Genomic DNA, 122,313 nt, shown 5'->3' with positions numbered 1-122,313 from the left:
GATGTAAAACAGGCCCATACTTTCAGTCGTGATCACCGAGAAACACACCAAATGCTATAATAATTCATTATCTGAATAAAATTGGTATTTAAAGGGCCAAATACTTACAGACTTTAACAAAACCCTTTTTGACATCCTAAATTGAGTTTTAAATTGAGTCCAAGACCAATCCTTCGAGTTCATCTTAAGAACTTCTTGACTGAGGTAGAACTTTAAATTTAAACAATTGGTAAAAGGATGATTTACTCATTTTAATACTGTGGTAATGATGACAAGAGTAAAACTACATTGAAAATGTGGGTAATACTGCAACTGAACTGTACTTTGGCTCCTTCGTAAGTTATGGAAAAAGCTCTAACTTGGCATATTTTAAGAGAGGATTATATAATCAAGGTTTCCCCTGAGAGCATCTTGGCTGAAAAGGTGCAGCAGTAAACGGGTCATCCAGAGCTCTTCCCCCTATGGTCCAGGCATGCAGGGGCCCCACAGCTACAGAACCTACGGCGGCCTGCTGCCCGATCCTGGAGACGACTCGGTGCACCGCCACAGGCTGCTGGAGCAGAGGCGCCTCCATGTGCAGGGGAGGGGCCCGAACACCAAGAGAATGAGGAGCAGGAGGAGATGATACTGGGACCAGGTGACACCGTTTGATTGGTTGGATCTGCTTTGCGCAAGACTTAAACATGTGCGTGTTACTAGGACCAGCTTTGGTGGTTTCCTGCCTCTTTCCAAACGGTGCCTGGAGGAAAACATCAGACGTCTCAGCAGGTTTATGAGATGCAGAAAAGGAGTAGCCGCTGCATGCCATCTTGCTTTCTTTTGCTGGCGTTTTAAAAGGTGCCAGCTGGAAGACATCAGAGGAGACTGGGTTGTTTTGAGGCTGGAACTGGGACACTCGGTTGACAAAAAGCAGGCTGGTGGAAGAAGCTGGAAGTGTATGCTGTTGTAAGCTCCTCTCATCTGATGGCAACATGTGTTTATCATAGACGCATGCAGCAGTCTTCTGCTGGATGCTCAGCCTTTGATTCTCCTCAGTAAACTGCAGAGAGGCCACAGTCTCAGCAGCTCGCAGTACATTACTGCTGAGCTCCCTCTGCAGGTCTGCATGTGGAAAAGATTGGAGAGCAGTCAGAAATGATGATACTTGCTTAAAAGCTTTGCTGACCTCTGAACCTCGAGCATGTTGTAAAAATATAATAGTTTGCTATCTGTGATATTAAACATGACAGAAAGAAATTAGGGGATGTTAATTGTATTCCTTACAAGTCCACTGAGTTTTAGTCATCAGCAGTGTTTCGCTGCCATATTTGTTTTGTGTTCTTGTGCTAATTTGGAGTTCTGGTGAGCTACAAACAGTTTTTCACTCCAGTGAACAATAAAGCTGCATTCAATTCTGTGTAATTCTATGTACAATCGTTCTCAAGTGGATCAAAACACAATGACAAACTGGTCAATAGAAGTGACAAAATCATAGTAAAATGGCAAAGATGCAATATATTCCTGTGTTCTTTAAATGGCATTTCTTGCTTGTGATCAGCAAGTTGTATGAAAAACAGCCCAACCTATACTATATATTTTTTTAAAACCCTGAAATATCTATGTATTATACATTTTTGAACATAAACACAACAAGCACTTTTGATAAAGACCTTTTGAATTTGGTTATTAGAGAGTTAGTGTCACTCTGCATGAGGCAAATGGTAGTACCGACTGGTTTCCGGACCCTCCCCGGACGCCCCCAGTACAGTGAAAGTGCACATTTTCGAGTGGCCTTTTATTGTGGCCAGCCTAAGGCACACCTGTGCAATACCCATGCTGTTTGATCAGCATCTTGATATGCCACACCTGTGAGGTGGATGGATTATCTCAGCAAAGGAGAAGTGCTCACTAACAATATTTGAGAGAAATTAGCCTTTTGTGTACATAGAGAAAAAGATCTTTGAGTTGAGCTCATAAAGAATGGGGGCAAAAACAAAAGTGTTGCATTTATAATTTTGTTCAGTGTAGAAATGATTCTAACCCACTCAGCAGCAGGTGTATTCCTGACTCTTTACTCAACTCTGTTTAGGCAAGTAAAAAAATTGAAGGTAACGCCATAGTCACAAAAATCTAAAAAAACAAACAAACATTGAATGTTTTTAATGGGGCATGGAGTTGATGTGTGGTCTTAACAATTAAAAGGAGTACTCTTATTTTACATTACACTCCTATACTTTTCTCAGATTCCCTACAGAGTTTAGGAAAAACAGGATAAAAATCAATGTGTCATTGTCAAAACCTGGTGCCTACATTACCCACAATGCAACTTAACCACCAACTGTTGGGTCTTTGTGTAAATGTTTAAAAGTTATTTAAAATGTCAAATATGACTGCTCAAGTTACTGATTATGATTGATGATGATTATGAACATTATGACGTAAATTATAATGAACAACAGTAAAACAGAATATCTTAATCAATACTCAACACTTTGACATTCACATTTGTATTTTATTTGCCATTCCTTAATAATTCTTTAATCATCTCACAAAAATAGAAGGAGCACACGATACCACAGCTCTGACGCAGGTTTGGGTCATAAACACAAGAGGCGTCTCAAAACACTCAAATAGTATCATAATCGACAGCTTGCATTTTTGGCAAAACAACAGAGAAAACGAGGGGCTTCTGTTTCACATCAAGGACTAATCTCACTATACCTGCTTGGCTTTATAGATTACAACAGCACATTGGCGGCTACAGGGAGAAAGCTCGGGAGTTGCATAGGTTCAAACAGTAACTGCAAATGATTGAGTTGTTGAATGGAAGGATCATAAAGAGGATGATAAAATAACATAAGCCTTCAGTTGCACATGCAGCACCTACAGTAAATAGACCTAGGAGACTGTTGCCACTTTTGCAAATTTATTTAAAAGATAAAAATATATAATTTAAAATTTAGAATCAGGAGCTCTGCTCAAAATACCAACTCAATTATGGGGGTTAACGAATAAATTGGTGAAAGATGTTTGAACACATTATCATGGATTTCCTGAACTTTAATCATCAAAGAACATGTGAATAGGTCACTAACTGTGCTCCATGCTTTGCCACTATTCTCAGATTCTAAATATAAAGATTCTGTTTGAGGTGATTTATTTTATACTGTTGCCTTGACTTCACTCATTCAAAAGGTAACTACATTTTATTCTGTAATACAAGTATGTATGTGGAACATATCCAACGTTTGTGCAAAAGCATTAAAACCAAAATATAATTCTGAATTAATTTCCCACCTCCAGAAAGGAGTCGATCTCACAAAAATAGTTATTTGAAATCACTTTTTAACATGACAGAATGAAAGAAAGAGGTGGAGGTAGTCTTCCGACTGTGATCATGCATGGGAAGCAAAATGAATTTGTTTGATCCTACAGAAACATTTGTATTGCTGATTGGAGCTGATTTTTCAAACCCTGACTTAATGCTGCCTGATAACTTAAACCACTGCTATAGTACAGCAGCAGTGTTGTATAATCCACTGTAACACTGGCAGATTAAACCTTTTCACACTTCACAGAGCCCCTCACACATTACCTATCAGGCAAATATTCTTAACTATAATATGGAGGCGAACAGTGAGACTAGTGAGCAGTAAGCCAATACGTATCCAACTCTCAGAGCGAGTGATGTAGCTCTGACTTCCTGAGAGAATATAGGAGTGGAGGAGGAGGGAGGCTGTGCTTTCAGAAGAGATTTTAAGGACAACGTGACCGTCGCCATATTTGCAGCAAACAACAACACAAGTAGGCTACCGGAAAAAGACATCCAACAATTCTGACTCCCCACACACACACACACACACACACACACACACACACACACACGTGAACATAACATTCAACAACACTGCCATGCTTTTTGATATGAACTCTGTGATCACTAAAACCGGTAAAGCAAAAAACCAAAGCTTTACAAAGCACAATTTCAGAAAAAGTTCTAGTTTAGCGGTGAAATGAAACAGGACTAAGATTCAAAGAGGTTAAGCTCCCGCTTTCCAGAAAACTGCCAACTGTTTTAAATAAAAATATAATCCTTCATTGGTCCATGTAAACAATCATAACTAGGGCTCACTTTCTTTTCACAAAGGAAGAGAATGGGACATGGGATTCAGCCTAATCTCCAGGTTCAACAAAGACTAGGATTATCATCTATACATTTGAGTGTACTGACAATAATTGAGTAGATATAGCCAAGAAAAAAAACTTTCTCAAACACACAATTCCACAAGGAGGAATGGAATATTTATATAGGAGTATTCCTCAATATTATTCAGTGATTATGGTGTTAAGAATCATAGATATTTTTTTTATTATAGACTAATATTTATTTCTTACATTCATTCTCTAACACTCCATTCATATTAACATTTATTAACAGGTAAACAATTCCATTTTTCATTCACACACTAATTCTATTCTAATATATATATATATATATATATATATATATATATATATATATATATATATATATATTTCACAAGTAAAGCAATATGTTTTCCACAAGTAAAGCTTTATGACAATGACTTAATATATACACGGGAAGAATAACCAATTGTATGGTCTGGATAAGAGCCTGCAGGGGTTGCAGATATATATTTACATAAATTAGGAGTAAACAAATGATAGGAATGTAGGAAAAATTGCACAATGCTTAGTGAATGTTTGTGTTGATATAAAATAAAATATATATTTTTTTAAATGCCATTTTAGACTGTTTCTGTTCAAAAAATGACCTGAACAGTTGAATAGATTAATGGTCTCTCTCTATATAATAGCTACTGTATTTCTATTACTGTGGATTATTCAAATTATTTTCATGATTTCATGCATTTTGTATTGATATGGCACACTGCTACAAACATTGTTATATGACCCTGATTTGTCATTTAATTCAACAACAACCTACTGCTTGCTTTAAGGGTTAAAATAAATTTTTTTTTTTTAAAAGTTAAAATAACAGCAAATAAGAACGGGTCCTCCTCGTTTGAAAAGTACAATGTGTCTGAGAGACCTTGAATGGTCAACATTATTGTTGTTTTCTTATATGTAGATTTTAGCTGATACACTTTCAGAGCTTCACCTGTCAGAAGTTTGCTTCACAGATTTTTAATTTATTATTATTTTTTTTTAAATGACCCTTCACCGTTTAGTCAGGAACCTTTAGTGTCACTGCTCTTCTCTTCATCACGGTAACTTGTATGTAGGGTGCGTGGTTATGGCTGTTTTGTTTCCAGATTGTAACTCAATTTGATGTCACTCTTCAGTCTAATCTAATAGCAGCTTTAAATTGTTAAAGATGTTCTATCCAACAGCCCTGATGGAGATAACATTTATGCTACTGTGCAAATCAGGCTACATGAAGAAGTTTCCCTTTTATAGAAGAAGTAAACTGACCTCATTTGAACAAATGGCCATTTAACTTTTTCCATGCTTTACTTTAAAATGTGCAAATAAATCTGGGGAGGAGACTTTAAAAGGCAAACGACGAAATTCACTTGTGCACCATAATAACTACAACCACTTATAACTATGCCTAGAGTACATTACAACAATGACCTTCTATTGTTTGCTATTAGACATAATACAATATTGTTCAAACAAACGGCATAGCAATATTTTATCCTGATTGACAGAAAGATGTAATGGTAACTATTAAAAAAGGATGATGTTAGTGTACTGGCCACTCTTGGACCAATGGCCAGTACATGATGTGTAGAGACAACAACAAAGAGAAAATGTGAGTGAGAGGGTGAGAGATGAGATGCGAACAGAAGCCAGATAATGCAATCGATACAGCGGAGAGGGCAGGAATGAAGAAGCATTGAGAGGTGAAGGCTGTTTCTACTATAGGAGCTAGAATGGAAATGACAGACGGGAGTTGCAGGAAGCTAGCTGTGACAACAGTGTTGATCGCCGTTATGCTATGCCAGTCTATAATCCAGCGTTACAGCTTCTACGGGGAAGGGGGGTGGGGACGCCTACAAGTCGATGAGCTGGTCCACCAGCAGCATGGAGCGGGCCAAGCTGGGCAGGCTGGATTCAGAGCCGCCACTGTTACTGCGCGAGTGGCCTCCTGAAACTGGCCGGAGAGACAAGGGGAGGGAAAGGCATACAAATACAGGCAAACGTGGGAGGGAAGCAGAGAAGCAGGAATCACAACAAGCAAACACAGCAGTCGGGGGTGGGGTGGGGGGGGCAGAGAAGGGCAGAGAGGGCAGAGAAGAGACCCATTTACTTCTAGTAGTTTTAAAACAATCGTAACTAAAAGTGCAGGCGCTTGATCCTGTTATCAGTAGGTTCGACAATTTAAGTCATTATTTAGCAAACCAGCATGCAACTGAGGGGAACCCCATAAATAGCCAACCCCTCGGTCTTTGATCCTGAAGACCATCTTGACCCACCTGTGCTTCCTTGTCGGGAATGCAAAGACTTACCTTGGGAGTTCTTTCGGCCTGTGACAGGAATAGGATCGAACTCGTCCTCTGTGGCGGCCTCTGCGTTGGCTTGCTGGGGCTCAAAGTCTGAGATCAGGAGAGACGAGTCTGCAGAGGATAAAGTAAAAGTGGGTTGTTGATGTAAAATTAAGGAATGTTTTAGATGAAAGGGTGAAAAGACAAGAAAAAAGGATTATTGTTTTTATTAGTGCATTGCAGAGTAGATGCTTCTTTCATATGTGGGGCAACAATGATTAGACTAACAATGGCTTTTCCTCAATACCTTACTTGCCACAATAAAAAAGTGTTCATAAAATCTGAAGCTACTGAAAAAATCTGCGGGAGCGCTCCAGTGGTACAAAACCTGTTTGATAAGATATTATGAGGAGAGATCAGTAGTAATTAGGATCACACAGCTGGTTTACACAGTCAGGCTGTGATTCAGAGTTGGCACTGTCAACAGCAATCAAATGCCTTCGTTCAACAGCCAAGAACCACCAACTGAACCACAGCTGTGGAGCTCTTTATTTGGGACACACAATATACGACTTGAGAGATTATTCTTTACTCAACTTCATTCACGTGAAACAGATAACATATTTAAGCAAGACCATTGATATACTGCACAAAGGAAAACCCCTTGTGGAGAATGGATCAAGTTTAGAATTTGATTTACTTGCCTTTAATTTAATTTCTTTATAAGGACAAATGCAACATAGTCTGTCAACCCGGGATGGAAACGCTTCTGCTGCCACCCAGTGAAAACTTCAGTGTGCTGCGCAAAATGTCAGTAAAGTTACATTGCTCTGTGACAATACTAACATCACCAGCACAAGAAGTTGGAAAGATGATGTAGTTTATCAGGGCTCCTTGCACCGAGTTTGTTTCGGAGTTGTTTTCTACCCTCTTGTGCAGACAAATAACTTAAAGGCCATCTGAAGATAAATTGCACGTTTCCAGCTTAGAATGCCGCTATGTACCAGTCTACGTAAATAGAGACCTTATATTGATACAGCAAATCAAATCTTTGCATAAAGTAGTAACGTCAACGTTCTATCATAGACAGAGCAGATGGTCACACTGAGCCAGACAGCAGCCTGCTACACAAGAGCCCACATTAGCTTTCCTGCTAAAGTCTCCTGAACAAACATGCACACACGTCTTGTCCTGCACCATAGTTTGCTGAACGAGCCACCAAATAAACATCCCACTAATGTTTGATATTCAAGCTGAATTTTTTATAGCATAAGCAGCCATAAAAGAACTTTGGCTAAAGAGCAAAATACAGCCAAAAGTGTAAGTAAACAAGAAAAAGCATTTGACAAGCATTTTGGACTTTAATATTTAAAAAATGCTATGGTACGGAAACGCTTCTGTTACTCATTAAAAAGATTACCCACATGCATGTAGAAGTTTTTAGGTTATTCCAGCTTACCTGCTTTAGGCTGTGCTGAGTCTCCAGACAACAGACTGAAATCATCCAAAGCAGAGGCAGCGGAGGTGGGAGCAGAGGAGATGGAGGAGGTGGCACTGCTTGCTGCCTGAGGGACGGACGGACCGGAGATCAGAGAGCCCAGGAGAGAGTCGTCTGCAGTGAGAGGCTCTGTGATGGGTTAGGGTAAGCCAAAGGTAGACGGAAAAGAGGGTAAAGTTTAGTTATGGTTCAAGTACAAAGAGGAAAAGGACACATTATTCTAAGATCTGCAGTGATTCTAATATACATGCACTAACCTTCAGGTTCCTTCTACTGGTAATAATGCTGAAACATTTTTATCCAGAATAATTAATGCTAAAGGCAATAATTAATGCTAAAGGCAGATAAATAACCTTCTCTCCATTTATTAATAAAACATATAAAGAATAATAATAATAATAATAAAAAAATGAAAATAAATTGAAACACGCCTGCTTGGAGCAGACACACCTTTTGCAGACTCTTCCACAGAGCCACCAAAGGGATCAGACAATGACAAGAGGTCAGGAAGCATGAGTGAAGACGTGTCAGGAGATTTTAGTCCTTCAATCAGCTTCTCTAAAGGCCAATGAAGAATCAGAAACGATAAAGAAGACAAAAGTGACCAAAATACAATAACATTATCAGCTGCAACAAAAAAATTAATTGCCCAAAGAAAACACTACCAGTACAGGTTTTATTATTTATTAAATTTACTAAGGATAAATTAGGACAATCAACACACTGTTTTTCAGGTATTGGAGGATGTATGAAATAACATGGTTTCTGGATTTCATTCTTAAAGTCAAAGGCTTTTCATGAATTATCTATTGAGATAATTGTATTCATAGTCATGTATGTGGACGATCTAAATTCTACCACTACTAAAAAACAAAAAAACAAACAAACAAACATGCAAATGTGTATTTGTGTGTACAGTATGGATCCAAAGAGGGAGGGAGAGATTTACCTGACAGTTCGAGGGTACAGAAAGGATCTGGGACAACTAACAGTGAGGCTCCTGAATCCACATCAATAATGGTTGATGGTCTTTCAACTAGGAAACAGAAGCAGTGTTTTACAGCAAAGGTTTACAAATCATTATGAAGCCTAAAATGCAATGGTATTACCTAATACAGTATATGAGCAAATCATTTCTTAAACATTTCTTTCTTGTTAAAAGGAAAAAATCAGTGGCTGCATTTTCTGGGTACAGCAGTAGTACTGCCTGAACTCTTTACATTAACACCATTAGAGTAACTTTTATTTCTTTCATTCTGACCAAACACTTAATTTTATTTATGAGATGCACATAGGCAGCACTTGGTTTTCAAGCTTTTTAAAGCTTTCAAATTAATGGATCACGTGCATTAAGAGGTTTACCTCTTGGCTTGACATTATATTCCTTCAGACGTGTGCGGTACAATGCATTATCTGGCATCAGCACACCAGTGAGGTAGCGGGCAGTGGGGAACAACTTATAATGATATTTTTAGTGTAAATCACCGTCTGAGCCACCTTACCAAAGAAAGAAAGAAATCTTTATATTAGCTTTGTTTCGACATCCACAGACTTGCATGCTAACTTGTGCTATTGTCTGACAGTTGACAGGAATGATGTCCTTATAACCATCACCAAGCACACAATTGCGGGGGACAGGGGGGTGTTAAACCCACTCCAGAAACACACTATATGCTCACTGAACTCCCTCTGCTTCATTTTGCTCAAGTTTTGGTCGTTCTATATCCTCCTCGAGCACAGATCTCTGATACACAAGTTGATCACTCACAGCTCTACTTCACAGGTAAAACACAGTCTGTTTAAAGGTGACGTAGAATGCTCATTTTCAGGTTCATACTTGCATTTAGGGTTTCTACTAGAAAATGTTTTCATGTTCAAAAAACACATCATGTTTCTCATCCTGTCCACTTCTTCAGCACGTTTTCACACTCCGTTTTAGCTCCTGTCTCTTTAAGCCCCACCGCCTCCCCCCTCCCTGAAAGCCCACTTGCTTCTGATTGGCCCACTTCCCCAAGCGGGGTGGGGCTTAGCTGCACCTCACTAAATCAAGGCCTGTTGTGTGAGACTAGCCCTCGCTGATTATTGTACAAAAACACAACTTTATTCTGGCTGCTCTCCCTCCACTTTTGCCAACTTTATGAGTTACTGGTTACTTTAGCAGCAACCACGGCTAACAGCAGCTGCTACTAAGTTAGCTGCTGAGTTAGCCATGCAGCTAGCTCCAGAGGTGTGTTGATATTTACACCTCTAACATTAGTACATAAGCTTTGGAACGCTGGTTCCGAGCCAGCTGATAACAGGAGCTAGTGTTAGCAACAACTAGTGGTTAGCAACCTGTAGCGTAGAACATTCAAAACAATTTATGATAAAATCTTTGCTAACAAGTATGCATGAGTAAAATTAAGTAAAAAGCTTTTTTCAGTCCTTTCTCTTCAAAAAAAGAAACATCTTAATAAAAAAAAAAATGAAGTCCTAATTTGTGTATGATTCAAGTGAACATTTATTGAACCTTTAATATATTGTTATTGAGAAAAATTATATTGCAATAATTATTGTTATTGTTTTATTGTCCAGCCCTACAACAAGTAAAGCTATCTATCCACTGGGAAACTTCATAAATCACAAATTTGAGGCAGAGCACAAAACTAGGAAATATTTACCTTTCCTTCATAACCGTAAAAGCATTTTCTGTAGACACACTGCACAACCTACAAGTCTAGCTCTATGAGCTCATATGACTGCTAACTCTGGAATGTGGGCTGGTCTATGTGACATTTGGGGCGTAAACATCCCAGATGTTACATAACGTCTAGCCCTTGTTGGCATTCGCTTGTTTTTCGGGGTATTTTGGGTGCGTGAGATTTATATATGAATGAGGAAACAATGGAAATTGAGGCTTATGGTATGTCAGTTACATGCACTCAACACTTTTTATTCGACTACGCCAAGGGAAATAAAGTTTTCCATTCCATGGCATCTTTAAATAGAAGCACCAATGACGCACATGTTAAATATAAGCCAGCGGGTTGCTGCTGTTGTTAATGGACATGTCTTGTCTGATGTTTTTAAACAGGGTGGAGACAATTTACTTGACTTCTGACAGCTGGGTCTGTAGTTGATGTGTCACTGAAATGTGCTGCTATTAACCAACCGGGTTATCATGAGTTGTCAAACGCACATGCATGCAAATTGTCCATGATGCAAGGTGCTTGCCGCAGTGTTTTCACACAATATTAAATTCCTATTGTGCATTTGCTTGTTCTAGACCCTCATTTCCTGCTTTCATTAATTGCCATATTTTTAAATTTGTTATGGCAGTCTGAACTGTGTAAGGACAACTAAAAGGGTCTGTGGAGTTTCATGGGTCCAGGTATATGCTGAAGAAAAAGAAGAAGAAATGCCACATACCATTTTCTTGCGGTGTATTGTCCATGGTTGAGGCCTGCAGGCCTGGTATCAACTCCTCACAGGATGTTGACTCAGGTTCTATAGGTAGGTCTGGAAAAACAGAACTCCTGGTTATCAAGAGTTCATCACATTTTTAAAATACGACACACATACATATGCACACAATCTTTACCAGTAGGCTTTCTGTCCTCAGTTTTGAATTCCTCTGCAGTGAGGTTGGAGAAGTTGTCATCGTCAAATGGGTTCCACGCAGGCTGTGTAGGGGTGTTGGTGGCACCGGCAGACGCAAGAACAGCGGGTCCAGCTTTGCTTTGGTCCTGGCCTGCGTCACAAACACCGAGCTGAACTGGCTGTGTGGTGCCTGGTGGAGATGTAAGTGATCTACAGGTAAAAAAATACACAAAGAATCATTAATAAAACAAACAGTAGAAGACTAGAATTTGAACTATTGGTCAGGTTTGTTCCAGTACACATGCCACTTACTGGTTGAGGGCAGCATCTCCATTAGGTCCTTGTGGCTGCTGTGAGGAGTCACTCGCTGGGACTCCAGCAACGCTGCTCGCTGTGGCATCACTCGGTATGTGTTGGTGGCTTTGTTCTTCAGTTGTCTTTGGAGAAGCAGGTGGAGTCTGATCAAAATAGGCGTGGAGTGAAAATAAGTAACACATAAGATCAAGAAATATTTCCTGGAAGATCTCACAAATCGCAGTGTCAAATCTGTTGAAATGTGTTGACAAGTCATGCTATTAAGTTTTCCTTTCATTCAGTCACATTGTTTATTGGCAAAAAGTCTCAGACCAAAGACACAGACAAGTTAGGATGTAACAAACAGGCATAGTGAATATTATTACAGTATATTTCATACATAATTAGATATGGAGACACATGATAGAGCAAGAGAACACCAAGCCACGCCACACAAGTCTTATGGAAAAATAAAATGGAAGGATACATAATTCATTCTGACAGTGATGATGATGAAGATGAGCAGAAACAGTTTGAAGCTGGATGGTGAGCAGAAGGCCTCTTACTGTCTCAGCTGCCTTTTGGCTGATCTCATTGAAGGCGGGCTGAGCCTGAGCAGCTGACGGCTGAGTTATCTGCTGCTGCTGAGATCCAGGCGGCTGACCAGAGGCCGGTCTGCTGGGTGAAGGCTGAGCAGCTGGCTGCGGAGCCTGGCCGGCCTGCTTGCGTCGAGCTGGTCGTTGAGGTGGGGCAGGGCTCGATGGAGTCTGAGCCTGCTGGGAGGTGGCGCTGACCGTAGAGGGAGGTGTGGTCTGTTGGTGAACTACTGGCTGCGCTTGTGGTTGGATGTCAGCCTTGGTCACTGGTGACACGACTGCTGCTGCTGTTGTGGACTCTGCGGCCGACTGCACGGGCTATCACACCAAGATATGTGACAGAATCCCTTGTCATTTAAAAGGTTACTGTACATTTACGAACCACCTTTGATAACTTAGTGCTCCAGGTCCCAAAAACAACTGAGTTTATATTTGTGTAGGGCTGATACAAATGTTTTTTAGTGTCGTTTGTCAGCATGTACCTGCTTCTGTGGAGCCGCAGCCTGACTTGAATTGTTTTGTGACTGGATGAGTGGCAGAACTGAAGCCTTCTGTAACTGCAGAGCTGCAGCTGGCTGAGAGAGGTCTAAGTTGACTCCTGTGGGATGTTAAAAAGAGCACAGACTACACATTACTCAATAGCATGGAAAATGTTTCCAAACAATGTAAATATCAAGCTCCATAAACAGATTTATCAGAGCATTTGAGCTTATATTTACATTAAACAGTCCACAGATAGATAAATAGGTAGATAGACAGATAGATATCTCTATCTATATATCTCTCTATCTATATCTAGATCGATAGATCCTGTTAAATGCTGATAAAAGACATTAAGTGATTTTAACAGGTACAAAATTAACAGAAGCAGTGTTTCAGAGTGTGTTGAGAAATTCATTTCATAATCACTGTGGGCTTGTGGTTAGATTGCATTAATTTGCATGAGTCTTAACCTGCATACTTGATCTGTTCCTGCTGAGGACTGTAGCATCCGATGTGTGCACAAAGGATTAGAGGAATTCTGTCTTTATGCACATCTTTGCTCAAAAGCTCAGTTTCTTTTTCCTGTAGCGGATAGAAGAAAAAGGACAGAGTGCTGTACGTACCAACAGGCTGAGCTGCACCACCAGGGAGATTAGCCCGCTTGCGAGGGGTGAGAGCAGCAGGCTGGATGGGAAGAATGCCAGCCGCAGGCTGGGTATGGGCTGCTTTGGGCCTCTGGCGAGGGGTGATGGAGGTTTCAGTGGTGGGAATTGGATCTGTCAGTCTGGCAACAAAGGGAGCATGTTGGCCCTCTTGTTAATCGTGGCAAATAGTGTTAATAATTATTTAATGAGTATCAGAATACTTACTGTGCTTAATTACTTCCACAAAATGTAGTGTTACTACAGCTTTAATGGTAATACAATGTAAGCAGGTCACGCTTGCCTGGACTTAGTCTGGCTCTTCTTTGCTGCAGCAGCCTCGCTCGCTTTGATTGGCTCAGGAAGTTTAGAAGGAATTGGAGAGTTCTGGATTATGGAAAAAAATACAAAATCTTTGTTGAATTTCCACAGAACAGCAGTATCAGTGACAATGTTACAAAGACAAAATTTGACAATGAATTGATTCTTGCAGATGGCAGTAATAAACAATATCATCAGTGCCAAAAAGCATTTTCTATTGATGAATTAGCACTTATTTTCCTCCCAAAGTGTGACAACTGGTTGGTCAGGCAGAGGTCCTATAGCAGATATCACTGAATACAGACAGGAAAATCAATTCCTGATGAGAGAAAGCCAAGCAATCAAAATATTTCAGCTGACGCTGTTGCTGAGAGAGACTGACCGTCACATTCTGAACAGGGCAGGTCCGCTGAGCTAGCTTGAAAGCAAAGTAGGACACCTGGTAGATATCTGGTCTTTTGTCTGGCTCTGGCTCCAGCATGTACCCTGAAAATACAGCACGAAGAAAAAAACGGAGTGAGACTCAAAAAGTAGAGCGCTAGTCAATAGATATCCACACTTCAACCACAAGTGCACAACTTTGTGAAAAACTGAATTTGATGTTGTTGAGAACATTAATTAATGTTTAAGAAGGACTAACGAATGAGGCAGTGAAGATCATAAGAGTAGCGGGAGTTATCTGGTATGGTGAAACTGCCATCACAGATGGCCACCTGGCTTTCACCAAAGGGCAGAGTGAAGAAACACAACTTGTACAGCAAACAGCCCAGCGCCTGGAGAAGACAATCACATGCACGCCCCGTCGCACCAAACACAAACAAAGGCAGAAGAGAAGAGAAGAATACACAGTAATACACAGTTAAGTCACACAACAAATACATTTTCCCCTGTAAATACCAGCAGAAACAACAGTTTAGGCTTTTGAGCTGTACAAATACAATTTTTAACTTTTAAGAATATATACATCTGCTACTCAACATGTCTAAAGACCTGAAGACCTGTTCTATTGACCGTGAGCTATTTTGTCAAATTTAGGTTTCACTATAAAACACCCAGTAACTGAATAATTGTATTAGTTTCACAAAGTATACTAAAATCAAAACCTACTGTGTTTTACAGAAATGGAGGCTACAGGGTTTAGCTTTATATATAGTATGTGTTACTGCTCTACGAGCACCATATCAGGATTATCACAGACTTCTGTCCTCCTCACTCACCCAGACATCTGCTTTTGTGGTGATAAGCTTGTTGTTGTAGAGGTTCACCATCTCAGGGGCCCGATATGATAAAGTGGTGTACCTGAAAGTAAACATCAATAAATTAATCAGAATAGAACAGGACAAACTTAGAAGAAAAGCTACCCGTTTTTAATGTGGCAGTGAAGTAAAACAGCATGCACAGTAGTATGTGCTCAAAACTGTGCAGAAAGTAGTGTATTGCACACACATCAAAATATTTACAATACTGTGCAGAATCCTGCAGTCCGCACGTGGATGAAGTGAAAACTCAAGTCTATAAAAAACATAACAAAAGCTGCTCATGAATGAGGAACTGTTGACGGTTTCTGTGCAGCCATTCCTAAATGGAGTGCTAACGAATGAAAGCTGCTAGTATCGCCAAAGCGGACGAAAAGAGGCACAAACTTTTTGATCTCTTCCTCCACGGCGGCCACTCCTTCAGTCTGTGGGCTCTGGAACTTGTTAGTGGCGCTGCCAAAGTCACACAGCACATAATGACCCTTGTCATGCAGGAGGATGTTCTCCACCTGTGGACACACGGGAGATGAGACTCAGACAGGCATGTTCGTGTAGAGCTGCTTCGGTTGAAGACAACATGAAAGGACCCTATTTGGATCTTAAAGGTCCAGTGTGTAATATTTCTGAGGATCTATTGACAGAAATGCAATATAATATCCATTACTATGTTTTCAGTGGTGTGTAAAGACCTTATTACCTTAGAATTAGAAAATTTATATCTACATAACCGCGGGTCCCCCCCTTCCATGGACGTCGCCACTTTGCGTCATCATGTTTCTACAGTAGCTGAGAATAGACAAACAGCGCTACAGAGCGTGTTTCGTCACTACATTCTTCTTGTTCTACTTCGGGTAGAATTCAGGCAGGCTAGACACTCATCACTATGTTAAATAGGTGTGTTCAAAAAGAAGTAGTATAATATACAGCAGGGGTCTGCAAACAAGTTTTGCATCAGAGAAAAATTTTCAACCATTAGATGGTGGATGACACAATACAAGACAAGACAAGACATAATTAGGGATGCACGGAATGTTCAGCCACCGAAATTAATCAGCCGAAAATAGCCAAAAAAGCACTTTCGGTGTTCGGTCTAATACGCCAAAAGGCCAAATAAATTTTACTGAACAATTACATTGACATGTTGGCAGTGTGGAAGCATTTTAAAGTGTCAGAGAAAGACGCAAATATTGATGTTTGCAAACAGTGTTCTGCTAAATTGTCTCCTAGCACATCCACTCCATCTGTGGCTGACTTCTTAGAAAAGGCAACAAACGGTCTGACTCGCTTTGAGTGTGCACGCGTATTCAAGCCTTTATGGTAAATCCACCAAAACGGACCAGTGCGAGCTGACAGGCAGGTTAGCGACTTTATACTGTCATTCTTTCTCTTTACAAAGACAAGTGTTGCAGTATGAGAGTCCAACTTGAAGAGAGGCTATGAAGTCTTTATGTCGCGCGAAACGAGAACCACATACAACATTATTTATCAAACTATCAACTCTTTTAATATCGTTCAGAATTGTTCAAAGTAAAAGCTCAGTTCAACTCCAAATACAGCATTACAATAAACAAGCTTCTTGCGCTTTTATTTTGTAGGCAAAACCACTAAAGAGGAAGTGATTATGTGAGTAACTGTTGGTGTCATGACAGTTCTATGTCAGCACCGCTCTCAAAAGTATTTATTTATTTATATTTTTTGCCACTATCAAAAGCACCATAATCTGGCTGTGGGCCAGATATTATTGCTGGCAGGCAGTTTTGATGAGGGTCCATAATCACAGAGAGAATTAATGCGTTTCCCTTGTCAATGTTTGTATAAACTTTATCTAATGTGTGGTTTATAATAGACTGTGGTGCAGAAACAGGGACAATGTTTCACACTCTTGGCTTACATTTTCCATGTTAACTGTCAGTGATCAAGTCGCAATAACATGGTTTTACTGAATAATTAAGTAAACATAATTTCTTAATAAATATACCTAAAAAAAAATAATTTCTTGACTGGCAACTCTCTGCTGTCTCTCCCTTTTGTGCTGTGTCAGCCACCGTAGCTGTCCTACGCACTTTGAAAGGGTAGGGGGCAGTGGTAGACTGGAATGTTGGTTGCAATTCACAACCCTCACCGCTAGATGCCACTAAATCTTACACACTGAACCTTTAAGTGTTAAGAGGTGGTGCAGTAATTGACTCATTCTGCCTCCTTCAACATGTGCACACTCCTATCATGTTCAGTTTCTTTTTTATACCTACCCCCCAAGAAATCTGCACTGCAATAAAAAGTCATGTTTCCATAAGAAGCAAATCTACTGAGTGACAGTAACTTAAAATTAATGCGACAGCCACGCCGCAGTTGACTGGGCTCTGCAGAAATGGAAAGGTGTTTGAAGTATTTTGACAACTGACAATCTCCTCTCCCCTCCATTTAGAGCTTTCCATAATTAAAGGCAGCTTCAACTCACACAAACACATCAATCACGACTCTTCTGCCGACTTCACAGCGTGGTGATCTACAGTAGGTGTTGCCCCTGCGTTGACACAGAATGGGCTGTCTGTCCTATCCCATATCCCATTATACCCAGAACACAAGTGTCACCTTGAGGTCTCTGTGGATGATGGGTGTCTTGCGTTGGTGCAGGCGAGAAACAGCATCACAGGTGTCACAGAAGATCTGCAGCACCTCTGCCTCAGTGAAGCCAGTCTGCAGCCTCTGATTCATCAAATTGACCACCTGCCCCCCTGCAAAATAATATCCAGTTACGCAGCAGCACAAACAGGGGAAATTCTGATATTGTTCAGAGTCATTATGCAATAACAACTGATTCTTTTGTTTTTATCAGCGCAACCATACTGCCATGCTAATTATTTCTGAAACAGAAAGTCAAATTCTTTCAGTAACCAAACTATGTGGTTGCACCCACATCCCATTTCCCTTTCAGTGCTCACCCTTGCAGTAGTCCATTAGTATGAGAACCTCCCATACATCCCTTGATCCCATCGCCGTAATACTGGAGTCCAGATAACCAACAATATTCTTGTGGCCGACGAGGTCTTTCTGCAAGAACACAAACACACATTCATGAGCGTTAACAAACCACCGCGCGTAAAGTGTGTACTACTGCTAAGCTGTTGCACAGTGTGCGCATGCTGTGTGACCAGTGAAGTGAATGGTTGAATTTGATTTTCAACTTTGAATGAATCAGAAAAGGCGCCACATACGTGACAAAATGATTTGCAACACAAAGAAAAAATGGAATATTTCCATATTTTGCTGCAAAGAGGTAATACGAATTTGAACGCCATAATCCTTTCATTTAATCTGGTCAGTGTTTTGGGATGCAGTGTGGCGCCATCACCAGCAGAGGGAGCAGCAATGGAGAGCTGAACCTATTAGGTAATAAAAAAATGTCTGACACTGCAGCTGAGGTGAAGCACCGTCTGTCTGTCTGTCTGTGAGTTTATGAGTTTGTGAGATAGAGAACAAGACATTTTAGGATCTGCAAAACTAGGCCTGTCTGTACTGTATGTAATTCTGATGAATGTTTATATAATCAGCTGCTGTTTTTGTAGTTTGACCACCACTGCTTCCTTCCTTCCTTCCTTCGTGTTCCTAGACAGAAACCAACAAACTCTGTGTGAACTCAATGAATGCTGGAGTCCAGCTACAAAAAAAGCCTCACAACTTACATATTCTACTGGCATACACTACCAGTTCTGTTCTGGCAAGAGGTGAGACAATACAGGGACTGCCTTCCTTTTTACCAGCATGTGATCCTTATGTACATTAAATTTATAGCAGGGACACTTTCAGCTTTATGTTGTGTAATACAAGCAAGCAGACAGCATTTGTTATAACTGACAAAGAACCCTATAGGGAACAACTAGAGCTTCAGAACTAAAACTTTTTCCTTTAGCAATGCTGAATAAAATAACATTTTATCAAGAGATAGAAGGTCCTTTAAGAATTGTTGCACATACAAATAACCCCTACAACTCAATCTACAATACATCTCAGGAGGAGAGCAAAACATGTAAGGCAAAACTATGACAACAAAAACAAAGCACACCAAGAACCAGATGAATAAATACTGTACAACCGTCCAAACAACCCTGCTGCAGGCTGTGCATGTACCAAATTCAGCGGTTGTTTTTAGTTACCCCGGACAGAATCGAGAACTTGAATCTGTGGATTTCTTGGAAATGTGCAGGCACAAGTAGAGTTTCGAATGGCATTTGTTTTGTAGTTGCCTTCACATGTGGTTTTTATAACCCTTCCCCCCCTCACAGAAAAGCACACGATGCTCGGTGTGAGAGCAAGCAGGGAAATATTTTATCTCAGCAACTCACCATTATTTGAATCTCGCGTTTGCACACCTGCAGATCGTGCTCATTGTTGACATACATCCTCTTCAGGGCACAACGCACCCCTTGATTTGTTCGCACCAGGAACACAATCGCAAAACCACCTGCAGCATCGAGAAAGAGACCAAATCAGAGAGATGATAGACATATCAGCAAAACCTTGACAGTGGGCAAAAACATGGACACACACTGAACCATTATTACCAGATTAAACTACAATAAATACAACACGTATAAAACTTGGGTGAAACTTCAGCATTACACCATTCTCACTTGTTTTCATTGCATTATGATTTTGGAAATTTAGCTCACATGCTAATTTTTTAGAATTACTTAAACAACTGTTTATTTGTGTCTGTGAAGCCTTACATCAATACGGAAGATGAGGACCAAATGGTGCAGCCTTATAGGGTTATCTATTAATCATACCATTGCTGCAGGGTTTACGTAGAGACCTACATTGGGGCCTAACCATCTGGTATGTTTCTGACCACAAATTCACTTTACCGAGTTTAGTTGCGACAGAGTCATCAATTTCAGGCAGACATTGCGGCTTATACTGCATCCTCAACTTGACATGTGTGCAATGGTATTGTGTGGCACTAGCACTATAAATCTGCAACAGATGCCTGTGCAGGTTGAGGCTGAGGGTTAGCATCCATTTCTGATGCAAATACTGAAGGAGCAGACATTCTGATCTGTTGTGCAACACTGTCGTCCATTATTTATAGACTGGACACTGAATTTGAGAATTTTGACTAGCTGGCCGAACTGTTTAATACTTTTAGGTTGACAAAGTTACCGCAGTCCATGGTTCCGAAAAAAACCCAAAGCATGATGCCCAAAGAAACCATTTTACTTATTCAAAACACAAGAAACAAAAATATAAGAATAAGAAAAAGATTCTATTTATGGGTTTAAAATGGTGAATAATGTGACTTTGTTTTGGTCTACAGGCCTCTCCTTCAGCATCAGTAATTTGCTGCTGATGCCCAACAGTCTTAGAAAAGTGCCTACCCCTGGCATCCTTAAAAGAAATCTAACAATCATGTGTGACCTACAGCTTGTACTGTATGCCAACCCTTCATTCATTCATTCATTCATTTTAAAGGGGACCAAATAATTGCTCAAACCCTGCCACACCAGGTAGGTCTCGATCTCTTTCAAATCACACTTCTGAATCATTAAACAGTTAACAGGAACCTGGTGTGGCAATCAGAGCAAAGCTGAGAGAAAGCAGTAGGCCCCTAAATTTGCATTTATGTGTCCAAGATCCATAAATGCATAGTGCCATCACTCCTGTGGGGATGGCATTAGGTTCCATCCCTGTTCCGTCATGTGACTCGTGCACTTGGCTTGAAGATGCAGGACCACACATGTACACCCTCGCGCTTCAGCAAAAAAAGGAGATAACAAACACATGGCACAACGTCTGGCCCGTGCAACCCCTCCTCACCTTCAGCAATGATCTCGTCAACAGTGACCTGGTGCCGCCCGACAGTGAAGGCTCTGCCAATGAAATTTCCGCCTGCATGACCGGACCCAGAGCTGCTACCTCCTCCTCCAGAACCAGGCCCGGAGCTCACCAACTCCCGACGAGAATCAAAGAACTTCCTCATGTTGTCGCAACGACAGGAGTATCGGCTTCAATCACAGACACGCGAGACAGACTGCTTGTTTCCTGTGCAGTGAATTATTGCACTGATAGATAATGGAGGATCGACTGTCAACCTAACGCATCCGACGCTTTGAGCAAGTCTTTTTTTATTTATTTTTTTTGCAGCCTCAAAACATGCAGTGATGCCTTTGTCACTTATGATGTTGAGACAGCCCAGATTTTTGGTGGCAAATTACCCATTTGCTTGCCAACACAAGCCAGTTGGTGATAGTTAGAGCGGCTACGACTAGCTGTTATGTAAGTGAATAACACCACCCAGGAGGCTACAGCATCTCCGGAGAAAGTATTTCTTTAGCTATCCATCCAGCTGTTCATGGTCGGTTGACGCTGATGATAACATTAGGTCCTCCTCCATCTCGTCCAGCCATTACCAAGCTAGCTAAGTGCTAGCTACTTACGCGCTATGACATTTCGTGTAAGGTTATCCAGGTTATCCTCTGAAGATAATGCCTTCGAGTGCGATGTATCCGACGTGTAACTTGTGTGATAGCGCTGCCCGAAAAAATCTTTCCATCCTCAGTCAAGTGAAAACAGCCGTTTGATGGCACATATCTGCCCGACTAGCTAACGTTATTGAACTGCCTCCACTTACGATTAAACTGTGATTTTTGGTAAGCTAACGCATTAGCGCGATGCAGCCTTTCCATCAACACACACGCAAGCGCAGGGTAGACGGGAAACTACAGCCTCCGTCTGTTGTAACTATAGCTGCGAATGACAAACCACGGAATTTGACATCTACCAACACATTAGGCAGATGTTCCAACACAGCAGCCTAATCGCTGCAACCACAGCAATCTTCGGCTACCAGCGATATCGCAACATCCTAGCAGTTGCTTTTGACGCGCGGACGGAACTATGGGAATTGTAGTTCAGAGCGCAGCTGCAGCCTCCCCTCCCCCTTGCGTATGTTGTCATCTGCCGCGTTCAAGTCATATCGCCGAGCAGCGGGGAAAACTAGCCAAGTTTTAAATGTTATGAACATTTTCCTCACCGTTGTTGGTTTCACATATTCTCTACAAATGTGTATCGCGATAAATAAAAACAAACGGATTTCTGTTTCTATTGTGTGACTATTTAACTGCCCGGGTTGTATTGTCTACTCTGTATGTCTTAATCTTTAATCACATTTCTTGGTGTTTTGTTGTATACATTTTCCCCCTGTGTTTTGTGTCTCAGTGCCTGGTTCAAAAAGTATGCTGTTGGTATAGTGGTGGTGGAGGAAGCATTATTTCTATGACTTGTTCAACCAAATTGAACAAAATTATTAAAGTGATTTTAAATTTTTTTTTTTTTTAAAGTAGCAAAAAGAAATACACAAAGCATTACAGACTGTCTTTAAAACACAAATATCATTTGATTTCCAAACCATATATATGGGCTGAATCTCCCTGGAATCAAAAGGTAGCCTACTGATAATTTGGGTTTACATAATGGGTATAGCCTACTATAGCAAGGAAAAGGACTCTTACTAAGCGATGGTTGTTGTCTGCTGGACCTACTATTAACAATTGGCTAGATGTGACAATGGAGATTTCTACACCGGGAAAAGTGGGTGCAATATGCCAAACCTCTGAGACCCGACTTTGTTAAGATAATGAATTAAAGGAACATTCAATTAATAGCTTTATTTGTGTCGCTATTTCATACTTTGCACAGTACTGTAACTTATTTCCAATTGTGTAAGGCCAAACTGCTGCAAACATCTTTATTACACTCTTTCTTTTTGTCTGTCATAAAAATACCTCCCTCTCTGGTTGTAATAGTTATTAATAGACACTTTATAAGAATGCTGGGAATATCCATCTGTACTCACCGTACTGTTGGGTAGTTTAATTTATAACAAATTTTCAGATAATTGTAATGAAGTAAAAAGTAGGCTACAATATTTGGGAGGTTTTGCCTTTACTGCAGTTCTGCCAATTTTTCGTGAATGCAGCTCGCGTGCGCGCTCTAGCGCGCATACTGAGTATAGGCCTAAATTGCCGGCAGGCCGGTAGGTGGGACCGTGGATGGAGGTGGGACATGAGAGCAGCTGTCAGTTAAAAGGTTTTAGTTTCCTGGTACGCTGCTGCACTATACCCTCTTGTCGGGCTTCACGCTGAGTGAATTGTCTTCAGGACAGGTAAGGTGAAATTCAGAGTTCGGTTAGTCACGTTTTACGAGGTGTGGTATTTGATTAGCTCGGGTAGAGCTCATACTGGGGCGGTTGGTCTGCAGGGTGTGCCCACTAACTTCATACTAAGTTCGCTGTCTGCCAGCCAAGTGCTCTTCTTCCTGAATCACTTTCATTTGCATTTTGTTAAATAAATGAAGCTGTCCTGAACATTATGATGTGTACGGCTTTAGGGAATACATCTCAGTTGCAATAATAACTTTGGAAACATAATTGTAGTGTAAAGTTTTTTTTCTCGGTTTTTTAATTTCACCGTACAGAGGAAAACCCTTTTTCTATTGTTGCTCAAGATCCAGGAGCCTCGCTGATGACGTTGTAGGTTTGTGATCCAGTCACTTGCTCTCCAAGAAAAAAGCTGAATATATTGAATAATGCCTTTGAGTATTAAAGTCCACTAACAAGAAAACAGTTTGTAGTATAAGTATCCAAGATATGCGTTTGACAGGTTTGTGTAAATCACCACAAATGAGCCCTGAAATACACAATATACACATTTATGCAAATGTGAATTTGCCTACACTGTGTTGGTACTGCTGTGCTTAAAGGTGGGCTAGGCAATTTACTTCAGAATATTTTTTTGTTATATTTTCTCACTGCACATGAGGGAGGGCTGAGGGGGGTCGGATTTTTTTAGTTGGATACTTGTAGTTGGCTTGCTTGTTTTGCCAACATTGCTTACCCCTGCATTATCACCTGGTGCAAAGTGTGTGTGTGTGTGTGTGTGTGAGAGTGTGTGTAGGAGTCACCTGCTCTTTACATCACAAACCACTCAGGTGCGGCTGTTCACCTGCACACACAGTTCAGACCACTATGTGTGATTAGTAAATGTCTCCACTGTCAGATCCCAGGACAGGGGTCCTGTTTGTGGGGAAGGAGGAAGGAGGGAAATCATGTCAATATACAAACATCTGGGCTGTGGACACACACATTATGCAGCACTGAGGCTTGTAAACTAAATAGTTTTAACTAAATGGATTTAGACAGATATATGATGACTACGTCAGTGGGTAAGTTGTTCCCTGCTGGTATGGAAAACCACCATAGCCCTTACTCTAAGTGGAGTAATTACAGGTGTGTCCAAACAAACGCTAGCTTAATGAGATTAGCCCCTGGGATGCCAGCACAGGCGTGTGACACAAGAGAGGCCCTGACCAAATGTGTGTGACGGAAATCCTCTCCGTGATGATGAACTGCATACAATATTGATCAGAGGTCAATGACTGTAGCACTCAAAACTGAAACCGTTTACTTCCCATTAACGTGGTGCTGCAGTTACTTTCTTGTATTTGTGTTATAAACACGTCCTTATGCAACTGACAAACTAGCGTATTTCTTTCTTTTGTAGCTTTCTGGACCTCCATTTTGGAAATCCTTACTCTTCCTACAATGGCAGCGGTAAGTCTGTCCCTCAGCTGTTCCACCTGTGCACAGTGAAGAGGCAACAGTAAATGTACATTTATTTGCATCACTAGAAGAGACTCTGCTGTTTTGTTGTGCTAGGATTTGAGTAGGGTGGGCTGCAATATAAAGGCTTTTTATCTTTTATCACAATTGTTGCTGCGACCCATGACTTATTCTATACAAAACAAATATTGTAGTATGAAACTTTAATCAATATTGTTTTTAGGATGTTACTCATGATACCACCTTGCAGTTCAATGTAATTTTTAGTAGTTCAGCCTTTATTATTGCTATTATTATAAAATTGCTCAGTCCGAGTTGTGGAAAGGATTCTTCTCTCGAAAGGAGATTTCACAGTTCTTAAACTTTGTCCCACATTTTGAAATGATAAAAAGGTCTCTTTCTGACGCATGAATAGATTAATAACTGTGCTGTGTGGCAAACTTGCATTATATATGTTATTTATATAAAAAAAAAAAAGCTTTGCTTTGAAACAATAAGTAGCCTGATGTGTTTTTTGACAAAAAAAAACTTCAGTAGACTACTTAAATTCTTAAAAGCACATTGTGTCTTTCCTACTTATTTAAAAATCCAGAATCTATGGAATGCAAATATTGTTCATTTTCACAGTCCGTTCTCCGTGTCCCCTGTGTTTCAAATTTCTACATCAAGCTTTTGTAAACACACGATTGGCTTCCATTACATTGAACATATACTTAAAGTATTAATAGCAGGATTTTACTGTTTTTGTTGTTGAGGTGGAGCTTATTTTTAACTGTTTGACTGCAGCTAATGATTATTTTCATTCTGGATTAATCCGCTGATTATTTTCTCCATTAATCGAAAATAGTGAAATATGTCATCACAATTACCCAGTGACACCTTCACAATTCTTGTTTTGTCCACCCAATAGTCCAACCTTATTTTTATAAATGTGTATATATATGGCATATAAATGATTAAAAAGGTGGTTTTAATAAGAACATCATTTATAAGCTCTTTGTATGTAAAGTTCTTAAATTTGTAAAGTGACTACAGCTGTCAGACAAATATAGTGTGAAGTAAAAGTGGTATGAAAAGAAAATGCTAAAGTAAAATACAAGTACCTAACATTTGTACTTGAGTAAATGTACTTAGTTACATCCCACCACTTGAGTGGACTGTAAGCCTTGTGTTCGCTAATTTTATTTCTGTTTAATAGATTAATGGTTGTAATTGTGTCATTTATGACCAGATTGGAAACCGTGGCACAGTGACTGAGGCAGCTGGTTTTGACCCAGAGGCAGATGTCCAGACGCTTAGAAATGCCACAAAGGGAGCTGGTGAGTGATCCAGCCACTGTCCTCCAGAAACCGTTAGCCATTAGCCAAAGATATATTTCACTGTGTCATTAAGACTAGGCCTCCATGGAGGGAAAATGTAATTATAACTTTCTCAGACCTCTCTCCTCCTCTCCAGGAGAGTTGGAGAGCTAAATTCAGTGTTGCTCACTGCCCGTGTTGTTCTGCTGAATGCATCCTTATACTTCACATCTACACATTGTGTTGTAAAGCTTCCTCTCCCCTCCTGTAATGGAGGAAAAATGAATCTGGACTTTGCTCATGCCGGAAGTAGCAGTACGCTAATCTCATTATGGGTTGCACACCATGTTGGCAGGTATGTACAACTCAAAGAGGTCCATCCTAATAGACACTCGCTTTTCACAATCCGCACATTAATCATGTGGAATGTTGAAGCTGTTAGGGTTTGCAAGCATAATCATCTTCCCCTGACTCTAGTTTTAGCTTCTTTGCAAATAGCTGGTTTCTGTGTCAATGCCAACAAACAGCGGTGTGTATTAGGATCATCTCCAGGGTTACAGTGCTGCTGCCTGATTCTAGGTCCTAAAGATTTGGGCCGAACCATGGCTCTGAAATTGAGTTCCAAGAATAGGAATCCATACAATTTTAGATATTTGAGATTGATATTGGTTAAGTTTAGAAGATTTTGTATTATATTATTTCTTGCAGGCACTGATGAGGCAACTATCATCAAGATCCTTGCACATCGTACGATCGCCCAGAGGCAGCGCATCAAAGAGGCCTACAAACAGATAGTGGGGAAGGTGAGAGGACAGAGCTGTACTCAAATGGCAGTAGACAAAGTCTATTTGTGAAAAAAATACATCAATAAAAATTAATCAACATGCATGAAGCAGAGGAAGCAGAGAAATGACAGCGTACCAGAAGAATTTGAAAAGCAGCCTTGATGGAGACTATCGGCAGCAGCTGGGGTTGTGTCATCTCTTAGCCTTTATTCCATTGTGTACTCTCTCATCATCTCTTCTCGTAGGGTGGGGTTTTGCTGTGCTAACATAGTGCTGATAATGTACAAGTTAACCATTAACTGTAAAGCAGAAACTAATACCACCTGTAAACAAAGACCAGGACAAAGAGGGCCTTGTAATCAGTAGAAAAGGTAAATGTTCACCTCTATAAAAAAGAAATGTCCACTGAACCCACAGACGCATGTTTCCCACTGATGTGGCTCAATATAGTAACTAAAAGGGAAGTCTGGCATGTTAACAGTATTGACATAATAAGATAGTAACCAGCCCACTGCGCAGTGCACAGTAAAATGTCGATAAAGTTATCTGAAAGCTCCAGCGATGGGAGCTGCAGAGGGGGAAAAAGCAAAGATTGTGAGTGGAATCCTCGCAGCCAGAAAGAGTGAGTCACGCTGCATATGGTGACGCCCGCATGTGGTCACACGGGCCAATGTGAAACCGCTCCTCTGTTCACAAAACTGTGTCCAGAAACCACACCCTCTAGCGGAGGCGCAAGTCCTGCTGCAGGAATGTGTGATGTCGTGTCTCATGTCCATGCTGGCAGCACAAAACTCGAACATAAAGTCAGTATTTACTTATTCCACTGTCAAAGATAATCAGCTTCCGTTGCAAAGTCCCTTTCTTGACGAAATGATTGAAGTATTGGAATGACTGGTGGGCTGTTTTCCCGTTAATCCATCTGTTTCCGTCCTCCTGCAGGACCTGGCTGATGATCTGTCCTCAGAGCTGAGTGGCCACTTCAGGAGTGTTGTTCTAGGTCTGCTGATGCTGGCACCTGTGTATGATGCCTATGAGCTGTATACTGCAATGAAGGTCACAGTTTTTCTTACTTACCTCTACTAAAGTCTAGTCCATATTTTTCTTGTTGTCAGCAAATCCCATGAAAAGAAAACCTTCACTGAAATAATCCTCTAACAAGTATTGTCTGTGTATTGTCCAAGGTCTGATTTATCATAACCCTCAGTCCCACAGAGCTCCGGTGTCGCCAAAACTGCTGCCATGAATTCTCATCAGTGCATCAAATGTGAATTAATCTGCGGCTGAAAATAGTCCCCAACAAATACACACTTTACTCCTGTTTGAGTAATGTTTGCTTAAAATTACAATGCGATCTGTTTTAGGGAATTATTTGGTCTTTTATTTATTTTTTTTATCGTGACGTGTCTACATGTAGGAATGAATGGACTTGGGGCCACAGACAGGTTGGGGAAGCTGGAAAGTGCTAAGAGAGGGACTAACACATTGTTGATTTTTTTTTTTTTATGGAATTGCTGTTGTTGAGAATAACAACATATAGAATATTGCCAATCTTTAAGCTACGTTTCCTGTAGTTCATAACCTCATCTCATGTGTTCAGTGAAAAGCATCACACCCTCCTCGTGACTTACCTTGACATACCTTGTTTTGAAAACATATCCATTCGCCACAGGGGGCTGGAACGGAGGAGGCTTGTCTCATTGATATTCTCGCTTCAAGGTCGAACGATGAAATAAAAGCCATCAATGCCGTCTACAAGCAAAGTAAGGGAGTCACTTCTAGAATAGAATTTCTGACATCAGGTCATGGTATGTCTCAGTGTGTCTGTTGGTGCCTCCGGGTTGTATATGATATCCGATATTGTGTATCAGTGACTAAGACTCTGTTCTTTGTTTGGCAAAGCAATGATCTCCATTATCAGAGATACAATGGATGGCATAAATTATTCATAAAAGCTGCTTTGGCAGTTTATTGTTTGCTTATTTGTTCTTCTGTGGTTGCAATGACAGACGTTGGCAAGTATTTTAAAAGTTTGTTTTCCAATGCATATAAATACATTTTTATGGCGTTGTGCTATGTGGTATCACTTACATGTTTTGTACCAATTATACCAGCATAGAGAATTTAGATCACAACATGATGAATATTAATGAAACTGTATTCAAATGTAAATATTTTCCTTTCCAAACCTCATTATTTTGTCTAATCTCGCAAAGAGTATGGCTCAAACTCCTTAAACCTGCAGTAATTAGTATTTGTGATATTTACATTGAATCACAAGACCGTTTTATGCAAAAGAAGTTGGCTCATAGTGCATAAATCGCAGATTATCAACAAATCTGCAACTCTACTCAGCTTTTCATCCTCTTTGAGCTCATTGTTTTGGTTTCAAAGAAAGATATCTTTCTCAGAATATATGTGAATATTGGTCACACCTTATATTCATCTGGTGGCCAGAAACACAAGTAACTGTTTGCTAACAGCGCAGCCATTTAAACTTCATTGTATGTAGCCATAGTCAAATACTATGTGGTGGCAGCATTAAATTACATGCTATATATTTGAATTTCTTTATGTTTTTCATGGCAGAATATGACAAAAGTTTGGAAGATGCTGTGTGTGGAGACACATCTGGAATGTTTCAGAGGGTTTTGGTCTCTTTACTCACGGTGAGCACACATTAGCCTAAAACCTGTCCTTTTTTGGGCCAATGTGAATCTTTTAATTACACATTGTTATAGATTATATACAAATAGATTGTATACTACAAAGTGTAGTGAGTATAAATAGTCACTTCCTTGTATCTTCCTGGGGAAACTTCAACATTTCAGTTTAATGAAAGTATTTTGACTTTTGGACACACAATATTACTTGTAAAATGTCACTAGGAACCTCTGTTTGCTTAGGGAAGAGGAAGCAATAGTCACTTCTGCATCATCATCATTTTATCTTTTCTCTTTTTATGTCTCCAAAGTTGTGCAATCCTAAGCTGCAGTGTCTTCTCCATTGCAGGCTGGACGGGATGAAAGCAACAAAGTGGACGAGGCGCAGGCCGTTCAGGATGCCAAGGCAAGAATTCAGGTTCTTTAGATGAAAGTATGTGTTTCAATGATGACTCCCAGTTCTGAAATGTTTGTGATTATAGGAAATCTATGAGGCTGGTGAGGCTCGATGGGGCACTGACGAGGTTAAATTCCTCACAGTGCTTTGTGTGAGGAACCAAAACCATCTACTGCGAGGTACTCATACAGCATATACACGAACATCCTGTTAATGTATTCAGGCTAAATATCCTTCTGTTTATTGGTGTTGTGTGTCATATGAATGTACTTTTTAAATTGGCTTCAAAAGTCATGTAATAGACTTTACTTTAGTGGTAGTTTAAGGAGCAAAGGCTAATTTTCTTTGTTGAAGCCCTTTCATCTTCATTTATGTTGTTATGAGTTTGATAATGAAAAATCAGTGTGAGAAGTATTGTTTTCTTCTTTTAGTGTTCGAGGAGTATCAGAAGATTTCTGGAAGAGACATCGAGGAAAGCATTAAGAGGGAGATGTCTGGCTCTCTGGAGGACGTCTTCCTGGCCATAGGTCTGTTTCTGCTCCAACATGTTCGTTCAAATAGATACCTACTGCCAGTTTATTAAGATTCAACCCCAATTTCAAATGAGCACAGGCAAAGAAAAAGCTAGAACGAGTTTAAGGCTGAATCCCAATATTCACACTGAGGTGCGTTCCCTTTAAGTCCGTGAGGGCTTAGGTCTGTCCCACTGTCAAATTGTGTCAAAGTGTATGAGGGCTCTGTCATAGAGTATTTGAGCCCCAATTGCACACTTTCTGTAAGTCCTCATCTCCTAGACATTGACCGAGGGAATTACCCACCGTTCCTAACATTGTGACTTTAATTAAATTAGTAATTTTCTAATAAACAATTTACTCTGGAATACATCCAAATCAGACAGTCGGCCCCTTCAGTACCTCGGCTGTGAAGAAAGTAAAAAATGTCAACTAAATAGTCCCAAACCCAATCAGTTGGCATAATCAATGTAACATAATATGTTGCAAATTGCGATGTTGTCCCATTATACTTATTATTATATATTATATTATATTTCGGGACCTCGCAGCCTCTCTCACTTAAGCACTTCCAAAGTGTTGTAAACTAAGTCTGTGAGGGTTCAGGGTTTAGGCTTTAAGGTGGAGATTGGGATTGGGCCCAAGTGGCTTGTGGGAGGTTTAGTGCAGAAACGCACTGCAGTGACTGCGTGGAACAAAAGGTGTCACAGAAATCTCGACAAATTAGGAAGGCAAATGGTCCACATGGCCGTTGAAGCTCTTGTATAGTGGCCCAAATAATTAAAACACCTATTCAGTCTAATACAATCCAGTACAACAACCAGGAAATAAACACAAATGTTGTGAAGCATCAAAGGGGTGTTGTTTCAACTCTGCAGTCATTTTTGCAGTTGTTGGTGGTGTGTTCCCTTTATTAAAAAAAGCATCTCTTTGGTGTCTAGATAGCAGCTTAAAACCCTGAATTGATTGTATTTGTGATGTGAAAGTATTGCACCTTATCTGCTGGGATTTGTTTTTGGTTACAGTGAAATGCATAAGGAACAAGCAAGCGTTCTTTGCGGAGAGATTGTACAAATCAATGAAGGTAAATATTTCATGCTTGTGATGGGGCTGCTATTCTGTAATGTGGAGTCACTACACATACAATTGTTGGTATGAATGTATATATATATCATGTTTTTCAATTGGTCAGTTCACATAATTCACACTTTATGTGGTAAAGTAACAGTATAAATAGAGTTTCTCTCTCTTATCAGGGGCTGGGTACTACAGATACTGTCCTCATCAGAATAATGGTTGCCAGGGCAGAGATTGACATGCTGGACATTAAGGCGCAGTTCCTGAAGATGTATGGCAAGACTCTCCACTCCTTCATCAAGGTGAGGCACTAAAACCTAGGGGCGGGGAATACTGCAGTCAGCAAAAGCTTTACAATACATCACCTGTGATATTGTAATAATAATTCTAACTTTATGTAATGCCTTAATGTAACTTTAAACTGTATTGAGACTTCAGTTTATTACTGCTTTCATTTCATTTGATTTAGTTAAAGTCATATCATGAGTAATATTGTCTGCTTTTTCAAAGGTCTTAGAATCTGAGTAACAGTATCACATTGTTTGTTATCAGTTTGGCTTCATGAAACTGATGGCAGTTATTCCCCTACACTGGTCCTCTGAAGTCTCACTGTTCTTTCTCTTACTGCGCAGGGAGACACTTCTGGTGACTACCGCAAAATCCTGCTGGAGCTGTGTGGGGGCGAGTAAAAAAAAAAAATTCAGAACAACATCCAGCTCTCTTTATTCTGCAGACAACATTATGTGCCTATTCTCTGCCATTGCTGACTTACTATATCTTACCTTTTCTTTGTCCATGGCCTATGACATTTCACTGATTGGCCGCAGTGCCTTGTTTACTGTTTATACTGTAATACCAATTAAACCAAAGACCAGTGACCTTTTACACATGTCTGTGTTTTTGTTATTGATCTTGTGCTAAGGATTAATTAGCAGTATTAGTAAGAGAGAGAGAGAGAGATGCTTCTGAATGAATGTTATTGGCCTCCAGCTCCCTGTCTTGTTACAGTGCAACATCTTCATCACTGTCCAGTCCTTCAAGTCCATTTGTTTAATTGGTGGACATTCCTCATTTGTTGAGTCAGCCCTTCATCATTTGACTCAATTACATTAGCAGGCTGCTAGTGTGATTTGGGAAGCAGTAAAGTGTGCTCTAATCAAGTTAAAGAGGATGTCCCGTAGCTCATACAAACTTACAGCTCCATCTCAGAGCAATAAGGCCTGGGAAATGATGTGCAGTAGTTGTGCTCAAGGTGACCACTAGGTGGAGCCAAAATGACTCCATAAAGTTTCTCTGAAGCAGCTGGGAGTCTTTTATTTTTGTGAGGAGCACAGCACTCAGAGTAATGTTTTCCATTAAATGGCAGCATATGAGTCATCTGCAATTTTGTTTCTCAGTTAAACTCATGACGTATAACATGCTCTTCCACTGCCCTTGGAAACCATACGCTTGATTCCTCTCTATTGAACCTGACGTGTGCTGTATACAGACTTTTAGAAGGAACCACTTCAGGCTTTACAGAAAAACACTCCACTCACTCTGAATCCTTACTAAACCCTCATCAGATCGATTGTTCGCCATATTAAAGCGCTGAACGTCTACATCCGTTTATGTCGTTCTCTGAGGGGTTGCCACCCTCTGTGGCCATCTAGTGAAAGCTTAATTTTGTATTTTCATTGAGTTCAGAGGTTTTCAAGGCAATTGTGAAATTGATCCGGGCCTCAGGCAGGCTTAGGTGTTGATTTTTAAAACATTGTTTCAGTGGTACATTTGTTTTGCGTGAGGATTTTGTCTGAATTTCCTTACGTGCAGCAAATATAGTTGCCGTTGTGCATGTTTGACATTATAAAAGGAAAATTGTATTTTTTTTTTTAAAGGATTGCCTCTGCTTTATTGTGTATAGCGTAAATCCCTTTCACAAGCACCTTCATTTATTTAGATTAATGGCATGAAGTCTGTTCATTAGAGAAGGAAGATTTGATTTTCACTATGGACGAATGAAAAAGCATTCTTACTGATCAAGGACATCCCCTTGCCTCTTCATTTGAACTGTGCTCCTTTGTTTACAAAAAACAGATCTAAGTTTTCTTTTGTTCCACAGGCCATTACATTTCCTTGACTAATGTAAGTCCTAGCAGATAAACAAGTGAGACAAAGTGGGTACAGGAAAACAAGAACCACAACACTCAACACATATTCTGTATAGGCTATAGGAATAGCCTATACAGAATATAAGGTCACAAAGGGGGACCGTTTCTCCATTCTCACAGCTTTATAAATAGGCTAATAATCTCAAATAGGTGAATGTTCACAACATTGCAAATTTTGCCATGGCAACAGAAATATGCATCTGTGGAAACAGCAGACAACACGTCCTAATGCACTATACCCTCTGGTTTCTAATATATGTAAGAGGTAAACTGAGACATAACGGAAGATCATTAACATCAGGAAAAAGAAACGGTTACAGCTACCACACACTGTGTTGTAACAGTTGTTACTTAGAAGTGGAAATGTGATGCAGAATTAACAAAGCTGTGTGTTATATAGTAAATATATGCCAATGTAAACAAAGTTAATAGGCTACATGACAACAAGGACTTGGTATGAAAAAAGTCAAATAGATTTTTTGTGTTCTAGGGATGGATGTGTGCATGTATGGATGTTGGGTGGTCTACCACTTTGGTCCAGACTGTATTGTATTGACTGTATGTACTGTATTGATTAAAATGACATTTTATACAGACGTTTATGGTTCCCAGAGGATGAATCCTACTGACTTTGGTGATCCCCTGCCTTTTCCTATTGCACCACTGTGAGGTTGACATTTGTGAGTTAAATATCAAATGTTCATGTTTGGTACTTATTAGCAAACGTTAGCACTCTAAACTAAAATGTGTAAGCATTTATCTCACATCATCATTGTGCTTCACAGAGCTGCTAATCCGGTTGTTTTTAGAGTGAAAAAAACATTTATTGAATACAGAACAGACATAATAAAGTCAAATAAAATGTCCCTTTTTCAAGGTCTGATGAAGAAAGCCTTGTAAGATTTATGTGCAAGCATGATTTTTGTTATTTATCATATACTCCCTGGGCACTTTATTACATCAGTACAGTGATCTAATGCATTCAACTAGAATAGCTTGTCCACATATTCTTCCTTCACAGCCTGTATAAATAACAACTTTCTGAGAGGTTGATTAAACGGCATGTTGAGTTAGTAGTGGTGTTGTACTGGGCTGCATTGTGTTGAGTGTGAAATGTTCTATATTTGTCCTCCCTCATGTTTCTAAAGGGGCAAAACATTAGAGACACCTCTCAATCAAAATTTAACATTTGCAAAGGTAGGATTTATGGCTGAGCTGTTTAAGCTGGTTACGTTAGATTTTACAGGTGTACCTAATAAAGTGACCACTGAGTGTATATGAGAACTCTGGATCAAGACGTTTTGATATAAGAACTCGCAGAGGGAGTAAATAATAATACTGAAGTATTACCCGGCGTCATGTCTATATGGCTTAAAATCAGCTTTTAGATAAGCCATTGTTTACAAGGACTAAGGTTAACACTTTGTTCAAATGCGTTCAACACAAGATAGTGTGAAAACATACTGTAGATGCCGGGAGTTAAAGGAGAAGATTGATATGTTTGTTCAATATGAAGCTTAGCTTAGCATAGCTTAGCTCAAAGACTATAAGTCGAAAGTATCTTCTCAAAGCAAACAAGTTTCTCTTTGATGCTTAAAAAAAATATTAAATTTATCACAAAGTCAAGACAGTGGGGGGTTACTGGGATGGTGTATGAAATGTGATCACAAAGAGAAAACTCAGGTGGTAAAATATGTGGCAGGGTCTACAGTATAAAAACCATACATAAAGGCGTTGTGCAGGGGGCAGAGCCCATGGGAGACAGAGAACAACCGGGAAGATAACATCAGACAGAGGACGGGCCTTTGTTCCGGTCACTGGGGACAGCAGAGGACAAGGAGAGGTTAGGAGAGTCTGTTGAAGCCTGCAGTGGTGCCCCAGCAGTCCACAAGATCACTGGACAAAAAGGGGTAGAGAGAGCCACCACACTGCCTGCTAGATTTTAAGAAATTACATAAAAAGATAAATCTCTTTTTTCACATTAAATTGTTTCAATCATCAATAAAGGCCAAAATCCAGACTAAACCAGAGTAAACTACTACTTCTTGCAGTAAAGCACTGGCTGCTGCTGGCTGCAGGGGAAGCACATACTGAAACTCAAAGACATTGAAAAGCAGCTGTTAACCTTCAGACAACAGCAACAACAACAAAGGCGAATGTAATAATGGATGAACCTAGGGCAACATATCTTGAAAAATATTCTGAGGATGATAAGCAGTGTAAACATATGTAGAGCCAAATGAATATGTTTCTTTAAGGTAAGCCTAAGTCCATGTTGTGTTATGTTCAAGGTTTTAAGCTCTGACTGAATGGCGTCAAATCAGCCTCAGGTGAATAGCAGAACGATATAGAAGGCCATAGAGGAGGAAAGAGCTGCTCCTGACCGGAGAGGTTTTACTGAAGAGATTGATTATCATTGGTGCAGGCCTTTTTCACAGCAGACGTTTTGAATTTGCACATAATGTTTCATTAGCGATGATTGGATGACTGTTACTGCATGATGGCAGGAATGAAATTATATCCAACTTGGTCAGAGTGCAGTGGCCATGCTGAATTTACTGATTAAATAGTTTGGAGGAGAGAAGCGTTTTCTGCATATCAACTAGACCTGTTAAGGACATTGAAGCAATGTGAGAACTTACAGATCTCCTTGATCATTTCAGCAGGCTTAGTGTTTGCCAACAACTGCATTAATGTCCTGCAGTTCATAAGTAAATCATCCTGTCCAATTTGTGTTCACCACTTTTGAATTTCTGATCAAAAATTGAGTGCAAGGCTGCAAAACCTTGAGTGAGTCTAATTTACTTTGGAGATATGTATAAATATATATATATAGATAGATATCATCCTCTGTTCTATACCAGTCTGTTCCTTCACTTCAGCCACTTTCTTGGTTCCTCTGGCACTTTCATTGTCACTTCCATCTGTCCACCAGATGCCCTCCCTCCTTTCCACATCACCTGACTGTCCCCCCATGTACACACCTGTTCCCACTTCTCTTATCAGCCCTGCAGCTACCTAACCTTCCACTGCTCACCTGTTCCCACTCTCCCTCATCAGCCCTGCAGTACTAAACCAACCCTTTTCCACTCCCTTTCTGACAGATTATCCTGTTATGTTACTATGTGCATCATGTCTTGGGCCCCCTGCGTCTGTCTGCCTTACCTGTGTGTTTTGGGAATTCTTTTTCTGTTTTCTTCGAACTTTTGCTCCTTGTCGAATCTGTGTTTGCCTGTTTGCACTGCATTCTCTGGTTTTGACCTTTGCCTGCCTCATCATCCCCATAATCCTGATGTTCACTGAATTTGTTAATACAGTATTGTTCTGCACCAGTTCTGCCTATGTTAGAATGCATTTGGGTCCTCTGGCATCCTAGACCATATTTCAAAATAGCTCAGCGCCTACAGAAATAAAATAAAATATTAAACTTAATGAATCCCAGTGGATGATGTGAATCTAGCACTCCACAGTTGCTCTCTTTGCTCTATTTTGGCTCAACAGTTAAGTTGCAAAGCTTATTTTTCACACAGACAGCTGTTCTGGAACTTTAAGTAATATCAGTATTAAGCTAAACTGATATTACACCCTTGTTTCAGATTCACTTCAAAGGACACCTTACTCATGTTAGTGCTTATAAAAACTGATATTTAAACATCTAAAATTCCACAAAAAACCCTAACCCTTTCAAAACTCATATTCTATCAGGCTTCAGTGGTGTGAATGTACAGGTGTAAAATATAAGTAATGCCATCATAAATAGGACAGAGAGTTGCCATCTCATCAACTCTGAATTTCTTCCTCCTTTTCAGAGTTAGGTTTGATTGAGCTTCAAAGATCTACTGTGTGCCACATCTCTCTAACAGCACACATACAGTATAATCCAGAGAGAAATCAGATGTCATTAGGGGCCAAGTTGAGCTTTTGATGAAAATTGGTATTATTATAATAAATTGTATATATTGTATGTGTACTATAATAGTTGATGAGCTGTGTCTAAAGCAAGAAATGGATTGTATTATGTCTCTTGAAATGTGGTCCATCCCATATGCTGCATCATTATTCAGTGTTCCTCCTCAATACTTTAATCTGATCATATGTCCTTGAGTGGGTTTAAGGCAAGCACGTAATATTTGTCCTTAGTTGGCCTATTTCTGTGCTCTTTTAGTTTAGGATTTGTATGTTTTAAAACAAAAACAAAAACATGAAAACCTTTTTTTACAACATATTTTTCTCCAGAATAAATAAAGGGGAAATAAATCAAATACAACATACGCAAACATCTTGAGTTAATACAAAAAATATGTCTGAGGACAACATTTGAGGTGTGCATGCCTGTGGCAGCTACAATTTAGTTCATAATTTACACAGACAAACACACAGTAATCATATTTGACTACTGAGATATTACGCAGAAATATGCATAATACAGTAACAGATCAGTGATAGGTGGAGAGTTCCCTGTGCAAAGAAAACTGAGATGACAGATGGGCATTTAAAATCCATGGAGATTGGTGATGCAAAATCTTTTGACAGCAATTACTGCTGAAACTGTCAGAGCTTTCTATGCAAATGAGTTCTTGTTAGCGACTTAGATCCCACCCTTATTTGTAGAATAATGATCGTTTGCCATTGTCTCCATCTTCTACAGATACTGATTGCAATCCAGAAACTCATATTCAGTTCTCATAACTTGAATGGCAACGTGTTCAATATTTAGTGCATATTTGACCCTACCTTCAAGATGTCAGTCATGTTTTAAATAGTCCCAATTGGAAGCTACAGGCACAGCCAGAAAATTCACTTTTCCACAGGTGAATGAAAAAAAAAATTGAAAAGATGAACTGGTGATTGCGAGAGAGAGAGAGAGAGTATGAGAGAGAGACATTATGTGAGCTGTTCCAAGGTTAGAGTAAGAGTCAGCCCCTGGAGGGCCGTTCTGGACTGACTGACGGGCACAGACCTACTGATAACATACCCATTAATATGGAATAGACTCCAGGAAAAAAAACTCATATGGGAAGGCCAAAGCTGCTGCTGTGAATTAAAATACAATGAAATTCAAAGCTCAAAAGTGCACAGTGTAACAAACTGGAATACAAATATTGTTCCAGCTACTTGCAAACAGCAAGAGTATGAAAGATTTGTTCAAAACCCCATGACAGCTGCTGTGACACACAGATATTCAAAGACAATGCCTGACAGTAGACAAATGTGGTCATGGAAACCATCAGTGTGAAGCACACACACACACACACACACACTGATCTGAAGTCTGTACATAGTTTTATCTTCATTCAAAATGCATGTGAAAGACTGACTGGCATGACTCACAGTCGACAACGCTGCTTCAATGTAAAACACATTTTCTCACATAAGTCAGCTGGTGCCATGCAGACAGTTTCGGTTATATTTGCCCAGGTTTTGAGATATTGCTGCCGACAGTTTCTTTAGAACTATTTTCAATCAAATAAATAGTCCTAATTACAACTGTTGAGTCCTGTGGATTATCAAGAGTAATGGATTCATGGCTTCTGAAGAGAGATTTTGCTGTTGAATTTTTGGGGTTGTATTGGTGAAGAAATCTCAGACATGGAATTTCAAACCCTCGTCAAATACGTTCAATTTTATGGGATTTGCTGTCATTTTAGTCCAAATGAGCAAACAGACAGACAAAGCTTTAGCTTCATTGTAAAATATAACTGTCATTTGGAAAGATGGCAATGTGAAATAAAAAGTGTAGTAGGCTAGTAGTAGCAGGATGAAATAACAATTCATGCTGATTAGCTGAGTTTAAAACATTAGTATTAGATTATTTCACAATTTGACTCATTAACTGGTCACGTGGGAAAGTTGAAAAAAACTTTAAACATAACACTTTGCACTTTGCAACATTGCATATTGTCACCATTTATGTTGATGTAACAGTTGCTCATTTACACATTCAGCAGACACGGAGCAACATTAGCATTCATTAGGAGTCATGTTTGTGGTCAGGGTTCTGGGTCTCCTCTAACACTTGAGGTAGAGGAGACTTGAGGAAATATCTGGCTCTTTAGCTGCTAAATGCTCCACCATGTTAACCTGTTTGCTGCTGGGCAGGTAGTGCTCAGTGGGTTTTTAGAGAGTTTTTAAAAAATAGCTTCCTGATACAGCCAAAAAAGATGTTATCAGAGTGGAAAAAGACATTAAAAGTTGTAGGCTGAATACAACAAAATAATGGCCTGAAAGATGTTAATATGCTGAGGGGAGCTGCAGAGTCTGGTGTATGCTCAATCTGTTGGTTCATCACTATGAATGACCCTTTTCACGTACAAGTATGTGATCCCAGGTTAATATACAAATATTGAGTAGCCGCTTCAAATCTTAAGCCCAAGCTGATAGCCAGAGTCCCAGAAGACGTTCTACAGTTGTTTTCTCAAGCTGAGTAGAGCTTCTTGTGACAAGAAACTGAACTTTATATTTAAAATCAGTATAATGCACCTTTAACACTGACGACTTTGAGTCTCCACAAGATACCACCAGAGGCAAATGAGAAAATGTGGTTTTTTTTAGACCTGCTGTATCTTGATGTTTCTGGCTGTATCCCCTGAGGTGTACAATCACACTTTCATCTGACTCATGACACGTGTAAGTTCTTTCCTTACTGCAAATAGACAAAACTCATTCTGCCACCTGGAGTCTTTGTGGGGTCCAATCAACTGATGTAAACAAGCACAGTAGGTAGCTACTGACAGGACCCAAGAATATTGAAGTAGGGAAGGCAGCAATTATTACAGGGGGAAAAATGTTTCCCTCTTTTTAAAGGTTAAGTGTTAAGTATTAATGTTAGAGCTAACCCTAACTGACACATTTTCTGTAGTTAAACACATATAATTTTCTGCTGGCAGGGGGCACTAATATTAAAACAATGACAAATGACGTAGTTTGATGACATGTCACGAGGTAGGATGGGATCATAGGAGTTGTTGTCTTTACCACCATTTCCTTCATTGCAGTCAACTGCCTCCGGTTCATCGTTCAGGAGGTTTTTACCAGGAGCTGTGTTATCTGCAGAGATCTCCTCCTCTCCAAAGCAAATGGACTGCCTTTAATGTTGGCTGACTTTGTTTCTCTGATGACTTAAGATCCAGACATCGGATGACTAAAATCCTTCATCCAGTTAAAATATATAGTTTAAAACAACACAAAGATCTCTTCAAGACTATAAAAAATGAAATGCACCGTTACCTTAAACTCAAGAAAATACAGTAGACCTAACACTGCAATTAAAAGCCTAGTCCCAATTAGACAGCCACGTTAGGGTATAACGTAGGTTTAAGAGTTTTTCTAGCAGAAAACCTTACATATTATATCTTTAAATCTGAAATTTGTGTGGAAATAACAGTACAGTAAGATGAACAGTATAATATTATTGAGGATATTTAAACCTGTAACCAGCTCAGCTGCTGCTGATTTGGTCAAAACTGTAAAGAACCCTGAGTGATAAAAAAAAACACAGATCTGTTATGACCTCAACAATCATATCAGAGTCACCTCACATCAGAACCTGTGTGAGTTGGGTGTCTTTTTCTGGCACTGAAACTGCTGTGGGTGGAGCCCTCATACATCAAAGTGAGCAGGGCTACTGCATATTCATCCTGAATCAAAACCTCTTAAAGACCCCATCCAGACCTCTCCGGGCTGCACATAGTAGAACACACATAGTTGTTGCTTCTTTTATACTTGTTTTCATTTCTGTTTCGAACACACCTCCTGACAGGAGATGGCTCTGCATAGGTTCGTTACATGTAACTTCAGAGAAGCATAATTGCAGCATAAACCATCAGCAAATTAGTGTTTGGACTTTTTTTGGTCACTTGGTGGCAGCAATTAATAGCCTGGGCTTTTATTTGCTTCAATCACTAAACTCACCCTGCCTATATTTGTGACAGGCATCTACAAAATTAACTGAACCATTCAATTGTGATCATTCTTACGATGTATATCCATATCGAAAAAAGGTAACATTTGTATTTGCAGCACCAAGCAGGTGACTAGGTAGGCTTTAAGAGGTTTTATACATCCAAAGAACTTCTATAAAAACCAGACCAGGTATCTAATTGAGACCTGCGTTTATTTGTCTAAACGTGTGGCCACCCAGGCCAGACAAAAGGAAGAAGCATCTAATTGGGTCTATGCTTTTAATTTAAGTTTTATGGTATTTCCACTTTTTAAGTTGACATGGCAAACTTGTTAGCAAACAATAGTGTTTTTACCCACCCAGCAGGCACAGAATAACACTTGGTGAACACAAGTCCAATATTCACACTCTTTGAACTCTGTTCAGGAGGATAGCGACAGACTACGAGATTTTTCACAACCTGGAAAACCAAAAGTTATTCTTTTTGTGGCTTATTACTGACCTTCAAAATGTCAGTATTAAGTAAATTATTTATCAACCAGCGACAGACTAAGTAGTTGTAGTTGTTGTTACATAGTTGTAACATTCTGCCAACAGGCATTTAAATCTCATATCAATCCATAATGATCTTGAGCTTTGGTATTTACACTCCCAAGACATCTAATCACCAGCCTGCTGACCTGAGAAGTGCTCCATACAGTGCATTACAAGACAAACTTCAAGATGATTAGGCCTACATGTAAACTCTGCAGTTTATGTAATTAGTGTTTCTCATACGTGAAAGCACTGTGAGGCACACTTACGTGAAATTAGTTTTTTAGAAATACACTTGAATGTTGATAATGAAGCCCAGTGTGGCCCTGGCAGCAGGTGGTTCATCTCCTTGACTACTGATCACTCCACATATTTGCATCAACAACACATTAACAACATATTTCAGCATTTTTTGAAGGGCACCTTCACCTTTTTTTTAATACTCCCACTTATGCTGCTAACTCCATCTGGTTTGGTTGGTCTGTAATTTATGATCTCAGCAGCCACAGGCATGCTTTTCTTGGATGAAAGTATTGCACTGGCAGATAAACATGTTGCTTCCTACCAAGCTGTGCTCTAAACCTGTGATCATTTTGTCACCGTGGATAAATTTCTTCTAGCCCCTTGGGCAGTGATTGGATTCTCTTTCTTTTTCTCTTTCCAGTGTCTCACAAATTTACAAATATAGCAGTGTTGTCAGTATAATGTGTGTGTAATGTGGATGGTTTTACAGTCTTGCTCATCATAAGAGCAGGCAGAATAGATATAGTGTTCTACTATTTTCCTAGGGTATGTTTGTAGGCTATGGTTACATGCAGTGAGATTATTGTCTTGTTAGTTTTTAATCTTAACAGTTGACGGGTTTTGCCGCCTCTACAAAGCCTTGTTCATCTTTTACCTCTGAAAGCCAGAATGAGTCCCACTGTCTCTAAGTAGGTTTATTTTTATTTAAATCTGTGGCTTCCTTCTAACATTTTGGGCAACTTTCCAGCTCGTGCTCACACCTGCTGCAAAAAAGAGAGAAAACACTGACTTTGTGTTGTGCAGGGTTTCTTACTTTAGGTCCATGCTAATTAACAGGAAGAAGAAAGGATGACAGTGGAGGTATAACTGCTGCCTGACTTCCATCATTCATTCTCCATCTACAATGAAAAGGTCATTTTTTTTTTAGAATTTTCAGCAAAAGAAATTAAACGTCTTAGCCTTACTCTGCCATTAGGAACCAGAGAACATATAAATGTGAATCACAGTGCACTTTAAAACCTTTTATCCAGGCATGGTTTGTGAACAATGGAATTACTGAAGAACTCACTTCAAGGTAGGAGTTTAGGGCATGATGCTCTAAATGGAGACATTTCAAAAAGCTTTTTTTAAATAATAAAAGAACAAGGGGGATTGCAGCAGTATGTTATGTGCTAACTATTTTTCACTGAGCTTAAAATCCAGATACATCCATAAATATCAAGTAGAAACACTAAAGGACAAATGGTGACAGTTCACAATAATGAAATTGCTTTTGGTCACTTTGAAGGTCAAGACAAGATACAAGATACAATCACCCAGAACAACATGTTGTTTTTTATTCTCCATATGCCCACAGTTTGCATCGGAAACACAATGATTAAAATTCCTCATCCATAATCAATGAGTAATGCACACTTTCTGAAAACAGTGCACTAACAGCACTTTAAAGGTGAAGGTGTTAAATCAGAAGGCTACTGGAAATACATCTGTGCAAAAAACAAACAAGCAAATAAAAAATCAAACCACTCTCAGATAGAGTCCTGCACATGTCTGGGAACAGATCAAAGTACTGTTGCTGTTATTATCCTAAGATGTATCAGTCATGACCACTAACTAATCAGTTCAACATCAAACGTCATCAGCAAGTCCAACCCAGACATTAACCTTTTTGGGTCTCTGCCACCTTATTGGCTTACTGTCATTTCCACAGACATCTCTCTCTCTCTCTTTCTTCCCTCCTCTATATCCCCCTCTTTCTCCTCTCTCTCTCTCTTCTCTCTTTGTAAAACTGCAGCAGCTTCAGCGGAGACGTGCACAAGGACAGTCTGCTCTTCATACTCACACACTCACACACTCATCATTACACTGAGAAACGCCAAAACAGGTAAGTTACCGAGTGTTTTTATTCATCTGTATTTGTTTGTATGTTTGTTAATTCGTTTTTTGCATACCTCAGGCATTGTTTCTTCAAGACTGAACAAAATAACTGAATAGAATATAAATATGATTAGATGAATAATTTCTTAATAGTTGCAATAACACATAAACCATTCACATTATCCTCCTTCAAATGCCAATGTGCTTAATATGTGTGTCATAAAAGTGAGAATTTATTGATTTACACTTGCACACTAGAATTATTATACATCAAATTTTTGTTTTTAATAAATGTGCTTTGAGAGATGTTTTTATGGGTGTTAACAGCCTTATGTGCTAGAGATCTGTTATGTAAGACTTCTTGACATTTTAATCCAGAAGTCATATACTTCTTTAATCAAGGCACACTTTGCAAATAACATGGGAGATAAAAAATGAGGATGAAGCTTCAAATACGGTTTTAAAATGATTGAGGAAGGTACAAAATCTGTGAATGTGTACAAATGTATCCCAAAGGAATAAAACAGAAAATCTGTTTGTTTTTTTCCTGCACTGAGACATCCAAGTTGATAACATACTGTGCCATTTGGTTTGAGCTCATACTGTATGTGTGGCCATTTTCAAGGAAAGCCATTGCGCTCGTGGTTCAGCTTTGAAATGAAAGTGCTTCTTTTGCTTATAAAGCTGAAAATCTGAGCATTTAATTTCAGCAGATACGACCTTATGAACCAGATTTTAAACAGAATTGTTCCACTGATAAATAGCAGTAGTCTGTTTGTGAGAAGAGCACAGCAAAGTCAGCGTCCTATTAATAACTCATTTTATAATTAATTTCCTTTTTAAGTTATAAATACATGTAGTGGCTACATTGCGGAGTTTACTGCATAATTCTGTACTTAGTGTACTGTAGGTGTAACCCATCCACTAGATGTTGACCGTATGTATTCAACTGTGAAAATTAAAGTGTTCATTTACAGCCTGCAAGCAGAAGAAATAATCTCTATTTGCCTTTCAGTAAAAAAAACCTTCCTCACTGTTCATGAATATCATGAACAGATCTGTGATCTTTGCAATTAGCTGTAACACGGTGTAAATTCATTTCATATGGTCCCAAGGCCCCTCTCCACTGACAAGTGAGTTACATTAAGTCATACTAATTTATAATAATTAAACAACAATTGAGCCATAGAAAGGCCAAACAGTCACTGTTGATGTGGCCGTTGCAAATTTTACAACGTGGCAAGGTGAAAAGATCTAAAACAATTTAATTAAATCATGTGAAAAACATGGGAAACCCACATTAGCAAAGAGGAGCAGTGATAACATGTAATCCCTCACCAAAACTGACTGAAAGACTCTTAACAGGACATATAAAACCAGCACAAGCTATGACTGTAAAAAAAATAAATAAATAAAAATAAATAACGCCCATTAAGATGAATCAACGCAAAAATCACAACAAAAAATATAAATTATGGGCTTCATCAAACAGTTTGTCACTGGTGAAGTATTATTTTGCAGGCGTTATGTCTGTGCCATTAATAAGGGATGTGACAGGTGCTAAGGGTGCTCATATCATATCATTTATTAACAGTAAAACTGTGGATACATCCAAAGAAGTAACACGTATTCTGCATTCACTGACCACAGAATCAATATGCACACATTAATATTATATGCATACAATGGTTTTATAAAACAGTGGAATCCTGAAGACACTAAACAGCAAAACTTTTAATCTTTTGTTTCACATTATCGTTGCTTGATGAAAGCTTTTATTTATTCTGGATTGTTTTACAAAAGCAATATCACACTTAAAGAGTGCGACAATCATTAAGGGAAGCATCCTTGTGGCTTTTACTTCACACAACCAACCAAGACAATATGTAATTTAAAAAGCAAGTTTTTCTTCTCTTCTAGCATAATAAGACTATTTTAGTCCCAGACATTGCATCAGCACGCTGTCGTCAACATCATGCTTTGGAGTAATTTTGCATTATTTATTATTTAGAAATCTCATGTCATACAATTTTACCTTCCTTTAATTATCTCTGTGATTCATTTGCCGCTAAGTGACTGTGACAATAATAATCAGTAAGGAACAAAATATTTTTACTGTTTAATAAAATGTGTCAAAACCCAGCATCTCTGTCATTTTGAATAAACACTCTTAATGCTGAAAAGTGGTAACATATACTGCATGCCCTCTAAATGCAGACACAACTCTGTAATTTGATGTTTTCCACATGTACATTTAAGTGCAGGATGCACAATGTTAGCTATTCACATTCAAATGCCTTCACCCTTTCATAAGGTGCTCTTTGCCTCTAACTGCAAGAATGTGCTGGTGTTGGTAAAAGCATCGTTCTTCAGCAATGGTCTCCTATTTTGTAAATGTCATGGCCTGTCTCAGAATATTGTTTGAATGTTGCATTCAAATTAAGATTGAATACACTCATTTGACAAACATTTGACCTTTAGCAATGTTGTCAAAGTTCTGTCATGACAGCTGCAACCTTGTTTCACGGTGTGCAGGTACTGGCAGAGTGAGCTTTGCTGCCATGGAGGGTAATCACAGTGGTTTGGCTGGAAGCACACAGCTGTCTGTGTCAGGAGAACAGAAAGACGGACACATTTATGAGGTTGCGGTGCAGAACAACTCCACCAACCGCAGCTCCCAGTTTGCAGATGTGGCTCTGCTGCAGACGTTCAAATCCCTCATCATCCCCTGTTATGTGCTCGTTGTGGTGGTGGGAGTCTTTGGGAATTACCTGCTCCTCTATGTCATCTGCCGAACCCGCAAGATGCACAATGTCACCAACTTCTTCATTGGAAACCTGGCCTTTTCTGACATGCTCATGTGTGTGACCTGCGTCCCTTTCACTCTTGCCTACGCCTTCAACCCACATGGCTGGGTTTTTGGCCGCTTGATGTGTTATCTGGTGTTCCTCATTCAACCGGTCACAGTCTATGTTTCAGTCTTCACGCTCACTGCCATTGCTGTGGACAGGTGGGTGGAGATGTTATGAATTATTTTTATTTATTTTTTTACTCTTTGTCCTTCCCTTCAATCCTCTTCAGTTTAGGGTCTCTGTTGGTTTGTGCAACACAACTGCACGGCCAACAATCTCCTGAAAAATGGCTAAACACGACTAAAATATGACACAATTCAGTGCATAATAATTAATCTAACAGACTCCTCTGGCTTAATATTAATCAATGATCAGGTTTTTGTCATGCAACAGACTGATCAATTAGAAATTTTACACAGTTAAGTCAAAAATGTAGTAATAATACATGTAGCTGCATGAGTCAAACTCTAATTTATTTATCACGCTTTGGCAAGATAAATCCATTTGTGAGTTCATAAACAAAGACCGAATGCAAAATAGTTTGGGCTTACAGCAGTATGTGATGGGACCGGACAAAAACCCAATTATTCAGCTTGAAACTTTGTGCGCAGAAAAAAACAATCAGCTGCAAAACATGTCCTCAGGTGGCCTCCAAGATCCACAGACGTTGCAGCTCACTGCTCCACTGCTGTTGTATCACGTACACCACTGCTCAATCTTTAAGTTTAAAATCGTAATGTTTTTCCTCTTCATCTGTACTGGACTGTAACAGTCCAATTGTCTGCTCTGTCTCTGTAACTTTTAACTTTTCTTGCTTGTCTTTTTGTGAAACACCTTGTGCTGCATATCCTCCATAAAAGGTGCTTATACTATGACTTTATACTCATAGACTGTATATAAAAAGGTTATACTGTTATATTATTATTATACAGTGCAGATTGATCCTGTGCAGTAACTCAGTTAGAGTGTGGTGTCCGAACAATAATGCTGCGATGATGTGTTGAGAAGAAATCCGCTTGACACTGTTCTTGATCATAAAATTTTATTACATCAAGGAATTCAGCATCAATTACAAGCTCTGCAGCAGCTTGGAGAGTGACCCAGCCCGATAACCACTCTGTCTCTCTGTACATCAAACACAGCTTATATAGGACATGTTTAGGTATCTGGTACCAGAGAAGGGTTCAGTACTATTCTGAGGTAACATAACACGGGGTCAGAGGTCAAATTCCATAGGAGGGTTCACTCTTTACACACCCATCAATCATTACTCCCCCTTAAGAGTTCACTGAGCCTCTGTCCAGCTGCTAGAGTGTTATTTTAAACTGTAATGGTCAAATGCACATATGTTATACACCACAAGAGCTAATGAACTAATTTAACATTTATACATTAAGTAATCACATAAGCTAAAAGTAGCTTTTATTAAAAGTGTGCTGCAGGAGTTCAATGTTAATCATGTATTAATTTATACATTGGATCATGATTAGTCATGCATTAATTAAACATAAGTTTTTACCCTCATTATAAAGTACTACTCTTTCTTTCTTTCCTGCAGATATTATGCGACAGTTCATCCCTTAAAGAAGCGTACAACTGTGGCTACCTGTGCCTCCGTTCTCACTGGCATCTGGTTGCTGTCATGTGGGCTGGTTGCTCCAGCCATCACCCACACCTACCACGTCGAGTTCAAAGATGAAGGCTTCACCATCTGTGAGGAATTCTGGTTGGGTCAAGAGAAAGAAAGACGTGCTTATGCATACAGCACCCTGCTGGTCACGTATGTCCTGCCACTCTCAGCTGTCTTTGTCTCTTATCTCTGTATCACTGTCAAACTGAGGAACTGTGTTGCACCCGGCCACAGGACACAAGACCAGGCAGGTGCTCAACAAGCTCGTAAGAGAAAGATCTTTCGCTTGGTTGCACTCTTGGTGTCTGCCTTTGCGGTGTGTTGGCTTCCTATTCATGTATTCAATGTGCTGCGAGACATAGACATTCACCTCATTAACAAGCGCTACTTTTTACTTATCCAACTGCTGTGCCACCTGTGTGCCATGAGCTCATCTTGTTGTAACCCCTTCCTCTATGCATGGCTACACGACCGCTTCCGCACCGAATTATGGAAGATGGTCAAGTGCCGTCATCGCATTGGAGTGCCTGCCAATAACTGTGCCAGTGTGGTCTTGTAATCACCTGGTGAAGAGAATCCTTTGTCGTTATCTTAATGTAAATTGCTGATTCATCTTGAGTACAAGAGTAAACTTTTGTGTGTCACCACACTAATGAAGTTCATCCTCTTTCGTGGCTAGCTAACAATTACTTGTGTTATGTACAAAGATGATTTATTGGCCCAGGGTACCTCCTGAAGAGAACATGAAGGTGTACAGTCTATTTAAAGGTCTTCCCATTAGAGTTTGAGATATGAAATTAAAAAGTATTAACTGTAGTTTAACACTTTCCGGGTTTTTCTGTTACCTCTAAAGGCCAGTATGCCTAATCCTATGTGAACACTCCAGGTTGAATTTTCTGGGAAAACCATTAGCTGTGACTGCATGCTAGCTCATGAGTCTCTTGCCTTCTGGACCCATCCAGCAACAACACGCAGTTAACAAGATGGAGTCCGCTATAGCCAAAAAAACAACTGGCTCCCAGCACAACACAGACTCCAACACAAACTCCAAGTAAGGATAAAAACCACCAACAAAGTTTTATGTGCTGGAGCCCTTCAGGCCAAACAAGAATCAGATCGAAGTTGGGTGAAAACACAGTCAATATCGGAAAGGTTTGAGTCACAGAGAGACTTCTGCTTTGTTTTGAAACCGACAAAACTGACAGAGTTTACTTTCATCCTATTGGACAGGTAAACTAACATTACAGCAAAGCATGTAAAATATATTGTAATGTTGTTCTTTAATTGGCTCAAGTTAGATAACGTTAGCTCGTGAGCTAAACACCGACCAATTGCTAACAATATCCGGTGCAAAATACTACAGTTGTATGGCTTTCCACATTACTTCACCAGCTAACGCGATCCATATTACTATCCTGAGTATCCAGGGCCGCACATAAGGGGGGAAAAGGGGGAAAGCATGCTGGGGCCCAGTAAGTTGTCACACTGCTCACAACTCCAACACTAGAGGCTCTATGTCAAAAATCAAATAGTCATTTTGTGTGACTTCTTTTTCTATGTTCAACTTCCTGTTCACATGTGGTCACGGTCACTCTATTCTGAGGTCAGCATAATTTTATTATTTGTTTGCTTCAAAAGTAAAACATTTGCACTTTACATTTTATGTATTCCAACCTTATTATGTATGAATGTTCAAAATGATATGTCAGTTTAGGGCAAGTTGTTTCAATGACTTTTGGGCAAGTCGTCACATGTGATTACTTGCCCCAGTACAAATAAACACATAGAACATGTTAAAAGAAAATATGTGAAATTCTGTAATTACCTCTGACACTAGTATTGAATGATACTGTAAATATAATATTATACTCTGTAGTTTACAGCAGCAGCCATACGCCTGGACAAGACTAGTATATACGGTCTTATACCGTAGGCATGCAGTATGTTAGTAGATACAAACACACACACACACACACACACACTACATGATCCAATTATTCATTTAGTTAGGCAACAAGGTTAATAGACAAATAAGCTTGTAATTGCAAGGAGGAATTTGTTTTTGAAGGAAGGAAGAAAATTGTCAACAGAAGACAGAGAATGGCAGTACACCACCTGGAATAATGTTAAAGGCAGTCAGGCAGGTGAAGTTGAAGAACAAATCAATCAGAAGTACAGCTAAGGATTGTGACGTAAGCCGCTGACATCTCTTTTGGTCTCATCTATGTGGAGCCATTTTAATATACAGTATTCGAAAGAAGACGTGGTTTAAGTGCGATGTTTCACCTCAGGCCAGGCAATTTATGTGTGCCAGAACTGTGACTCTAAACACATGTCTGATTAGTCAGATACAGATGTAGGTCGTACAAAAATGCACATTGTTACATTAGTTTGTTTAAAAACCACATCTGTTTAGTTAAGAAGTTATACATTAAAGCAAGTTATCTGCAGCATTACATTCAATTACCATAGATCTATTTGCACTCCAGAGAACATTTGATTTTAAAGTTCAAAAAAGAGGTTGTCCCACTTAATGTGTGCTCTGCCAAAATTTTAGTTTTGAATTAAATTATTTATTTTCAAAATTCTCTAGGCTTGATTTTTGATTGATTTTACTTTCAGTTCTGGTTACAATTTGAAATCGAAATCAATATTCACAATTCTGAATGACAAGTGTTCAAACTATTTGATAATCCAGTGTGACAATTTACCTGCCGATGGGGCAAACTGTCACAAGTGCACACTCTCTATTCTCCATAATGAGATAAGATATGAAGATGTAATTAATGCAAAACTTCTGCCCAAGACTTCATTCTTTCATTTGGTATGGCATTTGTACAATTGTGATGTTCGGTGCTCAGTAAATATTAGATCGTGTGAAAAGTGAAACATACATATGCTTGTTGTCTGTGACGTCAAAACATCAAAAGTGCACCGCATGCAGCAGGCCAAGGTTGATTGTGTTAAATATCTGGGGCTATGGATTGACTCTGAATTATCATATAAAAGCATATTGATTATATGTAACAAGACTGGCTGTTCAATTGGGGTTTTGTACAGGTCAAAGAACTGTTTCACCATGAATGTAAAAAAGAGACTGGTATCTCAGTTGTTATTGCCTGTTATTGATTATGGAGACATTTTGTATCAAAATGCTTCAAAACTGATCTTTTGGAGGTTAATGTTAAATTTAAAAGTTTGTGCAGATTTATTCTGAATTATGACTTTCAAACCCACCATTGTGTAATGTACAATCAACTGATCAAATGTATTCATTTTAAATATCCTATTTATTTACAACAGTTTTTCATTCTGCATAATTCTAATCATATTTATTCTCTTAGAAGCAATAACAATCTTTTTTTTTTTCATGTTCCAAAAACTACACTTGAAATAGGAAAAAAGGCATTTAGGGTTAAGGCTCCTAGAGACTGGAACAATCTACCAACTTTCTTGACATCTTTGCTGTATCTAGGTTCATTTAAGAATGCTCTTATTATTCACCTTACAACAGACTGCTCCTGTTAATTATTGTTACTTACTGCTATACTCTACTGTTCTACCATTAGTGTCTAGATTTTGTGGCATGTGCATGGTACATGAGTGAATGTGTTTTCTTTTGTATTCTTGAAATGTTTACTATTGTGTGTTTGATGTTTGCTGTATATTGTGTAGTTTTACATTATTTTACGTTTTTGGTCAGGACCCCCTCTAAAACGAGATAGTACATCTCAAGTGGTTTTTATCCTGGAAATAAATTTCTTACAAAATATCACTGTAAGCAGTGGGAATGAGTCTCCCAGTGTTTCGGACTCTGTGTGTCGGATTCTGCTCACTCATGAGTTTGAGCATGCATACGACTACACACCTGGTTGCAATCTAAAAAACGCACCGCTAGTGGCCGCTGAAAACTACATATAGCCCTTTTAAGATGATATATTGTCACTAGTTAAAATGTCAGTGGGTCACATTATGACTTATCCTCTGGGGACTATGAATATCAACAGATGATTTCATGAAAATCAGGCCATTACTTTTCAAGATGATTTGTCATGGACCATAGTGTTGGTCAAGGGAAACTTTCACATTATTGTGGTGTAGGAAGAAAGATTTTTGGAATCATCCTTTGAAAACATGCATATCCATACCAAACTCCAAAGCAATCAAGTAGTTACAGTCAAGTGTAGATATCTTTCTCCGGAACAAAGTGTTGGATGGACAGATGACTTTGCCTGTTTCTGGGCCATCACTGGAGCATGGACTACCAGCCAGGCAAAAAGATAAATGTTTACTACAAATTTCACTCTTCAAAGCTAATTCAGCATTGATAAAGTTAGAGGAAAGTGTAGAGATTAATGTATCTGAAATATTTAATGTAGTATATTGTACATATGGTGCACATCTGACACCTGTGTGAAATAATGAAAATGTGTTATAATGTGTTATAATGTTTGTAATAAGATATTGGCCTTTTGATATAGAGGCGATCTTACAGGTGTCAGGTTTCCTTTAACAAATGAATGAGGATAAAAATCCAATGACCTACGAAAAGCTACATATGAGTGGTGCATAATATATATTTGATATGAAGAGAAAATGAGACCGTCAGTTCAAATTGTGTTTGGAAAAGGTCATCATAATCCTCGTGTGGTGTTCCTTCTTGGAGCCATGTGGAATAAATTTAATTTATGAACTTGTTCCCCTGGGCTTTAATTTTCTTAAAGCCTGTAGTTGATGAATATGCACCTTAACATCAATTGATTTCTGACAGCACTGTATAATCGCTGTATAAATTAAACCATTTTAGTGTGGTGCTTGGTTCTGTGTTGCTATCTTTGTACTCTGATTTCTTTTGTTTCTATTGCTTCTGCTAGAGATTTTGTACAAAATGTGCTTGACATGGCATAAATGAGTCACGTTATCAACACAATTTAACCATGTGTTGTCAAGGAGTGATAACTGGCTGGTTGGTTACTTTCACTGTCTTCATTCCAGCTCTATTGTTTAGTTTGTGTGGTAGCTGACATGTCACATTATTACACTGTCTTCTCTCTGTATGCATCTTTATCCCTTTCCTGCAGGTGGTGTATGTACATCTAAGTAAAAGATGTGTGCCTTTATTTTTGCTCTTTTCTCCATCACCATGTTCTTGGATGAAAGGACTCAGTGACTGAATCGATTTGGGTGCCCACTGTATACGGCATACTGTCTCTCATTATTATCACCAAACAATGTAAATTATGTATATGATTAGTAATGTGACATGTATCACTTGAGCCACAGCTTGTACTAAAAATATACCGTGGAAAATTGTGAATAAAAATAAAATAAAAAATAGAGGTTGAATTCAGATCAATGTAACTGCATGATGGCCCCAGTTTGGGGGTCACAGCCCCCAGTGCTCCGATTAATACTGGCACCACTGTTGCTGTTACTTTCCACATCTTTTCTAGCTCCTCTTTCAGCCCTTGGTATTTCTCAAGCTTCTCGTGTTCCTTCTTCTTGGTGTTGCTGTCGCTTGGGATTGCCACATCTATCACTGCAGCCTTCATCAACACGATGTCTGGTTGGTTAGCCATCACCAGTTTCTCAGTCTGGATCTTGAAGTCCCACAGGATCTTAGCTCGGTCATTCTCAACTGCCATAGGAGGTGTCTTCCATTTTGACCTTGGGACTTCCAGCCAGTCATGGCAGATGTTCCTGTACACTATGCCAGCTACCTGGTTATGGCGTTCCATGTAGGCACTTCCTGCCTGCATCTTACACCCTGCTGTTATGTGCTGTACTGTCTCAGGGGCATCCTTGCACAGTCTGCAGCTGGGGTCCTGCCAGGTGTGGTAGACCCCAGCCTCTATTGATCTTGTACTGAGTGCCTGTTCTTGTGCCGCCATGATTAGTGCTTTAGCTCCAGACTTTTCCAGCCACTGGTAGGATTTCTTGATATCAGCTATTTGTCTGTGGTAGATGCCATGCAGTGGCTTGTCTCTCCATGAAGGTGCTTCGTCTTCCTTGTCCTCACCGTCGGGTTTCTGCTGCCTGAGATATTCACTAAGCCCTTCATCTTTGGGGGCCATCTTCCTGATGTACTCCTGGATCTTTGTCGTTTCATCCTGGACAGTGGTCTTGACACTCAATAGCCCTCGGCCTCCTTCGCTACATTTGGTGTACAGTCTCAGCGTGCTGGATTTGGGGTGGAACCCTCCATGCATTGTGAGGAGCTTTCTTGTCTCGATGTCAGTGGCCTCTATCTCCTCCTTTGGCCAGTTTATTATACCAGCGGAGCATCTGATGACTGGTTGATGACTGATGACTATGTGTTGATGGCTCGCATCTTGTTCTTCCCATTCAGCTGACTTTTCAGGACCTGCCTTACTCTCTGTAGGTATTTGGCTGTGGCAGACTTCCTTGCTGCCCCCTCATGGTTTCCATTAGCCTGCAGCACCCCAAGGTATTTGTAGCTGTCCTGAACATCTGCAATGTGGCCTTCTGGTAGTTCAATCCCCTCGGTTCTGATCTTCTTCCCTCTTTTTGATACAATGCGACCACACTTGTCCAGTCCAAACGACATTCCAGTGTCGTTGCTGTAGATCCTGGCAGTGTGGATCAGTGAGTCGATGTCTCGCTCATTTCTGGCATACAGCTTGAGGTCATCCATGTAGAGGAAGTGACTGATGGTTGTTCCACTTCAGAACCGGTATCCGTCGCCAGTCTTTGTGATGATGAAAAGAAGGGGCTACCTAAGAAATGTGTAATGTGTAATATATATATATATGATTAATTTAATTATGCAATCTCGTATCCTAGGTCATATTTCAAAACAGATCAGCACTACCCAGGGGCTGACAAATCTAGCACTCCATAGTTACTTTTACAATATGTGCTGTGCCATAGAAGCATGTTTAGTTTAGATTTTCACAGTGTAATCAGTCAAACCTGTTATTCAGGCTGCCATTTACATTGAATTTATAATGGAGAAATCATACCTTATATACTCTCTTAGGCAAAACTTCTCATTGGTAATATAATAAAGGCTACATTGGAGGCTTGGCATAACAGAGGTTTTTGATTATGGTAGGAACACGCAGGTGTTCCTGATAACATTGACGACGGATCAGTTCTATTCAATTGTCGCAGTAAGCCATGACAGTACGACAGCATGCATAATACTGGGACCTTGAAACCAAAACAGCTGAGTGGAATTCGGTCATGATTAATTTTATTATTCAAACATGTGCTATCCTTGCTGTGACATGTCAAAATGTCTCCCGTGAAAAAACAAGAAAAGTTGGTCCAAATGTGCAAAACCAAATTGTAACCAATTGTAAACAAGGTAGATGCTTTTCATCAGGGGTGGTGATGTGGATGCTGTGCAAACAATTTATTCTTGTATTTCCTTTAAAAAAAAAAAAAAAAAAACAGTTTTAGTGGGAATCCTCACACTGCATTTTTCACTGTGCACATCTTGTGATGTGTCCAGAAACTTCTACATGATAATTATTTATTAACCACTTCAACACAACTTTTTTTGTAAGTAAACCAAGTAGCAGCAAAACAACGATACAATCTATTACTGGATAAATTACATAAGGTTGTAGCATCTTCATCAATACATTAGTGGTCATGATTTCTCACACTCAGACAAGGACAGTATCTTCTGTGTCAGAGCAAAGTCTCGAATTTCTTGAGGAGTGCGAATGTATGACTCAATTTCACTGTCAGAGATTTCCTCATCACCAGTTACATCTTTGAGCTCAGGCTGCTCCAGTCTCCTTCTCTTAGCATGAATCACGCACGGAGGAGCAAACAGCACTCTCTTCCCCCAGTTTGGTGCTGGATCTTGGCTCTCCTGAGTGATACTGTGCAGCTCAGGTACTGTGAATGGATTAACATCTTCATCTCCTGGTTGCTGGGTCTGTTCAGCATTCGTTTCACATTGTTCCACAGAGGATGCATTTGGAGTCTGCTCTACAGGCTCAGAGATATGGGAGGGAGCAGTCTCCTCAGAGTCCACACAGCTTTCCTGACACTCTACCAGCAGAGCGTCCTCATGGGTCCTCTGAGCCCTCCTTAGCAGGGTGTACCTGTGCTGTAGAATATCCTCCACCTGCAGAACAACGTTATCCGGCGTCACGGCTTCCCTGAGCCAGGGAATCTCCTTACCTAGCTTACACAGCACCTCCTTTATCTCAGTTATTCTCTTCAAAGCAGGCTTGTGCTTATTGACCTTGGCAATCTGACAGAATTTGTCCAGGGAGAATTTCAGGCGCTGCTTGTTGGGTTTCAAAGACTGCCAGCCCAAGAATATTGCTGCCATCATGATGGGGATGGGTTTACGGCCAGTCACAATCCAGGCATCTGCTGCCAGCTCCACCAGGGCAACGGCCCGTTTGGTCAAGTCCTTAGAGTTCTCAGCCAATTCTTCAGGAACGTGAAGTGAACTTATTTTGTACCTGACAGAAAGAACAACATCCTTAGTAAATATAAAATCTTGATCCCCCTAGGCTGGAATGTATCATTTAAAGCACTTTTTCAAACGCATGATTTAGAGCACTGTTGGTTTTCAATTCTGCCTGGGAGCTTTCCAAATAGACACACTTAACTGTAAATTACTCCAATGAGATTGATTTGGATCTGGGCTCAACTCAGAGTAGCTCCACTAAAGTCCAGTCAGGCAAAAGAGAATTCAACATTTCTAAAAACAAACAAACACCTAACTAAATAAGAATCATCGCTGTCCACTTGTGACCATTTGAAAATAAAAGCTTAATAGCCCTGTCTTTGAGAATCAAAGGCAAGTTATCATAGGCCTGGGTCCTACTTCTATAAAATGAGACTCATTTGTTTAACAGGAAGACAAGAATGGCACTGATGGATGGATTAGTCAGAATTAGCAGTTATTCATCTGTTGTTCTAAAATATAAATAAGTCTTTCTGATCAGCCTAGTTAACCATCACATTGCCGATAAGGTTTCTCCAGTGAAGAGTGACACTTTAACAAACACTCAGACCACTGCTCTTCACTTACTCCTGACAGTGGGCCTCCATGACATCAGTAATGTTGACGGTCGGAGCTTCAATGTGAAGAATCTTGACCATCTCTTGATAAATGCCTCCCACCACCATCGGGTCGGCATCCAGCAGGCAGCTGATGGTTCCTGTGGTAATGGGCCAATTGAGCAGTCTGCAGCTTACAAGCACACAGCAACCAGCGAGAACTTCTTTCTTCTGGAGGCTCACTTTGAGGAAACTTTCATGCTGATAGGCCTGGTTGAAATAGTTCTGTGAGAGGTTCTCGATCTCACTGTGGACCCGGAGACTCCGACATATGGCTTTCACACGCTGCAGACCTGTAGAGAAATAAAGATGTGTGAGCATGTGCGAGTGAGAGCGACAGAACCAACTATATATAGAAGAGCTACTGTGTTATAGTATCTGTAACAAGCACAAGCTCCCCTAGGAGAGAAGATCTCACCTTTAATCAGGTTCATACACGGCTTTTTGGCCACAGCTGTGGTTCGGCTGTAGCTGACATCTGTAAGAAGCACAGAGTAAAGGCAAAATCTAAAAGGTAAAAAAAGTGTTAGAAGGTTGGGATTAGCAGTGATACAAACACTGAGTAAATGCACCTATTACCATGCTATTTCTCAATATAGAAATACTTTTTGAGTGTAGCGAATGGGATAACAGTGTCTTCAGTATTATTAGTGTCATCTAAATGTTGCCAGTTCAAAATAAAAAAAGTAAAACAATTACACTGCTTCATTATGTTTTTCACACTTTTTTTTAAAAAACACAGCAGATAAGGGTACACCATGTCTAGAGAAAGGTTGTGACACTGATTGACCTGGCCAGCTAGTGAGTGTGATCATGTTAGGGACTCACAGTAGGTATGCGTTTCTCCACTTTGTTGCTGTAAAACTGCTTATTTTCAGAACTTTATGCTATTTCAAGAGAGCAGAGTAGGTTTTCTTCTGAATCTTTTGACCCAGAGCTGGATTACCTACCAGGCAAAGTGACTGCTCCCGGGCCCCAAACCCTCAGGGCTCTTAAAAGGGCCATATTCAAGTGTCATTTGCCTTGTGGTAATTTGAGTAATTGCACATTTGTTTGAAATATGCAACATTACAGAACCTCAAGGCATGCCCTCCATTATTACCAGTCTTCTAGAGGGCGCTTGGTCAAAATTTACAATAAGGTACGGCTGCAGACTATAGCACCTCAAGCCACGCCCCCTCGCAGTAGAGTCTGTTATGATTAGCTATCGCCTACCTCAAACCAAGTAGGGTCAATACGTTCTGCACATAAGCATAGTAAAGTAGTTCAAGGAAACCAGCAATGAAAAAAAAACTTTATACAAAAACACTAATAATAATAATAATCTTTTATTGTCCATTTCCATACAGTACGCATGCTAAATTAATTCTCCGCATTTAACCCATCTTAATTAGGAGCACAGGGCAGCCAATACGCCCAAGGAGCAGTTAGGGGTTCAGGGTCTTGCTCAGACACCTTCGGCCCAACAGACTGAGCTACTGCCACATTAACAAGGAGTCACTGCATTAGCAATAAGGTTTTCATTTTCTAATGACCTAGATCCAGTGGGGACGTCACGGTCCTCTGTTGATCTATTGTAGGTTTAGGGGGTTTAACTGGAGGCACAAGCAGCGCCCCTGGTCTACAGTCTGCAACTGGACCCTCCTCAAAATTTAAATGGCTCACATTCCTGAATAAATGTGTTTAATCAACTTACCATTAACAGGGAGGTGAATGGGGGTCCACAGCTACTTTTTGCCAGAGCCCCTTAGTCAGCCAAATGAACACATTTTGAGATTTGTCTGAAAATGTCTGCCTTTACCTCCCAAAAAAAATCAAAGTGAAAGGGATTTGTTTATGGCGCTAATTACGGAGAACATTTACATTTATTGATTTTGCTGACGCTTTTATCCAAAGCGACTTACAATTGCTATTTATGTCAGAGGTCGCACACCTCTGGAGCAACTAGGGATTAAGTGTCTTGCTCAAGGACACATTGACGTGTCACAGTGGATTCGAACCCAGGTCTCTCACACCAAAGGCATGTGTCTTATCCACTGCTCCATCACCACCCCGGAGAAATGACATTTGCATCATTTCTTTGCTGCTCTGTTGTTCCACAAGTGGTGCAGCTGTATTGTCAACACAAAAAAAAGTGAATACAGTAAAACAAAATAGTCCAAACTGACAAACTCAAAAACAAATTCAGGAGAAAAAAAAACAAACTATCTAGTAGCCACTTTAGACTGATCCTCTAGTAGCTGTCGAAGAATGAGAGTTGTCATTTCAATCGATATGGACTTCCAAAAAAGCAATGAAGAGGGACCAAATTTTCCTAAAATCCTCATGTGTGTCCTTCAGAGCAAACTTGTCTCTTTCAAGGCTGTTGTGGTAAAATCTTCTTTGCCGTTATAACAGTCTTTATGGTAGTTAACGCTAAAAGCGATTCAATGTTGGTTCTGGCTGCACTGCAGGACCAGCCACTGTACAAACCACTCTGTTTCTGAGTTACCTTTTAGGAACAATATAATCTGTGTAACAAATTGGATTAAGCTTTCCCTAGTAGCGCTCGATGAATCAGCCAACATTGGCTAATTGCAGTATATTTCAGTATCTGTGTAAATGTCAGCCGGTAACTAACAAGATATTGCAGTACACAAATGCAAAACTGCTGCAGGTTAGAGATAATTTAAAAACATGTCTCCATTACGTAGTTTGTCCATCAGAGAGACAAACCTGAGAGCATTACATTTATTCATTTAGCTGACGCTTTTATCCAAAGCAGCTTACAATTGCTATTTATGTCAGAGGTCGCACGCCTCTGGAGCAACTAGGTGTTAATGGTCTTGCTCAGGGACACAATAGCTGGCGGATGGCTTACAATGGGAATTGAACCCTGGTCTCCCACATCATAGGCAAGCATGTTATCTATGCACCCTCACCACCCCAGCACTGACAAGTTGACTTCTAAACTGTCCTGTTTGATATGCATCTTTGTCACAATTAAAAAACAAACAAAGCTTCATCAAGAACATTAGATTCTTCTGTGTTTACTGGTATGTTTAAAATATACTATTTATAATATTTGCTAATAGTTGTTATATGGTGCTTTTTGGAGGGGGTGGATCATTTATTATATTTAGGCATTTGTCTTATTTGACAACTTTTATAGAGAGAGACAGGAAATATGGGATGTGAGACAAACTCCCAATATCAACATTAGTACAAGCCTCAAACATTTGAGTGCTGGTCGGGCAGTACTCTAATATTTATGGAAGATATCTGTGTATAAACGGTCATCCGATGTCTTTCAGGTCAATAATGGCGGGCGATCTTAAACTTTAAAGTTTGTCGTATAGGTTTTGATATAGTCCTTTGGGGCTTAAAGGGACAATGTGTAAGAATTGAGACTCCACCTGTCAAATTCATATTCCAAACAAATAGGGGGCAGCATATCACATATCAGGTCATAACATCTAGTTAGCTCCATTAGCCGTGCAGATAACTTAGCGGCCCTATTAGCTGACTGAGTCCTGATTGGACACCAGAACTGGAGCCAGGCGAGCGCGCAATAGAATCAGGCTCAGCAAACAGCCTCCGCCTGGGCAGTGTGTAGAGTCAGAATATTTTCACATCAAACTCCGTGAATTAAGGGTTTGTTTCCACCAAACCAGACAAACAATTAGTTTGGTGAAAGAGAGAAATAGGTGTAAGAATATTTCTTATGTTGACATTTTGAGAATTTAGTTTATTAGACTAAGAGGGATGAGACTATCACCGCTTGAGGTACAAAATGCTATTACAATCATAGACTGTGTAACAAGAAGCTAAAGACCTGAGAAGGCAACCACCTGTCACTCAAAGCAGCCACATTCTTAACTGCATTAACTTTAAGTCTTGATATAATTTAAATGGGTAATTGACATAATATAAAGTAAGGTGTGAAGATTCAAAAAGTAAACACTAAAATAAGGCAGAGAATTAAAACGGTGAAACATTTATCAGGCTCAGAAGTGACGGAAGTGAATGTTCTTGAATTGTGTCCTCTTCACTACTGTGACTGTGTCTGACTCAATGAGTGTCTCGAATCAGGTCTCATTATCACTCCGGTTCGTACCTGAACCCCCGACTGGGTCATCGGCCAGAGTTCCCTCGGCCACCACATATCCGCAGTCCACACACACCAGCTGTGTCTGGGCGTACAGATCATCGTCCACAATGTTTGAGGACCCGCAGCCCGGGCATCTCAAACCCGCACGAGACATCTTCCAACTACACTGCCGCCACGTGCGGACAGACGACTTCAGAGAACAACATAAAACTGGTGTTAAGTTAATCCGTGCACCTGCAGCACAGTGACGGACTCCACGCCCGCAATGAGAAACTGTGATCAGCGGTTCAACGACCAATGAACGTTATTTTCTCTAGTCGGACGGGGGCGAGTGAAATGTTTCCGGGCGGATACAACCTTTGTAATGGCAAAGGTTCCGCTTGGTCCTAACAAAAACGGCCATTTCCACAGCAGTCCCTTTTTTTATATCCAGTCTATGAGTTATCCTCACCGATAATAAAACTAGAAATGGGAATATGGCTATTGGAAATTAAACATGTCTTCTATACAATCTTACTTTCCTTTTTGAAGAGATGAAATCCGATATTAGTAAATACAGGAGACTCTCCATTGATAATGACTTTGGTAGATATTATGAACTGTTAAAATTGCAAATAAGTAAATTTGTAGTCCATTTGAAAAAAGGCCAGAAAGGTAAAAACAATTAAATGCAGGGAATCCCAAAATGCACAAATTATTAAGAAATCCAAATGATTGCCGTAGAAAAAAAAACTACACAGAGTTATGTGCGTTTGTCAGAACAAGAAAGGAATGCATTTTATTTTGCATATTTTAAAAGCATAATGCAGTAACCTCAGTACAGTGCAGTGATTCAGTGTAGGCTACATCATGTTAATAGCATAAGCTGAGTAAAGTGCCTTTTGGGGTTTAGTAGAATCATGTAAACTTTGACATTCAGTAGGGCTACAAGAGAAAAAATCTTATCTACATGACTAGTGCATAGTTTTGACAGTAAAATAAGGCTTTTCTTCATACTGGAGATATCTCCAGAGGACAGAAAGCTAACAGTCTCTGGAAAAACAGACAGTTGTGTTTTGTTTTTACCACCATTAAATACAGTCTGTCACATAGGCAACATGCAACGTTTATCAAAGTAATTTCTGTAAAGAAATGTATGCTCAACATGGAAATAGTCATAACAAATACACAAGAGTTTTTTCAATGTCACACATGTACATACTGTAGGAAAAGTGTCAAAAACATAAAAAATATCTTTGTACGCATTAACATCTTTGATTGCAAGTAGACATCATCCCCCAATTGAAAGACTCTTAGCTGAAAGATCTTTTACAAAATATGTCAATCTTCATCATTATTTATTTGCCAATATGTTGAACTTGAGTTCTACACTGTTCAAACATTGTAAATCTAAACCCTTACTACAGTTACATTTCACAATATAATCCACGTATCTCAAGTTGACACTTCTGTTTTGGGATTGTCAGATTACTGGGTGGGAACAAAGTGTCAGCTGTGAATCCACCTAGGCAGATTTCTTCAGAGAGTTCATGGACATGAGAATACTCGGTTGCTCTTCTATGACACGCACAAGCAAGTTGTCAATGTACTGCTCCAGCTCTGATATCTTTTTGTCTCTCTCTGAGAGCTGCTTTTTCTGTTTAAGCACCAGAGAGATGAGTTCCTCCTGAGTTAGCTGGGAGTACGGCCCTTTCGGCCCGGTGTCATTTGCCTGTGAGAGTGGACATGGAGACAACATGAAGAACATGTATGTTAAACCCAAATAAGACACAAATCTGAAAATGGAAGATTCAAATGTTGATGGTATTTGATGAACCAGACAAACAAGCTGCATGCATGCATACATCTTGGTTAACTTATTTTGATAACCAAGACAGAAGATCCTTTGACCACCATAAATGATTTGTTTAAAAAGAAAAAAAAAAAAAAAAAGAAAGATACCTTTGTGTTCTGCTGATCACCACAAAGGATTCCTGTGGATTTGTTATCTTTTTCCCCTCCAACAACTGAGACAGACTGCTGTTCCAAAGGATTAAGGGGTTTTACAGGTTGAAGCCTGCAATGAAAGAAAAACAGATTTAGGTACTAGCTGGATGGGAGTGAAAGGAAATGAGTGGTGGTGTGTAAGTTTGACTCAGTTATAAAGCCGTTTGCATGATGTATAATTTTTCTATAAAATCAAAGAGCAACCTAGTTAATCACTAGTTAAACAGAATATTATTTGTATTAAGACTATAAGCATTTGCCCACACCAACCTAATCATACAACACAATAAATAATACAAGCAGAGATCAATAATGAACGAGTATGAATGATGAAAGATGAATCATAAAAGACTGCGCGGCATGATGCATCTTTTTCTTATTATGGAAGATCTTAAGGCATGATGTCGGGAGCTAGTGGTGAGTGTGATTTATAATAAATGACCAGAAGGATGAGTGATAAATATTCTGTTAAGGAACTGGACTGTTTCACCTGCGTGAACCTGTAGGAGGCCCCCCCTTCTTCCCGCTTGCCTCCTCTCCAGCAGACGGGGACTCTTGTACATGCAAAGGACTGATAGACTCAGGGACACATGCGTCGGTTATCCTGTTATCAGGTACCATTACGCCTGTTTCATCTAGGACATGGCTTTCTTCAGTGTTTTGGCTGATTAAAGTGCTCGAAGTGGCGGCTTTCGTTGTAGGAAGTGGGGGAGCACGGGCCACTTTTGAGGATTTTATTTTTGTTTGAGAGGCGGCGCCTTTATCGGCTCCTTGTGAAACAGCCGGAGGCCCTTGTACTGAACCAGTTTTACCAGAGGTTGTGGTATCATCATTGGCTGTGAGCTCATTGTCATCTTCATCATCTTCAAATGGATTTAAGCCATAAACAGTCGTCTGTTGTTTTGCCTCTGAGCCACATTCATGGAAAATTTTGCCATCAGAAGACAGGGCTGTTTTGGGTTCAGATGACGGCCCTTCTTCCACAGAACGAGGTCTAGATGGTGCAGGACGCTTACTGTGTTTGGCTACATTTGTTGTTCCTTCAGTGGTACTACTTTGCGGCAAGCTCTGGGTGTTCTTTGTTTCTGTGGGAGACCTACTCACAGGAGCGATAATTTGCACTGAGCGCTGAGGGAGAACGCTGATGGTTTTGACATCTTTGCCTTTACTGTGCTTGTTAATTTTTGCCAGATGTGGTGTAGTCCCGTCCTGCTCCTTCTGACTCTGCCTCTCAGCTTGATTCCTTCCTGGAGGCTGAGGAGCCGGCCGCTTTTCCCATTGAGAACTAATAAGATCCTTTTCATCAGTGGAAACGGTTTTGCTTCCCACTGATGACTCGGCAGATTGACACCTGGAAATGAGACACAGACTGCATGACATTTAAGCTTATACTCAATCATTAAATGGAGTCTTATAGGGAGGACAAGATACTGTAATAAGGTTTGAAAATAAATTCAGATCACTGCATTGCTTCACTGGCATTGAAAAACCATCTAAAACAAGTCATCAAGGATGCTGAAGAGGAAGATATTAGAATATTGTGTAAAACCTTGTGTTGCAAAATAAAACAAAAAAGGAGAACACAGTATGTATTTTTTTATTTTCTTCATATGAAAAAGCAGTGCATAGTAAATACAATATAATGTAGGAAGATCTATTAATTAATTAACCGAGCAAATCACATCCTGAGATCTGCAATTACTATCCACCTTCAGCATCACTCACTGAGTAATGAGTAATTATCCATTGTTTCATGTCATTTTCACTCCCTGTTCATCTGGCATCTGCTATAAAAAGAGCTAAGACTATGCAACGAGCCCCCAACCTTAGTTGAAAAAGAGAGACATAACGTGCATGCGTCTGCACGCTCGTACCGACTCTAACACACGCATACAAGCGTTGCCATTTTTATGACATTTTGTGTCAGCTTTAGGTTGCATTTAAAAGAGAAGTGCAGAGAAGTACTGTAGCTATGTCGTGACCGACTGAAATACTGTAGAAGATAAACTATATTCAGATAACACTCTGTCAATGACATGTCTGTCATGTTGATGACTCTGACTTCATATCATTTTCATCAGGCATTCAAATTTTGTTTCACTACCTCCTTTGCAATTCTGTTCATGGTCCAGTTCTGTTCCTGATAACTAGGGCAGGTTAACTCAATCTAGTTTAACACCCACATCCTTCACTATTTCCCACAGGTGTATTTTAAACCGGTTTTAAAAGGTGTGAAAGTTTCTGGGGAGTCTTTTTTTCCATGTTAATTTTGAGAATGCTCACAGAGCGAGGAGTGTGAGCTTCAATAGACAATTCATGGATGGATAGCCATGGAATTTGATAAACACATCTATGGCTCCATCAGGAGGAAGTGTAATAACTTTGCTGATATATCGAGCACCACCATCAGTCCCTGAAAAGCGGGTTGTAATGTTTTATAAATCTTTATGGTTATGTTTCTCGTAAAGTCTCGATTGACTGCATATATTGAAACAGGAAACAGCTTCGTGTTCCAACATGAAGGTAAAAAGCCAAAAAGGTTTGGAGAATAAAGCGTAATAAAGCATACTGGTGAGGAGGTGTGACACTTTAAATTAAAGTTACATTTTCATGATGTTTTATTTATTTTTTATTTATTTATTTTTTTTTTACACAATAATAAAACAAGGGAAGGTTACTTCTAATGTTTTTTCTTCTACCATTTTGGATTTAAACATGTATGTACGCAGTGTTTGTGATCCATGAGGTGTAAGATGGCTTGAACTAACCTTTGTCGGACAGTTGGGACTTTTGCTGTGCTGCTGTCGGGTCCAGCAGGTGAGCTGTGAATCTCCTCAAAGGGATTATTTGAAATCAAATTTTCATCGAATGGATTAGTAGAAGTGACGTCTGCAGGACTCTCCACGGCCACTTTAGATTTCATCTCTGCAGCTTTGTGTTTGGTTTCATTTTCCCTCCTCTTCTCTCCTACAAACTTCTCTTTCTCCAGCTTCCTGGCCTGCTCTTCTTTACTCTCCCTTTCAGCTTTCTCCTCCCTCCTAGCCCTCTCCTCTTCCTCAGTACGCTTCATTTCTTGTTCCTCTAGTCTCCTCTTCTCCTCTGCTAATCTCTCCATTTCTTCATTTTCCTTCCTAACCCTCTCCTCTTCCTCTCGTCTTCTCTCTTCCTCTTCTTTCCTAATCCTTTCCTCTTCCTCCCTTTTAACTCTTTCTTCAGTCCTTCTTTCTTCTTCCTCTCGTCTCCTCTTCTCCTCAGCCAACCTCTCAACCTCTTCTTTTTCTTGTCTCCTAATCCTCTCCTCTTCTTTTCTCCTCCTCTCCTCCTCTTTACTAATCCTCTCTGCCCTTTGCCTTTTTTCCTCGTCCTCAATTCTCCTCCTTTCTTGTTCTTCTAGTATCCTCTTTTGCTCGGCTAACTTTTCACGCTCTTCTTCTTGTCTCCTAACCCTCTCCTCTTCCTTTGCCCTCTTCTCCTCCTCCACCCTTCTCCTTTCCTCTTCTTCCTCAATCTTTTTACTTTCTTCCTCCTCTAGTTTCCTCTTTTCCTCTACCAGTCTCTCATATTCATCCCTTTCTCTCCTAGCCTTCTCTTCCTCCTGTCTCCTTTCCTTCTCTTTAATTATTTCCTCTTCCTTCCTTTGCCTTTCTTGTTCCTCTAATATCCTCTTTTCCTCAAGCTCTTTTTCTTGCCTTCTCACCATCTCCTCTCGTCTCCTCTCTTCCTGTGCCCTTTCCTCCTGTCTAACTTTCTCTTCTTCAATTCTGATTTTTTCCTCCAGTCTCCTCTTTTCCTCTGCTAATTTATGCTCTTCTTCTTGTCTCATCCTCGCTTCCTCCTCCATCCTGAGCCTTTCCCCTTCCTCTCTTAGCCTTTTCTCTTCTTCCTCAATTCTCCTCATTTCTTGTTCCTCTAGTCTCCTATTTTCCTCTGCTAATCTTTCACGTTCTTCTTCTCTCCTTACCCTCTCCTCTTCCTCTCGTCTCCTCCTCTCTGCCTGAGTTCTCTCTTCTTCCTGCCTCCTAATCCTTTCCTCTTCCTCCCCTTTAACTCTCTCTTCTTCAGCCCTTTTTTCTTCCTCTTGTCTTTTCTTCTCCTCAGTAAACCTCTCAAGCTCTTCGTCTTGTTTCCTAACCCTCTCCTCTTCCTCTTCTTTTGTCCTCCTCTCCTCCTCCATCCCAATCCTCTCCTCTTCCTCCCTTCTTAGTTCACCAACATCCTCTTCTATATTTTCTACTTCAGTCGTCTCTTCCTCCTCCTCCGTCCAGGGTGAATATTGCCTCACTGCCCTTAGTGAATGAACAGATGGAGGAGAGCTTTCAGGGACGTCTTCCATTGATCCATGGCCTGAACTGGTCAGACTGAAGTTTGAGCCGATGCGAGAGGCCCGGGACTGCGGCTCTTCGCAGTATACATGACTGCCATTGATGCACAAGTTACTCTGTTCTGCAGCGCCATGTTTTTGGTGACCAGAGGAGGACTCTTTGCTGTCTGAGCTGCCGATGTGTTTATGTATCATGAACTTGAACTTCTTTTTACCTGGAAGGACATGGGAAAAATAAGATGCGTTTAAAGACCCAGGAGACAAAACAATATAGATCATACAATGGTGATAGAGTGAATTAAAAACTGTTGCTTCTGACCCTCAGAGGAATCCACATTTAGACCAGATGACTGGCTGCCGCTCAGTGAGGAGTTCTTGGCAGGTAGAACAGACATGGACTGGGACATGGTCTTCTGCAGGTTAGACTTGGGAGAAAACAAAGACTTCATCTTGAGCTTCTTCTTTTTCTCGTCCTTGCCCGCTGGTACCTCATCGTCCCCATTACCCTCCTCCTCGCTGTCTGTCAGAACCTGACTGAAGGATGCCATCCCGGTAGACGCAGCATCTGTTTCCTTTTTCTTGCCACGAACCTTGTCCTTGAACTTTCCCAGGCGAGATTTTGATTTGCCGGCAGCAGAAAGGTCAAACATGCTGGCGGTCATGTTGTTTCTTAGGAACTGGATGTCCACAAGCACCTCTCCTCTGTCCTTGTCTGCCTTGCTAGTTTTGTCCAGCAACTTAAACCATCTGTTAAAGACAGGCATCTTATTAGAATAATATTTTTCAAAAGGCACATTAACAGATACTTAATCCCCAAATGTCTGATTAAATATTATATTGACATTATTTCAAAAGGAAAGCTTTTAGAAAATAACATTCTATACCAGCTAGTTGCTAACTTTGTTAGTCTGCTAAGCAGGTAGTGTAGAGTGGGTTTTAAAGCTTTTTGACTGCAATAAGTGGCACCATGAGGGTGGCCAGAGTGAAACCAAAACAGTAAAGTTGAGATTTGGACAGCTAACAATGAGCCTAAACTCACTAGAAAGCTGACGGGAGCTGCAAGTTGTCACATTGTTTTCATGCTGTCATTTGATACAGCGTTATAAAAAAATATTGATTATAGCTGTTTTAATTAATATAAATGTTTATATTTTTTGGCATGGCCATGGTGTTATCAATCCAGGATACATTACATTCTACAGGACTGGCAGATTAGGTCTTTGATAACTAATAACTATAGAGTGTTAAGGACTGACCTAAAGATATTTACGTGACAGTGTCCCAAGACCGTGTTCTTTGTTAGACAAAAGATCATTACAAGTATCATTGGCAATGGATTGTTCAGTTTTTTTCCATGATGACAATGTAGACTAGTACTGTCAAAAACAGTACTAGTCTACAAGATTAATTGATATGAACCGTTATATTTGAAAAATGTGTCAACACCAAGAACATCCATCCATTGTCAACCGCTTATCCTGCGAACAGGGTCGCGGGGGCTGGAGCCAATCCCAGCTGACATCCAGTGAAAGGCGGGGTACACCATGGACAGGTCGCCAATACCAAGAACATTAAATAGTGAACTAATCTTGCCAAGTTTGTTAAAAATAAGAATGGCTACTTTTAATAACTGCTGAATATTTACCAGAGTGGGCTTGTTATACAGTATAATAAGACCCTTGTGATATGAAACTCAGAGAAGCACCCATTACATATGCAGTTTTTAGGCCTGGGGCTGAGCAGTATGGTTGAAATGACCACTCTAAGAATATTTTATCTGATATCCATGTACACATAACAGTATGGTTAATGTATGCCATAATTAACTGCGGTTCACTGTTATGCATATCATGATAAAAAAAATTTAAAAAACCAACAGAAAGTAAAGAAACAATAACACTGAATTAATCTTCACCCAGTCCTACCAAGTCCAAGTGTTCATTCCTGAAAATCTAAATATTGTCTACTGTGCATTAACATTTACTTTACTAACGTTTAAGATACAATGCTTCACACATTGTCTATAAAAACAAGGTGTCACACAGAAGAGAGTTATATTAATGGAGCATTGTTCCCCTACAAACCATTATTCATCATGTCAGCTACTGAATGGTTTAAAGAAATCATAGAGACTACAGTATGTTTAGTCCTCGTTAGTTTACTTGTGGAAACTATGATTCATCTAGTAGCAAATGGAGAGTGACTCAGCAGCAACTTGAATGTTTTTGGAAAGTCTGAGGATCTAAGCACAACCAGCAAACTGACCATGAAGGAAAATGTCGTTTTTCCTTTAATGTCTCGGATGAAATCCAAATGAAAAGTACTACATCAGGATCAGACTTGTAGTGTAGCTTTATACTTATCAGGCTCTCTAATAGCTTGTGACCCACTTTGCCCTGGAGACGTGTCACACTCGGCGATATCAAACCCTGCAGACAATCAACAGACCAGTCAACCCCCTCAACAACATTAGTCTCTGCTCCTCACAAGTATTATACTGGTTGATGTCAGCAAACTTTCTAGCAAGGGCACATGTCCTCGTTCTTGGTTTAACCAACACATTTAGATCTAGCTAGACAATAGAATACCATGATTACAGTCAAGGACCCCAACATAAACACTGGTTATAACCTCAAACTGGCAACATAAAATTAAGTCTTGTCATAAAAATGCCTAAACAGACTCAGTAAGATTTCCGTTCAGACCAGGTTTTGTCAATTTTGTTCTGCTTCTGCACCTGTGTTATGGTCAAGTACTTACAGAAGGGTCTAGGAAAAATTTAACAGAACAACGAAAAGGAGCAGTCAGCATCAAAAGTGCCTATCAGGCAGAAATCTGAGGTCAACTCACCACTGAACAAACAACTCCAACTGAAATCTGAATTCCAGGGGAAATGAGGAAATGAGGAAGGGGCCGTGCATTTCTGTGTTTGGCTGCATCATGAACTGTCTGTTCTTGACATTGTAAAACAAGAAACTTTCCTTCAAAATGCACAGATTTGACAAAACAAACAAAAAAACCCAACTGGTTTTAGAAAGCAGAAAAAGTGAGGAAGCAGTTTACAGCACTGTGGTTTTGTGTTTATGTGCCATAAACAGAATCTTTTTCTCCCCTCATTTTAAAAAGAACCTCTCTCTGAGGTCCTACTGATGTGTAATATAGACCCAACTGAATACATTGCCTTCCTCTCTAAAAAGGTACTGAATAAGATATGTTGTTGAGATCCACCCTCCTCCTCCTCCCCCTCCTCAAGAATGCTTCAGATGTGTGGCGCAAACAAATGGAGGAGGGAAAGGCCTTTTCCTGGAATTTGCAAAATGGATGAGATTGCCATCACAGCTCCTCTGCCTACTGCTGTTGAGTAATGGCATGTGATTTGCAAATTTCAGACCTTGACATTATAAGTATTGCACAGTGAGACTTCTTCATGATTTATCTGTTGGACACTGTTAGACAGATGCAAATGCATGTGTTTTTCATGCAGAAGTAGACTGTGTTCTGTAGCTGTTATGTTCCCATGCAAAGTGAAACATTTATGTGGTACAAAGTTATGAAAATGAATATTTCATCCAATCCCTTTTTAGAATAGTTTGATGATGATCTTATGAACTTAGCAGAAACAAACAAGTTAATACACAACACTGACATCATATCACAGTTCTTTATACATCCAGCAGACACAGAGGGTTTTTTTGACCATCTCTTTCAGATGAGGTTTTTGTCTTCACTCACAACTGAGGGAAATGTATAGCTTTTCAGCTGCTAAATGATCCACAATAGCTATAGCATACAGATGGTAATTGTGAGAAAAAAAAGCTGTCTGCTGTGGCTAAAAATGGGAACGATGAACCAAAACAGTGAAATTGCAGGTCTTAAATCCAAAACAACAAGCTGAAAGATGTTACAAAGCTCTGCAGTGTTGAGGGGAACTGCAGACTGTGTTCATCATTATGAGCGACACATTACATGTAGTCAGTAATCCATTGTTAAAGTAAACATATCGATTATATCCGCTTTGCAACCATTTTCGCTCAAACGTTGAATTTCAAAGCCTATTCCTGACCTCGATAGCTCTTCTGGAGCTTTCAATAATATCACAGAATACGCTTAACTTATATTGCACCCTCATTTCAGCTTCACTTCAAGGGAGACCTTGCTCACCTTCATCCATTTTTAAATACTTATCAAAATGTTATATAGTTCAAACATCTACAATTCCATGCCAACAAACTCCCTAGGCCTTTGAAACTCACATTTTGATGCTATAAAGTTGTGTAGAGCTGGCAGGAACTGGAGTCTGGTATTAACTCTCTGGATGTGTAACTATGAGCAACCCCTTTCACATACAAGTGGTCATGTAATCCATTATTAATTCAAAACTATTGATTAAAGCCACTTTAAGTTACACTGTTCCACAAATTAGTTTTTCCCTTTTATTAATGATTCTGGTAAATCTGTAATTAAACACAGACAAAAGTAATAAATATTTAGCAAGATACAATAGTATAACATAGTATATTATTGGTATGCTATACTGTACTATTCAATAGTTTATTACAGTATTAGCATATTGAATAGCAGTATAGTGGCATAGTATGGTAAATGGTCTGTACCTGTACTCGACCACTCAAAGTGCTTTACACTACAACACATTCACCCCTTTCACACACATTCATACACTGATGGTTTAAGGTGCCCCTGCAATCAGAAACAGAAATACACATTCACACACAATTTGGAGTTCAGTAACATGCCGAAGGATATTTGAAGATGCAGACTGGCGGAGCCGGGGATTGAACCACCGACATTCTGATAAGTGGAATTGTAATTGCAATACAGCACTGCATATAGTGTAGTATAATAAAATACAGCATTAGTATAGCATTGTCTACTATCACAAGCCTAACCTTTGTACCTCTGTACTTCTCTGATGCAGACTCATGCCACTAACAAGTACATCCCACATGAACAAGTAAAAATTGAAGAAGTAAGCTAGTTCAGTTAAAACAGAAGGGAAGTTACAAAAGTGTTTGGGCGTTAACTGGTTGGGGTAGTAAGCAGTGTGCAGGAGGAGGAATTAAAGTTTAACAATATCTGGATGACAATTATGTCCTTAAAATCAGTAAACTAACACCCCTGTAAAGAGTACAAATTGTGCTGTTTTTCTTTGCAGACAGAATCAGAAGACTGACTCAACATTTTGTACATTTATTCTACTTTCTGCACACACACACACACACACACACACACACGTCCTTCCTTGTAAAGCCTGAACTACTGATAAGACAATGCCCCGAGTGGCTGGAGCTGTTCTTATCACAGAACACAGCTGTGAGAGTGGGAGAAGAGATGACTGAGTAACAACTGATAAGGTCCAAAGACCAGAACTGTCCGGGGCTTAGTGTATCAGTCCACATCTGTGAGTTGGAGAAGCCAAAATGAATGGTAAATGCATTTATATAGCACATTTCTAGACTTCTGACCACTCAAAGCGCTTTACAACACACGCCAACATTCACCCACACACACTAGGGGGAATTCATGTTTTTTCACCAACTAGGGTCCCGTTTTTCTGTTTCTGTGATTCACAGCACAGGCTCAGCGATGTGGTGGTTATAATGGCCTTGTAGTCGACAGGGTTTAAGTTAGAAAATAGATACATTCACAGAAGACATTTACACGTCACAGCAGGAAAAGCACAGGTATAAACAATAAAATGAATAATGGCAGGATTCCTTTTAGCTGCTTAAGTTTCAGGGTCCAGGTATTGTGTCTGCTGGCTCGCTGTCACAACTTACTCCGACACTTAAATAGAACAGACCCATTGTTGATGTTGTTAGTAACACTTGTGCTTTTCCTGCCATGACAAGTCAAAATCTCTGCTCTGAAAGAGACCCATGACAACTACACATTACATTTTTTTTTTAAAGAAATATAACTTGTTTTCTGTCCCACCATTATATTAAACATAAATTTCACAGTTTAAACAGTTATTTAAATTGAATTGATCCATTTTAATCAATAATCAAAACAACCTTTAAGCCAACATGGAAGAGAAGTCATTAAAAGTGAAATTTGAACATCTTCATTTCCATGATAACTTGAAAACTCCATATACTGAAGATGATCATGTGATACAATCAAAAGCTCCAGAGCAGCTATCAATGGACTTTTGTGGTGCTTGTAGCAATCGACCTTTCTCAACTGCAACAGTAAATGTGCAAATGAAAACCTCTATGGTCTTTCACTTTAAAATTTAAAGCTAACACCAGTCAACAACCAACAAATAAATGCAACTGTACAATCGTCAACTGACCAAATACTTATCACATCAAACAAAAGTAAACCGCAGATGTCTTAAAAGTGACTTTTATAAAAACATCTACAATGATCCAGTAACTCAAGTCATTTCTATATATTCTGTTATTTTCCACCTGTGCTCTCTAAATAAAACTAACAGTAGTGCCTTCTTTTAAAAAGCTGCGCATGTTCAAAAAAAAAAAAAAAAAAAAAAAAGGAGTTAACTTGGTTGAATAATTGCTTCGCTGAATGTACCTTAAACAGTAGAGCGTTTGTACTGGCAGCTCGTGGAACATGTTTGTCTTTTGGGGGTCAGTACAGGCACAGTGGTCTTGCTCAGAAAAACTGACCTTGCTAGACTGTCGCTGTTTCTATCACTGTTTGTTTTTCATCGGTAAAAACAGTCAGGAATGTGAGGCTAAAGCTGGATTACAATCTCAGAGGCAAGGTTCACCCACTGCGCTCACAGAGGACTACAGAAAGATCAACAGAAAACAAGCTGAGCATTTACTCTACAGCTGAAGCATGAAAAATGTATTTACAGGGAAAGAAATCCTTATACAACGCATGTATGAACATTAGGGTGCCACTCGATGCAATGGTGAATTTTTTAAACACATTTTACATGTTCCAACCCCTCGTTCTGTTCCTTTTATGATGCATAGTAACTGTGGAAAGTTTTATTCAGGTATATTCATATTTACTGATAGCTCAATGTTTTTATATGTACTTTTATCGTGATGAAATGTTATTTAATTCGAAATTTCTCTACTAAAGTAATTTAATCCTTAAGTACTGACATCATTTAACTGTTCTTTTTCATATTCTGATTTGTGTTATTATTTGGTTAAAATACTACGTAATCAGAATAATATTTTTGGGTTAGTACTATAGCAATCAATGGTATAGTTAACTCTTTGGACTATGAGAGGAAGCAGGAGAACATGAAGAGAACCCACACAGACATGGGGAGACTCCAAAAAAGAAAGGCCTGGGCCTCGATCCTGCTGTGAGGACACAATGCTAACCACTGCACCACAATGCCGCATCTGTGTGTCATGTTATACTTAATTATTCTCATTTTCAGCACCACATACCAGAAGGTCACTTCAAGAGAGGTCACTTAACGAGATTGTCTCTTTTGCAGCTGTCACTTCTATTTCTTGGAGTGCAGTGGGGACGTACACGTTCAGGCTCCCAGAGCTTTCCACCAGGTTCGGTGATCTACAGTCTGAATATTTTCTGTTTTGCTCCCAGTGTCATACATGGTAAATGGTCTGTTATGTATAGTGTCTTTCTAGTCTTTGACCACTCCCACACCTTACACTACAACACATTCACCCACCTATCAGCAGAGACCCAACTGCTCATCAGAAACAGAAATTAACTCATTCACACACTTTCACTAACTGATCTCAACCTTCCGGTTAGTGGACGAACGCTCTACTCTGAGCCAAAGCAGCCCACTTAAGCCACTTCAACACTTCCGTAATTAAGGTCTATCTGGTTTACATGTGCTTCTTCCACTTCATGGAAATCTGCACCTACTCTGTGAGCTGGAGCACTAGCCTACAAGAAAACACATGTAGCTGTTGCTAAAGCTGCAATGCATTCATTCTCTGGGCACTTATGGATACTTCACTGTTGATTATTTACTATTAATTTAGGCAGGGTGCACAATGTGCAAATTAATTAAATTTGATGTTGAATATCGTAAAAAAAAAAAAAAAAAAAACTTTGTCAGTGTTGAGCTACCAGTAAATATTATCAGAATTGTCAACTTAGTTCTTGCCACATTAACACATTTGGGTGGGGGTGGAAAGATGAAAATTAGAAAATTTATTTTTGAGTAGCACCCTAATCAACATGCACAATTCTGCAACAGTACTCAAGGGAAATCAATCAGGTTTTTTTTAAATGACACATTGCCCAAAATGAGCATACAGCCAGGTGAAGTTCAGCTTGGCATGCTGAGAGAGTTTGACACTAGCCAAACCCAAAAAGCAGGCAGAATGGTATGAAATGTTATGTATAACCAAATGCATTATGATCACAACTCATTTCAGGTTCTCAAATCTCACTTCACTGTGGCAGTTACAAAAAAAAAACAGTGAGCTTTAAAAAAAGGTTTGCCATAGTATGAACGACAGAAAATCAACTGTTTAATGATGTACTCTTTCAGCTGTAATGAACCACAACATCAAATTGAGCCACGGTATGAACTACATTACAATTCACGCAATGAACAGAGACATCAAACGGAGCAGACAAACCCAAACTCAAATTTCATTCAAATGTTAAACCTTTTCTTTGACCAAGTGAACAGCATATTTTCTTTATACAGGAGCAGGTATAATCACTATATATACCCTCAAGCCCTGTAAAACCTGATCATTGCCATTTTTAGCAGATGGGTGCGAATATTTTGTACGATATATGGCAGCCACCACCTCAGTGAATTACACAAACTACTTTGCTCGGTGTGTATGCAGTCAGTGTAAAGGGGATTTAAAGAGATGCTCGATGTTTTATCGTTGCATCGTTACTAGAGTGTGCTTCATTGGGTATAGCGAGGTGAGGTTTGGGTCTTCTTTGGGGAATCTCTCTTCAGTCAGTATAAGAGTGAATCCTTTGACTCACCGTCTTTCGCCTGAGTGAATAATGGTGATTGGCATCCTTAAAGGCCGCCCCCAAGGGAACAAATCCCTTAAGCTGCAACAATCACAAGTCAAACTCATGCATGATGCATGGCTCTATGTGTGTGTACTTCCCAAGTGCCCTTTCAAATATTAAGGATAATATTCATATGGCTACACTAACTGCATAACTGTATTGTTCCGATAAAAACAAACATGGTTTATAATTATTAGGGAAGAGGGATTATGATGTTTTTTGAAGACCACATAGCTGCAGTTCCCCTGTGGCACAGATGGAAATCAAAGTTGCTCAGACTTCATTGTGCCACCCACGATTTCCTCATTTACACGCTGCTAAAAGCTAAGAGTAACATCTGCCCAAAAACGTGTTTTGTATACTGAGGACTGGAGAAAGATCTGCAAGACACAGTAGCTGTAGCCTAGATGTGGAGAAACCTGTGATTATGTGGGTTATTGTTAAAGGCTAAAAACGTTTTAATATAAGCAACACTTTTTCTTGTCTGTCTTCAGGGTCAGCTGCAGCCATTTAATCCCTCAAAGAAACTTCAACAGGATGATTGCTTTTGAAACTCTGAGTTATCCCACCAGAGCGACAAGCTCAATGAGGCATGCCTCCTTTAAATTAGAGTCAATGTAATTTGTTTGTTGAAGGCCTAAACGGTATTGGTCCATTTGAACATCTTCCAACAACTATTTTGACTAATCATTAAGTCAAATGTAAACAACAGTGTTTCATCTTCTTAAATGCGACTTTCTGCGTCTTCTATGATGATAAACTGGGCTGGTGTGTGTGAGAGTGTGAGAGTGAGAGAGAGAGTGTGAGAGTGAGAGAGAGAGTGTGAGAGTGAGAGAGAGAGTGTGAGAGTGAGAGAGAGAGTGTGAGAGTGAGAGAGAGAGTGTGAGAGTGAGAGAGAGAGTTGCTACCACAAACATTTAGGAAAAATCCTGTGTATATTAATTGATTGTAAAGCCCTTTACTTCCATTCAAATGACCCTCCAGCTCGCTGCTGTGTGCACTCACTCGGTCTTGTTGCGGGTTTTGTCCTCACTGAGCTGCAGCAGGTTGATGACAGCCTGTCCAAGCAGTTTGTCTGGACCCACCAGGGCCCGATGTAGGACGTGGACATGCAGCGTGGAGCGCTCCGTGCCTCCTCCTCCTCCCTGTTGCAGCGACGGCAGGTCGAAAGCGGCCTCCTCCCTCCACACCGGAGCCACGCTCTTCTCCACCACCGAGGTCTGATACTTCTCCTTGCCCACTTGCATGACCGCGTACGCATCGTTCGTGCCGCTTTTCCCTTTTATCCTGAGGCCTCTGGCTTGGAGTACCGTTACCTGGACGCTTGTGGGACACCACTGCTGATCCGCCAGGGACATGCTGACGCCACTCCTTGCTGGATTAACAGCGCGCAGAAATTAAACGAAATCCCCAAAACAAAACGCAGTGGCGTCTCCCAAGTGTTCACCGCGCGACTGGACAGAAGAGAGAGAAAGTTTTCTCAGGGGCTTCCTTGAACTTGAGGAAACAGCTGATTGGGCGTGGTTACACCAACAGGGGGCCTTGATTAAGACAAAACACTCCCCCAGATAATACGGCTTCTGTACAAAGCTGACACGCTGCGTTCATTCACGCCACAATAACCACTTAATGGAGAGAACAGGCCACAACAGATCCTTGTTGACACTTGCCAGAGTGCATCAGCTGTTTTCAAAAAAGTTCTGAGTGACTGACTTGGGTACTTAAAATATGTTTAATCATTTAATACCCTGGTTGGTTTCATTAAAAGACAACTTTAACTATCTTTCTCTGGGTCTGAAAACATGATACCTCTGCTCTAATAATCACTTGGAGAGGACAGGATACCTGAGCGCTGATAGGGTTCATATGGTTGGATTTAGTTTCTGTGCAGCTCCAGTCTGAATGTTAAGTAGGGCAGCATGGATTTCATCATCGGTCCTTCCGTGGATCGAATGCTCTAAAATACCTTGAATGTGTTTGATCTTTGTGTCTGGCGGCCTGTACAGTCGATCACCTGCATTCTTCTCAGTGCATGCTGGGATAAACCCTCAATCCTCATCAACCTAGGATTAGGTTGGTATGGAAAATGTATAAATATGTATTTTAGACAGTTAGACAGCCATTTAAATCAGTCTGTATTGACTATGAATGTCACAATGTGCAGTATGGTTCATGTTTGAACACTGACTCCTGCTGGTTCACAGAGGGAACAAAATGAACAGTTACTTTAAATTCCTCTAAATGTCCGATCCTTTAAAGAAACACTTTCCTAACAGACAATAAACATTGAAAACGTACATTATCACGACTTACATTGTGCACCCCGCCTAAAGATGTTTGATCTCACTGTCTCTGCTTCCTCGTGCCCAGCAAAGATTAAAATTAAGTGCAGACACATATAGAGCGCTGAGCCCATTAGCAAACTGACGCAAAAGTGTTGGCACTGCCAAAGTGTCTGACGGTGATGGTAGTACTAGGCACTTAAATCAGTTAAATGGCTGTGCACCTGTTAAAAGATTCAGATTTACAACAAAAAAGGTCAGTGTTTTTAGAGGAGAATGTTTTAATCAGACATACAACAAGTTCAATAAAAGGAAGCAGAATAAATTGAGGTCACTATAGGAACAATAAGTTAAGAAAAGACAAAGTCACCTCTTAGCATTGCTACAATCTCTTACAGTACAGATCTGTCAAACAGTAAGTATAACCATTCTCCTAATTTCACATCATACAAACAATATACACAAATATATATTTTACACTGAAAGAAACATAAATATCAAAACATAAAATCTTTTTTTTTTGTTACAAGTCTGCACGTTTTGTAAAATGAAAATATCCGCTGCAACATATTCACTGTGTCCTCATTGTCTTTCTGTTGAATCTTGATTGTTTTTATCATCCTCTGGATTTTCATCCTCTAAATGTTTGGTGTCGCTGTGGTCCCCCTGGTCCTGCTCACCCACAAGAACTTTACTGTAAAGTTTCTGCTGCTCCTCTTTAAAAGCATCTTTCACTTTTTCTCGTTTCAGCCCTCCGTCCCTGAGAGCATACAGGTAAGAAAGGAAAACAATATCACACATTGCACTGCAGGACTCAACACAGCGTCATTAGTTACTTCCTTCACAAACCACTGAAGGAAATAACCAAGATTGACCCATGATTTAAGTGTCTTGGTGTATCAATAAAGCCAAAAAGGTCCACTTAAAACTTAGCAAATGCATCATGATGTACGTACACAAAGCATAAACTTCTACTACTTTACTGAAACTACTTTACTGAAGTGTAAAACATATCTGTGGAACAATGAGGAGAATGTAACTTTCCTCAAATAAGAACAACATAAAACAAACAAATGCCATATTTCCATTACGTTTTCACACAATTTGAGGTTTGCTCTTTTAATTACATTAGTCATCTCAGGACAACACCTCAACCACGCCACTTCCGGCATTTCTATAAATGTCCTACTACACCCCCCCCCACACACACACTTTTTCTTTCTTGTTTCCTCATCTCCTTCTTCCTCCACGTAGGGTTATAATGGGGTCTGTTGTGCCAGGGTCGACCGTGGATTTTTCCATTGTAGCTTCCCTACAACGCTTTCGAAATATAGCTATCCAGCAAGTGCAAGCCTTGCATATCTTTCCTTTTGTTCATCAATCGATTAGATGAGATAGACTTTATTGTCTACCTTCATGGAAATGTGTCTTTAACTTCTCCAAAACATAGCAATACAACCATGACACCACAGTTATCACACATTAAGAATACAACAATTAAACAATTAAACATACAACATCAAAAGAAAACAGTAGCAGCAGCAGAAGGGAATGAGGTAGGGTTGGACCCAAATATTCGATCACTGGGTACACACTCATCTTTAAATTTTGAGATTCGTATGTTGTTTTTTCACGCGCTTCACCTCCGACTTTGCCTCCGCTCAGCAGTAAAAGCAATTTTCCAGTTTACATAAAAAGGGAAAGCAAAATGAAGCCATCAGCTGTGTGAGAGCACTTTAAACTGAATGATGACAACGGCAGTGTGGCAGTTATGGGGTTTGTTCACTTTACAATTGCTTAATTTCATTACCGATCAAAAAAAGTAAAACAGCCTACATTTTAAAATGAATCAGCAGCCTAAAACGTAGGCTACAACAAACTAAAAACAGCATAATGAACACATTTAAATCATTATATTAGGCTGACTGAAGGAGAACATTTAGTAGGCTATAATAAAAGTTAAGTGATAATGCATAATAGGCTAAGTGTTATTTTAATGCCGCTACCGGAAATAACGCTCATCACATCTGCTCTCCTTAGACCTGCTCAGTTCAGCCTCTCAGTCTGGACTCTCAGTAGGTAGGCTATGGTCCCAACCTGCTCTGCACAGCAGCCACAAACCTGGTTCAGCATGCACCTATTCTTCCACTTTTCCTGGCTCAATCTCCCGTCCCTTCCACCCTGCAGTAAATATTCCTCTTTTATCTCCTCTAACTCCTCATTTTCTTAGTCCTGCACAGGCCTACTAGCCTAGACATAACAGTTAAAAACAAAAGTGTTGGTAATAATAACTTGCTGTTTTAGTTAGCCTACGCTGTAAGAACTAAAAAAAGGGAACGCTCTCTGTTTTTCTCTCTTTCACACACATGCACACACGCATTAATGAGCCGCAGTTATCTCTCCCCCCTCGGATTCTCCCTCACTCGTGTCATTGCCAGAACCTCCTGGGCATTATCCTTCCTTTGCTCTTCTGCTTATATCAAATACATAGCTGAGCTTCCAAGCTCAAAAAATGACAGCCCTAGTTACAGTCTAAAAGTAAACACATTTAAAAATGCAGTAATTTTGCCTGTATGGCATGGTGAATAAAAGATCTCTTACATCTGTTCCAGCTCACCCTCGGGACCTTGAATCAAAGTCCAGATGGGAGCAACTCAAACTCCAAGTTTAGTCGGGGTGAGGCATCTACAGATATCTGTCTGGCCTTCCTGAGTATTCCACTGTCTATACACCAAGCTGCTTTTGTGCCTTGCCAATCACCTTCCCTGCAATATTAACAATTTTGGAAAGCTTGTTTTTGTCTTTCACATTCAGGTTGCTGTACCAAACTGTAATATTAAACTGTAAAATGCTTTCTACCAAATGTATGCCATCTCAAGGATGTGTTGACTAACCCTAAAGCTCCTCAGCTCTCTGATTAAAAACAGTCGCTGGTTGGCCGTCTTAAAAGTACTTTAAACATTAAAACTTAAAGCGTTATTAATGATTGTGTCCAAGTACTTAAAATGTTCCACTACTTTAACAGGTTGTGAAGTACAACAGGGGTGTTGTAACTGGCCCCTCTTTGTTTTGTGTTTATTATAAGTTATATTGTTTTGGCCACGTTAATTTCGAAAGCCTGACACCAGTCTTACAGTAAAATGACCTGGCTAAAGTAAGCTTCCTCATGTGCTGCCCTATTTTCTGTGAGAAGTTCAACCAAGGCAATGTCACATTTTCGTGTCATTTATTTAAATTGAAACAGAGGCAGCCTTGTGGTCCTCCAGTATTTATATCATCATATCAATAAATCATTTAAATTTATGTTGTTGATGGTGTGGTTCTTGCTACTGAAATGGCACCTGACTGGATAATCAGCCCCACCAACGTAATGAACCAGCGCCAAATATTTGCAAGAAGTGGATGGAAATGCCTACAAATGTGCGTTTTCTTGTTGCTGATGTTCTGAAAAAAAGTTAAAATTTGCACTACATTAGGATGGAAACCTGGCTAATGACTCACCAAATGAGATCCGTTAACCCTCCTTGTGCAGCTATGGCTGCTTTCACTCTGTTGGCAAACTGCACCGCATCCTCCCCTTCCTACACAAGGACAACAAAAAAGAACAGGCTAAGAAAAGTAACGTGGAAAAAGTTCTCCAATAGATAGGAAAAACAACAGATGTTCTGAAAGTTCTTTCACTGACTTCGGTAATGCTCCATATATTTCTTTGTAAGGTTGTGACAAAGATTTTCACCTCTATGTTCATAGGCGGCAAATACCAAACGCTGCAGACAATGGCCCAGCTGCTCATCATCCTCAGCAGATAATTCACCATGCCAAACTTACTGCTGTTCCAGAAAGCATCCCCAAACTGTGGATCATACTGCAAGATGGAAATAAGGTACTGTAGAAGCAAAATGAGAAAAAGGGAGGAAAAAGACAAAAACATCTCCTACCTTGATAGCCACTGGATAGACGGTGCAGCCAATTTCAAAGCTACCTTTTTTGAACATCATCACTGATGTGTTGTTAATGCACGTACCTATAAAGACACAGTGTGAAGCTCTTATCCACACTAAACAGCAAACTTTATGGGCTCTACCCATGTCTTTAAAAATGTTTTAATCATCATACAAACCCTCAGGGAAGATCAGGATGGGCTGTTTGGTTTTGTCAGCAACGTGATCACCAAGCCTGAAATAATGAAGCAGAAATGATCAAAATATTGTAAAACCATCAAGCCCAATGGTGTTCAAGTCCAATCAGAATGGCTTCCATTAGAAATAACCAAATCATATACTCATACTCCACAGTCTATGTCAAGTTAAAATATCACCAAAGTGCTTATAAATGACATGAAAATGTGGCGTGTACTGCCTTCTTAAATGCCCTTAAGTTCTACCCATTAGCTGCTACATGCTACTGTATTCCAGTTTTGTTCAAGACCATGACTGAGAAAGCAGGTTTGTATGTAGAAAAAAAATAAAATGAAAAAAAAATAAATATATATATACACACACACACACACACACACACACACACACACACACACGTTAATTTTATTACATTTAGATGTTTTAATGCGTGTGTAAGTTGTGTCTGTTTTGTAACTGTAATTTTATTATGATATATTTTATGTAACTCACTGTTACTGCAACACTGTAATTTCCCTTTGGGGATGAATAAAGTACCCACCTATCTATCTAGGTTTCTATTTTTTCACAAGTTTAAAGTGAGGATACAAAAATTTAAAGCATAACAAGATTTTGACGCAATTTACTCACAGTGCTGCCACCTGACAAATACAAATTTTATGTGTGTGCAAAACCTTTTTACCATATGTTTTAAGTTATTATGTGCCAAAATTATCTAGACCACCACACTAATACTAGAGTCTAAATCAGGTTTGGTGACATATACAGGGTTTAACAAAATGCATTGTGTATTTCAAATTAGTTGAAGAACCTAAAAGATATTTGGTTGCACGACAAACAAACAGTACTTTAAAGAATGTAACTGGAGCTACAGGTGAAACTCGAAAAATTAGCATATCGTGCTAAAGTTCATTTATTTCAGTAATTCAACTTAAAAGGTGAAACTAATATATTATATAGACTCATTACATGCAAAGTGAGATATTTAAGCCTTTATTTGATATCATTTTGATGATTATTGCGTACAGCTTATGAAAACCCCAAATTCAAATTCTCAGAAAATTAGAATATTGTGAAAAAGTTCAGTATTGTAGGCTCAAAGTCTCACACTCTAATCAGCTAAGTAATCCAAAACACCTGCAAACGGTTCCTGAGCCTTTAATTGGTCTCTCAGTCTCTGGTTCAGTGGAATTCACAATCATGGGGAAGACTGCTGACCTGACAATTGTGCAGAAAACCATCACTGACACCCTCCACAAGGAGGGAAAGCCTCAAAAGATAATTGCAAAAGAAGTTGGATATTCTCAAAGTGCTGTCTCAAGGCACATTAATACAAAGTTAAGTGGAAGAAAGTGTGGAAGAAAAAGGTGCACAAGCAGCAGGGATGACCGTAGCCTGGAGAGGATTGTCAGGTAAAGGCCATTCAAATGTGTGGCGGAGCTTCACAAGGAGTGGACTGAGGCTGGAGTTACTGCATCAAGAGCCACCACACACAGACGGGTCCTGGACATGGGCTTCAAATGTCGTATTCCTCTTGTCAAGCCGCTCCTGAACAACAAACAACGTCAGAAGCGTCTTACCTGGGCTAAAGGGAAAAAAAGAACTGGTCTGTTTCTCAGTGGTCCAAAGTCCTCTTTTCTGATAAGAGCAAATTTTGCATCTCATTTAGAAACCAAGGTCCCAGAGTCTGAAGGAAGAATGGAGAGGCACACAATCCACGATGCTTGAAGTCCAGTGTGAAGTTTCCACAGTCCGTGTTGGTTTGGGGAGCCATGTCATCTGCTGGTGTTGGTCCACTTAACACCATTAAGTCCAGAGTCAGCACAGCCGTCTACCAGGACATTTTAGAGCACTTTATGCTTCCTTCAGCAGACAAGCTTTATGGAGATGCTGACTTCATTTTCCAGCAGGACTTGGCACCTGCCCACACTGCCAAAAGTACCAAAACCTGGTTCAATGACCATGGGATTACTGTGCTTGATTGGCCAGCAAACTTGCCTGACCTGAACCCCATAGAGAATCTATGGGGCATTGCCAAGAGAAAGATGAAAGACATGAGACCGAACAATGCAGAAGAGCTGAAGGCCGCTATTGAAGCATCCTGGTCTTCCATAACACCTCAGCAGTGCCACAGGCTGAGAGCATCCATGCCACGCCGCATTGAGGCAGTAATTCATGCAAAAGGGGCCCAAACAAAGTACTGAGTACATATGCATGATTATACTTTCTTGTACAGAGCTGACATTTCTGTATTTAAAAGCCTTTTTTATTGACTTCATGTAATATTCTAATTTTCTGAGATTTTGAATTTGGGGTTTTCATAAGCTGTACGCAATAATCATCAAAATTATATCAAATAAAGGCTTGAAATATCTCACTTTGCATGTAATGAGTCTATATAATATTAGTTTCACCTTTGAAGTTGAATTGCTGAAATAAGAACTGAGAAGATGTAGTGTTACCTTTTGGCCACTAGGTGTCTGTCTTTGACTTCTGATCTTTCGAACCAGATGTGAGGAGAAGATTTGACCATGGCTCGCTGCATCATTCCCATCAACCCTCCTTGCACCTGGCCGACCTGACAGACAAGTTTCAATCTTAAACATCTCTACTCATCTCTTACATTGTAAAAGCTGATTCTTCATAATCATTCGTTCTTATGAAGGCCGAACACGCACACTCACAGAAACACACAGAGACACGCAAACTTTTCTACCAAAGAGTAGCAGCCATCATTGGCCAAGATGATGACATCAATGGGTGTTGTGTGATTGGCCACACAGATACAGCCATTCTTTGGTTTGTTCTCTCTGAAATTAAACAAGTGTGTTTAAGACACACAAATATCCAGTCCCAAAAGAGGAAACTACACATACACAGATCAACGCTTTCCATTCCAGTATTTGAAATAAAGACATTTACAAAAAGTAGTTAAATTCATATTTAATAAATGTGACTGTCTCTTAAAAAGCTGAATATTAAATACGTTGTACCTGTTATGATAGGTGATGATTGCTGTGAGAGCTCTAACACAGATGCGGTAGCACATCAGATGAGCCTTCTCACTCAGGAAGAACCTTAATCTTAAGACATAATGCCCAAAAATTACTCCAGCCTCCTAATAATGCACACTTCAAGGTTTATCAAACAACCACTTCATTTTTAAAGGAGCCTAAAATTCCCCAGAAAATGTTTTTTATTTTAAACCTGACCGGCTAAGAGAAACATGTGGTTACACCTAGTCAGTCTTTTGATCATCTGTCTACCCTTGTTACAGGGACTTAACTTCACATGAGCATGAGCTGTGTCACATTTGACAGAGAACTGGGGAAACTTACTTTCTATTTGGTAAAAAGCCCACCACAGTAGTCAGGACTATAAGCAGACCTATGCCAGTGACTGCCAGAGTAACTCTGCAAAAGAAAAAAAACACATATAGTTCACTCAAGACTGAGCAAGATGTTCACTATGACATGAATCTCTCTGCCTCTACCACATATCCTGCCTGCATGCTGCTCTGACCTGAGAGGCAACAGGATGCAGTAGCGGATAAGGACTCCAAGGCCCCACAGGACAGTAAGTCTCAGACTTATATGACGGAAGTTGTAGTTGCTTCGAGTCAGCAAATTCCAGCTCTCAAGTTCCTGAGCCGAAAAGCGCTTGGTCACCTCATCATCCACTATGCTCTCCACACCTCTCCGGCAGAAGTAGAAGATGTCAGCCATCTCAAACTCCGGCTCTAAGCGCAGACAGCTGGCAGAACCCCGCAGCTCCTGGATTCCTTGCTGCCAACACAATGGGGGTTCTTTGGCTATGATTCCTACAGTGAGAACGAAAAACAAGAAAGACATGAATTTGAGTTAATGGTACACTAAGCACTGACGAGTGAAAAATATTGAAGTGAACCGTGTTTACCGTAACTATATGGTTTATAGAGTTGATGATTCTTTTCCTTTGCTCCCATCTCCATACGTGAGGTAGCCCACTAATTTAAGAGAAAAAAACATTAAGACAACTACATGAGAAAACAAGATTAAGTGTTAGATTTGTCTGCTGATTAGCAGCTATGAAGTTGAATGAGCAGTAATAAGCCCTGCAGGCCTCCAAATTGCATTCCAGCAGCGCTGTAGCCCATGGAAAACAAGCTATTCACAATTGTACACTACACACACACAATCCTATGAGCCCTAAATGATCCACATTACAAAGATCTTGCCAGCCTTGCAAGATGCTAAGGCTGATTTGGAGACCATTAAAGCCAGACTGCCAGACACAAGCTCACACAAACGCTGAGTGTTACCTACACCTGTTACAACAATACAGGTTGTTCTGTTGCTGTTTGTACGCCATTCAGTCTTTGCTCATTAAAGCATGTTACATAGTTTAGTTACCCAACCAACCTATTTTGTTCATTTAAAATCCAGCAGCCATTAACATTTTTTATTTTTTTTTATTTTCTAGGACAACACCTGTAAGAGAAGGGGGAAAGGGGGATGGAAGGTGGGGACAACAGGGAAAAGCTGTGGGAAACACCAATTGCAGAAAGCAACGAAACCTGCAATAGAACAGAGAGGGGGGCTTGGGGAGGAGAAAAACAACAACAACAACAACAAACAAACAAACACAAACAAAATAATAGTAAAAGACAACCAGCCGAACAGCAGCAATAAACAGCTGACATATTAAGACAACTAAGAGAAAAATGAAAACAAGAAACAGTCACACACACTAAATAAGCAACACAACACAGCCACGAGAGCTGGGATAATAATTAATTTAAATAAGTAACTGAAAGAAAAGCATCAGGAATAATTCTACCAGGGACAACCTAAGTTTGTTTGTTTCTGTGTGTGTCTATGTGCGTGTGGGTGAATGTGTCTGTATGTGTGTGTGTGTGCGCATAAGCCTGTTAAAGAATGTAGTTGTTAGTGAGAGTGGGGCACCACGACTGTAACAGGCAGGCAAGAACCCCAGTAGCCAATAGGGGTGGGAGAAAGAAAAAGAATAAATCAAATCAAAAAAAAAACAAAGACTCCCAGATGCACCGCGATGCAAACGCAGAAGACCCCGACCCAAATGCCAGTTGACAACGTAATGCCGACGGAACGCAAAAAGCGTAACCCGCGGAAGAGCAGCGCCCGGACCGACCGCGGCGCACACACAACATAGACCAGTGCTTAACATTTAATTTTAATGCATTTTTGATATGGTTTTCATAGTTTACATAATATATTGGCTGTTTTTAACACCCCTTCACACAGGAACCTGCGCAATGCAGGTTTATGGTGGATCAAGAGTGTCTGCAGCTCCTCCCAACCTTCTTGAAAAAGCTAGCAGAAAGGCATTGATTGACAGCCACTTCCAAGTGACCAGCTCCAGGGCCCCAAACAGCCTTTTCCAGAGCTCAGAGATCCAAGGGTGTGACAGCTGCCTTAAACTGTCCTACAACCTTTAACAAAGTGTGAAATCATTTTGCATTGCCCTCAAACAACACGTACTTCCCTATTAGTTCAGCTTTAATCTTGACTACTACTGTATATCCTGAGTGTAGAAGGGGAGAGGTCTGAAGCTAACAACTCTAAACCATATGACAACAGGGGCTGAGCTTGCGATAAAAATTGCCTTGTGTTCTCTGTACCACATCTCTAAAATCCTCAAGCTATGCCATTAGATGAACTTTATCCCAAGAGTCAAAGCTCCCAATAGTATCTGCACCACCTCAGTTCATAGTCCCATAGCTAAAAGCTCCTCCCAGGGGTCTGACCCAAAGGAATGTCCCTGAGGAAAGGGAGGCAACAACATGTCCTGTGATTCTAACAGTCCCTCTGAGCTGGGATGACCCAGGGGTCCCATCCAACAGGGAATGCACTTTTTAGAAAATAAAATAAAAATCTGTTAAATAAAACCTGCAAAAAACTATTTTGTGCAAATTTTGCTAATATGTCCAAGGGCCTGATCACTACTGCAGTTTAGAGGTAATATATTTGTTTTAAAATGTTGTACAATGTATAATCAATAAATAAACCAACCTTTTCAGTTCATCAACAACATTTGAAAATTATGGACTTTGATTATGCACCCTTCTAATAATATTGTGCATTAAATAGACATTAAGCTCACCTCAAAGATCTTGAGAAGTGTCCTCATGTAGAGTCTACGGATACCAAGAGAAACTCCAAGCACAGCTGGCACAATTATGAAGACAATCAGAATAGTCAACCACACAGTGACGGAGATGCCAAGACACCTGCACAGCATGTCAGCAGGAAATGTAAACCAAGTCATGCTGCTCAACAACGGAAGAGACACAGAGAGGAAAGTGACTGTGCACGAGGTCTACTGGTCCAGTTGAAGCTTCGGTGTCTGAAGCCGATGCTGAAATATACATCAGCAAAAACTCATTGTCTCTACTTGACAAAGACAGCACAAAATATTAAGATAAGTCACACAAAGAGTACAAACTTTATAATCCCCAGTGTTCCCTCTATGAGCTTTTGAGCAACATCATACTTTGCTGATGGCCAATATAGTATAAGGTAGGTTTGGTTTTCAGACAGTTATTTTCACTCATAAATTATTATTATTGTATTATTATAATGACACATTACTGATATATTAGAGCATCCTGGGCTACAGTTTAATACTTATATAGGATTACGCCCTGGTCTACGGTTACTGTTTGTTCGCTTCTGTTATTGACGAACATAACTGACAGAGTCTGCCAAAGTGACTTTTTCTGACAGCTTGTGTTAAGAGTAAAATAGTTATTCCACCTTTTCAACAATGAGAGAGTGGCTGTTTTTCAGCTGTAAATTCACAGCCATCGCCTTATTGTTGAAGAACAGGAATAGCGCTAATGCAAGCGGTCAGAAACAAAGCTGGTGACTTCAGAGAGGAAACGACTTCAGTTTACCTGTTAGCTGGCTGGTATCATTTATAGTTGTGTAAAATTAAATATTGTGAATATCTATAAATTATATTAAATGAAAATATATTTAGGAGTTCAGCTATCCCTGGCAAGCGTGAAATAAAGGTTCAATAGCACTAAAAAGCTAGTTCTGGAGTAATGACCAATTCCTAATACTAACGCCTTAACGTTAATTTATGGGAAAACAAAAACACTAGTATATAACTCCATTAACGATGACTTAGTTACAGGAACATTTAGTTAGAATTAAGTACAATAAGTGGTCATTATATAGCTTCACTGGAACAACGATAATAATAATAATAATAATAATAATAATAATATGTGTCACCTAACGTTATATTCATTAACATTTAATAATGGTTAACGTTACCAACTGCAATTGACTTGTTTTCCATGCTCAACGTTCAGTAACTAGCATCCTGTAACATTAATGAGACACATTCAAGTTTAACGTCTATTTCTTCAGTTATTGATTATTAGGAAGTTTAATAAGTTTGGTTCGTAACATGTTAAGTTTTAGCTTACAAGCGAGCTGCTAGGTTTGTTAAAAAACATAAAGCTCACTTTGACCCCCAGCTAACGGCTAACAGTGCGTTAGCTAACTGTTAGTGGGTAAGGGCTCTTACCGTCCTCCGGGTTTAACGCTAACACTAGGGTTGTACCGGAGGAACAGGAGGACTGATGTGACAGACGGTCAGGTCCTTCTCCATCTGGAGAGTCCAGGTTGAAGCGCGGGGACGGCTGACACTGGGCTGCTGGCTTTACAGGCTTTCAGTAGCATGCTAACAGCTACAGACAGTTGTATAGCCTTCCTTCGTGGCAACAGGTGGCCAATGAGCGCCGCTGTCACTGCGGTATGGGCTGGGTCTGATCCATGGTCTGATCCACAGTCTGTGATCTGATGTGATTTCTATGTGCGGTCTATGGTGATCACACTGGATAATGATAACACGAGGAAGTAATATTATCAGGAATATTATTATAATTTAGGGACTTCCTGGTTAAACAAAGGTTGAATTCAAAATTAATGAAATTATTGTATAGTATCCATTTATGGTTAACATTATGAAAATATAAGCACATTTGAACTACATTTGAGTGGGGGGACCATACAGTAGGCTATAATAATAACAATAGCCTAGCTAGTTATATCGCTTACCATAATATGGGAAATAATTGGCTCTCCCCTCCCCACCTTACAGTACAATGTGTCCAAGATAAAAAGAATGTTTTGATGGAGTCATTTAGGCTTCTTTTTATAACTGTGTGCCGTGTTGTAAAAGTCCCTGTTTGGGATCATTTTAAGTACACTAAATTGTCTAAATTCAGACAGCTTTGTGTTTTATTTGTGCATTATGAAACTTTGTAGCCAACAACTTTAATGTAAAGTTAGGGTAGTATGTATCAAAACATATATGATTAAAAACGTCTTTAAATCCATTTAGTCAGTAATGTATTTGTTTGTATTACATAATATAGGCTATGTTGTACTAAAATAAAAAGAAAACACTGAACAAATGGATAACGAGTGAACATAGAAGAAATTTAATTTAAAACTAAAAATGACTCAGTTTGAATGGACATACTGTCAGACGCTGTTCACAAAGACAATATATTCACTCCACTTCCTAAGGTGAGTACCAGGGACTAAAACTTTAATGTTTCTGTAGTCGATTTATTTAGGTGAACCTATATTTAGATTCTTGATTATTTTCTTGAAACGTTTGCTGTCACTGTGTACATTGCCTTTTTTGATATTGGTTGATCCACTTTATCCTCTATGATAAACTCTTTAAAGAGAGTAAAGATGCCATGTGCTGTTTCTGTTAAAAGCCAAGTTGGCTCTTACTCAGCAAAATTGGTCATTAGAGAAAGGTCTTTGTTTTTATAATAGTACAGAAGATTTGACAGTGTGCTACTTAACCCAGATTTTTGTAAATGTCAGAATTGTATTTGTCCCTGTCTTTATTTGTTGCTATATGAGCCTTATTCCACATTTCAAGAAAATATTAATTTTGATACACCACACTGAATGTTTGATGATGCTTCTTTTGGCTTTTTGAAACATCTCAGACTTGAGACAAATATTGGTAGATTTGAAGAGCTTAATTTTCTTCATCAATCCAAATATTGTCCTAGAAGGGTCTAGGTTATTTTGGTCTCCTTAAGCAGAGGCTTCAGGATTTTGCTCAGTTCTCCTAAATGCTAGCTGTGTGGGAGTTAAACCCATGTGGACTAAATTTTCATGGTCTAATTTCCAAATAATTTCCAAAGAACTCCGTATTGTTTACTTTGAATAGCAATTGATGTTTGTTTTTTTTGACCCCATATGGGAGCTAAATCCCCAAAATTGTGAATACAACACACACACACTGTTCTACAGACATTGCTTCTGTGCTCATGTTCCAATAAAAACCTTTTTATTTTTATTTATTCTGCTACAAATTTCAGTTGTTTTGTGCATGCATAGTTTCACACAGTTAAGACAAGTAAGATCACAAAAAAAGATTTCCCTTTCGAAGAGTATCTTAACTTTTAAGCATGCATATACCCCCGTGTCCATTCGTGAACAGTCAACAATATTTTAGCTGCCCCAGAAACCAACCGCCATTTCAATCATCCATTTTGAAAATATAATCCAATGGATCGTATTTCTTTCTTACTACACTGAATAAGACTCAAATAATATTTCTGTAAACTTTCTTTGGCTTTTTGCATAAAGAAGGCAATGCTGCTTCTCTACAAATACAGATAATGAAGGTAAAGGGGAACGAAATTGGTAAGTAGAACTAAGGGCAGTTTATGGATGAGGTTGATTGTTCAATTCATTTTGAGGTATTAAAGTTAAAATTGTAAATATTGCAGCAAAGTGAAAATCACTTCAGGACTGTTCTATAGAACCAGTAGACTCAAAAAAACAAACAATAAACAAGCACATTTATCATAAAATAAATGTAGATAACAAATAAAGCATTAGCAGAATCTCTCTTTTGTGTCGTTTTAACACTTGGTGGATCATCAATGAGTTAAGGTATAGATGATCTGTCAGACTCATGCAGAGTAATATTCAGAATTAGAAAAACATACAATACAATTAAAAAGGCCTATCACAGTAGTAAAGATTAGCAACTCACTGTACATAGAGAGAATGTCCTTCAAGATTTTTTGCAGTTGATGGAGTCTGTTAGTCTTATGCACACTGAAAATTACAAATATATCTCACAGTAAGATAGACATCGTGTCATTAAAGTCAGAAGAACTGCATCAATGCTACATTACACATAATTACAAAACAAATATTGACTTGTCTTAACCAGGGTTGGACAATAGTCTTAAATCTACAGTGTAGGGTGGAGAGAAACAACAGTATACACATAACACAAACACAGAACTTTGACAGGATCATATACAATATTTCCATATTGCCATATTATATTTGTGCTTAACATGTCCTCAGCATTAGGAAAGAGCACACTGTATTGGTTTGGGTGTTTGCTGTAGTTGAAAATTGTCTTCTTAATTGCTACAGTTATTACTCTTATACCTGTTGAGTCAACAGCCACATCAGCATTAGAAATGTTGTCATTACTAAAGGAAAATATGCTTTTGAAAATATACTTTGTAAAAGTCAGAAATGCAGCTGTTGGTTTTGTTTATGCTCTAAGAAACAGCAGCAGCATAATCAACAGTGTTGCTCCTGGCTGTAGTTGTCAGCCTTTGTGCTTCAGCATGGCAGTTTCAGGGCAGGGTTGATATGTTTTGGTTTTCTCGCTCATCGACAGTTCAGAAGTCCAAGATCCATTGGTACTTTGTGCTGGTCTCTTGCCTCTTCCTCTCATACCAACAGAGAACCCATGTAGTGTTTTAACATGTCAGCTCTCTTTCAGGAACTCATCGAGACATCATCCGCACAAATTCTGTGAATGGAAGAAAAGGATATTTTGTTTTACAGTTTACAAGTTTTGAAAAAGAATTCTCAGTAACATATGTGATGTTGCACAAGTGAGCACAACTGCTCCCTAATCTACTGAATTGTAGGAGCCTGCCACGTGTGAGATTTTGTGCCACCGAATGAGCATGACTTAAATTCCAAGTCATGTGTATCTATTGTTTTCGCTACAGGGATCATCATTAATTCAGTAGAACATAAATTGGGCTTCAGGTAAGCTCAACACTCTCACTCAAAAACAACAACAACAAAAAACATTCCTTGCTTTTATACAAATGGTTTATAATCAGCAAAATCAAAAATCAACAGATGCAAGAATGTTTGTTAATCCTAGTAAGTTGCACATATAGGCTTTCTACACACTAATGCATGATTAAAACATTTCCAGTGGGGCTTCTTAAAACCTATTAGCCTACTGAGGGACATCAATCAAGACCATGTTAACCATGATCTACATGTATTCAAGCACTCCAAAACTATACTTTCTTTTTTGATCAAATGTTGCTTGGACATCATTGCTGATGGATTGTATATAGAATGCAGGGAATGTGTGAAATTTTGTTGATGTAAGTATAGTTGCACTACTGGTAACAGCAGCACTTTTGGATATTTTCATCCCTGACAGCCTGCATGCATCCTTTTCTCTGTGGGTAATATATGAGGTGACATAATCCCTTGGTATGGAGATAATCTGACAGACAGACCCACTGCCTTCATCCCTTCACCTCACTATCAGCATGGTAGTAGGATATCAGCCATACACATGTTTTGCTTGTACTTTAAAATGTGTGTGTGTTTAAGAGAGAGACAGAATGGCGGAAATAGAAAGACACCAACAGAGAAAGTATGTGTGTGCAGGTGAAATGTGTTATGCTGTATGAATTGCAAAGTATGCTGTCACATGGGATTCTCTACCTTCAAAGTCTACATGACCATCTCCGTTGAGGTCGATGTCTCGTAGGATGTCCTCCAGATCTCTGTGTCCAACCTAAAAAAGTCAGGTTGTGGGGAAGGTGTGAATGTCCATGGCATTGTGGATACACAAGTAGAGTAAACTGACAAGATTCAGACAGACACCATGATTGATGGAGAGCCACAGAGAGGAAGACAGACTCTCCCAGCAGTTCTGTACCTGTTGTCCTAGAAGTTTTTTCATTGCTTCTCTGAGTTCTGCTGTGCTGATCTGGCCATCACCATTAGTGTCAAACTGGGAAAGAGAAAAATATGGATAAAACAAAGAAAGCAGATTAGTATGTTACTAATTTGTAACACATCTATCTTTCATACATAATGTTTTAACTGTGCACTGTCTCTACATCACAGTAACACTTTATGTCCATTGACTTCCTGGAAGGTATCTAACATTTTTTTCATTTCATTTTTAGTTAGGTGCTAGCTGCTAGGTGAGCATTATGACACGTGTTACATAGTGACGCAGATATGTTAGGGAAGTAAAGGCAGGACTAAAATCAAACTGTTTTCAGGCAGTTCAGGAGCAGACTTTGGGCTTTTTCACTTTGCAAACCTGTTACATATAACACATTAAAGGAAAGGGGAAAAGCCATAAAGCATAATATGACCTCTTTAAAACACATAAATCCCATAAATAATTAAGAGGCCTTGTTAATTTGGCCTTGTTAAAACATGGATATTGCAGTGGGAATTAAAGAGTTTTTGTGAGTTCTCTTTTTTGCGGCCTGATGGGAGTAGCTAAAAGGAGTGGTGAAGGGGTAGTGACTACTTGACTGTAAAGGTGTGGCAGTTGGATTTGAGTGGTGCCGGTGATTTTTTTTGCATGTTTGATGATTCTTGTGAGTTTTTTTCTTGCCTTTTTCTGTGAGGAAGTTGTACCAGGATCCAATGTTGAATGTTGATTGGATAAGTGACCGGTATACTGTTGTTGAAATGTCCTGTCTGACGTTTCTCAGGAGGAACATTATTGTCACTTGTATCTGATATAAAGGTTTTTCTAATGTTTTTGCAATGGCATGGTTGCCATTTCCTTATAAGGTAACCCTCTAAGATAAACTCCACAATCCACTGGTGTTCACACTCTCCCCATGTATTTCCTTACCTCCTTGAATGCATCCCTCAGTTCTTTCACCCCAATCATGTCTGCAGTTTCAGCCAGAAGTTTGGGCCCCATGAGTTCAACAAAGTCCTCGAAGTCAACATGTCCTCCCACTGTTGGATAGATTGAAAACAGGAAGCTAGGTTAACCTTCAGGGTGTAATTGGAGACAAAAAATGACAAGACTTATTGCTTTATATGCTCTCCAGTCTAAGAATTGTTTTGAAGTATTGAACTGAACTCTCCAGTGATGACATTTGATTCTGAATTTTTGTCAGAGGAATGGAGAGACAAAGGGGGGAAATATCATATGTGCTCATATACACACAGACACAGTTTTACTTACAATTCATGTTGATCTGCTGGCTTAGTTCTATCAGCTCCATCTCTGTTGGCATGTAGCCCATAGTTCTCATGCAGTTTCCCAGGTCTTTACAGCCAATAAACCCATCTTTGTCTTTGTCAAACTCCCTGAATGCCTCACGCAACTCTGAGTGTAAGGGAGAGAGGACATGAACATGAGAGAGATGTGAAAATTACTTGAGAATATAGTGAAAAACTATTTTACATTCATATTTCCTGAAACGTAACATACCATCCATTTCTTCTGGCCTCAACTCTCGGTCCTGTAAAGGATCACAGTGCAAGGTTAGGAGCCAAACACTGCTGATACTTCTAAAATCATGCCAATACACAGCATTCCTCCCTCAATATGATGCTGTGAAAAAATAAATAGGCAACTGCAGGTGCCACACAGTGCCAAGACTCTGCAGGTTTCCCTCCAGCCAGTGAAATCACCTGCTGAAGAAAACATGCAGACTTTTGGCACAAATAACACATTAGGTTGTGCTAGACAAGTAAAATAACAGAATCAAGATAAAAATATTAGATCTTGTAGCATTTGTTTCTGTAGAGAGGAACAGTATTTGTAGCGTAGGTGTGCGTGTGTGTAGAATTTTTTTCTGTTTTAGGTATGTTGCTTTCCTTTATGAAAGTGTGGAGATGCAGAGACAATGGAAATTATGCAACAGTTCCCTTATTTGCCAGTCCATTGAATTTAAATAACTCAAACTCAACACCTGCATCCATTAGGAACAGCCATGTGAGAGCTTGTCATCAGAACAGTCAGTAAAACAGCAGCCGTCAACAATGAGGATTTCAATATCACGGTTTTCTTTAGTAACCTTGACTCGTGTTTTTCTGCAACCTGCCATCACCCTAACCCTGCTTTAAAAATTCTCCATCCTGCTACAAATGTCCACCATGCTTATGAGTAATGCAGCCTCATGCATAAATATACACACATACACACACACACATCCTTCCATTCAGCATTCTGGCTATCAAGAAGGCTCCATACTAAAAAAGATTTCTTATTCTGAAAATACCATCTTCTCAGTTCCACCACCTTATTTACATGCTGTAGATGCTGATGTTACAGTGCAAGGTGAATTCTACACTCATCACACATTTCTTTTATTTTGAGTGTGCTGTGTTGTTTACTAATCTGTTGGCATGCACATTATATTGTCTGGACTTACGTACAGCCTGCCGGCTCTCAGCGAAGTCCTTGCGTAGAAAGATGCATGCAGGCCCCAGTATGGTGTGCATGTTGGCTCCGTTCTGGGCCAGGGCCACTAGCGGCTCAAGATAGGCCCCCCCAGAACCCCCCTCCTCACAGGACTGCACTGCTTTGTAGTTCTTCTTCTGGTCCTGGAGCAGCATCCAGGGCGGGGGGCCAGACATGGGAGCAGGGGCAAAGACAGGGGTAGAGACCGTGACTCAGATTGTGGCAGCATGGAGTCAACAAGGAGGTGGGATGGAGGGGGGGTGGGGGGTTCAAAAGCAGGATCAGAGGTGACATATGTCTGTCAGTCATAGAGAGGTGTGGAGTCAGTCATGATGGAGGAAAACACCTCAGTCAGAGGGAAGGTTGTAATTTATTGTGACAAGAACAACTGATGCCATCCATAAATCTGTCCTATCGGTCACAATCCTGCACACCAATGTACAATTCCACTGTTACACCGATGACACGAAGCTCTAAATCCCAATTAGACCCGGTGACCAGTCTAACATTGCAACCCTTCACAAATAAATTACTGGATGTCACACAACTTCCTACGACAAAATCATACAAAATCTGATGTCATTGTTACTGCTCATACAACTCAAATCATAGCAAAAGTAGGTAAACTAGCAACTTATGCTAAGCCCTCGGCCTGAAAAAAAAGGGCTTTGAACAGGACTTTTTGTATTTTGAACCCCATGTAAAGAAAGTTAAGTTTTTATGATTTGAGAAATATAGCGAAGGTTAAGTGTTTTATTTCAGCCACTCATCCATGCTTTTATCTCCTCCCAGCTGGGCTATTGTAACTCCGTATATACTTGTCTCAGTCAGAAATCAATTTATTGCCTACAATTAGCCCAAAATGCTGCAGCTCGAATTTTAACCCCAGATGTAACGTCCTTGCACTGTCCGCCAGTTTCTTTTAGGATTGATTTTTTAATTCTTCTAATTACCTTTAAAGCCAAACAAGGGCTGGCACCTTCCTATTGCTGAGCTATTATCCCCCTATGAGCCATGGCGCAGACTGAAATCCTCTGGTAGGGCACTGCCAGCTGTAATACCAATGATAAAGTTCACTGCACAGCCTATTTTCATGTCACACTGACACTCTTCTAACTTCTCTTTAAGCATTTTTTACAGTCTTCGTCTACACATTTTCTCGCCTTAAACGACAGTTACGGATTATTACGAAATCTGGCCTTAGTTTTGTATCTTTGACCATCCTTTCTAACAGTTATTTTCACATTTACTCACCAAAGTAATCTGGAAAAATCACTGCAACAAAGTCAGACAGGGAGAAAAACAGTAGCAGTCAGATGGTCATACAAGTTTTAAGGAAACTTATAAAATAAGTTTGGCTAACCATAATTTTACTAACACAGTTTTCCTGCACAATGAGAGATTATTACCAACATTTTGGCATTATCTCCAAATAAAGTGGTTTAGACTAAACTGACTGCTCATGTTTTTGCCCCAACAGACTTTGTTGGTGCAATGTTGCCATGTTCCCAGATCCACACTGACAATAAAATCGTAACCGATACCAATAATGGCCAGAACTAAAACAAATTGACCCAACCTGTTATAAACTGAAATAATCCTCTACTACCCAGTTTGTTGGTGTTAAGAAACAACAGAGTTCACACAAGTATCCACACTTCTAGCTTATGATTCTAGCTAATGATACTGTCTAAATGTGTTAGTATTAGTGGTAGAAAAAGTGATAGCACAGTGTCTGCTTGTATGAGGGAATTTAAAGAGTTGATGACACAGTGTATTTACAATCAACAAGACTAATGCTGAATTTGAATTTCCCCCAGAGTTTTTGTGCACATTAGAAAATAATCATGTTGTCCAGGGGATGAGGTTAAAGTTCAGCAAGCCAGTTAATTATAATCACTAATTAGCCATCACCAGGGGGCAAAAGTTGTTCTCACAGCAGTGATCCCAATTACAGAGAGCTACAGGTTAATTAAAAAAAGGGAAATCAGGTGCCTACCAGTGGACAAAAAAAGCAACCTCCAAATAAATAAACCAAATAAAGTCAAATAAGGTCCAAACATTGCTCTGACTAATATTTGAGCTCTGACTAATATTTGAATTAGAGAGAACAGCAGCCTAATATGAGGCACAGGAGACTACTAGAAAATAGACTGTTTACATGCTCTGTGACTATCCACTGCACATTTAAGTTTGTGAGGTTAAAGCAGTAACAGCTTGTCTTGCTTATAAAACATGATAATGTTGGTCATGTTACCGCAGTGTAACATCCAAATCAGTGGAGGAAAATCTATCTAAAAGCGTGTGGAGTGGACTCACTGTCACAGCGAATTACCAAGGGACCATTTTTGCTGTTGCTTTAAATCTCTCAGACATGAGCTAGTACCCATCTTCAGACGCTTTCTTCAGTAAGCATAAGACACCCACATGCATACATGATGAAAAATGAATATACTACATGCAATTATACAGGGTATGACATGCTCTACAAATGACCTTCGCACTCCATCTTTTACCATGCCAGTCTTAATGCCAGTTCGTGCATTTATACAGTCCCCACCACAGGAACGGATGCCCACTGGGTAATCTGACCAAGTGATGCATGGAGCAGGCCTGTCTGTGGGTATATCGTGCCAGAAAAGTACTACGAAGCCACGTGCTCGCAGTTATGTAACCAAAAGAAAAAAAGACAACCCTGAAACAGTGTCAGTGAAAGGCTGAAGTCAAGCAAGAACTTCTCCAGCACCCCAACCCATTTTGCACAGATGGCATAAACAGTTGCTTGTCATATTGTGCTTCCTCAAGGATGTGCAGCTGCCGATATGAAGGAAAATCTATTTGTGGGACTTTCTGCATGCTGCGCTGAGAGTCTATTCAAGCATACACTGATACGATGAGGAGCACAGGTGAAAGAGATGCATTGTACAAAGTAAGTTATCTTCTGGAGCCTTTACAGAAATTGTTCTGAGTGTTCTGCCTCCGTTGTTCTTCGGTTATGCACTTCTGTTGTCGTCTAAAAGACAGAGGTACATTTGAGCTAATCTACTCTGATGTGGTTGAAACAGAACACATGTTTGCGACATTTCCACTGACTGGTCACATCCCACAGGTGCAGGTTCAACAGGGTAGCATCTTCCGCTGGCTCATCAGGTGTCGTACTGTGCAATTTGACTCTAAAGTTTGGTGACAAAATCCAAATTGACACATTTTACCTCAGCCAACAGGTCGCGCACAAGCAGCACCAACCAACTCCTCTGACCTCTGTCTAAAAGGCTAAAATGGGTTTCTAGGGAATGCAACCATGAACTAATGAGCACAGAGGGAACTTGTATCATAAAAGAAGACAGATGATAAAATGCAAATGTCATATGAGTGCTGTGCTAAAGTCAGTGCAATTATAAAGTGGGCAGGATTAGAGGAAGGAAGGAACTCAGCAAAGTCATAATCAGTAATAAAGACTATAAGCTCCTGTGTTGGCAAACACTGTTTGAAACTACAGCATGAGACACAACCTTTATCTTGAAATGCTCCATTATTCTCGCATTTGCTCGGACTCCAGCAACACAAAACACAGGGAAGACAGCCTATTATTAAATATCTAGTCACACAGCACACAGGATTCACTCAGAAAAGGTCCAGTCAAATAGTCATCGGTCAGGTTGGGGACACACCATGAGACAAACATGCACCACCAGTCAGGGGATTCAGGGAGACCGCGGCAGAGTGAAAAACCTCAGAGCGGACCTTACCTTCTTGGTGAAAATTTTAAGCGACTTTACAGAGTTGCCCATTGCAAAAAAAAAAAATCCTTCTTGTTTTATGTTTTCTCTCTAACTGTGTCTGTGTTGGTGTGGCTGTTTGTAAGTGTACGTGTATGCATATGTGTTAGCATATGTTCCCGGGCATGCATGGGAATAGGAGTGATTTGAAAGGGAAAGAGGGTTCAGAAGGTTACTGACACATATAATAGGACATTTGGGAACAGGCAGGGAGAGGAGTGGAGATATCATGTGAGGTAGAGAATAGACAGAGGGGAGAGGACGAATGAAGTGTACAGGGAGGACCTAGAGGCAAGGATGCTGGGAGGCACGAGGGGAGGGATGCTGAGGTAAAGGAGGAAATATGTACAAGAACAAGAACAAAGGACAGATCAGAACAACACAAAGATAAGCGAGGGAGAGGAAGCATGCGTGCGATCAGAGTGAGATGCAAGCGCCAGGAGTAGAAAAGGCAAGATTGCTTATTCATTCCATCCCCTCTTCTACAGTGTCTCTCTTGCCTCCCTCCCTCCCCTCTACCTCTCTCTCTCTCTCCCTCCCTCTGTCTGTTTCTTGCTCTTTTTCCCTCACTCTCTCCCCCTCTTGCTCCCCCCCAGTTTTAAAACATCTATGCGAATTGGACAGAAGAAGCTCGTTTGGACAAGCGTATTACCTTCCCCTGAGCGAGACGCTGGAGACACTAATCCAAACATGCGCGCATACACGCACGCACACACACACACACACACACGCACACACACACACATACACACACACACACACACACACACACACACACTTGATTAAGCACACGAATGTGGGGCTGTGGAGCTATAAATATAACATGCTCTCTCTTTTCACCCCCTACTCTCCCACATCTCCCACATCTCTCTGCCCACTCTTCCCCCAGCATCCATCCCTCTCCCTCTCTCACACACACACACACACACATACACACACATTTGCACAATGTAATGTTAAGTTTGAAGGGCAAGGATTCAGATCAAAGGCAAAATGTGCAAGAAATGACACATAGATTCTGAACCACCAAGGATGCAAACCAGCACGTGCAAATGCAAACACACAAACAGTCGGGCAAAAAAAAAGCTCTTTCTCAGCCTTTTTGGTCCACACATTTCAGATAGAGCTATTGTATTTTTTTTTACAGCTATAGTGACTTTGCAGATATAGATCTCACCCGCAAAAAATCTGTTCAGCTTATAAAATATACAAAATTGCAATATCTTAATATGTCGAATGTTTTATGAAAGTGGTAAAATTATCTTCATTTTGCCTAGCTACAACCTTAATATGTTGCACTCACGTTAATGAATTAGTAACAATAATCCAATTATATTATACAGTAAGTAATACTATTATAGTAAAAAGAGGTCATAATACATAATAATGAGTACATTTGCTGATAATGCTAATTCAGGACCTTTACTTGAATGGAGTATTTTTACACATACATTAGTATTGTTACTTTCACTTAAGCTAAATATTTCCTTCAGTTATTGTTAACACTTCTTAAAATTACATCTTTTCCTTCTCTCTCAGTAAAAAAAATCCAGACTCTGTGGATGTGCAAATATTTATCATTTAAAATTTTTTCACTGCTGGACATGAAGATTTCTCCCACTTTCCTTCTTTGTGGTAAAGTCCATTCTCAGTGCTCGTGACTGGAGGTTTCAGGTTTCTACTGCGCACTAGTGTAAATTTGCATGTTGAGCCATGTTTGGCTTCAAAGCTGGGCTTGTGCATACATGTTTAAAGGTTTATGGTGAGCACAGAGATACTTTCTCCCATCAACAGATAAATGTGAAAACAGCCTTCTAGTGTCATTCTCTGCACATACATCATTCTGGACAGTGAAGGTCAAACATCTAAGAGAAGGAACAATAAGCAAAACAGTTCTTCCACCCCTGTCTAAAACTACAAACCACAACAGACACTATAAATCCTCATTTTAGGTTTTTATAAGCAGCATTCACTCCTGAGGTCACTTTAATGGCAGTCACCGCAACACTATTGGACATCCTTATTTCCCTCTCCTGTTTGACCTTGTCTATGCTCTGCTATTTTAATAAGCACATTCACGCCGAAGTCGTTTCAGATCTCGCTCCCATTCAATATCTCTAAGGCTCCTCTGTGTTGTTCAGTGGATGATTCATCCAGCCTCTCACCGGAGGCTCATTGTGAACTTCAGAACACATCAGACGTCAGACACAAGAGCCGTCAGCTCGCATAATGTCAGACCACAGTGTGCACGGGCATGGGATCCATTTCGCTGCCCCCCCTCACACACACACACACACACACACACACACACACACACAGACACACACAATTTACTTTACACATTTATATAACTGCTTACATGCTGCATATCGACAACATCTCAGGGGAAGATTAATCTGACTATCTGAGGATTATTGGGGTTCCAATTTTCAGGAGTCATACACAGATTCACAAAATATTAATTGTAGACAAATGAAAATAAATCTAGATGCATTCAGAAGACAAGAAGGCCATTCAAAGAGGCAATATTAATATTTGCATTTGCTTTTTAATGACCATTTTGAGGTCAAACATAATCCTGTTTCATCCATTGCCATCAAGTGTGTTAAATGAACTGAGAGCTGTAGGAGGGTGAAGGCAGGGATTGATGTAATAACAAGCTCTCATGCATCATCAAATTGTTCTTTTTCTTATTTTAAGGCAACATTTTGTGTCTTGCTTTTTATTTGCACAGTCGAAGGAAACATAATCATGTCATAGTCAAACGTGATCATCTCTCTGAAGCTGCGGAGTTTACAGTGTATTCTGAGATGAAAGCAAAGGGGTAGAGACGACGAGATTTGTGTGTGTGTGTGTATTTTTGTCATCATCAGGACACTTCTAGGGAGTGAAAAGAAAACATGCAGTGCACACTTGCGTCATCTTCTTGTGCTTGGGCTGAGACGTCACAGTTTCATCCTACAGTTCATTCATTCATTCAAATCAGAACAGCGCAAATTTTCATGCAGATTATTCTGATATTTCAGTGTTGTTTTTTAGACAGTGTGTGTACTACATGTACAAACAGCTATAAGTCTAGTTAAAAATCTAGTGCGTCAGCAGAGCAAAAACATTGACACGTCTCTTTTCAATCAGTTAAACCTCTGTTTCCCCTCTGACTCATTTATCATTTCCCTGCCTCGCAGTGTCTCTCACTGATTTTCCCTTCTCAGCCTCAGGTCTCCATAAATATTTAGTATCATCATGCACACACATATACCTCCAGCACGTGCGGTTGTGCTCGCAGGCTCTGCCTAATCCTCATCTCACAAAGGGATTTAACCAAAGAGTGAATTCTACCTCCTCCTTTGCCAGCACAGATGTAAAAATATCCATCTGTGTCTAAAAATAGCCTGTTATACTCTAGACATACTGGAGGCATATGCTGTGGTGAATACAATGATGCTACCCTCTTTCCTCTCATTTCCACCCAGATCTTTCACCTTATTTTACTCATTTTTGTTCTTTCTTATTTTTTGTAATGCATGCCTCTTCTCTCATCTCACTCCTCCTCGGATGTAATGAAGGTCAGTGTGACCCCGGCAGAGGAAAGTGGGAGAGAGGTTTTGAAAGAGTAAAGAAAAAAGGGAAAGGCAGACAGGAAACGTCAGTGTGAGATGAGTACCAGGAAAACCAGGCGAGGAAGTGAGAGGCTAATCTGTGTTTCAAAGACCTTTCCTCACATTGTCTCCCGAGTTGTCAGGTGGGAGCGGGGAAGTGAGACTTGATGAGTGTTAGTCTTATGTAACTATCATCAGGTCATTCCCTCCCTATTTTACTCTTTGTCCTCATCCCAATTTATCCAATTGACTCGCTTCCTTCTCTTTCTTTCCCAGCCCTTTCACTTCCCCTGTCTCACTGATGTGACACACAGTGGAGTGTTAATCTTTCCCTCTCTATAACACACACACACACTTTTTCTTTGAGTTCAGACCTATTAGTGCAAACGGTACTTGCACCCTCTGCTGGTTAATACGCATATCCTCTCATCTAAATTTAATTTGAAAAGAAAATTGTCATCTCCTCAATTACATTTTCTCAGCAGTAGATAACAGACGTCTTTCAATAGCCAGTCTGAACCGCATCTGCAGATTTCCTCAGTGAGGGTTTGTAGAACAAGGTCACTGAAGGTCACACAAACTGAGGGGTGTGATGATTGTTCAGAATCTCTTAAAATAGAAACTAAATTTCTACTGGGATGAAAAATAACTGCTCATCCTTTGTCCTTCATCAAGGTGTCTGGTGTAACGTGGATAGTTTCAAGGCCTGAATGTAGAGAAGTAATGGGAGCTTTGTGAACATGCGTACCTTAAATATATGAATTTGTACATTAAGAAAATGCGTTATCAAATGAATCACTGTAACCTATCTGAAACCATCAAGCTGCAAAACACATTCAAGTAAGCACATTTCACATTTGTCCCTACTCTAACCCCCACACTAGCCTTTTTGCTAATCATGATTCATCTTATGAATATGAAAGTGTAGCTTGGAGAAACATGCCACCACATGCTGGAAACCAGCTCTTTTTATTCACCCCTTTCTCAAATTTGCTCTGTCAAGTTTGCTAAAAAAATAAACACTCTGCCTTCCTCCAGTCTCTCATAATCAGGTCTTGAATGGCTATTTATAGCTTCTTCCACTGGCAGCAAACTAGTTCTGTTGGGATTGTATGCAGATCTTAATGTTACATAAGAAAATATGAAATGAAAGAATTTTAAAAGTGTTACATCTCACCCTGCATTCATTGCCACGCTGCCACATCTATTCAAGGAGCATTAAAGGCATGTTATTATGACTGCATGGTCACTAAAATGAAACAGCTTGGGTAAGATGCTGAGCAGGTGCAAAGATACAAAAAAACATGCATGCACCTACGGTTTTCTTTCTTTTCATTCTCACACTGTTCACCCTTTCCCGCTCCCTCGTCCACACAAACACCGATGTGCACTACTGAGTGGCATCTGAAATCCTTTATGACTATTGACATCTGTGTCCGACTTCACAGTGACAACATCACAGAAAACAGACAAACGTGTCCTCTTGGAAAACTTGATTCAGTGACAGATTAAACATTCAGGTTTGCTAAATAGCTAAACTGTGTGTGTGCTTTTAATGCGAGTTGAAAACTATTCAAATATACAACATAACACTTGAAAAACCACTGGAAAAGATCAGAATTTAATCCTTGATCATTTATAGATTTGGTGGAAATGACAGAATATCTGCCGTTTCCACACACGTCAGCAGCTCTAGAGACTTTATATAGCACACCGCTGAATGGGTTTTGCCTCACCGGAACCCCAAAGACTGATTGAAGCTCTGGCCTGGATTGAGAGCAGTTATTTCTGGAGCACATTAGCGTTCGGGGAGGTAATTGTCCCCTCTTGAGCTTTTTATCAGTGAGAGTAGGATTTCAATGAAACAAGAAAAAAAGACAGGGGGGAATTATGCTACCAACCTACTGTACAGGGCGATCTGTCGGAGTCAGAGAGGTTCAGTACCCTCAGAAAACTCATGAATTAGTAGGGTGAACGAGTGATGCAGGGAGAAACAGATACACCCTTTATTTGCCGTTGACCCTAACTGACCATTGTCTCAGTAAAAGTTGTTGAGGTGAATGATATTGTGGTTTAAATGGTTTACTTACCTTTGTGTGTGTGTGTGTGTGTGTGTGTGTGTGTGTGTGTGTGTGTGTGTGTGTGTTTTTGTGTGTGTGTGTGTGTGTGAGTGTTTGAAGGAGTGACAAGCTCTCCTCATTGAAAAAGTTTTCCACACATCGGGAAAGCTGATCCCCCTGCTGTTGCTCAGGTGACAGTCACAATGAAAGCGGCTGCATTCATTTCGGGATGCGTGACAAGATGCAGCCCCCACGCCATGGAACTGATCAGACACATACATTGGAGCAAGATTTGGCCTGAATATATGCATCCATTTTTAATCTGCTCAGCTGGGGTGGCTGGAGGTCCAGTCGCACATGCCTTCAATAGGTCCCAGTTTCACCTGCATCTCACCTGTGAACCTCCACCTGCTGTTGGCTAAACAGCTCTGCAGCTGTGATGCACTTTTTAAAATAAGAATCCACTCTACAGTGAATTTGGCAATATAGGAGAACATAAAACTTTCATTTTGTTTAGAATATGGACATAATGTTGACTGTAAGCCACCAATACTGATAGACCTGGCATCTCTTACACTGGGATCGGTGTGAAGATTAGATATTGGAGTTATTTTTATCCAATTATACTCGATTCATACTCTCATTGATGGACTTTAATAAGCTCTCTTATTTTTTTCCATGGCTCCATTAGCACCTCCATAGCACTCCATGTAGAGGGATCTCTCTTTATAAAATGTCACTGAGACATTTACAAAGATTTCTAAATCGGATGAAGCAGTTTTATTTTCACAGGCTACATGTGTAACTTTTTCTTAAATGAATGAGTGCCCCTATGTGTGAAGCAAGTCAGGGTGAAGAAATTAAAGCTTAAAGTTTAAATTAATGTACTGATTACTGAGATGTTGTGCAAGTTCCCTCCAAATGTTGGATTCTTGAATCAAGATAAAGCTGCTGCTGATTTATTTACTTTACAGCTTGAAATGTTGCCCTTTTGCATTGTGTTACACAAAACACCCACACATGTAACAGCGCATAAGTGAGATTTGAGCAATATAACACTGTTTAAATTTAAATCGACTATTTTGTTGCATTACATTTAGAAAAGGTAGGGGGATGTTCAAATGTTGATTTAGTGAACTAAAAAACTAAAAGAAAAAATGGAATATTCGCCACACATTGTGTTTTTGAATACTTTTAAGAACTTTCAAAAGTTCAAAAGTCTCTTCACTATGCCACTTACCTGCCCGAAGACTGACTTCACTATGGGATGAAGACTAGAGTCATATTCAGACATGGATGCGCTCAGTCTTTTGGACGTGCGGCTTGCTGCGGGCTTGAGAGGTGCGCTGGTCGCAGGTGGGTCAGAACTGAGGCTGGAGGATGATCCGGTGACGACTCTCTCCCTGGACTCGAAGAAGAAAGCCGCATCATCCGGTTGTTTTGGATAAGATGGAGTCGGAGAGGTCCTCCTGTCCTGCCGGGAGCCGCCTTGGTGATGCGCCGCAGGAGGCAGCTCAACTCGTGAGGAGTCGTGGTGATGATGGGGGTGTTTGGACCTGGAGGACTTGCTGCGCTCTTTCTGATGCCGGCTCGTCCTGTGTCTTGCGTCCTCTTGTGCGTAACCATCATCCTGCGGGTTCGCCGGCCGGTGAGAGTGGCTTGTCTGCACCCGGTGATCACCTATATTTCGAGAGTCGGCATGTCTTGGTTGGCAGAGAGGTCTCCGCGCACTCGTCTCGCAGTCCTCCGCCCACACTGCATCATCGCTGCCTCCAGCTCCGGTGGAGGGACGGTGAATGCGGTGGCCCCGGTGATCGTGTGGACCGTTACTCGAGTGCCCGGACCTGCGGTTGAGCCCCGATGATCTCAGCAGAGAGGTGGTGGACTCGCTTTTGGGGAGAGAGGAGCTCATCGTTCGCTTTCTCTCGCTTGACGGGCGAAGTGAAGCTGCTGGAGGCTGGAGGTCGAGGAAAGGAAAAGAAGGCAGTCCTCCGCCACGTGCAGGTGGTTGCGCATCAGCCAGTTGGACCCGACTCTCTAAACCACATCCACACACTCGACCATCACTGCACAGTTCGCGGTGATGAAGTTGAAGCAGCAGCCACCTGACTGAGCATCTGCAGTAGATGTGGAGCTGATCTCACAGCCGGGCAGTCAGTCTGACGCTTCACAGGAGGCTCCGCTAAGTTTGGATGACAGCACTGTATTGCACTGCCGCGAGTCACACGCAGTGCACGCGCAAACTTCATTAAGACCCACGTCACTACAGATCATTTCTCGCATAATGAGTGGCTTGATCCCCTTTCTATTCTCTAAGTGTACACATCTTTAAATGGACACATGGTGTTAGACAGATCGATTCACTCAACAGTGCACATATGTCTTTTTACAGCATTCAGAGAGGCCCTCGTCCAACAGATTTGATGACTTTTTCGCAAACTAAGTTCAATTTAAAGACTCTGAATCAATGCCAAATAGACTCACAATAAGGTACAAGAATTTATCTTATTACAACACAGGGTTGTATGACGAGATTAAGTTGTAGTTCTCTCACAAAAAGCAAATGTTATATGGGCCTACACATATTATATACAGTAGATGGGTGGATATATAACAATTCACAGTCAGAAATAATGCAAAATGAATGAAAAGGTGGAAATCAAAGAGTGCAAAAAATTTAAAAGGATTACACAAAAAGGAGGTCAAAGTGACATTTTACACACTTCAGCAGTTAGGCCTTTTGAGCTATGAATAGTAACATAACCTTTTTGGAATTAACACATTTACTCATTAGTCAGCATCAAGATAAACAAACTACTGAGAACAACATAGAGCAGAACATCTTCTAAAATCTAACAACCATAATCATTTCTGCTCTTATATTCAAACAACTTCACACTGTTCTGTCTCAATCATCTTTCCAAATATCTCAGGGGTCAATTACCAACATCTTCTAGTCCAAACTAAACTAATAAAAATACTTTGGCCTCCATTTTATTTTTTAATGTCATATTTTTGTTTTGTTTTATATATTATTTAAATTGGCACTTCTCCATCTTCTTATACATTAGTACCCATTGCTATTTCAATTGAATTTATTTGAACTCACTCATTCCAACTTTTGCCTTCATGAGTCAAAAACATTTTTGTTCTACCCATACAGACAAGATGGTTGCATAGTCTGGGTTTAAAATTGGTGCCAAGGCATTGAACACAATGGAGTATTTGACTGTGAGTTACTCAAAACAATAACAGCAATGTTCAAAAAGGAAAAAGAAACATTGAAAATTAAAGCGTGACACTCCTTCAGTCTTATCCCATCTGCAAACCCAGGGTCATAATTCTCACAGCAGATGTCCAGGGATGCAGGGCAAAAAGTGTGTGATGATGTTAATATATGGAGCCAATTAAACACTCTAAGCTCTCACGAACTGTGTTTCGTCAGGCAAAGCTGAGAAATGAGCAGATTTTGCCCTCCTGTCTCTGGGGAATTTTTGTTCACTGACATCTGTGTCTCTGCCTCCTCTGCTCTAGGGAGAGGCAAAGTATCTTCACTTCATAGCTTCCACCCCCCACTGCTTTCAACATTGGCCTGCTTTAACTCCTCTGCTTTTTATCCTCTCTGCAGGCAATTGTCGCCAATGCTGAGACACTGTTACTCTGGCCAGTCAATATTAGGCGCAGTCTTGTAAGTTACACTACTGGCCTCATCATCCCATCAACATCTTCTCTTTTTTGATGATAATAAATAAAAATGATGATGACTTTGGAACATGGCATCCCTATAAATGTAAATGTTGTAGATTTTTTTTTATCTCTAGCACTTTCTCTATAAGCTGCTCTTCATATGCCCCCCCCCCCTTCTGTAGACTTTGGGCTGCAGCAGGGGACATACAAGCCTCAGGGTGCAATATGGCCCATTTAATGTCCGCAGAGACAGAGAGAGTAAAAAACAACAGGAAAATATGGTGTGAGGTGATAAACAACACAAACATGTATTTTAAAAGAGGCCAAAAACAGAAATAACAAAAGAGAAAAAAAAATTGCTTAAAAATCTGAAAACAGCAAAGTGAAATGTTTTGTTTTCTCTTTTTGGGGCCATGTCACATTCTATTTGCATTTACCGCCCCCCCCCCAATCCCTACCACCCTGACATCATCCCACAGCTGCTGCTCTGCATTCACAAACAGCACAAATATTGGGAATACATGTAATGTCATATTTTTGTAAAGAATGGTGATCTTTTGAAAATACTATCTTAGCTCAAACAGGTCCACTTATTCACTTATTCTGGAGCTTTGAAGACCATCAAGAATTACCTGTCAAGGTAAAAAGAAAAACATATTTCATTTAATTGGCATATAAAAATATAAATCAAAAGAAAAGGTCATTGTAAACTGGACTACAATAGAAGACAGTGTCCAGGGCCCCAGCTGAGGGAGGGGCCCCAAACTGCAACATGTTTGATAAAATAAAGTATTATAAATAAAGTATGAAGACATAAGACAAACCTATCACATACAGTAAAACTTTTATGTAGTAAGTTTGGAAATCTTCTCATTTTGGAAACATTTTGAAAAAGATTCTATTCTAGGAGAAAAGATGCAAACAATTGTAATGTTTAAATGTTAGCAACATTAACATTGATTAAAAGAGAGAAATAAATTAGTGCAATTTAATTCTTTTCATCATTTCATATTTTATGCCAAAAAACACTAAATAAAAATTAATTACGCCATCTTATACATTCTGTGCTGTACGTTTTCCAACGACACGGGGACAGTGTTTTGAAGCCTCAATGATTCCTTCTCCCTGACTCTTTAATGTATCTCTGATCACATCTTACATCCCCATTAACCTCGTCCCTGACGCAGTTTGGTATTACTGAAAGATTAAACAGCTGCGTAAATAATTAACCACCCAGCAGCTTGGGACCTGCAAGGTGAAGAAAGAGCTCCCTCGTCTGAATCATCAAAACATTGTGCCCACTCATCTAGTGAGCATTTTGCGTAGGACATAATATCAGCACTGAAATAAGACAATCGGGATCACGTGGAACCAGCATGAACCTGGAAATTGAAACTCAAGTTTCGAGTTCAGATGAAAGCCTTGCTGTCATCACCAGACTGATGATGATGATAATTAAATGAATGCTCCAATGAACCACAGCACAACTCATTTAATAATCAAATATTCATTCAGGACATCAGTCAGCCCCTCTTAACCTTTACTGTGAGTTCAGCTCTTATCTGAAATTTGAATAAGTTATGGCAGTCCAATAGGAGACACAATACAATATACATCATCAACAATAATGTTTCCCCTTTCCTGTCTTTGTACTTTCTCTGGGAGGAGACCTGGAGGAGGTGACTTTTGTTTATCTTGGCACTGGTTCATTTCAAACAAGTACCAATGCATATTATGCAATAGATCTTCTTACCTAAACGAAAGAATAGGTCAGGAGATCGGCCGTTTGATCCCCGGCTTCCCCAAGCCTGCATGTCGAAATGTCCTTGGCCAAGATACTGAAACCCAAATTGCTCCAGAATGGTGTGCATGAATGATCACTTTCTTTCTGATGTGCAGTTGGCACCTTGCATGGTAGCCTCTGCCATCAGTGTATGAATGTGTTCTATCTGGTTCCCTGACACAATGGTCACAGATCACAGGACCAGAGCTGCAATGTGTGGCATCAAAAACTGGCTCAATGTGTGTGTGAGTGACAGGGCAGGAAGTCACACAAAGTTCAAGTGCCAGCAATTGTTGTTATTTCAGGAGATGAAGCCAAACTGCTGTGGACCAAGTGTAGATCAATGCTGCTTTGCAGGGAGTACTGGATACAAATGAAAAAGACAACAATAAGAGCAAACTATTAGAAGTTAGTGGTTTTAGCAACATATTAATTGCAGACGACACCTCTGCCTGAGGGAGAAAATGGTAGCTGAATCAGCTTAAATAGGCATTTCAGGATGACCAGGTGCCATGAATTAGACCTAACAAGGCTTTCAAACTCTCCTGAAATCTGCTGACTTCTGAAAGACCAGAGCAGGCAAGAAGGCATGTAACAATGGAGTGAGGTCAAGTTGTGTCTGTACATACGAAGCTGTTTTTAAATAAAAAAAATCACTTCTTTAGTGGCTATTCATTCATTCTAAACTTTTTTCCTACCCAAAATCATCCTGACAGGCACAAAAATCAAGGGTGTGAGAGCATCATAGGAAGCTGAACGTGCTACGATAAGCAAATACACTATGTATTTGTAAAATATACACATATACATGAAAGATAAGCAATTTCCCTGCATCTGTAAAGCCAATTTAGGAAACAACTTTCATTTGAATTGGCTGTGACTACAGTTGCTCCTGCCTTCAGCTCTGGCAAACCAATCGTTGCTTGTTGACGTAAAACAACTGCTGCGACATCCTGGCAAACTGGTAAAGATTTACCAGTTTTTAACACTCTGCTATACCACAAATACAGAGATTTACCAGTGACAGGCTTAATCAGCATTGCGTGAACTCATTTGACAAGGGCTTGAATATAACTAGCTTTAAATATCAGATTACAAGACAATGTTTATACTTACAACTATTTAACCCTTACCTTATTTCTTTTAAAGTCCCTGCATGTGTTTTCACTTATTCTGCTTTCTTGTTCAGACGATATGAGATATCATCAGTCACAGCCCACATTTAGCCATGTATGGTCCAAATACCTGGACGGGTTCTTGTTCTGCCCATTTTATTGAGGATTTGGGACCTGGCTTTGTATTTGAAGTAGAAAAGTATTCCAGCAGCAGTTTGAGACAAACCTCAACTGAGAGTGATTACCCATTTAGAATTCAAATGTGTTGTTGATATATCAAGCAAATGCTTACTTTTTCGTTTTCTCGAGCTCAGTAGCTAGTTGACAGCCCATTTGGCACATTGGACTAACAAAGTGTCAAAAACAAAGTGTCCATTTTCTTGAAATGACTCTTTTAACGGTCGGGTATTAAGGACACAGTTATGTGTTCGTGTGCTTATTTCCAATCAGCCACAGCTCTGTGAGGGAGGTGTTAATTCCTTCGAGCTTAAACTGCTTAATTTCCACCCACTCCAGTAATGGTTTCATCTCAGTGAATGGAGTGCTGGTGTAGTTCAATCAGTGTTACTATTACCAAACACAGCATGTGTGTTTCACTTGGAATGTGACGGATAAAAGCAGTGAAATAAAGACTACTGCAACTTACTAGTGAATTTTTACTAATAGAGAACAAACACACATATTTGTATTTATAATAAGACAAGCATAGATAATACGGACTTAATGTGTTCACATAATAGAATTGGGTGTTTTCTATAATTACACCTAATCTCCATACATAGAAGGAAATCAGCTCAAATTTTAATATTTCATTACCCATATATAGGAAAATATGTTTGATACATTTTCTGATTTACAAATCCTATAGTATTTCAAGGTTACACCTTTCATACCTATCATGTTTACACTTACACCTTATTTTTTTAGTAAAGAGTAACAAACGGTGGAATAACATCAAGAATTTCCATGAAAATGAAGTCCATAATATTGTTCACATATATTAGTAGCACTGCGTTTAGCAGTTTTGCACTTGCATATGTACTGCACTGACTTGATAGGAGTGTATATTTTTGTGATGATGCATTAGCTGTAATATATAAGTGCAATCCAAATTATTTTTTCCATCATTCCCTGTTAGATTTACACTTCATTCCATCTTTTTTCTCTTCTAGGGGTGACTCAGTTAGATGAAAATTGTTTTTGAAATATTTATCCCTCACAGAAAAAAAAATATATATATATTTTGGTTCTGTCTATCAGCCTCCGAGCGCACAGTAATGCAAGTTAGCAGTTGTACGATCCAAACTACAAATTAACAAAGACAAGTGACTGTTAGGGATCATGAATGATTCTCCTGGAGAAGGAAAATGTTACAGACTGCAAAAAGAAGAAAAATTGTTACTGCTTGTGACTGACAGATCCCATAGACTCAGAGCTGTAAAGGTACAGTGCACACATACTGTAGGATGATGGATTTGAGTGAATAGGGACTGGCATGGGTGGGTGGAAGGGGGGGGGAGTTGACGCAGGGAGGGCAGAATAATAACTATGCACTATTTATAGGAACACAACAACCTACAGTATGGTATCCTTGCAAAATATGCTTCTGCACCATCTCTGTGTTGTTCATCTATGAAGATATAAGCTATGACAGCGACTAGTATAGTACAATGCAGTACTGTATGCAGTCACACCTAATTATGATGAAAAATAGGTCTGTGGTTGTGACACTAAGCTAATGCAAAAATAATTAACATTAATATGCATGTGTTTTTCTATTTACACGTCTTGTAAAAGTCGTAAGATACTCTTTAATATCCCTGTGTACAGATTCACCCACAGCAGATGCAATGCTTACTCTTGACCTACAGAGAAAGACATACGAGTAGTTTTCTCTAAATACTTTAATTAGATATCATTTGTAATCATATTAAATGTTTACTATTTTTAGATTTTGCTTGAATATCTCATTCAGTTCTGAATACACAGTAAAATGTGTCAAAACTTAAGCACTCGTTTCGAAGCACAATGTTCACGTTAAATTATGTTTTGACCGATCATTGGTCCCCATGACAGGCAACAAACATCATTCTCTAGCCCTGACCTAACTTACCTTTTACTGTAACTCCATGCAAAGAGCAGATATCTGGCAGCATGACCCGGCCTTATAGCCAATCTACATTACTCAACTGGCTTGTTTATCTGAATGTCATAGACAGTTGTCCAACCTGCATCACTGGATAACTGATTTCACTAGTCTCACCAATAGCAACTAGTTTGCTCTGATAGTGCAGGCAAGCCTACAGTGTCTTCAGGTGGGCACCCTTCAATAACTGCTGTTTCATTGAGTTTGTCCCACGACAACAAGAAGACTTGACAATGTGTTCCAGCATACCACAACCACCCTCCTCTTTAACTGCACCCACACACTCCCTCCATAGCAGGTTATATTCTACTTTGTCAACAATATCACCAGCTAACGGCATGCTAACCAACTGCAAGTAGCAAGCTGGCCATCATGCTGCTCTCTCTGTCAGCATCAGAATCAGAAATCCTTTATTGATCCCCGAGGGGAATTTCTTTGTTACAATTGCTCACTTGCACATCAGTGTAATTGAAGAATAGAATAATAATAGACCGAAATATATAAATATAAAAAATATAAAAAGAAAATACAAAGAAAAAATATAAAGAGTGTGGATATGTACAATATTTACATTATTAACAGAATTGTAATCATGAACAGTAGTAGTGAATAAATAGTAGTAGTAATATTAAGAACAGGTAGAATTGATGGGGACAGAGTAACCAGTGTATTGAATTTTAAATATATTGCACACTGAATATTAAAACAGATAATATTGCACAGAATGTAAGGTCTTGCACTACAAGGTCCAGTTTAACAACTAAAAGTCTGTTTGTCAGACACTTAGAGGGAGGAGTTAAAGAGTTTGATGGCCATAGGCAGGAATGACTTCCTGTGGCGCTCTGTGATGCATTTTGGGGGTATGAGTCTCACACTGAAAGCACTCCTTTGTTTGACCAGCACATCATGGAGTTTGTGGGAGACATTGTCCAAGATGACATGTGCATTTACTTTTTATACTACAGTACATTCACTATGGAATACTTTCACACCTTTACTTGAGAGGAATTTTGAGGACTTTTGGTAGATCTTGTATTTCTACTTTTCTTAAGTAAAAGATCATTGAACTATATTTAAAGACAGCAGTATTTACTGCAGCTGGATGATGCAGGGGCAGAGTTGTTTCCCTATGAACAGCAAGTCTGGGGTTCAAATCCTGCTCAGGGCCATTGCTCTGTAGTAGCTCTACTTGTGCTCTTTTTCTTCTCCTAAGGAGAAAAAAAAAATCAGCTATGAGCAATAAAAATTTTCCTTTGGGTCATGTTTAAGAAAACTATCATGCTAACAGTATGCCACAACTAGTATGTTGCCTGAGGCACCATATAACCAAACAATCTTTTACAGCTACCCCATTTTGGCAGTCATCAAAGCATTCATACTTTTAGCCAAGAACCTGCAATAACACGTTGATCCAGCAATCTAGCCATCAGCAGCATGCTGATCAGTCCACCAAGTTAACCACCAAAGCCTCTTCAGCTATTTTATCCTAGCAAGTAACACAACACACGCTTTGGGCTATATCATCAAGAGTTAACATTATAGGTTGCACCCTTATCTAGCTTTGCCCCAGTCACTCACCTTTCTTCTACCCCACAGCTATTCACTGGAACTAGCTGCAGTGTTTGCCTTTTTTTCAGTGCCTGCTTTTGCTTTAGCTTCCCTGTGTCATGCCTGTTCATAAATTCTTGCTGGGTGACTCGTTCAGCCTCAAAAAGAACCAAAATCCCTATCTTGTTTCCTTTTTGCATCCAGTAAGTTTCCTTCTAAGCGCTTACAGCGGTTGCTGATAGACACTAAAGTAGGTCTCCAGGCGTACCGCCCTTGACAATGTGCCAAAGTAAGCTATACCTGATATGCAGGGTTCTCGCACAGATTTTGAAAAGACAAAGCACATTGTAAGTTGATCCTGAGTCTAATCCAGTCTGCTTCCATGCCCCACACTTTCCTCTAGCTAAGTTTCCTAGCTCATCACCTGACTCTGCTTTGATTGACTGCTCTTGCACATCAAACAGCCTCTTTTTACCTCTGAATCTCCTTTACAACCAGTTTCTTCTTGCCCATTATGTCCATGTAGGCTATGCTATGCTTAGTCCAAACCCCCCATGTTCATGCTGGTTCTGGCCTACAATATCCCTATGTTTAAGTGCTGACTGAGCTTGTAAAACTGTCTCACCCCTCCACCTTCTCTCCGCTGCAACTTATGCCGCTGTACTGTGTACTGCTGAGACTCCTGAGACCCTGACAGGTTCATCTCCAACCTCGCTTGCACATTTAAACTTCTGTTAAACTGGTTATAGAAACCTCCAAAATCCCTTTTCTACATAGGACCCCACTGCTGAGGTGGTGTGGGGCTCCCGGTCACTTTCTAATGTAAGTGCTAATCATTCTCTCTCTCTTGAAATAGGTACTTCATTCACTGCAGGCACCACAGTCTGAGTTAGCTTGGAAGGCCTGCCATCCACTACCTGCTGTCTCAACCCCTGGATCTGCTCCTTACCGCTAAGAGCTGAATCACACTACCAACCTAAACTTTTAATAGGCTTCTCTAACACAATTAAAATTGCCTCCCCATCCACATAAAACCTCTTTCTTGAAGGCAAACCCTTTACAATTGAACCACTCCTTGATTTCTCTGGCTTAATCTTCATCCTCACCCTCTTTAATGGACAATCATGGATTTCACCAAACTAGTTCTGTGTGAATTAGGTAGAAAATATAGGTATCAAAAAAGCCACTAAATCTATAGATTAATGATAATGTTTCACTGGCAATCACGTGAGCCAAGAGGTTTACAATTGAAAATACACACACCATCTTCCCCTTGTGTAGAAGTTTTAACTGGCCATTGGCAGCACTGGACAGAATGCCTTTAAATCATATCAATGTGTTCTCCTTCGGCACTGACATGGTTTCTTACGAAATGTAGGCGCCATTAACTTGCACCCTATAGTACCTTTAAAACAGACTGTATACACTGTTGGCATGCTGTATAAAGTCAGGTGTCAGTCAGTATACCTGTACCGTTGTGTAATCTGTGCTGAATCAAGTCAACTAAATTTTATTTGACAGCCCAAAATCACAAATGTGCCTCAAAGGGCTTAACAATCCGTATAACTCCTGACCCTTGGTTCAGATAAGAAAGATCTCCCAAAATAAACCAGTTAACAGGGAACGAAACAAAATAAAAATTACACAAACCCTGCCAACGTCACATGCAAGATTGGGTTTGCAGTTAAAAAGACTGATTTAAACAACTTACTGTAAACTAAGATTTGATTCAAGATAATATTTAAGGGTACTATACATAGCAATGGCAGGCAAAAAGCAGCTCACTCTCATGGCACTGTTATGTTTAATTAATGTTTTGTTGTATTCGTTGCACATCACTGTGTGTGATACCCATTTTTATTCTACCTACTGTAGAGCACTTTGTTACCTGTATTAAAATTGCTATGCAAATAAAGCTATAATAATAATTATTATTATTATTATTATTATTATTATTATTATTATTATTATTATTATTATTATTATTATTATTATTATTATTATTAGCCACTCTGCAACACTGCTGATCAATTTACTGTTAATATATTTAGTTGCAATTCCTATATATTGATGTGATTTTTTCATTTCCCACTACCACCTTGTGCATTTCAATTCCTTTGTTGTGGCCTAAGAGGCAGGTTTTAACAGTTGCTACAGCCCATCAAGAGTGATAAGGCAGGCCTCCAAAAAGGAGTAACAATGGGTTTGGGTTAGAGCCCCCAAAAAATTCATGACTTAATCCGATAGTTGTGGTTTCTTTTGAACTTGACACATTTGGAAATTACACGGATTGACACCTCCAGGCAAATTGCTGGTCAATACATAGCAGCACTTATACCAGGCCATTCAAATATATCACATGGTATTACCTATTTGTCCCCACAGGCTAATCATGTGTGATCATGTGCAATTAGCTGATGGATTATCAGAACGGCTTTCTTCCATCCTGCCTGTCAGACCTGGTAGTCTACCAGCCCACATGCTCAGTCTTGTTGCCTACCATTTCAGTCACCATGGCTAACATTACTGGGTCTACCTCTATTTGGATCAACAAGTGAAATGACACAAGCTGCAAACTGTCTGAGGTCTTGGCAACTGCATTGCAATGTTCCCACAGTCTCGGTTTGTGGCACTTTACACAGAAGGGTAAGGATAAGGGTAGACCAGTCATCTGGAAAATCTGTGGATTTGGGCTCGTCAGCATGTACTGCAACATCAAAGAACACAAAGAAATCTCTTTCTGTTTGGTAGCCCTTCAGTAGCCTGGTCGACTAGCTCAGTGCAGGTATGGCGAGAGGTCACAAGTTTATCACCAACTTTACTTTGGTACTTTTCATTTGTTGAGCTGGCTTTGACACACCAAAAAGAAAGAAGTAGAAAAAAGTGTGACATCCATGAAGTGACATATATGGTCATAGAACATTCAGAGCTTGTCAACAACTGAATTTAAACACATAAATGAAAGTTCTCAAATCCTTTTGCTTCTCTAGTCCACCAAGTTTGAGTCTATATTCAACAGATTGTGTGAAGTGTGAAGTTAGTCCTGTGACATCAAACTAGCCTTTTTGAAATTGTTTGAGTAATTCTTCAGAGAAACAAACAGAACTTCCACCTGTGACGTGTTTATAGCTGGCAACTGCCAGTAAATAATATTTGTCTATTTTTTAAAATGTAATCGCTCAACCATTAAACTCTAGAAAATGTTGTTTTTTGTTGTGTTTCAATTGAGCCTCTGTACCGAGAGGCAAAAAAGGCACAGGTGTATTTTGTTTTACTGCTCCTGGCATTTTTGTCACACTTACACTATCCTTCACTTGTACCCAAAATGCTGCTGTTAAAAAAACTTGGCTCTGATGTCTTTATTTAAAGATCTCTATCATACATGACTTTATCATTCAAGATTATTATATAGGGGCACCCTGAGCAGAGACATGTTGAATCTCCATTGTTGTTGTTTTGTCTTACTTGTGTTAAAGGCTGGAAAGAGTCAAAGCAATACTGAAAAATGGTTCTGATTGACTTTTCAGTTTAGTTTTCAAGTTTTTTTGCTTCATAACAATACATTGGAATAAGAGTATAGAACTTGATGAGCCTCAGTTGTCCTTAATTGAATATATACATTTATACAGCTTTATAGGTCAATGTCGTTTGTCATTTAGTATTATCAGGGGAGCCTGGAACTTCTCCAAGGTCCGTCTTATCTGTTAACTCCGGTACCAGAGACTCCCAACAAGTGTCAAGAACTCGTGAGGCACTTTAGGTTAGGTGCCTCACGTTAGGTTAACTATGTCAGTGTTTATAGTAAACATTCCTTCATATCCATAAATTTGTCCCACAGTGTTAAAAATTCATTTTGGAAGATACTGCTTTCTGAAACAATTCAAGCGTTTTTTGAGAACCATATTGTAAATGATTCTGTGATCAAAAATAAAAAATAAAACACCTTACTCAAACGTATTAATTAATGTGATCAACATCAATGCCAGAAGACAATGTAGTGAAACATAAACTGACTATATAACTGAAACTGAAATGGAAACCTTTCATGCCTATTTTTACACACATTGTAGTCTGTAATGAAATGTCATTTTTAGTCAGTATTTGCTCAATTGAACATACACATAAACTACTGATACAGACGTTGTGAATTGCTTGCAGTAGAAATGAGCAAAGAGAAGAAAATGTGCATTTTTGTATGTTGATTGAAATTGTTTTGTTTTCAGTAACAATAAAAGTAAACTAATAAAGTAGTAGTACCCTCATCTATAATGAATAATTATATTGGTATTGGTTCAGTTTAGGAATTACTCACAAAATACACACAATTAGAGTGCATTTAGGCAAGGCAAGGCAAGGCAAGGCAAGTTTATTTGTATAGCACAATTTAACAACAAGGTAATTCAAAGTGCTTTACATAAAACATAAAAGCAACAGGGAAATATGTAAAAGTTTAAAAGCAACATAAAATATAATAAAAGTTACAGTGTTACAATCAGGGTTAAAAGAGTTAAATGGAAAATAATAAAAAGCTAAAAACAAAGAAAAAGAAAACAGGACAGTAAAAGTTACAGTGCAGTGTAAG

At 39.7% G+C, this 122,313-nt stretch overlaps 7 protein-coding genes across 18 annotated transcripts in view; 2 read left to right on the top strand and 5 right to left on the bottom strand.

Moving 5' to 3' along the window:
• aak1b (AP2 associated kinase 1b) overlaps positions 1–22,013 on the bottom strand; it is a 24,285-nt gene extending 2,272 nt beyond the window's left edge. The window contains exons 1-20 of one of the 2 annotated variants that reach the window (XM_046066089.1): positions 20,935–22,013; positions 19,464–19,582; positions 18,063–18,171; positions 17,713–17,855; positions 15,508–15,629; positions 15,082–15,163; positions 14,505–14,637; positions 14,247–14,350; positions 13,848–13,930; positions 13,526–13,686; positions 12,902–13,017; positions 12,390–12,737; positions 11,842–11,987; positions 11,531–11,739; positions 11,359–11,448; positions 8,900–8,986; positions 8,401–8,508; positions 7,912–8,079; positions 6,477–6,584; positions 961–1,101 (exon numbers count right to left, since the gene is read on the bottom strand). In XM_046066089.1, the coding sequence (XP_045922045.1) occupies positions 961–1,101; positions 6,477–6,584; positions 7,912–8,079; positions 8,401–8,508; positions 8,900–8,986; positions 11,359–11,448; positions 11,531–11,739; positions 11,842–11,987; positions 12,390–12,737; positions 12,902–13,017; positions 13,526–13,686; positions 13,848–13,930; positions 14,247–14,350; positions 14,505–14,637; positions 15,082–15,163; positions 15,508–15,629; positions 17,713–17,855; positions 18,063–18,171; positions 19,464–19,582; positions 20,935–21,097 (2,740 nt within the window). In that variant the 5' untranslated portion in view covers positions 21,098–22,013. Of the gene's footprint in view, positions 1–960; positions 1,102–2,470; positions 6,122–6,476; positions 6,585–7,911; positions 8,080–8,400; positions 8,509–8,899; positions 8,987–11,358; positions 11,449–11,530; positions 11,740–11,841; positions 11,988–12,389; positions 12,738–12,901; positions 13,018–13,525; positions 13,687–13,847; positions 13,931–14,246; positions 14,351–14,504; positions 14,638–15,081; positions 15,164–15,507; positions 15,630–17,712; positions 17,856–18,062; positions 18,172–19,463; positions 19,583–20,934 lie in introns of those variants that run through there. The other variant, XM_046066090.1, reaches the window with a different exon arrangement.
• anxa4 (annexin A4) lies at positions 8,076–32,350 on the top strand. Of its 2 annotated transcripts, none has more exons than XM_046066092.1 (13): positions 8,076–8,094; positions 24,678–24,727; positions 25,968–26,055; positions 26,743–26,837; positions 27,759–27,872; positions 28,489–28,579; positions 29,406–29,485; positions 29,829–29,885; positions 29,962–30,055; positions 30,308–30,403; positions 31,414–31,472; positions 31,645–31,767; positions 32,098–32,350. In XM_046066092.1, exons 2-13 carry the CDS (start codon positions 24,719–24,721, stop codon positions 32,152–32,154), a joined length of 963 nt encoding a protein of 320 aa, XP_045922048.1. In that variant the 5' UTR covers positions 8,076–8,094; positions 24,678–24,718; the 3' UTR covers positions 32,155–32,350. The 2 variants fall into 2 exon arrangements, with proteins under 2 accessions (XP_045922048.1, XP_045922047.1); XM_046066091.1 differs by lacking the exon at positions 8,076–8,094 and adding an exon at positions 23,164–23,281.
• Positions 32,351–46,731: 14,381 nt separating this feature from the next.
• On the top strand, positions 46,732–49,244 carry LOC123982067 (prolactin-releasing peptide receptor-like). The gene is made up of 2 exons (XM_046067421.1): positions 46,732–47,180; positions 48,581–49,244. Exons 1-2 carry the CDS (start codon positions 46,732–46,734, stop codon positions 49,209–49,211), a joined length of 1,080 nt encoding a protein of 359 aa, XP_045923377.1. The 3' UTR covers positions 49,212–49,244.
• A 6,577-nt stretch (positions 49,245–55,821) lies between these two features.
• On the bottom strand, positions 55,822–62,112 carry brf2 (BRF2 RNA polymerase III transcription initiation factor subunit). 3 transcript variants are annotated; one of them, XM_046067662.1, is made up of 5 exons: positions 61,803–62,112; positions 58,125–58,184; positions 57,678–57,999; positions 56,285–57,102; positions 55,822–56,045 (listed from the first exon to the last, which is right to left on the bottom strand). In XM_046067662.1, coding segments are annotated over exons 1-5 (1,350 nt in total). In that variant the 5' UTR covers positions 61,951–62,112; the 3' UTR covers positions 55,822–56,043. The 3 variants fall into 3 exon arrangements, with proteins under 3 accessions (XP_045923618.1, XP_045923617.1, XP_045923619.1); XM_046067661.1 differs by lacking the exon at positions 55,822–56,045 and having other exon boundaries at positions 56,091–57,102; XM_046067663.1 differs by lacking the exon at positions 55,822–56,045 and having other exon boundaries at positions 56,091–57,102; positions 58,125–58,213; positions 61,803–61,941.
• Positions 62,113–62,543: 431 nt separating this feature from the next.
• rab11fip1b (RAB11 family interacting protein 1 (class I) b) lies at positions 62,544–78,580 on the bottom strand. 2 transcript variants are annotated; one of them, XM_046066696.1, is made up of 6 exons: positions 78,082–78,574; positions 68,423–68,850; positions 66,551–68,318; positions 64,273–65,133; positions 63,738–63,852; positions 62,544–63,507 (listed from the first exon to the last, which is right to left on the bottom strand). In XM_046066696.1, exons 1-6 carry the CDS (start codon positions 78,432–78,434, stop codon positions 63,301–63,303), a joined length of 3,732 nt encoding a protein of 1,243 aa, XP_045922652.1. In that variant the 5' UTR covers positions 78,435–78,574; the 3' UTR covers positions 62,544–63,300. The 2 variants fall into 2 exon arrangements, with proteins under 2 accessions (XP_045922652.1, XP_045922653.1); XM_046066697.1 differs by lacking the exon at positions 64,273–65,133 and having other exon boundaries at positions 78,082–78,580.
• Positions 78,581–79,615: 1,035 nt separating this feature from the next.
• LOC123982045 (glycerol-3-phosphate acyltransferase 4-like) lies at positions 79,616–91,284 on the bottom strand. 6 transcript variants are annotated; one of them, XM_046067380.1, is made up of 14 exons: positions 91,052–91,284; positions 89,615–89,869; positions 87,410–87,479; positions 87,017–87,314; positions 86,833–86,907; positions 86,488–86,577; positions 86,211–86,304; positions 85,957–86,072; positions 83,479–83,534; positions 83,297–83,382; positions 83,044–83,223; positions 82,860–82,939; positions 81,960–82,123; positions 79,979–80,118 (listed from the first exon to the last, which is right to left on the bottom strand). In XM_046067380.1, the coding sequence occupies exons 2-13, from the start codon at positions 89,777–89,779 to the stop codon at positions 81,991–81,993; spliced, it is 1,443 nt and encodes a 480-aa protein (XP_045923336.1). In that variant the 5' UTR covers positions 89,780–89,869; positions 91,052–91,284; the 3' UTR covers positions 79,979–80,118; positions 81,960–81,990. The 6 variants fall into 6 exon arrangements, with proteins under 6 accessions (XP_045923335.1, XP_045923334.1, XP_045923338.1 ...); XM_046067384.1 differs by having other exon boundaries at positions 83,095–83,223; XM_046067379.1 differs by lacking the exon at positions 81,960–82,123 and having other exon boundaries at positions 79,616–80,118; positions 83,044–83,211.
• A 1,539-nt stretch (positions 91,285–92,823) lies between these two features.
• cabp1b (calcium binding protein 1b) lies at positions 92,824–110,549 on the bottom strand. Of its 2 annotated transcripts, XM_046066742.1 has the most exons (8): positions 108,693–110,549; positions 97,990–98,157; positions 97,040–97,070; positions 96,791–96,934; positions 96,449–96,558; positions 95,507–95,581; positions 95,290–95,362; positions 92,824–94,342 (listed from the first exon to the last, which is right to left on the bottom strand). In XM_046066742.1, exons 1-8 carry the CDS (start codon positions 109,362–109,364, stop codon positions 94,317–94,319), a joined length of 1,299 nt encoding a protein of 432 aa, XP_045922698.1. In that variant the 5' UTR covers positions 109,365–110,549; the 3' UTR covers positions 92,824–94,316. The 2 variants fall into 2 exon arrangements, with proteins under 2 accessions (XP_045922698.1, XP_045922699.1); XM_046066743.1 differs by lacking the exon at positions 97,990–98,157.
• Positions 110,550–122,313: the final 11,764 nt, after the last annotated feature.

The sequence above is a fragment of the Micropterus dolomieu genome, linkage group LG13 (genome assembly GCF_021292245.1).
Source record: "Micropterus dolomieu isolate WLL.071019.BEF.003 ecotype Adirondacks linkage group LG13, ASM2129224v1, whole genome shotgun sequence".
NCBI classification, from domain to species: Eukaryota; Metazoa; Chordata; class Actinopteri; order Centrarchiformes; family Centrarchidae; genus Micropterus; species Micropterus dolomieu.
The sequence above is the reverse complement of the archived record's forward strand: the minus strand, read 5'-3'. Positions and strand labels throughout refer to the sequence as shown.

What these genes read in the sequence shown, in the direction of transcription:
- LOC123982067 (XM_046067421.1), top strand. Translation starts at nt 46,732, where the DNA reads ATGGAGGGTAATCACAGTGGTTTGGCTGGAAGCACACAGCTGTCTGTG. An exon ending in ACTGCCATTGCTGTGGACAG is followed by an intron (nt 47,181 to 48,580) that starts GTGGGTGGAGAT and finishes TCTTTCCTGCAG; the next exon opens with ATATTATGCGACAGTTCATC.
- anxa4 (XM_046066092.1), top strand. An exon ending in AAATGCCACAAAGGGAGCTG is followed by an intron (nt 26,056 to 26,742) that starts GTGAGTGATCCA and finishes TATTTCTTGCAG; the next exon opens with GCACTGATGAGGCAACTATC. An exon ending in AGCTGTATACTGCAATGAAG is followed by an intron (nt 27,873 to 28,488) that starts GTCACAGTTTTT and finishes CATTCGCCACAG; the next exon opens with GGGGCTGGAACGGAGGAGGC.
- rab11fip1b (XM_046066696.1), bottom strand. Translation starts at nt 78,434, where the DNA reads ATGTCCCTGGCGGATCAGCAGTGGTGTCCCACAAGCGTCCAGGTAACG. An exon ending in AAATGTGGATTCCTCTGAGG is followed by an intron (nt 68,319 to 68,422) that starts GTCAGAAGCAAC and finishes ATGTCCTTCCAG; the next exon opens with GTAAAAAGAAGTTCAAGTTC. An exon ending in GTCCCAACTGTCCGACAAAG is followed by an intron (nt 65,134 to 66,550) that starts GTTAGTTCAAGC and finishes TCTCATTTCCAG; the next exon opens with GTGTCAATCTGCCGAGTCAT.
- brf2 (XM_046067661.1), bottom strand. Translation starts at nt 61,950, where the DNA reads ATGTCTCGTGCGGGTTTGAGATGCCCGGGCTGCGGGTCCTCAAACATT. An exon ending in GTGTATGAACCTGATTAAAG is followed by an intron (nt 58,000 to 58,124) that starts GTGAGATCTTCT and finishes ATTTCTCTACAG; the next exon opens with GTCTGCAGCGTGTGAAAGCC. An exon ending in ATGGAGGCCCACTGTCAGGA is followed by an intron (nt 57,103 to 57,677) that starts GTAAGTGAAGAG and finishes TCTTTCTGTCAG; the next exon opens with GTACAAAATAAGTTCACTTC.
- LOC123982045 (XM_046067378.1), bottom strand. Translation starts at nt 89,779, where the DNA reads ATGACTTGGTTTACATTTCCTGCTGACATGCTGTGCAGGTGTCTTGGC. An exon ending in TGCATCCTGTTGCCTCTCAG is followed by an intron (nt 86,908 to 87,016) that starts GTCAGAGCAGCA and finishes TTTCTTTTGCAG; the next exon opens with AGTTACTCTGGCAGTCACTG. An exon ending in GGGTTAACGGATCTCATTTG is followed by an intron (nt 80,119 to 82,859) that starts GTGAGTCATTAG and finishes GTATGCTCTCAG; the next exon opens with GGACGGAGGGCTGAAACGAG.
- cabp1b (XM_046066742.1), bottom strand. Translation starts at nt 109,364, where the DNA reads ATGAGCTCCTCTCTCCCCAAAAGCGAGTCCACCACCTCTCTGCTGAGA. An exon ending in GAGGCCAGAAGAAATGGATG is followed by an intron (nt 96,935 to 97,039) that starts GTATGTTACGTT and finishes CCTTACACTCAG; the next exon opens with AGTTGCGTGAGGCATTCAGG. An exon ending in TGGTCATGTAGACTTTGAAG is followed by an intron (nt 94,343 to 95,289) that starts GTAGAGAATCCC and finishes TTCCATTCACAG; the next exon opens with AATTTGTGCGGATGATGTCT.